At 42.5% G+C, this 144,179-nt stretch overlaps 1 protein-coding gene across 7 annotated transcripts; it reads right to left on the bottom strand.

Moving 5' to 3' along the window:
* Positions 1-48,833: 48,833 nt before the first annotated feature.
* LOC112246858 (ELAV-like protein 4) lies at positions 48,834-138,718 on the bottom strand. 7 transcript variants are annotated; one of them, XM_024415474.2, is made up of 9 exons: positions 138,213-138,717; positions 137,511-137,642; positions 106,694-106,780; positions 103,196-103,436; positions 83,325-83,428; positions 79,389-79,542; positions 68,379-68,613; positions 65,026-65,064; positions 48,834-52,831 (listed from the first exon to the last, which is right to left on the bottom strand). In XM_024415474.2, exons 1-9 carry the CDS (start codon positions 138,258-138,260, stop codon positions 52,504-52,506), a joined length of 1,368 nt encoding a protein of 455 aa, XP_024271242.1. In that variant the 5' UTR covers positions 138,261-138,717; the 3' UTR covers positions 48,834-52,503. The 7 variants fall into 7 exon arrangements, with proteins under 7 accessions (XP_024271242.1, XP_024271314.1, XP_024271384.1 ...); XM_024415546.2 differs by having other exon boundaries at positions 68,379-68,604; XM_024415616.2 differs by lacking the exon at positions 65,026-65,064 and having other exon boundaries at positions 138,213-138,718.
* Between the last annotated feature and the right edge of the window lie 5,461 nt (positions 138,719-144,179).

Genomic DNA, 144,179 nt, shown 5'->3' with positions numbered 1-144,179 from the left:
GGAGAGAAAGACAGATGGGGATACGTGTTTTCAATGTAAAAATGTATGTTTTCAACCTGTCGAACCTAAGATGCAAGTTGAATGGTAAACTAATTCCCTTGCATATTCATTCGTATACTGTCACCGTTTATCTTGCCACATAAAGAAACAATATATTTCAGTCCGGTGTGCCTCAGTCAGTATCCTTATTTCCATATATTGCCAAGAATCTGATCCAAGAGAGGCCTGGCATATGTTCACTGAGAATCCTACATGTAAAGTCTCCTGGTACCTGCTACTGTAGCTCTAATCTGTGTCAGACTGCAAGGGAATTCATCACATTCTGTGACTCAAGGAGAAGGTGAGAATTTCCTCTGACATCAGATCAGTCATTGTGGGGGAACGGAACACTGGGCGTTCTATACCCACAATGAAATCATGATTATCTGCATTTAGCAAAAATGAAATAAGTATGTAATTCCAGTTGGGGGAGGAGGCTAAAAGACCTAATTTGACATAACAAGTTTTACTATAAAAAGTATTTATATAATCATCAAGGGATTTAGCTGAGAACCTAGGCTACCTGGAGTGGGTTTACTGAATCCATTGCTGCTGTGGGGATTATTAACATCGCCACCAGTTGCAATAACTGATAAATTCCACATTAAAACATTGCAAGGCATTGAAATATGTCATTTTCATTCACAGTGGCAGTGCCTCTGAAGCAAAAACCATTACAATTGTAAACAATTTATATGTCAGCTTAAAAAAAAAAGAAGAGCTGTATCTTGTAGAAACCTTTTTTGCGATGCTATTTTCCCCTTGAGCTCACTGGCTTATTAGAGAGACACAGAGCATTATTTGCTTATGCAGTGAAGCCTAAAACAGTGGAGCAGCAGTATTTAAAGCAGCTTCGCCCCTCCATTTCCCTGAATGATTACCTCCGTCAATGCTCCAGCAGACCCCAGAGTCCCCGATCACAGATATATCTCTGTCGGAGCCGTACAACACCGGTCTCTTAAAACGCTCCAGAAAACCTGCCAGGCCTTTTTGACACACCTCAGGATGCATTAAGTCTAGCAGAAGAACTCTTTAAATGCCTGCCCATTAAACCAGTGAGAGACTGAACCATTACATGACTACTATTAGTATCAAGATTAAGCTGCACACCAGCTAGAAAACATTATCCAACCGTTACTCCCACATCCTTAGACTGTACATTTTAATAATCTTCCAAACAGTGTTCTCCATATTGTACTGTACATGTCAGGGTAGGGGTGTTGAGTGGTCTAGGACTGCACCAAGGGAACATAAGATATCAAGTGAATGAAGGCTACTGCATACTGTGTAGTGCAGTCTACCGTGACCTTACAGTGAGAGGATGGGGTGGTGTAGAAGAGGAAGGTTAAGGGAGAGGTCAAGTGTTACTCTGTCCAATGCCCAAATGTAAGGCCCTCGCGCAATGTTCAGGACCAGCGAAGTGTTAAGGTCCTATGATGGGTTAAGGCTAAATGAGAGAGCTTACTGGATGCTGTCACGCTTGGACTGTCTCTATCTCTCACTCCCAGACACAGAGAACAAGAGAGAGAGGGGGGGGGTGAGAGACGGAGTACAACTGCACAATTCTAATTCCCTCTCTCCTTTATGTTAATGGTGCTGTAGTGGCGCAGGTCGAAAGCTTCAAGTTCCTCTGTGTCCACATCACTGAGGATCTATCATGGTCCAAACACACCAACAGAGTTAGAAGAGGGCACGACAATGCCTCTTCCCCCTCAGGAGGCTGACAAGACTACAGCTGCACCATTAAGAGCATTTTGACTGGCTGCATCACCGCCTGGTATGGCAGCTGCTTGGCATCCAACCACAAGGCACTACAGAGGGTAGTGCGGATGTCCCAGTACATCACTGGGGCTGAGCTCCCTGCCATCCAGGACCTCTATACCAGGCAGTGTCAGAGGAAGACTCCAGCCACCCAAGTCATAGACTGTTCTCTCTAATACGGCATGGCAAGCATTAAGACTGCTAAGTAGTTAGTTAAATAGTTAACCAAATAGCTACCCGGACTATCTGCATTGACTCTTTTTGCGCAAACTTTTTTTTACTTGTCATATACACTACTGCTACTGTTTACTATCTATCTGTCACTTTATTCCTAGTTATATGTACATATCTAACTCAATTATCTCATACCCCTGCACATCGACTCAGTACTGGTAACCCTTGTATACAGCAAAGTTATCGATACTCATTGTGTATCTATTATTACCTTTATTATTTATTATTATTAGTGTTACTTTTCAAAATGTTCTCTATTTTCTCTCTCTGCATTGTTGGGAAGGGCCTCTCAGTAAGCATTTTACTGTTAGTTCACACCTGTTGTTTATGAAGCATGTGATTAATAACATTTGATTGATTTGATTTAGTGGAATAAGGGGGAGGGACCAACTGAGTTATTCTACCTTAAAAAACACAAGATAGAGGATTATGACACCCACCATCTCAGATTGTACTGAAGTCGTTTCTGTGTTTGGAAACAAATAATATTAGCATTCCTGAAGCATTATTTTGTTGAAATATAATTTGATCTGAGAAATTAAGTTTATTGATTACACTCAAATTAGCCATTTTAATTTATAGGATTCATGTAATCTTAAATAAATATACTGTAGTACCTAACATCTGATTTGGACCATAATTCTTCCTAACAATGAGTAAGACATGAGGAATCTAATAAAATGATCAAAAGCCAACCATGGGCTCTGTGAATGTGATGTTTTTTAATGAATGGTGTGCCTGTTGAACAAGTTGAGGAGACTAAATTACTTGGTGCTACCTTAGATTGTAAACTGTCATGGTCAAAACATATAGATTCAATGGTAGTAAAGATGGGGAGAGGTCTGTCTGTAATAAAGATATATATATATATACTCTGCTTTTTGACACCACACTCCACAAAGAAAGTCCTACAGGCTCTAGCTTTGTCTAATCTGGATTATTGTCCAGTCGTGTGGTCCAGTGCTGCAAGGAAAGACCTAGTTAAGCTGCAGCTGGTCCAGAACAGAGCAGCACGTCTTGCTCTTCATTGTAATCAGAGGGCTAATATAAATACTATGCTGCCAGTCTCTCTTGGCTAAGAGTTGAGGAGAGACTGACTGCATCACTTCTTCTTTTTATAAGAAACATTAATGTGTTGAAAATCCTAAATTGTTTGCATAGTCAACCTACACACAGCTCTGACACACACACTTATCCCACCAGACATGACAGTCTTTTTGCAGTCCCCAAATCCAGAACAAATTCAGAAAGCGTACAGTATTATATAGAGACATTATTGCATGGAACTCTGTTCCATCTCATATTGCTCAAGTGAACAGCAAACCTGGTTTCAAAAAATAGATAAAGCAACACCTCACGGCACAACGCCTCTCCCCTATTTGACCTGGATAGTTTGTGTGTACTGTATGTATTGATATGTAGACTAATGGGGATCCTAATAAAATACCAAATACCAAATACCTATTAAAAACAGGACTGTAGATATGAGGTTTGTGCAGTAGGCTATAGGCCCAATACATTATCACCACATATTGGCTTTGCTTGAATTGACCTGCCAATGCATTGTTGTTCGTACAATTAAAAAAAAAATGATATTAAAACATTTGAGGTAGGAAATATGATCACACCGGTAATAGATAAGTTGTTGTATTACTTGTGTGGCACAGCTGAGTAAGCATACATTTAAATACTTCGCTTTTCATTTTACTGGGTTGAGGGTGCCTGCACCCGATGGCATTGGTGGAAAAAGTACCCAATTGTCATACTTGAGTAAAAGTAAAGATACCTTAACAGAAAAGGACTCAAGTAAAAGTGTAAGTCACCCAGTAAAATACTACTTGAGTAAAAGTCTAAAAGTATTTTATCAAAAGTAAACGTAAAAGTATAAATCATTTCAAATTCCTTATATCAGGCAAACCAGATGGCAAGATGTTCTTGTTTTTTAAATTTACAGACAGTCAGGGGCACAATCAGAGGCAGTAGGGATGAGCAGGGATGTTCTCTTGAAAAATGTGTGAATTGGACCATTTTCCTGTCCTGCTAAGCATTCAAAATGTGAGTACTTTTGGGTGTCAGGGAAAATGTATGGAGTAAAAAGTAAATTATTTTCTTTAGGAATGCAGTGGAGTAAAAGTAAAAGTGGTCAAAAATATAAATAATAAAGTACAGATACCCCACAAAAACTACTTAAGTAGTACTTTAAAGTATTTTTACTTAAGTACTGTACCCCACTGCCTGATGGTCAGTCTCAGCGGAGTGAGAGAGCAGCAGACTAAGGGTCCTCTTCTCAACATCCCTCCTCTCTCCCTTTCCTCCACTGACACTGACCAAAAAGCGATGCTGTCTTCCAGCTGATTGCAAAACTCGAGTCGCACAGCATTATTTATGCCTCATGCACAAATTCATGTTGTTACTCCGAACAAAGAAAATTAAACATTCCTCAATATTAAAAAAGCTGCTAATAATAATAACACAAGCCTATCGATACATGTTCCTACTCATTCATTACAGCTGCAGTGCTGGTTGTAGCGTGAGTGGAAGTCGGAAGATTGAGCATTTTATGGCTTATAAGTGTTGAATAAAAGGTTTTGACAGTGCTGAGTAAGGACTTCAACATGGACTCATAAAAACAGTCTTTCTCCCGTCATGATTTTAAGTTTGGAAATCTCACAGTATCAACTTTGCTGTAGCTTTTTTTTACACCTGCTACTTTACTGCAGACAGTAATCTGAGCCATCCGATTGGCCATCGGTAGGCCTAAAGTGCACTTGATTTGCTGAAAAAATGAACACTCAGTATTCATAAAACCATACATGGACATAAGCTCTTCTGATCAATTGCTATTTATTTAAAATATTTCATGAGTTTGAGCAAAAAAAGTATGGAAAGCATTTTCAAATGTCAGACCATTCATGTGTGTTATTTCTTCCTAGGCTACATTACTTTATGTGTTGTTTGCTTGGTTTTTGCAGTCCAAGTTCAATGAATGTACCGACTTCCCTTGAAGTCAACTGTGCCTTATGCAAGAAAAAAATTAACGAAGGCCTATTTGGTAAGAAAAACAGAAAATCTAATGTTTGCAGGATTTGGAAGGCCGATGTAGCCAATCAATATCCATAAAATGGAATTTGCTGTTTCTCCAGGAGTGGGTAGTTCTACTGGATGACTCATTCGTGCTTCCCCTCTCTCAATTATGGAGACACCATTATTCCTCCTCACCATAACAGTCATCTTGTTCGGCCCTTCTCTACCCGCCACAGATCTATTCAAGAATGTAAAATGTGATTATCTCACACCTCTGACTTGTACAAACCTTTTATTCAAAGGGAGGTGTACAAGAGAATCCTATTGAGAATGTGTCAGACAAAAGTGCTCTTCTGAATCAAGCAGCTCTCCTAAGACATGCCCTGCTCTGATATACAGCGTGATCTCTTAGCTAAGGGGCAAACAAAGGGGAAAGGAAAAAGGAGAAAGGAGAAAGGCTTCCACTAGTAATCCTATGAAAGGTTTGTGAGCTACAAAAGAGGCAGGCAAATCATTTAAACAAGTTCCCTTACTACACTCTTAGAAAAAAGGGTTCCAAAAGGGTTCTGCGGCTTTCCAAATAACCCTTTTTGGTTCTAGATAGCAAATTTTTTTGTAAGAGTGTACTCATGCCATACTCATCCTATTACCTGTTCTGATCACTGAGGTTCTCTCTCCAACAGCAATCTCTGTTTTTAAGTGATTTATTTCCAACAAGTTTGAAGTTTGGTAAGAGCTCATGCATTACAATGAAATGTCTACTATCCATCATAAAGTTAGCTTCAGAGCCAGGCCTGTTTACAGCGAGTTAGGTGTGAGCGATGAATCAGTGCTGCGTAAAGCCTGGCAAACAGATGTTTTCTCCTCCAGTTTGTAGATAAATGCCCACTGCTTCCTGCATGGGACATTCGGCACCCTGATGTCCTCATTATTCATTGGGAGAAGGTTTCCAATAACAAGGGCAGACAGGGGACATCTTTTGAACAAATTATACATTGAGCAATGCATAATGTATGGTGTGGTGCACACAAGGGTGGTCATCACCTGGCCTCTGAGCCACTGAGATCATGGGAGAGATTGAATTAACGTGTGAAATAGCTCAGCCTATGGTAATCTGCCATCTTGTTGACACAGGTAGTGAGAGAGAGAGAAAGAGAGAGAGAAACAAAAAGATGTGAAAATATAAGAAAATATATGTTTTGTCATAACCGTGGTATATGGTCTGAAATACAACGGCTGTCAGCCAATCGGCATTCAGGGCTCGAACAACCCAGTTTATAATTGTGTTTATACCATGGCATTGTTGAATATTCGTTTCTGATTGGATTGAAGGGTATTAAAGAGTGTGCATTATTTCCCTATACTGCACAGTAGAATTCAATGACTATAGTTCATTCTTACATGTTCTATGTTTGAGCTGCTTTTGAAAGGAAAAGTCGAATTGAAATTTTTGGGGGGGGCATTTTAGATTTTTTTTGCTTCATAATAGCAAGCTGATGGTGTGGTTAGCTAACTAGCAAGTCTGTTTGTTAGGTTACCAAGACAACTACTGTAGCTATCTTGTTAACTTGCTAGCTACTTCAGTGGATGAACACATTTGTAGCTGTAAATGAACACATTTCTAGAGGCAAAAGAGTTCAATTATAGCCATGGTATAAAAGGGATAATCATCTTGTGGCTTTATGTATTCTCTGGAAAAGAATGCAACTCTGTGGAAGGTCAGTTCCACTCCACTAGGGCATTGTGGAACACACTTTCCACGTCATTGATTATTTTCCATAGAACAGACAGCCTCTTGTTGATTATCCCTTACTTATATAATCCAGTTCTACTTGTTCTTAGTAGTGTTCAAACTCATGTACTGTCTGTTGTAGTGAAACCTAGCTAGGTAAAGATTGTAATTAAATTATACTGCATTTTATACAATTGCAGTCATTAATGCCTATTTGGTTTATTATAAGGCTTAAGTGATTCCTTGTGTTCTCTACAGCAATGTTCTCTACAGACAAGTCTTCTGGCAAGATACTGTACCTGATCATTTCCTAATATATCATGGAGAGCCATTATCAGGGAGAAAATGGGGAATGGGACAATTAGGAGAGAAAGATAGAACATAACAGCTCTTTTCCTGAGATGGCCTCCCTTGGGAGGATTCACTGTTTCTGTTGGCATTAAGTGGTGAGATCATTTTAAAGGCAGAAGTATGTGCGAAAGTAACATTAATGGGAGTAGGAGTATAACGATGGAATAAAAATGGCATTTGGGATTCATCAGCACCTCCGTGAGGGGCTGGTACATGTATGACTCAAACCCCCCATCTCCCCCAAACACAATCTCTCACTCCCAGCTGGGAAATGCATTTAATTTAATCTTTAAACGAAGTTGACCTTCTGAGTGAATGGATCATGGGCAGCTTTTAGATCAGACAGCCATCAGGTTGTCACTATGTCATTCTAACCACAGTTACAGCACTGCCTTGCACACCAGGGGACTGTATTCCTGAGAAATGGGTTTGACATTGATTACTTTGTTAGGGGCATGTGTTTTAACAGATCACCCTCTTTACAAACATAAGTTGTATCCCTGTTGTCCAAAGGCGAGGGGATGTTTGTGTGCTATGTGTTTTGCCCTTCAGGGCAGGAAAGACATCAGGGACATAGAGTATGTGACTTCTGTCCTGTATTTTCTACAAAGCGATATAGTTGAAGTCGGAAGTTTACATACACTTAGGTTGGAGTCATTAAAACTTGTTTTTCAACCACTCCACAAATTTCCTGTAAACAAACTATAGTTTTGGCAAGTCGGTTAGGACATCTACCATGTGCATGACACAAGTAATTTTTCCAACAATTGTTTACAGACAGATTATTTCACTTATAATTCACTGTATCACAATTCCAGTGGGTCAGACGTTTACATACACTAAGTTGACTGTGCCTTTAAACAGCTTAGAAAATTCCAGAAAATTATGTCATCGCGAGAAGCGATGATAATTTGAGTCAATTGGAGGTGTACCTGTGGATGTATTTCAAGGCCTACCTTCAAACTCAGTGACTCTTTGCTTGACATCATGGGAAAATCAAAAGAAATCAGCCAAGACCTCAGAATTTTTTGGGGGGACTTCCACAAGTCTGGTTCATCCTTGGGAGCAATTTCCAAACACCTGAATGTACCACGTTCATCTGTACAAACTATAGTACGCAAGTATAAACACCATGGGACCACGCAGCCATCATACCGCTCAGGAAGGAGACCCGTTCTGTCTCCTAGAGATGAACATACTTTAGTGCAAAAAGTGCAAATCAATCCCAGAACAAGAGCAAATGGCTTTGTGAAGATGCTGGAGGAAACAGGTACAAAGTATCTATTTCCAACGATTAAAACGAGTAAAACGATTCCTATATCGACATAACCTGAAATGCCACTCAGCAAGGAAGAAGCCACTGCTCCAAAACCGTCATAAAAAAGCCAGACTACTGTGTGCAAATGCACATGGGGACAAAGATTGTACATTTTGGAGAAATTCCTCTGGTCTGATGAAACAAAAATATAACTGTTATGCCATAATGACCATTGTTATGTTTGGAGGAAAAAGGGGGAGGCTTGCAAGCCAAAGAACACCATCACAACCTTGAAGCACGGGGGTGGCAGCATCATGTTGTTGGGGTGCTTTGCTGCAGGAGGGACTGGTGCACTTCACAAAATAGATGGCATCATGAGGCAGAAAATTATGTGGATATATTGAAGCAACATCTCAAGACATCAGTCAGGAAGTTAAAGCTTGGTCGCAAATGGGTCTTCCAAATGGACAATGACCCCAAGCATACTTCCAAAGTTGTGGCAAAATGGCTTAAGGACAACAAAGTCAAGGTATTGGAGTGGCCATCACAAAGCCCTGACCTCAATTGCATAGAAAATTTGTGGGCAGAACTGAAAAAGCGTGTGTGAGCAAGGAGGTCTACAGACCTGACTCAGTTACACCAGCGCTGTCAGGAGGAATGGGCCAAAATTCACCCAACTTATTGTGGGAAGCTTGTAGAAGGCTCTTTGAAACGTTTGACTCAAGTTAAACAATTTAAAGGCAATGCTACCAAATAGTACTTGAGTGTATGCAAACTTCTGACCCACTGGGAAAGTGAATAAAGAAATATAAGCTGAAATAAATGATTCTTTCTACTGTGTTTATTCTTTCTACTGTGTTTACCTCCAGTAATTAGATGATTTAAACAATCAGGAAATGTGATGCTCAGTTTGTTATGGTATTCATCTTAAATATACCCCTGTCAAAAACACAAGAGGTATATTTGAATAGGGAATTCCTAAAACAGAGCTATTTCATTTGAGTCAGATCACCAGGTAGGCCTAATTAGAAAGGATTTCAAAAAGTTTGAGTTTTTTGTCAAATGAAGCGTTGTATTGTGAGTTATGAGTAATGAAGATTGTTTGCAAGGGAACAGATTGTGGTTGTTGATGTTCTCGTTGACAGGTAGCATGTTGTCAATGCTTTGTGTTGTTATCATACAGCAGCTCTGAGTCTTAATTGGAACCCAGAAGGATTTTGCTTCAGAGCTGGGAGTGGAGGAAAAGAGAGAAACAGAGACAGGAGAGAGCAGACAGAGCTTGGTATTATAGAGAAACGCACATTCAAAAACACACCAACAGGCCCACCATTTTCATGAAAAGAGAAGAAGGTTGAAATGTTGGATTTTTTTCTCCAAGTGACGTGTGTATACTTAAAGAGACAGAAATGTGTTTTCAGTCCGTGCATAGCTAATGTAACATCAGAGTTCTTTCTAGTCGCTATCCAAAACCTACTATAATTTTAAGCCCATTTACACTATTTCAAATCATTTGTAAGTACCATGTTGTAGTAGTCGGTACCTGCACTCAAACGCAGCTTATATTTAAACTCGGCCCAAGTTGAAAACTTTATGTCAACTTTCATGAGTTTACAATTAAGAAGGACAGCAAGTTATTGACATGTCTCACAAGTTAGAGAACTACAGCTGCAAACACAGATACTTCATCTGTTTGTTCTTTCAACTCAAAGAGAAAGCACCCCATTACCTTATTATGTAGAGAAAAAGAGCAGTTTGTGTTTGTTTTCTGACCATATGGCTCCATTAGTGGAGTAATGACCTCCGAGCCCCTCAGGACGTTTAACACTGCCTCCAGTGGCCATTCAGATTGAATTGTCTTTTCAATGCACCAGTTGGCATGTGCCAATTTGTGTGTGTGTGTGTGTGTTTTGTGTGTGTTTGCATGCATTCGTGCACGTGTCGTGCGTGCATGTGTGTGTGTGTGTTTGGCAAAGGCTTGCGAGTATGTGCAGGAATATAAAATTGAAATGAATGTATTTGACAACTTTTTGACTAAGAGGGTTGGTGAATGAGAGTACCGAAGAGCTTTTGATACAGAGCACAGCAGAGTGCAATAAGCAAAAAAAGGCAAAATAGTGAGGACACCCCAGCGAATTTGCATAGAGATCTCCAAGTGAATTATGGTACAGGACAAAAGTGACCAGGACGGCTGGAGATACAGATTATGATTTGAAAATCCTATATATACTGTATACGTTTGGGATAACAAGTATTTGATACACTGTCAATTTTGCAGGTTTTCCTACTTACAAAGCATGTAGAGGTCTGTAATTTTCATCATATGTACACTTCAACTGTGAGAGACGGAATCTAAAACAAAAATCCAGAAAATCACATTGTATGATTTTTAAGTAATTAATTTGCATTTTATTGCATGACATAAGTATTTGATCACCTACCAACCAGTAAGAATTCCGGCTCTCACAGACCTGTTAGTTTTTCTTTAAGAAGCCCTCCTGTTCCCCACTCATTACCTGTATTAACTGCACCTGTTTGAACTCGTTACCTGTATAAAAGACACCTGTCCACACACTCAATCAAACAGACTCCAACCTCTCTACAATGGCCAAGACCAGAGAGCTGTGTAAGGACATCAGGGATAAAATTGTAGACCTGCACAAGGCTGGGATGGGCTACAGGACAATTGGCAAGCAGCTTGGTGAGAAGGCAACAACTGTTGGTGCAATTATTAGAAAATGGAAGAAGTTCAAGATGACGGTCAATCACCCTTGGCCTGGGGCTCCATGCAAGATCTCACCTCGTGGGGCATCAATGATCATGAGGAAGGTGAGGGATCAGCCCAGAACTACCAGGCAGGACCCGGTCAATGACCTGAAGAGAGCTGGGCCACAGTCTGAAAGAAAACCATTAGTAACACACTACGCCGTCATGGATTAAAATCCTGCAGCGCACGCAAGGTCCCCCTGCTCAAGCCAGCGCATGTCCAGGCCCGTCTGAAGCTTGCCAATGACCATCCGGATGATCCAGAGGAGGAATGGGAGAAGGTCATGTGGTCTGATGAGACAAAAATAGAGCTTTTTGATCTAAACTCCACTCGCTGTGTTTGGAGGAAGAAGAAGGATGAGTACAACCCTAAGAACACCATCCCAACCATGAAGCATGGAGGTGCAAACATCATTCTTTGGGGATGCTTTTCTGCAAAGGGGACAGGACGACTGCACCGTATTGAGGGGAAGATGGATGGGGCCATGTATCGCGAGATCTTGGCCAACAACCTCCTTCCCTCAGTAAGAGCATTGAAGATGGGTTGTAAGCTGGGTCTTCCAGCATGACAACGACCCGAAACACACAGCCAGGGCAACTAAGGAGTGGCTCCGTAAGAAGCATCTCAAGGTCCTGGAGTGGCCTAGCCAGTCTTCAGACCTGATCCCAATAGAACATCTTTGGAGAGAGCTGAAAGTCTGTATTGCCCAGCGACAGCCCCGAAACCTGAAGGATCTGGAGAAGGTCTGTATGGAGGAGTGGGCCAAAATCCCTGCTGCAGTGTGTGCAAACCTGGCCAAGAACTACAGGAAACATATGATCTCTGTAATTGTAAACAAAGGTTTCTGTACGAAATATTAAGTTCTGCGTTTCTGATGTATCAAATACTTATGTCATGCAATAAAATGCAAATTAATTACTTAAAAATCATACAATGTGATTTTCTGGATTTTTGTTTTAGATTCCGTCTCCCACAGTTGAAGTGTACCTATGATAAAAGACCTCTATATGCTTTGTAAGTAGGAAAACCTGCAAAATCAGCAGTGTCTCAAATACTTGTTCTCCCCACTGTATATATATATGACTTAATGGTGCAGTTGCCTGGTGAAGGGGAATGCGAATCCATCTGACCTCTGGTAGCCTTCCCTCTGTGTTGATAAATGGAAGACCAGGGACTTCAGGATATACAGTATATGATAATGTATATATTTATTGCAGACAACTTTTAAAAAATCTGTCTCCTTGTTATGTCAAAGAGACAAATAAAGTTAAGTCCAGGCACCACAGGCAAAAAGTTTGATTTTGCTTCTGTCTGTCAATTTTCAGATTTTGGGATATTTTGCAACTTCCATACTTTCATAAAATGTACAAATAAATCTGCAATAATGTGTTTAAATACTTGATTTGTATAATTTTATCCGAACTCCGTCAATTACACCTACCATAAATGTCGTTCTTGTTAGCATGTTTCATGTAAAACTTCAACTGGTATTTTTAAAAATCTACATGTTCAATCAGATATGATTCAAAAGCTTGATTTCCACAGCATATGGTTAGCTAGTCCATACATGGCTATACCCTTTGTTAGAAGTAGTGCTTCGTGCTGAAAGATGATTAATTCCCTGACATCCGATTGGTTACTAGCATTTAAAGGCCCCTTCCGGCAACCTGATTGGTTAAAATGCCTCACGTGCCGCGCAGCACTTCCTTGTTTAAAAATATATCTCGCGAAGAGTCCACATAAAGAGACAGAATGAGAAAATCTCAAAGAATATACCCTACAGTATGTTAATAAAAATAGGCGATCTCAGTTAGCCAATGAGAGAAAAGCAGTGAATGGCAGTATAGGTAGAGGAGGAAAAGGAGGTAGCCGGCAGCAGCGCCACTGAGACGCAAATTAGTTGAGATGAAGATGACAGCTAGCAGCGATCAACCAGACAACAGCCAGCCAACAGTGGCTTTTAGTCCACATGTCACAAATAAACCAACTTGTACATGATTTGATTTACCCTAACTGTTTAAACACTGGACTGAAAATCACCATAGGCCCCACCAACCAGGGATTCTGTAATTCTGTCATAATAGAATGTGCACACTGTGAAGGTGATCGTGATGCAATTAAGAGGAGAGTTTAAACTTCCTCCAGGCTGCAAGAGTGCTCCAGGGGAGAGATGGCATTTGATATAAATGTGAGGATGTTTTTTCTAGCCTACGAACTTGGCCTTGGTTATGCAGCTCTACAGAAAATAAGCAAAGTCCTAGGGATTCCTTCCTTGTGTCTCAGCTCATATCAGAGACATGACAGTAGAGTGACAGGTAAATAAAAAGGGAGAGTAGCACATTATTGTCAGGTGACTTGCTGTGTATAAATAATATTTATTTTCTTGCTCCAGCAAATGTATTCAAAGTGAATAGGAAAACATAACTGTACAATGAGAACGTCACATAGGCCTACAGTGTCATAGGGCTGTAGCCTACTGTGATTACTGAGAAATTAGCTTTACATAAAGTAAATACATGCGGATATGCTAATATTTACATAGGGTAACATGCTGATATTTAGTCCTGCGTTATGACTGTAATGTCGACCGACGTAATAAATACCACCCCCCCCCAGACATAGGAGAGTTGCTGAAGGAGGATGAGGATGTCATATCCTTTGATGGCATTCACTTCCAGCTACGGGATCGGTGTGTGCATTGGTGCTGGTACCGGCAAGCCTTAGAAAATGGTGAAGATCTACCCAGTCGCAAAAAACATGAAGTCAGTACATTTTTTAGTAGAGAGGTTGCACAGAAAATGGTACCCGTACATCATAGGATGTCAAATGATAACCTCCTCAAAAGAATGTAGCATGGAGGAACCCAGAATGCAAATGAATATCTGAACTCTGTAAAATGGTCATGATGCCCCAAACCTGTCTTTGTGTGCAAAAGCCGAATTGATGCAGCAGACAGTATGGCAGTAGCCACGTTCAATGAGGGAGCCACTGCTATATCAAATGTGATTGTGGCTTGACAGCACTTTGGTGACACTGGAAGCAAGTAGGAGTTGTGAGAGCTGATGCTGCTTCAATGGAGTGTGTCAAGCGTAGGGGCGGGTCCCATGACACAGTCAAGAAAGTAAAGCGGCACCAGCAACAACTCAAAGACGGCCTTACATATGTGGCAGGCATTGCTGAGTAATGTTCTGCACATTTCAACAGCCATTCAAAATCCTTGTATGTGACAAATTGAGCAAAGTGATATGAGAATTTGCCTAAAACGGCATATTTTTCCAACAGACCAGTATTCAAAGCATATGCTCTATTGCTTGAAGCAAATGTATTAAACATGCTAACGTATTTGTAAAAGGTATATTTGATGTTTATTTGTCAGTTTAGAAGTGATATTACGAATAACAGTTAAATTAATGGTAATATTTATGGAAAGTACATTTTAATTGCATTAGCCCAGGTATTCCCAAACTGGGGTACGCGCAATGCAGTTGGGGTAAGGCAAATAAAAATGTGATTCACATGTATTTATTTTCACATTTTCAAACAGTCCATTTAGTAAGGCCATAGAGACACATACAGCTCTATTGGTACTGCTACTACCAGCAGTACTACACCTGCACCTGTCGACGACACAGTGTTCTGCTTCCACGAGCACATCCAATACTAGCATCAGGGGCGGCAGGGTAGCCTAGCGGTTAGAGCATTGGACTAGTAACCGAAAGGTTGTAAGTTCAAATCCCCGAGCTGAGAAGGTACAAAATCTGTCATTCTGCCCCTGAACAGGCAGTTAACCCACTGTTCCTAGGCTGTCATTGAAAATAAGAATTTTTTCTTAACTGACTTGCCTAGTAAAATAAATGTAAAAAATTATACATTTTGTTGTTAGCCCAGCTAGCATGGACACTGACAGTTGTGAATCTGATGCAGCTGAAGTACTTACTGCCCCCTTACCCGGGAAAGCACCGAACAACAGACAGGGACTTTGGACCATCGAAGAGGCTCAAATATGATGAGAACTACATTGGTTTGGGGTTCACTTATATTGGGTGTAGTGCCTTTCCTCAGCCACAGTGTGTTATATGTGCAAAAGAGTACTATCTCACAACTCGATGAAACCTTCACTCTTGCGCAGACATTTAGAAACCAAAAAATAAAACATAAGCCACTGGATTATCCCTTTCATGCCCTGCCTCCAGTCCACTTACTGATATCTGAACAAGAGAGCCTCATCGAAATTGCAATAAGCGGTTCTGTGAAAATGTACGATTTCTGGATTGGCAAATCGTGCTGTTAATACACTGATGCCCTTTGCAACCACGTACCTATGTGAGAGTGGATTCTCGGCCCTCACTAGTATGAAAACTAAATACAGGCACAGACTGTTTGTGGAAAATTACTTAAGACTGAGGATCTCAAATATGAGCATCCTTTCAAGCACACCCTTCTCATGAACCTATGGTGAGTTATTCACAATTTCTGATGAACAAATAAGGTTTGATATGTAAGATGGTTAAATAAATAGCAAAAAAATTGATTATTATTATGTTATTATTTGTTCCCTGGTCCTATAAGAGCTCTTTGTCACTTCCCACGAGCCGGGCTGTGACAAAAACTCACACTCATTCTATGTTTAATAAATGTATCATATAGTGTGTGTGACAGGCTTGCAATGATGGCAAAAAACAACATTTGACAGTGCGTTGACCCTGGTGCTAGAGGGGGTACGCAGCTGGAGGTTGAATGTTTGAAGGGGTACGGGACTATAAAATCTTTGGGAACCACTGTATTAGCCTATCTTTAATCGGCCATTTTCTCAAAATGAAATGTTCCCCATGCGCCAATTTCTCAGTCTTCAAAGGACGTATATTCACATTATTCTACACACAGGTTCTTAGGTCTGATAGTCAGATGTTTACAGAAGCTTTTTTAATATCTTGTGTCATTTTGATTTTGTGTCTTTATCTGTAAATATATGCTAAATATGCATCTGTCATACATGCGAATAGTGTTTTTTAAATAATTCCATGAATTAAACTGTAAAAGTCTGACCATTGAGTGTCTTATCAAAATTAAAACATTTAAAAAACATTCTGCCATCAAGCAATGTTGTCGGAGTCTAGGTGATGTGGGTAAGGCGGAGTCAGGCGCAGGACACAGAGATGAGTAATAATAGTAACATTACTCAAAAATAATCTTCCAACAAGGAGAACGAAAATCCAGAATCACATAACCGAGACAACTGACAATAATAAACACGCACAAAACCATGATGGCTCCAGAGGTTTTGATGGCTCCAACTTTTAATACAATAATATATATACTTTTAACTTGCAAAGTTTCAGTCGGATGAGAGTAAAGGAAAAAAAATCCTTATTAGCCTGTGGTGCCTGGCCTTATCATCATGACGATTAAAAATGAGTTACAAATACAGGTGAAAACTCAATAAATGCTTCTGGATTTTTTACTTCTTGTTCTGCAAAACAAAATGACTAATTATAATGACTTATCATTATCAATCACCTTAATAGTTGAACTAGAACGAATACACCCCGGGGTGAATGAGTCATAAAACATAACAGTCTACACCAAAAGATAGACTTAATTAAATCAGATAGCATTTAGACTACATTTAAAAGCGTCTCTGATAATCCAGGCATAGGAAAATGGTCAAATACTCGTAATTGCTGTAAATGTGAAACTTTACCTAGGAATACATTACAAGGATTCTGAGTTCCATCTAGGAATAACATTATCTTTGAAAGCGTTCACCTTTTCATCGAACCAAATACGTAGAAATTGCAGACACGCGCATATGTCGAACTTTATAACTGTCTAAAAATTATGAATACAAATCAATTGACCACATTATTTTTCCTGTAGATAAAAGAAAAAACAACTGAAATATATTACAGTTTTTTACAATTGCTAACAAATGTTTACCTATACTTAAGATACTTTTTCTAAACTCTTAACACAGCAACACACCTACATCACACAATTAGCCAAATAGTACATTTTCTGCTCAAAACCACATTTTGTTAATTAAATACAACTCTACATTTCAAGATGAAAAAAACGTTCTCTACATACACTAACTATATCAAAACATGACAACCCCGGCTCAATATCTAATAATTCTGTCAAAACTCTAGCACATTTTCTCTCTCTTTATCTCTTTATGCAGTGTTGTGTTGTCTCTCTTGTCGTGATGTGCGTTTTGTCCTATATTTATATGTTATTTTAAATTTTATTTTTTTAAATCCCAGCCCCATCCCCGCAGGAGGTCTTTTTCCTTTTGGTAGGCCATCATTGTAAATAAGAATTTGTTCTTAACTGATTTGCCTAGTTAAATAAAGGTTAAATAAATAAATAAAAAGTCCTAATTTTTTCTCCCACATGTTCCCTGTCTGCTTCTGGCACCAGCTGTTGGCGGAGGTCATCTAAAAACAAAAGAAGGCGCTCAGTGTCTTAGGGACCTATCTGGCACTTCTGCAGGACCAAACCAGCACTCCAGATTGCAGCACACATTGTGATATTTCCTCCTCTCTGACCCGGCACATCCACGGTGGCCCTTTTCCCAATGATGTTTCTTCACCGCCAACTTGTTTTTGCCAGGTTGAACCCTGCCTCCTCTACATAAATGATTTAATGTGGGGTCTGATTAGCCTCCAACTCCATGACTCTCTGAAAGAAATCAAACACAGTATGTGTATATGCCTTTCAGTATGTCCCACTGTATGCATTGTAACCCATGTTAACATGTAGAGTAGCATAGTGTTAAACTCACTATAGAACAAGACATATTGGATAGACACCATACCTGGACTTATTGGTGCCGGAGTTCCTTGACCTGCTCACTGTTCCTTTCAGAAGGAACTGTAGACAACTGTTTCATTTGAACTCATTTGAGTTTAAAAGTGTACAACTGTTTCATTTCATTTGAACTGTGTTTGGTCAGAGTCCAAGCAATGGTAGTCAGGCTGATGCTTTCCACATTGTGAAATACCAAGTTGTCCTCTACAATTCTGATTTATTGCATTGTCAGCAATGACCTGCTCTTGGTCTTCACTGAGGAGCTTTTCTCTTCCCCCAGAGTGAGGAAGATGTTGTGTACTTTAGAGGAACAAAAATACAACACACAGTGCTTTGCAAAAGTGTTCATCCCCCCTGCCGTTTTCCCTACTTTGTTGCATTTCAACCTGTCATTCAAATAGTCATTTCAACTTGTCATTTTTATTTTGATATTATGTAATGGACATACACTAAATAATCCAAATAGGTGAAGTGAAAAACAGAATTTGTTAAAAAAATAAATAAAAAATTCTAAACGGAAAAGTGGTGCGTGCATAAAATCTGCAAAAAAAACCTGTCCCTTTTTCAGGACCCTGTCTTTCAAAGATAATTTGTAAAAATCTAAATAACTTCACAGATCTTATTTGTAATGGATTTCAACACTGTTTCCCATGCTTGTTCATTGAACCAAACAATTATTGAATATGCACCTGTGGTACTGTCATTAAGACACTAACAGTTTACAGCCGGTAGGCAATTAAGGTCACAGTTATGAAAACTTAGGACACGAAAGAGGCCTTTTTACTGACTCTGAAAAACACCAAAAGAAAGATACCCAGGGTTCCTGCTCATCTGCGTGAACGTGCCTTAGGCATGCTGCAAGGAGGCATGAGGACTAGATGTGGCCAGGGCAATAAATTGCAATAAATTGCAATGTCCGTACTGTGAGACGCCTAAGACAGCGCTACAGGGAGACAGGAAGGACAGCTGATCATCCTCGCAGTGGCAGACCACGTGTAACAACACCTGCACAGGATCGGTACATACGAACATCACACCTGCGGGACAGGTACAGGATGGCAACAACAACTGCCCGAGTTACACCAGGAACACACAATCCCTCCATCAGTGCTCAGACTGTTCGCAATAGGCTGAGAGAGACTGGACTGAGGGCTTGTAGGCCTGTTGTAAGGCAGGTCCTCACCAGACATCACCGGCAACAACGTCGCCTATGGGCACAAACCCACCATCGCTGGACCAGACAGGACTGGCAAAAAGTGCTCTTCAATGACAAGTCAGGGTTTTGTCTCACCAGGGCTGGTGGTCGGATTCGCGTTTATAGTCGAAGGAATGAGCGTTACACCGAGGCCTGTACTCTGGAGTAGGATCGATTTGGAGGTGGAGTGTCCATCATGGTCTGGGGCGGTGTTTCACAGCATCATCGGACTGAGCTTGTTGTCATTGCAGGCAATCTCAACACTGTGCATTACAGGGAAGACATCCTCCTCCCTCATGTGGTACCCTTCCTGCAGGCTCATCCTGACATGACCCTCCAGCATGACAATGCCACCAGCCATACTGCTCATTCTGTGCATGATTTCCTGCAAGACAGGAATGTTAGTGTTCTGCCATGGCCAGCGAAGAGTCCGGATCTCAATCCCATTGAGCACATCTGGGACCTGTTGGATCGGAGGGTGAGGGCTAGGGCCATTCCCCCCAGAAATGTCCGGGAACTTGCAGGTGCCTTGGAAGAGTGATGTAACATCTCACAGCAAGAACTGGCAAATCTGGTGCAGTCCATGAGGAGGAGATGCACTGCAGACCTTAATGCAACTGGTAGCCACACCAGATACTGACTGTTACTTTTGATTTTGACCCCTCCTTTGTTCAGGGACACTTTATTAAATTTCTGTTAGTCACATGTCTGTGGAACTTGTTCAGTTTATTTCTCAGTTGTTGAATCTTGTTATGTTCATACAAATATTTACACATGTTAAGTTTGCTGAAAACTTTGCTGACAGTGAGAGAACGTTTCCTTTTTTGCTGAGTTTATGTATTCACCCCCTTTGATATAAGATCTGGTGCAAACAATTACCTTCAGAAGTCACATAATTCGTTAAATAAGGTCCATCTGTGTGCAATCTAAGTGTCACATGATCTGTCACATTATCTCAGTATATATACACCTGTCCTGAAAGGCTCCAGAATCTGCAATACCACTAAGCAAGGGACACCACCAAGCAAGCGGCACCATGAAGAACAGGAGCTCTCCAAACAGGTCAGGGACAAAGTTGTGGAGAAGTACAGATCAGTGTTGGGTTATAAAACAATATCTGAAACTTTGAACATCCCACAGAGCAACATTAAATTCATTATTAAAATATTGAAAGAATATGGCACCACAACAAACCTGCCCACCAAAACTCACAGACCAGGCAAAGGAGGTCATTAATCAGAGAGGCAACAAAGAGACCAAAGATAACACTGAATGAGCTGCAAAGCTCCACAGCGGAGATTGAAGTATCTGTCCATAGGACCACTTTAAGCTGTGCACTCCACAGAGCTGGGCTTTAAGGAAGAGTGGCCAGAAAAAAGGCATTCATTAAAGAACAAATTAAGCAAACACGTTTGGTGTTCACCAAAAGGCATGTGGGAGACTCCCCAAACATACGGAAGAAGGTACTCTGGTCAGATGAGACTAAAATTGAGCTTTTTGGCCATCAAGGAAAATGCTATGTCTGGCGCAAACCCAACACCTCTCATCTCCCTGACAACACAGCTGTGGGGATGTTTTTCATCAGCAGGGACTGGGAAATTGGTCAGAATTGAAGGAATGACGGATGGCACTGAATACAGGAAAATTCTTGAGGGAAACCTGTTTCAGTCGTCCAGAGATTTGAGACCGGGACGGAGGTTGGAGCTGGAACAGTTTTGCCTTGAAGAATGGGCATAAATCCCAGTGGCTAGATGTGCCAAGCTTATAGAGACATACCCCAAGAGACTTGGGGGGGGGTGAATAGTTATGCACACTCAAGTTTTCAGTTTTTTTGTCTTATCTCTTGTTTCTTTTACAATAAAACATATTTTGTATCTTCAAAGTGGTAGGCATGTTGTGTAAATCAAATGATACAAACCCCCCAAAAATCTATTTTAATTCCAGGTTGTAAGGCAACAAATACGAATGCCAAGGGGGTGAATACTTTCGCAAGTCACTGTATGTATTTGCGTTGGGCCTGGTGGCCTACAGTTACTGTGGGACATAGCAACAGTAATGATTGAATAAGCCGTTGTGAAATGCATTACTTACCTGTTGGTTTGTTGAAAATTCTGTGTATTGGAAGCCGTGGTTGACCGTCTGAGATTAGGCTGGACTCTTTCACAAGCCTCTCAGTGATAGACCATGGTTTCTCACATGGTCTATGATGGTGGCTCTTATTTCATAAGTGACAACAACTCTTACTCTCCTTTGAACTCCACCACAAATTCTTACTCCTCTCCCCTACCCCTCCTTCTCCATTGTCCTGGTCCAACTACTCATCTGCCTGATCCAGCTACTCCTATCCCTGGTCCAGCTACTCCTCTCCCTTGTCCAGACATACTTTTTTCTCTCTCTGCTCCTCTGTTTTGTTCTGTATCCACATTGAACAAAATCAATCCAAAGAGTCCCCCTTTTTACTGTGTATGTCCATGTAATTGAAAGAACTTGAACACCTGGCTATGTCTCCGATTGAGATTGGAATCAGCTGTGGATGGTTTATTTTACACAATTTACAGTAAATCAGCTCAATGATTCAATGATCTGTTCATTCAAAAATGCTTATCAGGTGTTTCAATATAGCTTTTGAGCTGCTGTTGTTGTACTATATTTAAGGTTTTGAACATTAGGTCTTCATTTCTGGCATGCTGTGTGCAAGCATTTGTAAATCACACAAGAAAGAGCCATAATTTTGCTATTGGGTAAGCTTGTGTGTAAATAACATGTAAGCATTTTAGAAACGTGTTAATTGACTGTATATTCTGTGAAACAACATGAATTGTGTTAATGGTATGGTCCACAACAGACGGATGTTGTGCTAACTGTGTTTAGAGTTTTGAAAATGTGACTACAGATTGGACAAAAGGATATTAGCGATTTAAAAAACTGTAATTTAAAAATATTTTGTTATGCCATGTATAGTTGAAATCAGAAGTTTACATACACTTAGGTTGGAGTCATTAAAACTCGTTTTTCAACCACTCCACAAATTTCTTGTAAACAAACTATAGTTTTGGCAAGACGGTTAGAACATCAACTTTGTGCATGACAGAAGTAATTTTTACAACAATTGTTTACAGACAGATTATTTCACTTATAATTCACTGTATCACAATTCCAGTGGGTCAGAAGTTTACATACACTAAGTTGACTGTGCCTTTAAACAGCTTGTAGAATTCCAGAAAATGGCTTTAGAAGCTTCTGATAGGCAAATTGACATTATTTGAGTCAATTGGAGGTGTACCTGCGGATGTGTTTCAAGGCCTACCTTCAAACTCAGTGCCTCTTTGCTTGACATCATGGGAAAATCAAAAGAAATCAGCCAAGATCTCAGAAAAAAATTTAGATCTCCACAATTCTGGTTCATCCTTGGGAGCAATTTCCAAATGCCTGAAGGTACCATGTTCATCTGTACAAACAATAGTATGCAAGTATAAACACCATGGGACCACGCAGCCGTCATACTGCTCAGGAAGGAGACGCGTTCTGTCTCCTAGAGATGAACATACTTTGGTGCAAAAAGTGCAGATCAATCCCAGAAAAACAGGAAAGGACCTTGTGAAGATGCTGGAGGAAACATGTACAAAAGTATCTATATCCACAGTAAAACGAGTCCTATATTGACATAACCTGAAAGGCCGCTCAGCAAGGAAGAAACCACTGCTCCAAAGCCGCCATAAAAAAGCCAGACTACGGTTTGCAACTACACATGGGGATAAAGATTGTACTTTTTGGAGAAATGTCCTCTGGTCTGATGAAACAAAAATAGAACTGTTTGGCCATAATGACCATTGTTATGTTTGGAGGAAAAAGGGGGAGGCTTGCAAATCCAAAGAACACCATCACAACCGTGAAGCATGGGGGTGGCAGTATCATGTTGTGGGGGTGCTTTGCTGCAGGAGAGACTGGTGCACTTCACAAAATAGATGGCATCATGAGGATGGAAAATTATGTGGATGGAACATGATTGGATATATTGAAGCAACATCTCAAGACATCAGTCAGGAAGTTAAAGCTTGGTCGCAAATGGGTCTTCCAAATGGACAATGACCCCAAGCATACTTCCAAAGTTGTGGCAAAATGGCTTAAGGACAACAAAGTCAAGGTATTTGAGTGGCCATCACAAAGCCCTTACCTTCATCCTATTGAAAATTTGTGGGCAGAACTGAAAAAGCTTTTGCGAGCAAGGAGGCCTACAAACCTGACTCAGTTACACCAGCTCTGTCAGGAGGAATGGGCCAAAATTCTCCCAATTTAATGTGGGAAGCTTGTGGAAGGCTACCCGAAACGTTTCACCCAAGTTAAACAATTCAAAAGCAATGCTACCAAATACTACTTGAGTGTATGTACACTTCTGACCCACCGGGAATGTGAATAAAGAAATAAAAGCTAAAATAAATCATTCTCTCTACTATTATTCTGACATTTCACAATCTAAAATAAAGTGGTGATCCTAACTGACATAAGAAAGGGAATTTGTACTAGGATTAAATGTCAGGAATTGTGAAAAACTGAGTTTAAATGTATTTGGTCAAGGTGTATGTAAACTTCCGACTTCAACTGTATAAGGTTAGTTCACCCTTGTATTCGATCTTCTTCCAATTACCGTGGAAGATGCCGTACATTGTCTGCTGCTAGGAAGAATAATCTGAATGTGTTTATCTCGTTGATGTTTGAGCAATCATTTTCAGAACTCTGATAGACGACTACATCAAAGCTGAACTTTGGTGACTCCACCTGCAAATCAAATCTGATTTTATTTGTCACATGCTTTGTAAACAACAGGTGCAGCCTAACAGTGAAATGCTTACATACGGTACCTTTTCCAACAATGCAGAGTTAAAGATACAACATTTTGAATAAAAAATGGAACTAGTGATATGAGGAATAACTACACAGTGAATAACGAATAAAAATAATGACAAAACATAACAGGGCTATATACTGGGAGTACCAGTTCTGAGTCAATGTGCAGAGGTATGAGGTAATTGAGGTAGACACACTACATGGTCAAAAGTTTGTGGACATCTGCTTGTCAAACATCTTATTCCAAAATCATGAGCATTAATATAGAGTTGGTCCCCCCTTTGCTGTTATTACAGCCTCCACTCTTCTGGGAAGGCTTTCCACTAGATGCTGGAACTTTGCTGCGGGGACTTGCTTCCATGCAGCCACAAGAGCATTAGTAAGGTCGGGCACTGATGTTGGCTGTTTAGTCCTGGCTCGCAGTCGGTGTTCCAATTTATTTCAATGGTATTCGATAGGGTTGAGGTCAGGGCTTTGTGCAGGCCAGTCAAGTTCTTCCACATTAATCTCGACAAACAATTTCTATATGGATCTCGCTTTGTGCACGGGAGCATCTTCATGCTGAAACAGGAAAGGGCCTTACCCAAACTGCTGCCACAAAGTTGGAAGCACAGAATCGTCAAGAATGTCATTGTATGCTGTAGCGTTACAGGAACTAACGGACATAGCCCAAACCATGAAAAACAGCCCCAGACCATTATTCCTCCACCACCAAACTTTAAAGTTTGCACTGTGCATTGGGACAGGTAGCGTTTTCCTGGCAACCGCCAAACCCAGATTTGTCCGTCGGACTGCAAGATGGTGAAGTGTGAGTCATCACTCCAGAGAACGTGTTTCCACTGCTCCAGAGTCCACTGGCGGCGAGCTTTACACCACTCCAGCCGATGCTTGGCATTGCGCATGGGGATCTTAGGCTTGCATGCGGCTGCTCGGCCATGGAAACCCATTTCAACGAACAGTTCTTGTGCTGATGTTGCTTCCAGAAGCAGTTTGGAACTCGGTAGGGAGTGTTGCAACGAAGTACAGACAATTTTTAAGCGCTACGCTTCAGCACTCGGCGGTCCTGTTCTGTGAGCTTGTGAGGCCTACCACTTCACGGCTGAGCCGTTGGTACTCCTAGACGTTTCCACGTCACAATAACAGCATGTATAGTTGACCAGGGTAGCTCTAGCAGGGCATACATCTGACAATCTGACTTGTTGGAAAGGTGGCATTGTATGACGGTGCCACGTTGAAAGTCACTGAGATCTTCAGTAAGGCCATTCTACTGCCAATGCTTGTCTATGGAGCTTGCATGGCTGTTTGCTCAATTTTATACACCCATCAGCAACTTGGTGTGGCTGAAATAGCCAAATCCACTAATTTCAAGGAGGGTCCACATACTTTTGTATTTATAGTGTATGTACATATAGTAGGGGTAAAGTAACTAGGCAACAGCATAGATAATAGACAGTAGCAGCAGCACATGTGGTGAGTGTGTGAATGTGTGTGGCATCAGTATGCATGTGTGCGTGATTTGTGTGTGTGGGCGTATGTTGTGTGTGTGTGTGTGTGTTGGGGTGTCTGTGTAAGTATGTGTAAGTGTGGGTGGTAGAGTCCAGTGTTTTACTACTTTTTACTACTTTTTTACTACTTTACTCCTTTATCAAATATCATCACAGTGCAGAGTTAGGGATGAAGCCACCCTGTTTTAAAGGTTTGTTTCCTGGTTGAAGAGACATCCATTTGACTTTCCATAACCAAGTAATTTCTCTGCAGTTGGTGTTAAGTTAATAAGGAAGGCCTGCAATTAAAAAGGGAGAAAATTCCTGGGCTGCTGGCTACATGGAGCGAATGGGAGGTTGATGAGGGCGGTTTGTTGGCCCATTGTCTCCTAGTGGAGTTGCTCTATGATTAGTCAGACAGTGTTCTGACTGGAGGGAGACCCCCTGCCTGCAGGCGCTGACTCAGGGAAGCCCACCACATCATAACACTCAGTTGTTGTGTCACTGAGGTAGACTCACCCTTTCATTACAGCCCTGCACACCCAAACAACACACTTCAGGAGACCCTGTCTGTCTGTCTGTCTGTGTCTGTCTGACTGTCTACCGGTCTGGAGGTAAAACAATCCAGTCTCCACACTTCCAGACATATAGTACATTTTGATGTCCCCTTTACTTATTATAGTTACAGGCTTTCTGAGCTTATGAGCTTTCATGATTTTGTGCATTTACAGTTGAAGTCGGAAGTTTACATACACTTAGGTTGAAGTCATTAAACTCGTTTTTTCAACCACTCCACAAATTTCTTGTGAACAAACTTGTCACGCCCTGGCCATAAAACTGTGCGCTTTCGTTTTTTTCACTTTGTTATTATGTTCAAGTGTTTTTTGGTAAATAAATAATCATGAACACTTTCCACGCTGCGCTTTGGTCCACTCCTTCCGACGACAGGCGTGGCAAAACTATAGTTTTGGCAAGTCGGTTAGGACATCTACCGTGTGCATGACACAAGTCATTTTTCCAACAATTGTTTAGAGACAGATTATTTCACTTCTAATTCACTGTATCACAATTCCAGTGGGTCAGAAGTTTACATACACTAAGTTGACTGTGCCTTTAAACAGCTTGGAAAATTCCAGAAAATGATGTCATGGTTTTAGAAGCTTCTGATAGCCTAATTGACATCAATTGAGTCAATTGAAGGCCTACCTTCAAACTCAGTGCCTCTTTGCTTGACATCATGGGAAAATCAAAAGAAATCAGCCAAGACCTCAGAAAACAATTGTAGACCTCCACAAGTCTGGTTCATCCTTGGGAGCAATTTCCAAAATCCTGAAGGTACCACATTCATCTGTACAAACAATAGTACGGAAGTATAAACACCATGGGACCAAGCAGCCGTCATACTGCTCAGGAAGGAGACGCGTTCTGTCTCCTAGAGATGAACGTACTTTGGTGCAAAAAGTGCAAATCAATCCCAGAACAACAGGAAAGGACCTTGTGAAGATGCTGGAGGAAACAGGCACAAAAGTATCTATATCCACAGTAAAATGAGTCCTATATTGACATAACCTGAAAGGCCGCTCAGCAAGGAAGAAGCCACTGCTCCAAAACCACCATAAAAAAGCCAGACTACGGTTTGCAACTGCACATGGGGACAAAGATTGTACTTTTTGGAGAAATGTCCTCTGGTCTGAGGAAACAAAAATAGAACTGTTTTGCCATAATGACCATCGTTATGTTTGGAGGAAAAAGGGGGAGGCTTGCAGGCCGAAGAACACCATCACAACCGTGAAGCACGGGGGTGGCAGTATCATGTTGTGGGGGTGCTTTGCCACAGGGGGGACTGGTGCACTTCACAAAATAGATGGCATCATGAGGCTGGAAAATGATGTGGATATATTAGAATAACATCTCAAGACAATCAGTCAGGAAGTTAAAGCTTGGTTGCAAATTGGTTTTCCAAATGGACAATGACCCCAAGCATACTTCCAAAGTTGTGGCAAAATGGCTTAAGGACAACAAAGTCAAGGTATTTGAGTGGCCATCACAAAGCACTTACCTTCATCCTATAGAAAGTTTGTGGGCAGAATTGAAAAAGCGTGTGCGAGCAAGGAGGCCTACAAACCCAACTCAGTTACACCAGCTCTGTCAGGAGGAATGGGCCTAAATTCGACAAACGTATTGTGGGAAGCTTGTGGAAGGTTCCTTGAAATGTTTGACCCATGTTAAACAATTTAAAGGCAATGCTATCAAATACTAATTGAGTGAACTTCTGACCCACTGGAAATGTGAATAAAGAAATAAAAGCTGAATTAAATCATTGTCTCTCTACTATTATTCTGACATTTTACATTCTAAAATAAAGTGGTGATCCTAACTGACCTAAGACAGGGAATTTTTACTTGGATTAAATTGAGAAAAACTGAGTTTAAATGTATTTGGTCAAGGTGTATGTAAACTTCCGACTTCAACTGTACTTAAGAACTAATTCAAATGTTATAGTCTAAAAGCATTTGGAGTGCACATAATTCCCTGAAAGTTTTATATTGGTGGTTGTCAGTTTGTATCCTATGTCATTGTTTTCATTCCCTATCATTTCTGCTTCAATTATCTCAGCACTCTGGCTGTCTTCTCCAGCGCATGCTGCACTTGAGTTACTTCGCTGAGGATGTATGCCCTTGAATAAACATTACACTGACGGGCTGATATTCATGAGCTGCCACTCCTCAGCCCTCTGTATCTCCACACTCTGTCCCATGGAGCAGCGTCTAGACACCAGACACACCAGACACCCAACATCATCACAGATGCCTGCCTCAGACATCATTACGCATCCACCACTGTCAACTCTGAGCTCTACAGCCATATAAGCCCAGAGCTTGTTTGTGCTCCAACATGGATCACATAGCAGGGCCCCTTCTGCCTGCTGCAGCCTGTGGGGGCCCTGGCACACTGGGTACACTGACCCATGGGGAGGCCTGTCTCTGGGCCCTGACAGTGGCTGCTGCTGCCTGGCCCTGCTGATGGAGTATGCCTGGCCAGCTGCTGTTTCACGCCAGATTAGCCCTCCTGTGGTCAATTTGCTTTTCCTAATGTCAGGTCCCCTCTGCTGCTGGATCGCCTGTCGCCTAGCAACGCTGGCTGCAGCCAAGAAGCTCAGCCATGCATGTGAAATTCCACCTGCACGGTAGAGGACGGGAGGGCCTGTATGAACTGCCTCCAAATGTTGTGTGATGTGCACGCTTTCTACTGCAGGAACACAGGGGTGGCCAAGAAATCACTGTAAACCAGTGATCTCTCTCTCCAAAGCTCATTTCCACTAGACCCACTGGTCCCCCCTCCAGACTAGCAGAGTTGATTTAGTGGGTGAATGGCTGGTGGTGTTTCCCTCTAGCTGGTGCAGCAGCACTGTCTGTATCTCTCCCACAGTCTTTGGGCTCTGAGCTGTAGGCTCTGATCCAGTCTATCTTATAAAGTGTACTGCTGGATAGGTTTGAGGCGCTGGTGGGTTATATATCTTCCCTGGATGTACAGTACATGCAAGAAAAGGTTTGCCGGGGAATAGCTGCGATAGCTGCATTTGATTACATTTGCAAGGCATGAGCTCACAGAAGGTCAGGTAATCAGATACCAGTTCAATACTACACACTTTAATGCAGGGCCTGTGGTAGTTGTCCGGGCCGAATGCAGAGGATCCCTTTTATTTATTTTTATTTTTTGCAGTATTTACTTACCCCTTTTTCTCCCCAATTTCATAGTATCCAATTGGTAGTTACAGTCTTGTCTCATCACTGCAACTCCCGTACGGACTCGGGAGAGGCAAAGGTTGAGAGCCGTGCATCCCCCGAAACACAACCCAACCAAGCCGCACTGCTTCTTGACACAATGCCCACTTAACCCGGAAGCCAGACGTACCAATGTGTCGGAGGAAACACCGTACACCTGGCGACCGTGTCAGCGTGCACATTGCACAGCCCGCCACAGGAGTCGCTAGTGCGCGATGGGAGAAGGATATCCCTGCCAGCCAAACTCTCCCCTAACCAGGACGACGCTGGGACAATTGTGCGCCACCCCATGGGTCTCCCGGTTGCGGCCAGCTGTGACAGAGCCTGGACTTGAACACAAGATGGAACCATTTTTTGTGTGAATGTGTTTAAGAATGGGCCCACGCTAATGCTTAAGAGCTGACTTTGAGAACTGGCAACCGTCCTACTCGTTTCCTAAAGAGGAAACATTGTTGCTGAGCAGATTTCAAAGCAGGGTGGTACCATAACAAATATTCTGTCACCATTATGTGGCTGCACCAGCAGACATCTTACTCTGCTAAGTGAATTACATTTAGTAGACTTAAATCAAATAGACTGTATATGTTATCTCTAACTTGTACTCAGGCAGTGAGTAACTCCATCAGGAGTTTCTTCTCCCTGTTTTCTATTTATTAAACCATTGGTGGACAGTGTGATCAAGAGGGTCAAGGTTTTAGTGTACTCCAGCGCTGTGGATTCAATTGGATTATAATTGACCCACTGCCTGTGAGTGAAACCCTCTGTAAAAGGTACTAGCGTCTAATTGTGAATAATCCACCAGGAGACCAGTTCATATCCATGAGTAGTTCCCCTAGTCTTGGCCAGAAGAGGACTAAAAGCACTGGTGGTCTGACAGCTCTCTGCTCTGCCTAGTGGAGTGGGTTGTTGATTCTGGTGACCAGTGCCATTGCACACACTCTGCTTTTTATAACCATGAGTGTCCAATTCAGACTTTTTCCTACTGACAGATTATGTAAAAACCCTGTATTTCAATGTTTTTCCACAGATGTCATTAAATTCACTGCATTTCAGTTTCACTATGTTTGTAGCAGGGAAAAGATGAGGGGATTGTAATGTCCACCATATTAATAAACATTACCAAACAAAGCAATACCAAAAGCTTCAGTGAGGGTCCAAAATCAGTGTAAATGTAAATTGCAATCTAAATTCCTGTAGAGTAGTGATGTGGCCAGGCCAGAACATGACAGAGGGGGCCTACAGACAGTACTGTGGTTAATTAGACCTGGAGGCGAAGATGAGGTGAAATGATGTTGAGTCTGTTGACCTAGAAGGGAAGTGAAGCATTCAGGCAGACAGTGGTGACAGCGGGAAGGAAGTGGGTGCCCACCAGGTGAAATACTACTTGTCTGACCACAGCTGTGTGTGTAGTGACTGTCTGAGTGTGAGTGTGTGAGTGTGTGTGCTCCCTGTGTTTTTGCGATACTCACAACCTCCTCTTCCAAGGACCAAGGGCCAAATTAAATCCACCCTGTGCCTGACCTGCTGATTTCAAATTATAAGCACAGTGCTGATGATAGGTTCACCTCAGGCCTGAGATAGGAGCCGTTATAATTCAAGAGCCAGTACCTGCCAGGCAACTGGATATGTGCAGGAGAGTCAGTGTTTATATCTAATCATAGCCTGTGGCTGGTGCTTGGATGTTTTTATGCCTCTAGCAGCTTTAGACAGCTAGCGGCATGTTTGGTCATCCCAAACACGCTGCCCATTTCTAGAGCTGTTTTCAGTGTGGAGGTGCTGAGCTGTACCGGTGATGTAAGGTGCAGTGGCTGATTAAGGGATTTGAAGGCCCCAGGCAGAGGTCAGTCTGAGCCCCCCCACCCTCCTAATATATATATATAAGAGTAATACATTTAACATAAAAAAATGCATTCCCTTTTAATGTGCCATGAACAACCAATCATGTTTTCATCTAATTGTCTAAGAAATCACTTCAAAAAGTAAGTTACATGCATGTTAATAAAACATAATTCTGCATTGGAACAGTGCGCTGTGCACCTCACAACTTTCCTTCAATTGGTAAGTGGCTGAAAATACTGGATCTCACCGGAAAAAGCATCTGAGCAAATAAAACAGCACCCCTCTGTCTTACTATATGTAACCCATGTATCTGATGCTGTCTTGCCAAAAAGTGTATGACATGCCATGCTCTTTTTGTCCAGACAGCATCAAATGCATTGGTTACACATACATGTCCTCTGTCTCTGCCTCGACGACAAAGGTAGTATTATCAGCAGCACCTATCTTTTTACTAAAGAATTGCGTTAACTTAGGCAATTTATGTTAAAATGATATCTTCTTACTTTATTTATATTTTCTCTGCCCAGCTCTGAAAGCTCCTCATTGCTGCAGTTTAATTTCAATGAAAGTCATGTTTGCAATCATATCGAGTGAAAACAATGCATGGGAACTCTGTCCGGGTGAAATAGTTCATTGTTATGAGTCAGTCCATGGGTGAGTAATGACACTTGTTTCTACTATTATGAGAAAAACGCTGAGTATATTAATATTGATACGAAATATATGTATATGTATGGAAATCAATTATACATCTTTTCTAATTATAATTAGGCTGTATGGATTAATTCACTTTTTTTGGAGGAATTTGTTATCAACAATGTGGCAACTTATTTTTTATTTACTTTACTTATTTCTTAATACCTTCTGACCTAAAAAGAATATGCTGCTTAAGGGATTCCATGTGTAAGGCTGCCATTCTGTAATGACAGTACAGGGCGTGGGAACCGGGGAGGGGGGCATAGGGAAGGAGGTGCTGGGAATGGGAGGGGGCAATGGTTTACAGAGGGGTTTGTAGGTTGGGAACGACCAATGGGTGGGTTTCCCTGTGGGTGCTGCTTTTTGTTTCACATCCATGGGTTTATTAACACTAAAGATAACAATTACATCATTAATAGTACAGTACCAGTCAAAAGTTTGGACACACCTACTCATTCAAAGGTTTTTCTTTATTTGTACTATTTTCTACATTTTTTGAATAATAGTGAAGACATCAAAACTATGAAATAAAACACATTGAATCATGTGGTAACCTAAAAAAGTGTTAAACAAATCAAAATATATTTTAGATTTTAGATTCTTCAAAGTAGCCACTCTTTGCCAGTGGAGGCTGGTGGGAGGACGGGCTCATTGGAATGGAATAAATGGAACGGTTTTAAACCCTTCAAACATATGGAGACCACATTTGACTCCATTCCATTTACTCCATTTCAGTCATTACAATGACACTGTCCTCCGATAGCTCCTCCCACCAGAATCTACTGGTGTGATCATAATGATACATAAGAAACTCAGAATCACCCTCTTGAGTAAATTACTTTCCTTAAATGTATCCATAATGACAATAACATTGTCTTTATTAATGTGTACTCTCCAAGTTCATATTTTTTTTTAAACCTTTATTAAACTAGGCAAGTCAGTTAAGAACAAATTCTTATTTACAATGATTGCCCAGAAACAGTGGGTTAATTGCCTTGTTCAGGAGCAGAACTACAGATTTATACCTTGTCAGCTCAGGGATTAGATCTAGCAAACTTTCAGTTAGTGGCCCAATGCTCAAACCACTAGGCTACCTCCCGCCCCATATGAACCTATGTTTTTTTAATTCTCTGAACAGCATATTGTTAGAATTAACTGAATTCCATCTGGTTATTGGGACATTAATGTAATTTTGAACATGAGAGACAACTCTAATAAGACTGTCATGACGTTGGCCTGGGGGGTAGGTTTATGACAGTCATAAATACCTCTTCCCCCCTTTTTCTTCTCTCTACCCTACTGAGGTTACATTTGCAAAATCAGAAGGTGGGGGGGAAATGAACTATATTCTGGTAATCCGACAAATGGAACATATGCGGTGGTACTTAATGCATATGATGTCAGTTCGGTTGTCATCTGAGACATTCTCATCAATGATAAAATTACAAACTCTACAGTGGAAAGTCTACACATCAGAATTCACATGGAATTGTTGTTCAATTTAAATGTTTGAATATTAAATTATTTGTGATCGGATGAAATGTGATTGTAGCTTCTACATTGTGAGATTTGGGTTTTCATAAGATAGGGCTCTGCTCAATCTGTGGCCCGCCCCTGTGAAGGGACATGGGCTATAAAACTTTTCAAACACGCCCTCCTCTCCCTTCCTATATAAGCCCTTGATGACAATATAACTCCTGTTCCGAGGACGTGAGGACGACGGTCCAATGTCAGAATGGTTCAGATAATAACTACAGAACGAAGCCAACATCAGCTTGAGCTTTGGTTGCGAATGGTATGAACTTTGAACTCTTATTCACTACAGAAATGATACCTCCTAGCCATTGAGTTAGCAACAGCAGACGCAAACGAGGGTTAGGAAGGAACAGACAGAGTATCCCGTCTATCACCCAATGACATTACTACAATGTATCCAATTGACAACCAGAGACATTCTTCAAAGGACTCGGTTGGGCAACACGGCCTTCCATCTACCACCAACCTACCGAAGCGCAGCTCAGAGTAAATAGTTATTGCATTTATTTTCCTTTTCCAAATGGGCGGTAATTTAGAATGCATAAGATACTGTATTTACGATAGCACAGCTTCTTCCCTTTGTTCCTCAGTCTTCCCGCTCTTTCACTCAAACCCAGCCCATTTTCTTTTGTGTAACAAGCTGTTATATCTGTTCAGCCCGCTAGGGACGTTTTCCTTTATGACGTAATTTGTAATCAAGTTATGATTTAATTATGTGTATGTGTAATTCTGTGTAATTAGTTAGGTATTTAGTAAATAAATGATTAAACCCAATTTTGTATTGCTGGTTCAAATTGTTAGCCAGGGTTCGTGCAGATAACCAAGAATTTAAAACTTTCAGATGACACTGAATTAAGATGACGATTAATATTGCCTGCTATTGATGTAAAATATTACTAGGTCTTTAAGAGTTTATTCGGAAGATATACAGCTCCATAAATATTATTTTGTGGTGCCCGACTCTCTAGTTAATTACATTTACATGATTAGCTCAATATTAATTACGGAGAAATTATTTTATAGAATAGCATGTCATATCACTTAATCAGGCATAGCCAAAGACACGACAAGACCAACTGCAATCTACATCAAAACAAGGCTCTTCATTATATACTCTCTGATTAAAACCTTATTGATGCCTTAAAAGCACATAATCCTAAACCAAAAGAGTACACTTTCTACTCGAACAGGAATAGAACATTCTCTAGAATCGATTTCATACTATTATCTACATCTCTAAATTGACCACCATGCTTACTGCTGCCAACTTCAAATCTATGAATCTCATGAAAGAGCCACAAGATGGCATTTCAACATTTCATAACTACAAAATCTTACATTCTGTGATCAATTTTAAATTTAACTAAATGAATTCATAATGATCAATACTAATTTAGTCGATGAACCCAGGATTCTATGGGATGCCACCAAAGGTTTTAGTAAAAATAATGCAACTGCATTTGGTTTGGATAAATCACAATGAACCCTTTGACACATACGATCATGTATTTGTGATAATTTTTCAGTGCTCCCTGCAGCGTACGATCAAAAATGTGATTGGAACAGTAGCAAAAGAACGTATGATGCAACAAACGCATCTAAACAGCATTGCTGTCTGAAAAGAATATAAACAAAGTTTTGTACTGATGGGATTTAAAGGTCTTCATAACTTTATTCCAACTTCATCATCCAAACATAACACAGAACACATCCACAGCTAAACTCATTCCATAATTGGGGCGGCAGGGTAGCCTAGTGGTTAGAGCGTTGGACTAGTAACCGGAAGGTAGCAAGTTCAAATCCCCGAGCTGACAAGGATTTGTCGTTCTGCCCCTGAACAAGCAGTTAACCCACTGTTCCTAGGCCGTCATTGAAAATAAGAATTTGTTCTTAACTGACTTGCCTAATAAAATAAAGGTAAAAAATTAAAACCAGTCTAAATAACAGGTTGTGCTGACAAAAAAACAAAACATAAGTTAGCGACCTAACAGCTAGACTAGTTTACAATGTACAACAGCTCCGGTGAAGGCCAGATTGAGAATTGAGCCAGGACACCAGGGTTAACACCCCTACTCTTACAATAAGTACCATGGGATCTTTAGTGACCACACAGCATCAGGACACCTGTTTAATGTCGCATCTGAAAGACAGCAACCTACACAGGGAAAACACTGCACTGGGTTATTGGGATATTTTTTTAGACCAGAGTGGGATGCAGGGTAGTATGCTGCTGGGTCTCATTGACATCATGATTTTACCTAGTATTTTTCTGAGTTCACAGTTGTCTCAAAACCATAAGTCAATCGAGTGAACTATCTCTTGTTATAACATCTTTGGTCTGACAAACACTTACGTGACAACCATAATGCATTGTATGATGTCAACGAAGATGGTGCCACAAATGGCCGGCAAATAGCTTAGCATTAGCTCATCTTAATCAGTACAACATTCATAAAGGCATTTTACACACAACATATGTGTCCATTACAATATATACAAGAATCAGAATGCATGATTTGTCACTAGTACTTGAAAACATGCGAATTAAACAGTAAATACATTATGATCCATACATACATATGGTGTGCTACAGCAGAAACGACAACACGATATACAGAAAATAAGCCACTTACTTTGAGAGGAATGTCCAAAGTCCAATTTGTAAGGAAAACAACCACGAAGGCAATGCGGGTGCCAGCCAGAAAATATGCTGGGGAAAATATTTATGCAAGGCCTGTTCTGACTAGAGATGTGCAATGTCTTCACACTTGATCTGGGGAAACACTAGGGAAGTCTTTGGGCTCTTGTTGAAGAGAGAAGTTTGTCCGGCTCAGTAAAGCCTCAAACATAAATTGTTCTCAACAGTGAAAAGGGCTACTTCTTATGTGAATTAAAGAGGAGGCGGAACACACCTAAATTCAAACTGTTGTTAGAAAATAAAACTTGTTAGAAAATCATTTTAAATTGACAAGTTGATATAGATAATTAGAAGGCTGTGTGCCTTGGTTTGAGGGCAGCGCGGGTAACTGTCCTGTTGCATAACAATCACATTTTGGAACAGTGAGAGCATTCTGACAACACGCACATAAAAAAACTCACACAGGGGCAACGGTTAGAGATATTTGGAACTCACATGTGAAAAGGTTAAAGAAGATATCAGAATTGGAAATGTTTTTAACTGTGTTCTTAACAAACACTCTTTTCAGACCAGGTAGCTATTACTCTTTCAAAAGTCAAGGCAGAACTTAAGTTATTGATAAGACAGAGAGCAGAATTTGCCATCTATCGGCTTAGCCTCAACCATTACTTCCATGGTAATCATCTGAGTTGTTTACTGGCCAACAAGCTATGCAGTAATGATCAATTAGCTAATATAGCAACTATCGAATCTAAAACAGGGAATTACTATCAGAACCCAAATGAATCAGTCAACGATTCTCCAGCTTCTATAAAGAACTGTAAAAGGTTGTCGACGTTGCTCCAAAAATCACGTTTCAAAGTATTTTTGTTGCTTCTGTAGTTCTGTATGTTCAATTTCTCCCAAAGTCAGATTTTGAAATTTAAGAGTTAAGTTTAGGCACTCAGCATTCCGAATGGTTAAGGTAACGGTTAAAGTTTGGGATAGGGTTTAAACAAAAAATACAAAAACAGTCTCCACGACTGGGATTGAACACACAACCTTCTGATCCTGATTCATGGGATTACGCATATTCGTCATCCTCGTCCACAATGTCCTAGCAAAACGCAAACATCTGCTATCTGAGCAGCTAACCGATCGCTGCAGCTGTACATAGTCTATCGGTAAATAGCCCACCCATTTTTACCTACCTCATCCCCATACTGTTTTTATTTATTTACTTTTCTGCTCTTTTGCACACCAATATCTCTACCTGTACATGACCATCTGATCATTTATCACTCCAGTGTTAATCTGCAAAACTGTAATTATTCGCCTACCTCCTCATGCCTTTTGCACACAATGTATATAGACTCCCTTTTTTTCTACTGTGTTATTGACTTGTTAATGGTTTACTCCATGTGTAACTCTGTGTTGTCTGTTTACACTGCTATGCTTTATCTTGGCCAGGTCGCAGTTGCAAATGAGAACTTGTTCTCAACTAGCCTACCTGGTTAAATAAAGGTGAAATAAAAAAATAAAAAAATAAATAGCACTGACTATTGCCCCTAGTGGCTGCTTTTGAAGGCATTTTCCAACATCCTCAGGATATGGATAGACATCAATCTTGGACAATCTCCCTGAGCTACCACCACAGCTGCATACATTATTTAGTTTTTTCCCTACACAATTCAGAATACACTTTTATGAGCTATGAACTAACTTGCAAATCCAAATTGTAGTCTAACGTTAGTTAGCTAGCTAGCTACCTGTAGCTAGATTGTCTAGCAAGCATTATGAAATTATATTGTTACATAACCAGCAGTATCTAGACAAGACACAATACAATGAGCCACAACCTAACTTAGTTGTGATGAGGTAGCTAGCTAGAGAGTTATCTAACTAGCTAGCTATGCTAACATTCGTTAAAATGCTATCTAGCCTGCCTCGCTATATCAAAAGAAAGCTACCTACATAACCAGCAATAGCGTTAACTAAGTCATTAGCTAAGTTATACTGTACCAGAGAGGTCATTATATTCCAGTATCTTCGGTTATTCTTCATTCTATAGCTTCATTCTATAGCTAGAGGACTCCTGATATCTCCAGGAGTGAAGTATATATATGTTGGTCTTTATCTGTTGTTTTCTAGTACTGTCTTTTTGCTAGCTAGGGCCATTTACTTTAAGTGCTGCCTGTCTTCTCAGTGACCTACTTGGTGTATGTATACAGTGTGTGCAAATGAGGTAAGATAAGGAAGGTAAGGAAATAAATAGGCCATTGTGACAAAATAATTACAATTGAGCAATTTAACACTGGAGTGATATATGTGCAAAAGATGAATGTGCAAGAAGAGATACTGGGGTGCAAAGGAGCAAAAATAAAACAAATAAATAACAGTATGGGGATGAGGTAGTTGGATGGGCTATTTACAGATGGGCTATGTACAGGTGCAGTGATCTGTGAGGTGCTCTGACAGCTGGTGCTTAAAGTTAGTGAGGGAGATATGAGTATCCAGCTTCAGTGATTTTTGCAGTTCGTTCCAGTCATTGGCAGCAGAGACCCAGAAGGAAAGGCGACCGAAGGAGGAATTGGCTTTGGGAGTGACCAGTGAAATATACCTGCTGGAGCGTGTGCTACAGGTGGGTGCTGCTATGGTGACCAGTGAGCTGAGATAAAGCGAGACTTTACCTAGCAAAGACTTATAGATGACCTGGAGCCAGTGGGTTTGGCAACGAATATGATTTGAGGACCAGCCAACGAGAGCATACAGGTCGCAGTGGTGGGTAGTATATGGGGCTTTGGTGACAAAACGGACAGCACTGTGATAGACTGCATCCAATTTTTGGAGTATAGTGTTGGAGGCTATTTTGTAAATTACATCGCCGAAGTCGAGGATCGGCAGGATAGTCAGTTTTACGAAGGTATTGTTTGGCAGCATGAGTGAAGGATGCTTTGTTGTGAAATAGAAAGCTGATTCTAGATTTAAATTTGGATTGGATATGCTTATTGTGAGTCTGGAAGGAGAGTTTACAGTCTAACCAGACACCTAGGTATTTGTAATTGTCCACATATTCTAAGTCAGAACCGTCCAGAGTAATGATGCTGGACGGGCGGGCAGGTGCGGGCAGCGATCGGTTGAAGAGCATGCATTTAGTTTTACTTGCATTTAAGAGCAGTTGGAGGCCACAGAATGAGAGTTGTATGGCATTGAAGCTCGTCTAGAGGTTAGTTAACTTCTTATCTTATGGCTGCAATCCCATTAACGGGATAATTTTCATCCAGAACCGCTGACTTGCATAGCGCCACATTAAAATAATATTACAAAAAATATTTATATTCATGAAATCACAAGTGCAATATTGCAAAACACAGCTTAGCCTTTTGTTAATCCACCTGTCGTGTCAGATTTTGAAAATATGCTTTACAGCGAAAGCAATCCAAGTGTTTGTGTAAGTTTATCAATCAATCGCTCGACAAAACATAATAAACACCTAGCATCAAGTAGCTTGGTCACGAAAATCAGAAAAGCAATCAAATTAATCTTTTACATTTGATGATCTTCGGATGTTTTCACTCACGAGACTCCCAGTTACACAATAAATGTTCCTTTGGTTCCATATGGATTATTTTTATATCAAAAATACCTCCGTTTGTTTGGCGCGTGATGTACAGATATCCACAGGAAAGAGTGGTCACGACAAAGCAGACAAATTCCAAATAGTATCCGTAATGTCCACAAAAACAGAATAGAAGCCACTTCCTGGTTTGATTTTCCTCAGGATTTCGCCTGCAATATCAGTTCTGTTATACTCACAGACAATATTTTGAGAGTTTTGGAAACTTTAGAGTGTTTTCTATCAAGTACTAATAATAATATGCATATATTAGCAACTGAGACTGAGGAGCAGGCCGTTTACTTTGGGCAACTTATTCATCCAAGCTACTCAATACTGCCCCCCAGCCATAAGAAGTTAACACAGTGTCCAAAGAAGGGCCAGAAGTATACAGAACGGTGTCGTCTGCATGGAGGTGGATCAGAGAATCACCAGCAGCAAGAGCGGCATCATTGATGTATGCAGAGAAAAGAGTTGGCCAGAGATTTGAACCCTGTGGCACCCCCATAGAGACAACAGGACAACAGGCCTTCCGATTTGACACACTGTCCTCTGTCTGAGAAGTATGAAGGAATATGAATTGAAATATTGTACCTCTAACCACCCACCCCAAAACAAAAAAAATGACAGAACAAACAAACGTGTGTGACATTTTTTTTTATTTGGCCTCATTAACCTGGGCACAGTGGCCATGCAAAGCTCTCTTCCCTCCCCATTTTCTTTTCAACTTTGAAGTTTCCTGCATATTTTGCTGCTGAACCAACCTATAGACGCGAGGCAGAATGAAAGCGATGAGCTGAAGGGGGGTCATGGCAAAGCCTATTCCCCCTACATTCAAAATTATCGCTCAGTATTTTATTTAAAAATTACTAGAACTCAATTTTTTTTGTTGCTTTCAAGGTCCCTTGATGAAGTGAGGCCTGAGGCAATTGTCTCTTCTACGCCACTGGTCAGGTGTTAAAACACAGTGAACAGGAGGGGTGAAACCTCTGACAGGAAGGTCTGTGTACTGTGTGCTACATCAGACTGTAGCTAGTCACAGATCACTAAATCCTGTCAACTTCCACTAGAACTTGCTGTCCATTCCCCTGTTGAACTCTCTATTTTAATCATTTGAAATACAGCATGAAGTCAGTGAATCACAGTATATCTGTTTCAAGGGTTCATTATCACTGATATTCTCCTCAGCATTTGAGGAGAGGGCAGGATTATGGCACACTCATATTTCAAGGTTTTTTAAATCCTCTTTTCATGACCACCACTTTAAATGAGTCTGTTCTGATACCTAATGGGCCTCACGGATTTAGAACCAAGGCAAGCACATATTTGACTCTAACCTGTCTCAACCCTCGTCAAAAGTTCAGTGTGCCAATGTATGGTTCAGATATCCAATGAGACATACCACACTGACTATACCATATTGTTGAAAAATGATCCGCCTGGTTATATCCATCATGTCATGAAAGTCAGGAATTGTTATGTCCTTACTGGCTGTACAATAATTCCATAATATCCTCTGAGTTGGTCATCTTCCAGCTGGCCAGGAGTGTATGTTCAGCAGGGTTGCCATTTGGTTGCTCTCTTTGAGCTTGTGGTATTGTAAAGCAAGTATTTGTTGTGGGAACCAAAGAGAGACAAGTCATGTTTTGAAAGCAGGGTATGTGTATGTGAAAAATATGGCTAGTGTGTATACCGACAGATGTATGTGGCATAGTTTGTCATTGTCTGACTATAAATGCGAGCCTGGCATTGGGCTGTGTCCCAGTCTGTTGTTGGAATGCGTAGCAAGGATTCTAGGGACATTGGAATTAGATGATTGGCTTTGGAACATGTGTGACAGATGGTTGGAAGCTGTGGTTGCTGAGTTGAGATACTCACAGATCTACGGACAGTTTCTGTCCACAGCCACAGCTTTGGGAAAGGATAGATTAAATTGATGATGGATCTACTGGCAGATGATGAGCTATATTTTTCAGAATATCTGACCTTTTTTTTCTCCGAAAATTGTAAATGTTTTATCTGAGTATGTATTCTGTATAACGTGGAGCATCTCAGGATCTTAGATGTACCTACATGCCCAATTCGGATGTCTGTTCCACTAATTGGTCTTTTGACCAATCAGATCAGCTCTGAAAAAGCGCTGATGTGAATAGATCAAATCAAATCAAATATTATTTGTCACATACACATGGTTAGCAGATGTTAATACGAGTGTAGCGAAATGCGTGTGCTTCTAGTTCCGACCATGCAGTAATATCTAACAAGTAATCTAACCTAACAATTTCACAACAACAACCGTATACACAAAAGTGTAAATTAATTAATAAGAATATGTACATTAAAAAAAATATATAAGTGTGTGATGGCCGAATGGCATAGGCAAGATGCAGTAGATGCTATAGAGTACAGTATATACATATGAGATGAGTAATGTAGGGTATGTAAACATTATATAAAGTGTCATTGTTTAAGTGGCTAATGATGCATTTATTACATACATTTTTTCTTTATTAAAGTAGCTAGAGATGAGTCAATATGTTTGCAGTAGCCACTCAATGTTAGTGATGACTGTTTAACAGTCTGATGGCCTTGAGATAGAAGCTGTTTTTCAGTCTCTCGGTCCCCGCTTTGATGCACCTGTACTGACCTCGCCTTCTGGATGATAGCGGGGTGAACAGGCAGTAGCTCGGGTGGTTGTTGTCCTTGATGATCTTTTTGGCCTTCCTGTGACATCGGGTGGTGTAGGTGTCCTGGAGGGCAGGTAGTTTGCCCCCGGAGATGCGTTGTGCATCTGATGTGATTGGTCAAAAGACAAATTAGTGGAAAAAATAACAGAATTGGGCTGCATGTCTAAATGCAGCCATAATGTTTCATGTTACTGTAGGAAGGAATAATAGCCAAATGACAAAAAAAGAGAAAGAATCCAGCATGTGCGCTGCCTGGTGCCAGTGTCAGTGTGAGGGGCTTTAGCAGAGGCCTGAAGCTGAGAACAAAACACAGTGGAGTCCTGCCGTCTGTCTCTAAACAAACAGGCAGTATTGGGCACCCAGTGCTCCTGCCAGCCCCTTCCACCATACCGCCACGCAGCCCGAAGTCGTCTGCTGCCTGGAGAGGTGACAGAGGGGCAAGGAGAGGGGTGCAGCCACAGTGCCATATGGATTTAGATTTGGGGGAGAAAGAACTAATGCCAAAACGTGTCTCCTACTGAGGCAGCTTCATGCATTCCTTTAGTAGCTTTGCTCTCTATCACACCAGAGTAGGATGCTGACATTCTCACGACGTAACAAATGTGAAAATGTTGCCGGAAGAAATGGCAGCAGTTTTACGGGCTCCCAACCAATTGTGCTATTATGTGCTTTTTTTCATGCTATTCGTACGGCAAAAAAATAGCTTCTGGATATCAGGACAGCGATCACTCACTAATTTGCAAGAGGAAGCGACGCAGGTACAGATGACACAGGATCTGCAGAAGGCTAGTGGGAAAGCTGGCGTTACCGTCAATATTACTCGCCAACGTACAATCATTGGACAATAAATTAGACGAGGTACGATCACGAATATACTACCGATGGGACATCAAAAACTATAATATCTTATGTTTCACGGAATCGTGGCTGAATGATGACATGGATATTCAGCTAGCGGGATATACACTGCATTGGCAAGATAGAACAGCACACTCCGGTAAGACGAAGGGGGGTGCACAAAATGGTGCACAAAATCTAAGGAAGTCTCTAGATTTTGCTCACCTGAAGTAGAGTATCTTGTGATAAAATACAGACCACACTATTTGCCTAGAGAGTTTTCAGCTATACTTTTCGTGGCTGTTCATCTACCACCACAGACGGATCCTGCCACTAAGACCGCACTCAGTCAGCTGTATAAGGAAATAAGCAAACAGGAAACCGCTCACCCAGAGGCGGCGCTCCTAGTGGCCGGAGACTTTAATGCAGGGAAACTTATATCAGTTCCACCTAATTTCTATGAACATGTTAAATGTGCAACCAGAGGGAATTTAAAAAAATATTTTATTAGGCAAGTCAGTTAAGAACAAGTTCTTATGACGGCCTAGGAACAGTGGGTTAACTGCCTTGTTCAGGGGCAGAACGATATATTTTTACCTTGTCAGCTCGGGGATTCAATCTTGTAACCTTCTGGTTACTAGTCCAACGCTCTAACCTCTAGGCTACCTGCCACTCCTGTACTCCACACCTGTACTCTCCGCCCTTCATTTGGTAAATCCGACCACAATTCTATCCTCCTGATTCCTGCTGACAAGCAAAAATGAAAGCAGGAAGCACCAGTGACTGCTTGACAGTCTATAAAAAAGTGGTCAGACGAAGCAGATGCTAAACTACAGGGCTGTTTTGCTACCACAGACTGGAACATGTTCCGGGATTCTTCCGATGGCATTGAGGAGTACAACATCAGTTACTGGCTTTATCAATAAGTGCATCGAGGACGTTGTCCCCACATTGACTGTATGTACATACCCCAACCAGAAGCCATGGATTACAGGCAACATTCACACTGAGCTAAAAGGTAGAGCTGACGCTTTCAAGGTGCGGGACTCTAACCCGGAAGCTTATAAGAAATCCTGCTATGCCCTCCGACGAACCATCAAACAGGCAAAGCATCAATACAGGGCTAAGATTGAATCATACTACACCAGCTCCGACCCTCGTCTTATGTGGCGGGGCTTGCAAACTATTACAGACTACAAAGGGAAGCACAGCCGCAAGCTGCCCAGTGACACGAGCCTACCAGATGAGCTAAATCACTTCAATGCTCGCTTCGAAGCAAGCAACACTGAGGCATGCGTGAGAGCATCAGCTGTTCCAGGTGACTGTGTCATCACGCTCTCCATAGCCGACATGAGTAAGACCTTAAAACAGGTCAACATTCACAAGGCTGTGGCGCCAGACGGATTACCAGGACGTGTGCTCTGGGCATGTGCTGACCAAATGGCAGGTGTCTTCACTGACATTTTTAACATTTCCCTGATTGAGTCTGTAATACCAACATGTTTCAAGCAGACCACCATAGTCCCTGTGCCCAAGAACACGAAGGCTCACGTCCGTAGCCATGAAGTGCTTTGAAAGGCTGGTAATGGCTCACATCAACACCATTATCCCAGAAACCCTAGACCCACTCCAATTTGCATACTGCCCAAACAGATCCACAGATGATGCAATCTCTATTACACTCCACACTGCCCTTTCCCACCTGGACAAAGGAACACCTATGTGAGAATGCTATTCATTGACTACAGCTCAGCGTTCAAAACACCATAGTACCTTAAAAGCTCATCACTAAGCTTAGGATCCTGGGACTAAAAACCTCCCTCTGCAACTGGATCCTGGACTTCCTGACGGGCTGCCCCCAGGTGGTGAGGGTAGGTAGCAACACATCTGACACGCTGATCCTCAACACTGGAGCCCCTCTGGGGTGTGTGCTCAGTCCCCTCCTGTACTCCTTGTTCACCCACGACTGCATGGCCAGGCACGACTCAAACACCATCATTAAGTTTGCTGACAACACAACAGTGGTAGGCCTGATCACCGACAACGACGAGACAGCCTATAGGGACGAGGTCAGAGACCTGGCCGGGCGGTGCCAGAATAACAACCTATCTCTCAACATAACCAAGACTAAGGAGATGATTGTGGACTACAGGAAAAGAAGGACCAAGCACTCCCCCTTTCTCATCGACGGGGTTGTAGTGGAGCAGATTGAGAGCTTCAAGTTCCTTGGTGTCCACATCACCAACAAACTAGAGAGGGCATGGAAAAGCCAATTCCCCCTCAGGAAACTAAAAAGATTTGGCATGGGTCCTCAGATCCTCAAAAGGTTCTACAGTTGCAACATCAAGAGCATCCTGACTGGTTGCATCACTGCCTGGTACGGCAATTGCTCGGCCTCCGACCGCAAGGCACTACAGAGGATAGTGCGTACGGCCCTGTACATCACTGGGGCTAAACTGCCTGCCATCCAGGACCTCTACACCAGGCGGTGTCAGAGGAAGGCCCTAAAAATTGTCAAAGACCCCAGCCACCCTAGTCATAGACTGTTCTCTCTACTACTGCATGGCAAGCGGTACCGGAGTGCCAAGTCTAGGACAAAAAGGCTTCTCAACAGTTTTTACCCCCAAGCCATAAGACTTCTGAACAGGTAATCAAATGGCTACCTGGACTATTTGCATTGTGTGCCCCTCTTTTACGCTACTGCTACTCTCTGTTTATCATATATGCATAATTATTTTAATCATATCTACATGTACATACTACCTCAATCAGCACGACTAAACGGTGCCTGTATATAGCCGCACTACTGTATATAGCCTCGCTACTGTTATTTTTCACTGTCTTTTTACTGTTGTTTTTATTTCCTTACTTACCTATTGTCCACCTAATACATTTTTTGCACTGTTGGTTAGAGCCTGTAAGTAAGCATTTCACTGTAAGGTCTACACCTGTTGTATTCGGCGCACGTGACAAATAAACTTTGATTTGATTTGATGTGCTCAGAGGTTTATAAAAACGGAAAATCATGTTTTAATGACACCACCACCTATCAGAAGAGAAGCCTTAGGGGATGAGGGATATCCAGGAAACATACAGTATCACCACAATGCCTTTGTTCTCATTACAACTTAGAACTAGTTTGTTCAAGAAACTGTGTAGTACTGTATGTAAACGTAAAGGCCATGTTGCAAGTCAAATTTGCCAATATTAGTAGAATATACACCCCTTGTTGGAGGAAATATATATTTACATTTTTTATTCACCGGGCTGATAAAGAAAGACACGTGTGAAGCGCGTACGCTAGTAAGCAATGCCCCCTCAAGTGCATGAGATTTTGCCTGTGATGTTCGTTCAGGTGAAGACTCGAGCTGACTGGGACGACATCTGTGAAGACACCGGCTCTCCTTGGCCTGAAGTCCTAGAATAAAACTAAAAGGATCTGCTTGAAGGCTATCATCTCTTGTATACGTGTACATTATTTTTGTTAGTAAAAGGCATGAACTTGTGAGCTGGTTTTCTAACTTATTCATCCTACTTTACTAGCAACTGGCAAGCTGTATCAGATGCGAAGGGTAAACAAATAGCTATATTTGCTAAGATATCCATCTAATTGTTGATCAAAAAATATCATTATCTATCTAGCTAGGTAGATTTAAACTGCTGGCTAGCTAAGTTAGCTAACGTTACCTAAACCCCACCATTAGTCTGAGTTCACCACCTTAGCTAGCTAAGTGGACTGTAGCTACGTTTCTAGAAAATTACAACTATATAGCTACGGTATAATACTGACTATTGTGAACACTTTTAATCAAACTACTTCGTTCCTCTGCTCGTTTATTGTTCCACTGGTGAGTGAAAAAATGACAAGAAAAATGCCCCTCTAGATTTCACTGCAAGTAGGCTAATTTTGGTGTAATATGGTTGAATAGGCTTGTTCAAATTTACATTAGTGTTTCATTAGTTAACTAAGTTACTGACTGACTAGGCTAATTCTTATTCATGTTTTTGGTGTTGTTGCATTTCCAATGAAGAGAGTTAGATCACTAGAAAGTAGCATGCACTCAGACCAGAGCCCGTATTCACATAGCATCTCAGAGTCAAAGTACTGATTTTAGGATCAGATTGGCCTTTTATATCACAATGAAGGATTACATTGACAAGGGGGAGCTGGTCCTAGATCACTATTCCTACCCGGAAGACGCTTTGTGAATACGGGCGGTGGAGAAAGCTGTTGCTCAAAAAATCATAAGCTCTGTGTATTTGTCTGTTTAAATTGAAGTTATCACAGAAGTTAGTCCAAATTTGAAAACCAACATGACAAACATGATACGAAAAAGTTATTGTTTTGGAATCTTACAAAAAAGGAACCTTTGGAGTTATAGAGCAGCCAAAGTGCATCGTTAGACATTTTGTTTTCCCTTCCTCTAACTAAACATAGAATCAGCATTTTTAGGCAAAGGTTTTTAAGAGCCACGTTACTAACGAAGACACTTGGAAACACCTTGGCTACTAAATTAACATAGTAAGAAGGTTCTAACAATGATCTTAACAGTGTGAAGGCTCTGGGAAACGAGGCCCAGATTATTCCATCAGTAGGCTAAAGGTAGAGACTGAGGGCAGCTTTTAAGGGGACTCTAGAGCAGTGGACCAGAGTGACTCATGTTTTCAGAACCCGCCCTTGATGGGATTCCTGCCTCATTAAACCACTAACAACTGGAAAACACAAGGCTGGCTGGACAGCGCTGCTTACATCCATAATCTCCTCAGCAGCCATAATGGCCTTTGTTTTTATTTAAAAGATTATTGTGGCTGGAAAGTGTATTACATGAAAGGACACAATTGGCATGGCCAGACTATCGCATTTAGGGCCCCGGGGCACCAACCTTTTTTTGGAAATCATCTATCTTACTATATTTCAACACATTTTGCCATGGTGCAGAGAAAAAACGACTGTTTATTAGCTCATCTCGTGCTTTTTTTCCACATTTTGCCATCAGGCAGAGAGAAAATGTGCAGTTTAAAACATCATTTCCTGCTATTCTATTTTTTCCCACATGAGACTGAGAGAACATTTAGCAGTTTTGAAGCGAATTCCCTGCAATTCTAAACATTTAACTATCATATGCTATCTGGGAGCCCGATCGGTTATCCAGCCCTAAAGGTTGAGCTATATTTCTGCAGTTTGTACATCAGTGTCAACAATGTGAGCTGTGATTTTTTTATTTTTTTATTTCACCTTTATTTAACCAGGTAGGCAAGTTGAGAACAAGTACTCATTTACAATTGTGATCATCTCTGATGTTAAAATACTTTAGCAGGTATGCAGGGGGCACTATTATCTCACAAGTGCACTTCTCCACGTGCAACCTGACTGTGTATTATATAACTGTCTCAGACATTGAATTAATCCATTTATTTTATTACTATATCAATATACTGTATTTCATGGTATTCAAAATGCCAGGGTTTCGAGTGTTTGAGAAAGAGACGAAGCAGTCATGAATTATGATAGTGACATTTTATATTGAGCCGTGAATAATTCTCTATGAAATCTATATTGAAACAGATATTTTGTATAACCAAGGCAGGAGTTATGTGAAGCTTTACTGATGCATCACTCTGGATCTGCAGGATCTAGCTTCTAATCGTACATTATTCTGCTTCTAAAAGGTGAGTGTGCAATTGATAATGTAATAACGCCATTTACGAGAAGAAACAACAAAGCTCTTCAACACCTCATTTTATTGTCCCAACATTCAAAAGTACAAATAATTCAAACACAACAGTTTTATGAGAAAAAAAACAAAACATTTACAGCAAGATTTTTATTTTGTTTCCAGTTTCAGAAATTACCTAAACTAGCAAGGATAACATGAAGTCATTCATCGCAGTAATTGGATTAAGAATACTAAGAATAACAGCAATAATAATAATAATAACAATAATCAATAATCGATAAGTGATAGCATAAGTAAGAGGGACCAGTAAGGCCCTGTGAACTTTTTTCTTATTTTTTGTCTTTAAAGATAGTTAATAGATTTTCAGATAGTAAACAAACACATTTTAGGAGAAAATAAAAAATGACAAGAGCCTTGTTCCTCTCTTTACCTTCCCTCCTACACTACTGGCTGTTGATTTCCTATTGGCAGGCTGCCACTATAAGGCGCTACAGGGGATGGTGTGAGCCATAGGGGTTGGACATAGACCGAGGTGACACAGCCCCATGTATCAAACACCCTTACAAACACACACATACACACACACACACACACACACACACACACACACACACACACACACACACACACACACACACACACACACACAAACGTTTTCACAAACACACTCACACGCATGAACACACAGACGCACAAGAGGGTCTAGACAGAACACAGGCACACATCATAAGAGTTTAAAAGACATAGGAAATATGTTCACACATCAGAACGACATTCTACTGGGGTTGTTGCATAATTCAAGCTCCCAACAGCTCTGGAGCATGAAAAGGGGTCCGTTGGTGTTCTGAGGTCAGAACCGTATAGTGGTTTGATGATGTCAGATGGGCTGCCTAAGACGTGGTTATGAGAGAGTATGTATATGCATGTCAAAGTGTTTATAATGTCCCTACACCTCATGTTTTCTGGTTCAACAAAATCCAATTCAGTACTTCTGGAACCATTCCCGACCTTTACCTTTCAAAATATATATAATATTATAGTATATAAAATATAGAATGGGTACAATCCATGAAATACCTTCAGTCTTTTTAAATTGCAACAACTGCCATAAGTACAGTTAGTGTGCAATGTTCAAGATCTCTTTAAAGAGATGTTCTTAAGTAACTTTCAAACATGATGATTCTCTAAAAATAAGTTTGACTCTTAGGTGAATTGACTGATTACTCAAGTGCAATGAATGACCCTCAAATACAATGGACATTTATTTGCTCATCAAATTCATGTGCCCGAGTTTCCAAAATTGGATGTTATAAAATGTTTGAAAACTGAAAACTATACTTCAGACCCACATTTTTGCATAAAGTTTCATCACAAAGCGGTAGTGTGGAGGGAGGGTGCGGAGTGGCTTTAAAACGACACAAACTGATCACAGGTTATATTGAACCAGAACAACTGTTATAACATTCTATTAAGACTAAACTGTATTGAAAAAGATTTAAAGATTTTGTTTAACAAGACAAGAAAAAAGCAATAGCAAATTTAACTATCAACTAGGTTATGCATAGCGAGTAACTGTTTCTAGTAACAAGGGAAGAGCGTCACCAACCCTCTTGACATTTTTTTTAGTTTTCAACTTTTGGATTTTTTATATTGTAATTTTGATATATCGGTACAAAGCACAAACGTACTAAAAGTTCTCAGTGCAGTGGACTAACGGAAGAGCCTCTCCCCTAGTCGCTTGGTTCCCTTTTGCTCAGAAACCTCCCTCCCTGTACCAGAATCACGTAAATACACAGACCGAACAAATAAATACCAAAATAAATAAATCATTAATATAAATAAATAAATAGTTGAATCAATGAAACAATCAATAAATAATTAATAAATACGATATTTTATAAGCTTTTGTTAAATTTATTTTGCCGCGGTAGTTAACAAAAATGTAATCCAAAACGTTTTTTTCCCCCCACAAGCGACATGACAACATATTAAACAGGATTCCTCACGAGTTTTCTAAATAACTGAACCATCACTTCATAAAGTTGTCATATGAAAAGACAAGCTAAAACAAAAAACAGTGACAACTCATATAGATATAGATATTGTAAAACAAATGTAGACTATATATTATCTATTTGTACACAACAAATAAAGACACCGTTGTAATAGATCCTTTGAGGAAACAAATATCTAGACTAACATAACTAGCTAATTATTATAGAATTTTGACAATGCTTCACACTCAGCAAGTAACCTAAAAGTCAGCAAGCCAAAGAAAACTGTTTTAGGTGATTCTTACATGGCCCAAAGTCTGTCATCTGGTTTTTCAGCAAGGAATAATCTAACCAGATGGGGGCCAACAATAAAAGTAAAAAAGAACAGCAGCTCAATTCAATGTCAGCATCAAAGTATTTTTTTCCTCTAAACAACACATAGAACAACAAACTTGGATATTTAAGATACGTGAATCATGTAATATAGCACCTACTGTTGATCGCTAAAGGACGTTCTTTTCAAATTCCACAAAATGATAGCAAAGAAATCAATAGATAATGTAGGTTTTCTAAATGGATAGATGTGTATATAGTCATTACTGATATCCCATAGACTGACAAAAAGAAAACAAGTGGACAATGCTTCTTGCTTTGGGCTCCGGACTGTGAGGATGGTTAGGCCTTGAAAGACCTCTTTCCCTTCCCTTTTGGGTATCGCTGTTGAATAATTACGCACTATGAAAAATTACGAAGATCATCTGCCTCAATTTGCATCCCTTGACAAAACCTTCCATCTACAAAATCATCGCCAATCAATTTCTCCTAAAAACAAACAACCTTTGATCCTAAAAAGTACCACTGCAGAACGAACAAGACAAGGTGGCGCACATCCCTCCCCCCACCCTCTAATTAGCCAGTCAAAATATTTTCTATTTTTTCAAATCCAGATTCTTGTAAAAATTCTTCAATAATTCTTATTTTAATTATCATATTATAAAAATAGATTTTCTTCTCTTTATTTTTTATTTTTCTAAATGCATTTTCAAGCAAAGAGATTTTCTCTTTGGCAATTGTGTTTTTTAAATCACTTAACGTGTCACCAGGAAAGCTAACCCATCCCCTCCCTCTCCCGATCTCCCAAACCCCAGTGAGGAAAGACATGTTTTGTTTGCAATACAAAACATTTTTTTTAAATTTTTTTCTGCATCAGAGAAAACAGGATTGTGTAATCCCTTAGAATTTATAGGGGTTTTTAATATACACAACAAATGAATGAATGGTCACCAATTTAAAAAAGAGCCCCCTCCCTTCTTCTGTCAGGGAGGCATAATTCTAACGACAGTGGATCCGGATTTAAAAAAGAAAGAAATCCTGAATCAAGAACAAGAAAGTTCAATCTAAAAAGGATATTCTCTTCTTTGAAATAAGGGGACTGGTTTTGCTACTGTTTACATAGAAGAGAAAATCATTTAACAATCACAAGAACAGAAAGGATATACAACAGGAATCCTGTATTATCACAGGGATTCCCAAATTATGGATATTTTTATCTTTCATTTTGTAATACTTAGGCAACATTGGCTTATAGGTCCAAAGCTATATTATAAGCCGTTTCTAGTTCTTTTTTGTTTGTTTGTTTGCTGTGTTCCTGTTGGAGAGTTGCTGTGTTGGGCGATTATAAGGGTGATGGTGGTGACAGGGGATTTGGAGTGAGGAGGGGTTCAGGACTTGTGGGTCTTGTTGGTCTTGAATGAGACTTGCAAGACGCGGTCGCCCAACCGGTACCCATTAAGACTGGCGATGGCCATAGCCGCCTCGTCGTAGTTCGTCATGGTGACGAAGCCGAAGCCCTTGCACTTGTTGGTGTTGAAGTCGCGGATGACCTTGACGTTGTTGACCGCTCCGAAGGGCCCGAACAGCTGCCACAGGACGCTCTCGTCAGAGTCTGGAGACAGGTTGTAGACAAAGATGCACCAGCCAGTGCCTGTGTGGCCAGGGATGTTCATGCCCACCAGGCTAGTCATGCTATCAATGGTGATAGGAGAAAACCTGCACCACAAGATAGACAGGGAGAGAGATAGGGAGGGAGATAAAGAGCACAATGTTAAGTGAAACAATTGTCAAATTGAGAGAAATAGGAAACCCACTGCGTGTGCATGGATTTGCTAGCTCTGAGCTTGTAGGACAAGCCATTTCCCTATACACTCAAGTTCCCCTCCAAGTGTCCAAAGTGAAACCAAACTCAAGCATCTACTGTATTGGTTTTAAGTATTTATAACTACCTCCAACCAGCCCTCAGTACATACAGTGCCAACCAACAGCTCTAGCCTTCCTATCCATCCAACATGTATTATTACCAGTGTTACCCAGTGCACAATGCACTGTGGGTATGTCTGTCTGTGTACAGTATCCTCCTGCTATACTATCTCCCCTCTATCGCTCCTCGCTATTGACTGAGCGGCTTCTTCTCAAGGCTGACTGCTCTGCGGGGGCCTGCTGGGAAATGTCTCCAGCAGCAGCATACGAGGGAGAGAGGCACAAGGGAAGCTTTTCTCCTTCTGTCTCCCTGAGTGCCTCTATTGGGAACTAAATTGCAGGAACTTGCTGAATTAAAACATTTTTAAATTCATCAGATATTGAGTATGCAACCAAGTAAATCTGCTCTTATTCGCCCTGTAATCTTCTCCCTTTTTGCAATACAGAGATTTGAATGCTCAGTTGACTTCACCTACTGCCTTTCTGCTTAAAGGAAATTGCCACTTTAAATAAAAGTTAAATTGTATAAAAGGTTAATTTCTTATGCCACCTCTGTAGGAATGACTATAAGCATTATTGGGTATGCTTTAATTGAGATTTCCGCTTTACTGCAGCTGTCTCAGAAGAAGCCTCCTCCTTATTCAGGAAGGAGAAAACCAAATGGAAAACGGAAGCCCTTTACAGCCCAGTACCAGTAGCAATACGACCAAAGTGTATTTCATCCACCAACACTGCAGTCATATGTTTTGGGGTGGATGAGGATGACAGTGATCATAGTCTTGTATCGGCAAGAATCAGTACTACATGAGCTTTAACATCTTTGCCATCACAATATTCTGTTTGGTATTGTTTGTGTCTCATTACAGTCACTCTATCTACTGGGCTCCTGAGTGGTGCAGCGGTCTAAGGCACTGCATCTCAGTGCTTGAGGTGTCCCTACAGACACCCTAGTTCAATTCCAGGCTGTATTACAACTGGCTGTGATTGGGTGTCCCATAGGGTGGTGCACAATTGGCCCAGTGTTGTCTGGGCTTGGCCGGTCATTATCTTGTAAATAAGAATTTGATCTTAACTGCCAAGTTAAATAAACGTAAAATAATATATATTTTTAAAATCCATATCAAATGAATATTTTTAACAGCAAGTCTTCCCTTCACTAGAGGTCTTAAAACATACAGTTATGAATATAACCACTGTTCCCTGAAGGAGGGAACAGTGGTTATAACATATAGGTATAACATACCTATGGGCAGTCAACAACAAATCATACTCACCTGAAAACTGAAATCATGCCCAACTGGCCAATGGATGCCAAGCTCGCCCTCAGAAACCCCGCCTTCCTGGCTATAATACAGGGGCCCGCATTAATTTCCTCAATTCAGTAACGCTCTTTAGTGATCCCAAACCCCATGACGGCGCGATGTCAAAATACAGTACCAGTCAAAAGTTTGGACACAACTACTTATTCCAGGGTTTTTCTTTATTTTTACTATTTTCTACATTGTAGAATAATAGTGAAGAGTCAATGATGCTTTACCCTGGTCTCCTAAAATGTATTTTGGCTCACATGTCATACTACAGGGTATAGAGACAAAAACCGTACCTGTACCATTACACTGGGTCCACTTAGTGTCAGACTTGGTATCAGGATGTTTTCATGTTGGTGTAGAGTCTACACTGTCAGTAAAAGGAGTCACATTACTACTAGGGAACTATATTGCTGGTGGTAACGTCACTCTTGTGTTAGAAGTAGTAGACAACCCAGAAATCAAAACTGCAGATGATAAATTGGTTCAAGCATTTCCACGTTTCCCCTGCTTGTGTGTTAACGAGGGTACAATCTCGCAAGCTGGGAGATGTGGTGGATTTGTCTAGTTCCATTTTTGAGAATGTTGAGGTAGAAGACAATGCACCGAGTATTCCTTCTTCAAGGCCGACAGTATTTACCCCCGTAAAAACTAAGGCAAAGGAAAGCGAAATCGCACCCCAATTACATGTTATTCTTTTGTCTGTCACCCCTGAGAAGGTGATTGAATGTCAAAAAGGAGACACCAGTCTTCGCAAGTGTTTTGCTTCAGTAATTTCCACTGAGGAAGCTAAAACTAAGGAGACTGCCTACTTTATGGAAGCAGGAGTTTTGATGCATAAATGGGCAGCTCATGACACCGTTAATGACTGGAGTGAAGTGTGTCAAGTGGTTGTTCCTACACCATTCTGACAGCATATGCTCTCACTCGCCAATGACCAGGCATAGTTCGGATATTTGGGGATCACGAAGACTTATAACCGAGTACTTCAACATTTTTTCTGGACAGGTTTGAAGTCTGACTTGGTCCAATTTTGTAAAACATGTCATGTATGTCAACTCACTGGGAAAGCGATTCAAACAGCTCCTCATGCGCCGCTCTGCCCGATTCCTGCAGCTACAGTCACACTCATTCTTGAATGAGTGATAATCGATTGTGTAGGCCCGTTGCCGAAAACCAGGTCAGTTAACCAGTTCTTACTAACAATAATGTGCAGTGCTACTCGATACCCAGAGGCTATCCCTCTCAGTACTGTAATGGCTAAGACTGTGGTGAAGGCACTAGTGAAGTTCTTCTCTATGTTTGGACTCCCTAAAGTAATCCAAACTGATCAGGGAACCAACTTTATGTCATAACTGTTCTCAAATGTGTTAAAGACACTGTGTATTTCCCATCAGTATCATCCGGAGAGTCAAGGGGCCCTCGAACGCTGGCATCAGATGCTAAAGGCGATGCTATGCAAGTATTGCATGGATACCAGTACCAACTGGGATGAGGGCGTGCCCTTTGTCCTATTTGCTATCAGGGAAACAATACAAGAGTCCTTAGGGTTCAGCCCTGCGGACCTTGTGTTTGGACACACCCCACAGAGTCCGCTAAAAGTTTTTAAGGAGCATATCCTATCTCCTACACCCAGTAGCGTAGCTAAAAATGTGTTGGATTATGTCAGTAAGATGCGGGAGAGGATGCACGCCGCATGTGCGTTAGCCCAAAAGTCTCCCTCTTCGTCTCAAAAGTGCATGAAATGACATTATGACAAAGAGGCTGTTGGCCGTTCTTTTGAACCAGGGGATCAAGTCTTAGTTTTGTTGCCAATCCCTGGCTCATCTCTGTCGGCACGTTTTTCTGGGCCATATCTTGTGGAAAATAAACTCAGTGACACCAATTATGTGATAAAGACCGTAGGCATTCTTCCCGTGTGTGTCATGTTAACAGAACAGGATAAGGAGGACGGGTTGGAGTTACGCCATACGTTACAGCAGTGTGAACGCAAATGTAATTCAGGCATGCTGAAAAAGTTACCCTCTCAAATGGAACATTTGGATAACGATCAAACTAATGATGTTATCCTATTGATAAATAGTTTTCTCAATGTGTTTCATGAAGTTCCAAGTCGCACATCCATCTTGGAACATGACGTTGATGTGGGGAACGCTGCTCCTATACGTCAGCATCCGTACCGGGTTAATGTGAAGAAAAGGGAAGTAATGAAAAGTGAGGTAGCTTATTTATTACAGAATGACATGACAAAACCCAGTAACAGCTCCTGAAGTTCCCCATGTATTCTTGTTCATAAGCCTGACGGCACGTCCTGCTTATGTATGGACTATCATCGCGTAAATGCAGTTACAAAGACAGATTATTTTCCATTACCTCACTTAGATGACTGCATTGATAGAATTGGTTCTGCTGCTTACGTTAGTAAGTCAGATTTGCTAAAAGGAGCTTCTGACATCTCGCCTTTCGTTACACCTCATAACTTCGTACAATACACTGTGATGCCCTTTGGAATGTGTAATGCACCTGCTACTTTTCAACTCCTAGTTAACATTGTGTTCGCGGATGTGCCAAATTCTACTGCTTACCTTGACGATGTTGTGGTTCATTCGTCTACTTGGTCTGATCATCTCGCCACCTTGAAAAGTGTGTTTCAGCGGTTGGAGAATGCTTATTTAACCCTCAATTTGGCCAAGTGTGAGTTTGGGAAGGCTACTGTGACTTACTTAGGGAAGCAGGTGGGATGAGGTAAAGTGCGCCCAGTAACTGACAAAATGGAAGCAATTGTTACTTTTCCTACACCCACGACTCACCGCCAGTTGAGCAGATTCCTGGGGATGGTAGGGTACTATCGTACATTCTGTAAGAATTTTTCGGCGGTAGTAGCTCCCGTTACATCTCTGCTTAGTCCCAAAGTACCATATAAGTGGTCCCAGGACTGTAACTATGCGTCTTTGAGTCTGACAAAGCGCTACTTTGTAGTGCCCAAGTGCTTGCTGACTCCTTAATAAACCTTAATAAATTGGACGTAGATGCTAGTATAGGGGGGGTGGGTGTGGTTCTCTTGCAGGAAGATGAAGAGGGAATGGATTGGCCCGTCAGTTTCTTCTCCCGTAAGTTCAACTCGTGTCCGTCAAAGTACTCCACTATTGAACAAGAGACGCTGGCTTTATTGCTAGCCTTACAGTTCTTTGGGGTATATGTGGGCTCCAGTGCCTTGCCTGTACTGGTCTTCACAGACTATAATCCTTTGGCGTTTTTGAAGCAAATGTACAATCAGAACCGACGACTTATGCGGTGGGCTCTGATTGTACAAGGATACAATGTAAAGATTCATTATGTGAAGGGTCCGGCGAATGTGGTTGCTGACGCTCTATCATGAGTTTAGTAACTGGGGATCCGTGTTGGGTTTGCAAACTTACAGTTTGCAGGTTTTGGGGTGGGCGTGTTACGTTCCCCAGTTTCTGTGTTGTTGTGGGTTTGTATGTATGTGTATGTATTTCAGGAAATGGCTTCCTGGATTCCCTCAAGCAGCTGATTGGTCGGCCCCATTGCAGATTGGAGCTGACCCCGCCCTCTCGTCAGGGGACCCCGCCCTCTGACCCCGCCCTCTCGTACAGCTGTCTGCAATTATGACTCCTTCTCCAGCTGTATAAAAGCCTGTGTTTTTGCTCAGAGAGAGCTTCTTGGTATGTCCTGTGTTGGTTGTTGCTCAGAGACAGGTTTTGTTAAGCATTTTGTAGCCGCTACTTCTGAGGTATGTGGGTGTCAATAGGATGCAGTATTTTTGATAATTGAAATTGTTTTGTATTATTCTTCCATTTGTTCCCGGGGGGGAAGGGGAAGGAACCTTGGGAGTGCTTAGGCAAGAGGCCTGCGGGCATACATATACCCGTAGTATATACTATGTCTATGCACACTAGGTAAGACCTGGGCAGACCATCCCCTGTATTTTGGTTAGTGCGCCAGGTGGTGCTAGTTAGGTAAGTTGTGGATAGTTAGGAGATCGGTCTCTTTAACTTTCTTTGCTTTGGTTCCATTCAGCCCCTTTTCCCAAAAATTACTGTGTGAAGGAATAAATTCCCTGTTAATGGTAAAATTCTCTGTTTCAGTCATCCTTACCCGCACCTACAGTCACAGACATCCTTACCCGCACCTACAGTCACAGACATCCTTACCAGCACCTACAGTCACAGACATCCTTACCCGCACCTACAGTCACAGTCATCCTTACCCGCAGCTACAGTCACAGACATCCTTACCCGCACCTACAGTCACAGACATCCTTACCCACAGCTACAGTCACAGACATCCTTACCCGCACCTACAGTCACAGACATCCTTACCCGCACCTACAGTCACAGACATCCTTACCCGCACCTACAGTCACAGACATCCTTACCTGCACCTACAGTCACAGACATCCTTACCCGCACCTACAGTCACAGTCATCCTTACCCGCAGCTACAGTCACAGACATCCTTACCCGCACCTAGTCACAGACATCCTTACCCGCACCTACAGTCACAGACATCCTTACCCACAGCTACAGTCACAGACATCCTTACCCGCACCTACAGTCACAGACATCCTTACCCGCACCTACAGTCACAGACATCCTTACCCGCACCTACAGTCACAGACATCCTTACCCGCACCTACAGTCACAGACATCCTTACACGCACCTACAGTCACAGACATCCTTACCCGCACCTACAGTCACAGACATCCTTACCCGCACCTACAGTCACAAACATCCTTACCCGCACCTACAGTCACAGTCATCCTTACCCGCACCTAGTCACAGACATCCTTACCCGCACCTACAGTCACAGACATCCTTACCCGCAGCTACAGTCACAGACATCCTTACCCGCACCTAGTCACAGACATCCTTACCCGCACCTACAGTCACAGACATCCTTACCCGCAGCTACAGTCACCGACATCCTTACCCGCACCTACAGTCACAGACATCCTTACCCGCACCTACAGTCACGGTCATCCTTACCCGCGGGACACTACCCAGCCCATGAGAACCCACTGCAAACAGTAGTCACGGGTGACAGTAGTCACAATGTCCTTAGGCACGACGGGAATACCTTGAGAAACCGATGTGGCGAGATGTGTCCAGACGTGTAGCAATCACCCAGTTCTGAAAGAGACACATAAACAGAAGTCCCAGAGGCACCAAATCTATCACAGAGGCCATCAGACCCAATAACCACAGGCACAAGCGAAAAGGCACAGAGTGCACCAGCTGAAACTGTGCCAGACAGAGCCGGAATGCGATCCTCTTCTGTTGGGACAAAAACTTTTCTTGTTATCCACTATGAACTCCAGAGACTGAATATGGGAAACCCGTGTGGCAGTGTGGAGCTCCACCTATTCCCTCGACTCCACTACGATCAGCCAATCGTCCAGATAGGCCAATACTCTGATCCCCTGGCACCACAAGGGCTCAGAGTATTGGTGCGGGGTGATAGGGAGAGCACAAAAGGCAGGACCAGAAACTCTTAGACTACACCCTCGAAATTAAACATCAGAAACGTTCTGTGGAGAGGATGTATAGCCACATGAAAATATGCATCCTTCAAATTAGAGGTTGACCGATTAATCGGAATGGCCGATTAATTAGGGCCGATTTCAAGTTTTCATAACAATCGGAAATCGGTATTTTTGGACAACGATTTGGCCTATTTTTAATTAATGTTTTAAAAACACCTTTATTTCATCTTTATTTAACTAGGCAAGTCAGTTAAGAACACATTCTTATTTTCAATGATGGCCTAGGAACGGTGGGTTAACTACCTTGTTCAGGGGCAGAACGACATATTTTTACCTTGTCAGCTCGGGGATTCAATCTTGCAACCTTACAGTTAACTAGTCCAACGCTCTAACCACCTGCCTCTCATTGCACTCCACGAGGAGCCTGCCTGTTACGCGAATGCAGTAAGCCAAGGTAGGTTACTAGCTAGCATTAAACTTATCTTATAAAATACAATCAATCAATCATAATCACTAGTTAACTACACATTGGTTGATGATATTACTAGTTTATCTAGCGTGTGCATATAATCGATGCGGTGCGTATTTGCGAAAAAGGACTGTCCTTGCTCCAATGTGTACCTAACCATAAACATCAATGCCTTTCTTAAAACCAATACACAGAAGTATATATTTTTAAACCTGCATATTTAGCTAAAAGAAATCCAGGTTAGCAGGCAATATTAACCAGGTGAAATTGTGTCACTTCTCTTGCGATTATTGCACACAGTCAGGGTATATGCAACAGTTTGGGCCGCCTAATTTGCCAGAATTTTACGTAATTATGACAAAACATTGAAGGTTGTGCAATGTAACAGGAATATTTAGACTTATGGATGCCACCCGTTAGATCAAATACGTAACGGTTCTGTATTTCACTGAAAGAATAAACGTCTTGTTTTCGAAATGATAGTTTCCGGATTCGACCATATTAATGACGTAAGGCTCATATTTCTGTGTGTTATTATGTTATAATTAATTCTATGATTTGATAGAGCAGTCTGACTGAGCGATGGTAGGCACCAGCAGGCTAGTAAGCATTCATTCAAACAGCACTTTTGTGCGTTTTGCCAGCAGCTCTTTGCTGTGCTTCAAGCCCATCAACTCCCGAGATTAGGCTGGGGTGCGCACTAATAGCGTTTCAAACGTCACTCGCTCTGAGACTTGGAGTAGTTATTCCCCTTGCTCTGCAAGGGTAACACTGCTTCGAGGGTGGCTGTTATCGATGTGTTCCTGGTTCGAGCCCAGGTAGGGGCGAGGAGAGGGACGGAAGCTATACTGTTACACTGGCAATACTAAAGTGCCTATAAGAAGATCCAATAACCAAAGGTATATGATATACAAATGCTATAGAGAGAAATTGTCATATAATTCCTATAATAACTACAACCTAAAACGTCTTACCTGGGAATATTGAAAACTCATGTTAAAAGGAAACACCAGCTTTCATATGTTCTCATGTTCTGAGCAAGGAACTTAGACGTTCGCTTTCTTACATGGCACATATTGCACTTTTACTTTCTTCTCCAACACTTTGTTTTTGCATTATTTAAACCAAATTGAACATGTTTCATTATTTATTTGAGGCTAAATTGATTTTATTGATGTATTATATTAAGTTAAAATACGTGTTCATTCAGTATTGTTGTAATTGTCATTATTACAAATAAAGTAAAAAAATCGGCCAATTAATCGGTATCGGCTTTTTTGGGGTCCTCCAATAATCGGCATCGGCGTTGAAAAAAATCAGAATCGGTCGACCTCTACTTCAGATCTATGGACGTGAACCAATCGCAGGAACGCGCCGACTGCGAAGTATGAGCATGAAACCTTGTCCAGGATGGGACGCCATGTTCCATTGCTCTTGGGAACTAAAAAGTACCGGCTGTACCAACCACTCTGTACTTCTGACACTGGGACCAGCCGAAAAGCCTGCTTTGAACAAGGTCCTAGCGCCTCAAGACAGGCGCTAGAACTTTGGGGATCATTGACGTAATGACGCCACGAAAAGGAGGAGGAGGCAAAGCCTTGTGACCACATTCAAAGACCGGGCTGCTACACCCTCAGCCTGGGACACTTTGTCCAGCTGATCCGCTGAGAACTGGCACTGTTAATTCGGAAGCACCTGCTAGGATTTTCCCCCTTGTTAGCCTCTGGAGCTAAGTAACTCGCCAGCTTTCAATCCATTAGTGGTGTTCAAACGAGACCCGCCTCCTCCATACCCTCTACATTTCTTAACTCACAATAACTTGGTAGCACCAGTCTGGCTGAATGAGGGGAATCCCAGGTCGCCTTTAAATCATCGGCAAAATCTTTAAACAGGGGTAAGCAACACTTCACCGCTGCAGGGACAGGAAGTAAATACCTCCCCCCAAACCTGGAGGAACTCTGGTGCGGGGGAGAAGATGGCAAATCCACCCCCAGCCGCTCTACGACACATCTACATCAAAGGTGCATTAACCACCAATGGTTCACTCACCAATGGTTCACAGCCAATGGCTTTGCATTAACCACCAATGGTTCACTCACCAATGGTTCACAGCCAATGGCTTTAGGCTGCCCCGGACTGATATCATCCGATTTGCACACTGAAAACCCTCCAGAGCCAACCAGGGATAGTATATCATCCCCGGAATCTGGACTCTGACCACTGCCAGAGAAGCCGGAATGAGCCTAACTCGGCTTAAATGTCACCCTAGTAAACTCAGACCACCGCTGCTACTCTCTCCTGATCTCAGACAACCACATTTCAGAGATCGCTTCACCAGCAGACCCTTCGCCAGCAGCCCCAATTTTTCTCACAAAGTCAGCTCGACGGCCAATGGAAGTTGAACCCAGCCGGAGACAATAGTCACATGAACTGATCCGAGCCAAAGCCTCCTGAGCGTGTTTTCACCCCAGGCAAACAGGACAGCACTCGTGAGTATCTTTCATTTTCATTGTGAAACCACATGCCCTACGGAAAGATCAGAGGTCCAAACTCGGATGCTTAGCCTTTTTGAACGTACTCTTACCAACGGCCATCTTACTCAAGCAAGGAAGCACTGGGTTCACAAGCAGAGCAGAAAATCGTGTTTTTTTTAGCAAACACAAATCCTACCCAAGCAAGGAAGCATTAGCTACACAAGCAGAGCAGAAAGTAGTCCGCTTTTAGCAAACAGAAAAACCAAGACTCAAGACTTGCAACATCTATTGGGACGAGTACTCTCTCCCCACTAACAGACACCTAAGTCAGCACCGAATCTCGTAGTCTTCATGTGCTTGAAAGGTTTCTAAATTGCGTGACACGTTCTTCCTTCAAGCGAGCTGAAGAGGAAATAACTGAGGAAATGAATGCGAGCCCTGGTATTATAGCCAGGAAGGTGGGGTTTCCATGGGTGGGCTCAACATCCATTGGCCCGTTGGGCGTAATTTCTGTTTTCTTCAGGTGAATTTGATTGATCGTTGATTCCACATAGTATGTTATACCGATTGACAGACTGAAAGGGAACTTCTAGTCACTTCAAGGCCTTTTTTAACACATTCTATTCTGATGTCTTTGTCTGGGAGAAATAACACCTTCATGGTCATTTGGATGTTAATGCAGGCGTGTGTGAGGGTGAGAGACAAGCAGGCTGGCTAACAGAGCCACAGAGGAGACTACAGTAGTGTCTACCAGGGCAAATACAAACACACTGTGTTGATCTTCTATAGAGGAGTTGCATAGCAACAAGGAGGCTGACCTGCAGTGATCCCACCCTCCCCTAGCTCCCACCTCCACCTTGTACTGTTCACTTCTAAAATACACTGACTACTAGTACTACTACTACACTTGCCTTTGTTCATAAATCACCACTTCAAACCATGTGCTTAGCAGGCAAAAGGCTATTCTCAAGGCATGGCCTGTTGGATTTCTGTATTCCAAACACCACTGCTTTGACAGTTTGTACATATTCAATAGTTTTTGCCTTGGTGCTGTGTTGTTGAACCAGCAGGCGCTGCAGCATATTAGTATATATCATAAATGTTTTCTCTTATTTTTGTGGTAATTTTCTTGGTCAGATAATTTGCACCCCCCTTCAACTGAATTAATTGTTTCCTGCCCCCGTACAAATAGTGCTGCGTCGCCCAAGGAATGCTAGACAGATGAGTTGCTGCCTGGGACATTGACGGAGAGCTTTAACACAAAGATGATTTCTCATGCATCATTCTGTCACTGTGTTATAGTTGAGCCTTCGCTCCCTGATTCTGCCGAGCAGAAATTAATGCTTATCACTATTATGGAAACCGAGGAATTCAGGGGATTGGCCCTCATCACAGAACAAGCCTTTTAATCATTCCATTTAAAAATGGAAAAAATAAAATGCTGCTTTTTTTCATGCTACATCTGGGATCACAGCCTTTTCAAAGGAACTCACTGATTACTGTAACATGCAACAAAATGTCATCAGCTGATATCATGTCTCAGAGCCGCTTCACTTTATGTAACATCAACAGTAGCAAAAGCAAAAGATATGAGCAAAAGGAGGTGATCAGAAGTCGAACTGGCTTCAGTGAAACAGCGTTTCCTGCAGGGATCCAGGTGTCTCTAGCCTTGCCCCCAACTGACCCCTGACCCCTTAACCCCAACACCCATCATTACTTGTGCCTGATGTTATAACCTATTGTAATACTAATACAAGTATTATTACAAAAATGGTGGCAAAATCCTATTGAATTGGTTGGTTTGATACTGTGAATCTGATTCACAGCTTTAAAATGAGGTGATTCTAAACTGAGCTTGATCCCAATGTAACATATAGATCTGGACAGAGGTTAGGCTAGAGTACCTGAATCCGGTAGAAAACAACACCTGAAAACAAGAGCTACACACAAGAGAACAGAAATATACACATAAACTATCCAAAGCATCGAAACGTAAAAGTCAGCAATCATCATACAAAGCAAATTGAACATTAGAAAACAAAATACCATTGTTTTCCTTTTGGACTAGTGGTTGGTGGATTCAAATTAAACAAGGCTAAAGAAAACCAAAAAAATCAACGCAGAATAACCTTGAACTGAATCGAATGCAAGTGACTTCCAAAAATGAAGAAAACAAGAGATAAATAATTTTGTCAACATGGACATCTGGCATTCAGTGAAGTTTTAATTACCTCTTTACGCCATAGGCCATATTAAGCAAATTGTCCAGCCTGTAAAGAGAAGGAGGGTTCTGGGGTTAATGCCAGGCAGATGGTCGACTCACTCAATGGAACTAATGCTACATCCCTGCCTCAATCAAAGAAGAAAGCCATCCAGAGATGGGCCATTACACTGAGGAGCCACACCAGTCAGGGTTGGGGTCATTCACACAGTAACTAAGTAGCAGGCTAGCTAGCAATAGTACTGTACAGCGCTATCACAAGAGGTCACTCTGACGCCCAATCAGCCAGCACAATGAGACCCATTTTCACACTCCACACATTCTTATGCTGCATGTGGCTTTCAGAGTGGTTCCACTGTACATCTCTGCTGTTGTGTTGAGGTCAAATAATTGATAAGTGATTTATAATTGTGGTTTAAGCCATAGTACTTACGTCAAAGAAAATTTAGAAATCTTGTCTTTCTCATTCAATTCAATGTCGATCCTGAGTCTAGACAGCATAATGAAAGAATGATTCTTTTCATTATTATTCCATGTGGCATTAAGGTACTTTGCCATTATGTTTGTAATTTTCAAGAAGGGTGTGAGACAAATTGAACATATATTATAGTACTAAATAGAAGCCTACAATAATAATTCAAAAATCAAGACATGCCCCCTTCTCCAGAGTTCTGTCAGTGTAATGGTCATTTTGTGAAAGATAGTAAAGGTTTTAAGACAGGAAGATGACAGGAATAAAGTTGCATAGTAAAACAATAACTGACCAAAAGTAACAGTAACTGACCAAAACATTTTGTTTCCCGTTGACGCCTTTCCATGTGGAAAGGGTATAACGTTTCATATGGGATGGTGTGTGTTAAGCCCAAATCAAACTAAACGTTTATTGTTTTTATGCACGTGAACATGCTGGAATTAGAATGCACGGTAGTGAAGGATAGAAAACAGGAGGTCCACGTGTGAGCGTCAATAGCATCATAGAGCGTCAAATTAGAAAGCGGGTCTATTTTTCTCGTGTCAACGCAGCTACGCAAAGCAATGCTGGTAAAATGATCGGATAAATTGCCAGAAAGTAGGCATTGTTACGTCTGGAATTGTGACATGTATAGATAAAACCTTCTATTTATTGTTGATAATAATACTGCCAGTGCCAATAATACATATTTGAAAACAACAATGTTATGCCTTAGATGTGTTGATTTCGATCACAGGCATATAGACTAGGCAGGAAACTCCAGGAACTCCGATTTCAAGAGAGAATACTGTTAGTAGAAAGAACGAGACTAGCTAAATTCTTTATAAACCGCTCGGGTTTATTCTCTACAACTGTCCTCATAAACATTTGTGAGCTAACATAACAATTGTTTAGAGCAGGCAGGTACAGTGGCTCCCGCAGGACATATAAGGTGAGTCAAAGGAACACAACAATAATTCACAAGGGCTACATAGCGAACTTAATAAATAAACGGTTTATTATGGATTCTTATGACAATTAAGTTGGCATACGCTCTGCACTGAATGTGAATTGACACTTCACTCTTTAAAAAAAATCTATGTTTTACCCCCTTTTCTTCCCAATTTCGTGATATCCAAATGGTAGTTAGTCTTGTCCCATCGCTGCAACTCCCGTACGGACTCAGGAGAGGCGATGGCCGCACCAATGTGTCGGAATGCGCCCGGCCCGCCACAGGAGTTGCTAGAGCGTGATGGGACAAGGACATCCCAGCCGGGCCAAACCCTCCCCTAACCCGGACAGCGCTGGGCCAATTGTCCGAACCAGGATCTGTAGTGACACAGCTTGCACTGCGATGCAGTGCCCTAGACCGCCACTCGGGAGGCCTGACGCGCTCTACTCTTGTGTGCAAATTTGGACGCCGTTGACGCCGTCTCTCCGTGTGATTTGGGTTTTAGTCAGTGCTGCTAGCTGGCTGGGAGGAACAATCAGGCTGGTCATGCAGACGGATAGTCACTGTGCTCAGTGGGCCAAGGATGGAAGCCCCTCAGCCACATAAATCAGAGGCTTTTTGGATGCGGCCTACTTGGCCACTCAGTGACCTTCATGTGTCACATGGGTCTGCACTGTCTCATGTCTTATTAAGCCCTTCAGCCTAATGGAAGGGTTGGGAACTTGGGGCCATTCTAAAGTACTTCTCCCCTTCAAAACACACAGTCTGTCTGTGCTACAGGTCATCAGTGGGCAGAGATGCCGTCTGTGAACCTGACAAAAAAAATCTAAACAAAGCACAAAAATATGTTGACTCATTAAGGCAGCAATTAGGCCATTATGTGGGCTGGGACTGAGCAATCTGCTTTGTGGGTAAATGAGTCAATTGGACTGGAAGCTCTAAGGAGGCGCTTCAGGACGCTGTGCTGGAGACATCTGCTGGGCTGCTGCTGCAAAAACCAACCTGCCTTGGATGCCAGCTTTTCACACTGCCTCTCCAAGCCCTCAGCACACAATAGGGCCTTTGTGCTGCCTCTCAATGCATGTAAATGAGAAAGGTCCATTTAAAAAATCTGTTCAGTTAAAACCTGCTCATACCTTAGATATAATAAGCATAATTTACTTATTACTGTAATTATTAATGTGGAGAATCAGTAATAACTGAAACCTACTGTTTTTCTTTTCTTTTGTTTGCTTCTTAGAGGAGGACCAGAAAAACAGGCCTTACATTTAATGGTGGAAAATGGCCGACTTTGACAGGATAGGTGATGCACTTTCTGAGGTTGTGGGTTAGGTTAAGTCATGTGGCTGTTGGTTGTAATAGTGAGGTCTTTGTGTATTACAGGCAGCTAGCTAGCTCTTGATCGCCTAAGAGTGCTCAGACCGAGGAATCTGCAGAACCAAAAAATGTATTTATTCCTAACTTTGTTGGTCTTACTTTTCTGTAATCTGGGCCAAAATCTGAAATACATTTTTCGTTCAGGTCATAATTTGAATTTTCTCATTGTGATTATCATGAGTATCATGGGGTATATTTTATTTGGGAATGAACTGTGGATGGTAAGAGGGGATAACCGTTTGTTTCATTATGGAATAAGGAGAGTGATCTGATGAGGTGATGTGATGGAGACATTGTGAACGACAGAACCCCACTGTCTCTTGTGAACAGTTCTACTCTGATATGTGTGGAGCTTCAGGAAACCCACTCTTTTGGAACAGGAAATGCATTCTTGTTTGAATGCACCAAGAATCAGAGATCACATTGGTGATTGATGACTCAAAAGGTTGTTGATCGTTGCAATTAGACATAAAAATCCCATACTCAACTTTACAGTACATATTATATTCTCTCTGAACCAATAACCCAATGGCTGAACCTGACCATGACCTCCCGACCCTTGTTGTGAGCCCCAGGTGTTTACCTGAACCTCTGGGCCTGGTGGTGGAGGGGGCCTGGGTACCGGCGGTTGGGTGACTGGTACAGCTGGGACAGAAGGGCTTGGCTGGTCTTCTGGCTGGGGTTGTTGGCGAACTTGACGGTGATGGGCTCGGCAGCTCCAGAGGGTTTCTGTCCATTCAGCCCCTTGATGGCCTCCTCAGCCTCTATCCTCTTATCAAAGCGAATGAATCCCACACCCCGCGAACCACCTGTGGGGCCAACACATCACAAACAGGAGGGGCGTCCTTTTACTTCACGTGGTTCCGGTTAGATCACACACATCTACACATACATACTGTACATCTCACAGCCCATGTTCTCTGTTTCATACATGGTACAGAGAGGATATCTGTCTTTTTAGTCATGTATAAAGTAATGTTTTGTAAAGGGGATACAATGAGTTGGAAATTATTTGTTTTCCATTCTGGGAGGGATTGCTTTATGGGTTACTTAAAGAACACAGAATAGAGCAGAGGGAAAAGTGAAGGCACAGCCATGATTTCCTGTGCTGTCAAAGAAACAGTTAATTTGTCTTCCTCTCTCACAAAGAGTATGAGAGCTGATGCCCGCTGATGCAGAAATGCTGTTATGTTGTTTGGGTGCTAGCTGCTGTAGTGCTGTGTCTCCTCAGCTCGTTGAGGCTACTGCGTGAGGCACTTTGGACTCAGCACACACTGCAGCTCTCCTCCTAGCTGAAGGCCACACACTCAGGCCTCACGTCATGTTGTCGGTGACATTTGAGTCGTTTCCAAGGCAATGTATTTTGACCGCCACCTGAAAGTAACATTGAGAGACGCACTGCCCGGAAGGTCTTTTGTTGGGCTCCATAAATGCGGGCTTCTCATTTTTAATGAGGCTCGCTGACTGGCCCTGGGGATGCTCGCTCAGTGACAGCACGCTGCCAGGTCTATTTGCATAATACTGTGTGTGTACAGACTGGCATCTCTACACCACACACAGAAACACTTTTTATTGACATTTCGCTCTCTGCTCTCAAAACGCTGCTTGCGCTTATTGAGGTTTTTCTGTTCCACTGTCTCATTGTCTTCTTGAATCGGACTCCTTTGACATGTGCAGCCCTGAACAAATATTTACACACAATCTCTCCAATGCCAAATGCTTTCATTCACTCTAATGCTGTATTATTTTCACTGAGGCTTGCTGCCGTTCTTGACAATCTCTCCAAATCCCTTCCCTGCCTTCCCTGTATCTGTAATTTATAATTAGGTTGTCACAGCTAGAAAATAATGAACACATAGCCTGTTATTCCAAAGGGGTTTGAATTGTTGGCATACAGCTCTGGCTCCGGTGTGAAACTAGGGTCAATGCTGCTTCGGGAGAAAATACTGTCATACCGGTATTCCTAGGTGGTAACTAGTGCATACTGTTTTTGTATATTCTGTTGATTTGTTTGTCACTTTACACCGAGTGTACAAAACATGAGGAACACCTGCTCTTTCTATGACATAGGCTGACCAGGTGAATCCAGGTCAAAGCTATGACCCCTTATTGATGTCACTTGTTAAATCCACTTCAAATTAGTGTACACTGCATTTGGAAAGTATTCAGACCCCTTGACTTTTCCCCCATTTTGTTACATTACTGCCTTATTCCAAAATTGATTAAATCACCCCCCTCATCAATCCACACACAATACCCAGTAATGACAAAGCAAAAACAGGTTTTTAGACTTGTTGCACATTAAAAAAAATTAAGAAAGAAATATCAGATTTACATAAGTGTTCAGACCCTTTACTCAGTACTTTGTTGAAGCACCTTTGGCAGCAATTACAGTCTCGAGTCTTCTTGGGTATGAGGCTACAAGCTTGGCACACCTGTATTTGGGGTGTTTCTCCCATACTTCTCTGCAGATCCTCTCAAGCTTTCAGTTTAGATGGGGAGCGTCGCAGCACAGCTATTTTCAGGTCTCTCCAGAGATGTTCGATCAGGTTCAAGTCCGGGCTCTGGCTGGGCCACTCAAGTATGTTCAGAGATTTGTCCCGAAGCCACTCCTGCGTTGTCTTGGCTGTGTGCTTAGGGTTGTTGTCCTGTTGAAAGGTGAACCTTCATCCCAGTCTGAGGTCCTGAGCACTCTGGAGCAGGTTTTCATCAAGGATCTCTCTGTACTTTGCGCCATCTTTCCCTCGATCCTGACCAGTTTCTCAGTCCCTGCCTCTTAAAAACATCCCCACAGAATGATGCTGCTACCACCATGCTTCACCGTAGGGATGGTGCCAGGTTTCCTCCAGATGTGATGCTTGGCATTCAGGCCAAAGAGTTAAGTCTTGGTTTCATCAGACCAGAGATGACCAGACCATTGTTTCTCATGGTCAGAGTCCTTTAGGTGACCTTTGCAAACTCCAAGCGGGTTGTCATGTGCCTTTTACTGTGGAGTGGCTTCCGTCTGGCCACTCTACCATAAAGGCCTGATTGGTGGAGGGCTGCTGAGATGGTTGTCCTTCTGGAAGGCTCTCCCATCTCCGAAGAGGAACTCTGAAGGTTTGTCAGTGTGACCATTGGGTTCTTAGTTACCTCCCTGACCAAGGCCCATCTCCCCAATTGCTCAGTTTGGCCGGGCAGACAGCTCTAAGAAGAGTCTTGGTGGTTCCAAACTTCTTCCATTTAAGAATGGCCACTGTGTTTTCTGGGACAATTCCTTCGATCTCATTGCTTGGTTTCTGCTCTGACATGCACTGTCAACTGTTGGACCTTATATAGACAGGTGTGTGCCTTTCCAAATCATGTCCAATCAGTTGAATTTACCACAGGTGGGCTCCAATTAAGTTTTAGAAACATCTCAAGGATGATCAATGGAAACAGGATGCACCTCCGCTCAATTTCGAGTCTCATAGCAGATGGTAATACATTTACAAAAATGTCTAAAAAACAGTTTTCACTTTGTCATTATGGGGTATTGTGTGTAGATTGATATGGAAAAAAATGTATTTAATCCATTTTAGAATAAGGCTGTAAAATGTAGAAAATGTCAAGGGGTCTGAATACTTTCTGAATGCACTATAGATGAAGAGGAGGAGATAGGTTAAGGAATGATTTCTAAGCCTTGAGACAATTGAGCCATGGATTGTGTATGTGTGCCATTCAGAGAGTGAACGGAGTATGGTAGTAGGTGCCAGGCACACCGGTTTGAGTGTGTCAAGAACTGCAAAGCTGCTGGGTTTTTCACACTCAACAGTTTCCGTGTGTATCAAGAATGGTCTACCACCCAAATGACATCCAGCCAACTTAACACAACTGTGGGAAGCATTGGAGTCAACATGGGCCAGCATCCCTGTGGAATGCTTTCAACACCTTGTAAAGTCCATGCCCCAATGAATTGAGGCTGTTCTGAGGGCAAAAGGGGAAAAGGGATGGGGTGCAACTTAATATTAGGAAGGTGCTCCTAATGTTTAGTACACTTAGTGTGTAAAATCAGAGTTGGGCTTTGTTTTGCTCACTTCACTTTATGCATACCAACTGTGCAAAAACTGGTCGAATCAATATTGTTTTCACATCAATTCAACCCCACAAATCTATGAGACGACTTTGAATCAACGTGGAAAACGGATTGAATTTGCAAAAACTCATAACATAACATAACTACGTAGTTAAATAAAGGTTCAAATGTTATATTTCTTTTTAAATATGGGCTTTTTCTTTGGTTTACCAAACTTTTAACCTAAATCCAATGACATGGTGAATTTTTTGGGTTGGTTTCATGTTGAATTCACATTAGCTGACAACCCAACCAAATGTAAATCAAAACCTGACGCTGAACTGACGTCTGTGCCCAGTGGGTAGCTTTGTTTGTTCACCTTTTTCTACATAAACCCAATAGCTACTACTGTCAAGATAGGAGGGGTTGTATTATAAGACTACATTATTTTAGATGCAATGTGCTTATTTCACTGTTTCAGAGCTGTGAAATACATGTTGACACCCTATGGACTCTTCTCCTTTGGGGATATGATCACACCTCTTTGGAAGAGAGAAGACAAGCACCAGTCCTCTAAGACCCATGGCCTTGAACTGCACCAGGATGCAGATGCTTGAAGAGGTCTACACACCAGTATTGCTTGGCATAGAGATGAAGGCTGAAAACACATTCAGCGTGGGATCTGAGGAAAACACCCCAGCCACTTGAATGAAGTGGTGAACCGAAGAGGTGTCTTTAAGAAAGGAGTGTGAAGAGTGGAGGGCTACTGCATTGGTATCTGGGACTAGCTCTGTCCTTGTGTATGTGGAGAGGTAGAAGGGTATTGTGCCTGTACACTAGTGCTATGGAGAGAGGTGAGAGGGTATTGTGCCTGTACACTAGTGCTGTGGAGAGAGGTGAGAGGGTATTGTGCCTGTACACTAGTGCTGTGGAGAGAGGTGAGAGGGTATTGTGCCTGTACACTAGTGCTGTGGAGAGAGGTGAGAGGGTATTGTGCCTATACAGCAGTGCTGTGGAGAGAGGTGAGAGGGTATTGTGCCTGTACACTAGTGCTGTGGAGAGAGGTGAGAGGGTATTGTGCCTATACAGCAGTGCTGTGGAGAGAGGTGAGAGGGTATTGTGCCTGTACACTAGTGCTGTGGAGAGAGGTGAGAGGGTATTGTGCCTGTACACTAGTGCTGTGGAGAGAGGTGAGAGGGTATTGTGCCTGTACACTAGTGCTGTGGAGAGAGGTGAGAGGGTATTGTGCCTGTACACTAGTGCTGTGGAGAGAGGTGAGAGGGTATTGTGCCTGTACACTAGTGCTGTGGAGAGAGGTGAGAGGGTATTGTGCCTGTACACTAGTGCTGTGGAGAGAGGTGAGAGGGTATTGTGCCTGTACACTAGTGCTGTGGAGAGAGGTGAGAGGGTATTGTGCCTGTACACTAGTGCTGTGGAGAGAGGTGAGAGGGTATTGTGCCTTTACACTAGTGCTGTGGAGAGAGGTGAGAGGGTATTGTGCCTGTACACTAGTGCTGTGGAGAGAGGTGAGAGGGTATTGTGCCTGTACACTAGTGCTGTGGAGAGAGGTGAGAGGGTATTGTGCCTTTACACTAGTGCTGTGGAGAGAGGTGAGAGGGTATTGTGCCTGTACACTAGTGCTGTGGAGAGAGGTGAGAGGGTATTGTGCCTGTACACTAGTGCTGTGGAGAGAGGTGAGAGGGTATTGTGCCTATACAGCAGTGCTGTGGAGAGAGGTGAGAGAGACTTTGACCCCACTAACAGTAACACCTCTCATTTCTGCTTTCACTGCCCTATAGACATTCTGGGCATGAAGAGAAACACTGCTACTGCACTGCAAGGTCGGCTGGCCTAATGCAATTACACCACAGCAGGTTAGGCGACCATGACCTTTGACCCTGTGACTGTGATACAGTGGCAGAGAGACTTCATACAAGCAGTTCTGTGTGTCAGACTGCTGACAGCTGGTGCTTCAGAGGACAATCTAATGTAGGGTATCATTTGGATTCCATCTGGGGTTCCTCGAGCAAGGCAGAAACCGAACAAAACGATCCCAGAAGTAATTTACCTAATAGTTTAAAAAAAATAATGAAATGACTGTCTTAGTGTTGAGAAAAGAAAATGTCACTAGCTTTTTCAGCATTAACATAATGAGCTTCCAGCTGTTTTTTGTGGTTGTTTTTTTGTTTTTACAGCATACCGAAACAAAGCAAACATGCAGGCTGAGGGAGTCTGGGAAGCAGCCTGTACCATCAGCCAGTTCCAGCACTTATCACAGACCATACAGCATTAGGCCACAAATGCACAACGGTCTACAGGCACTTTCCTCCTCAGAAATCAGCTGGGCTTATGTAACTCTCTACCTGTGCTTATCTATTCCCAGCACACATGAACACGGAGAATGGCTGGTTTATTAATAACCCTAACTAGAACAAGGGAAGACAGTGGCAAGGAGCTGCTGGTGCCCTGACAAAGAATTCTGCATGCCCACTGCACTTGGGCACTACCAGGGCGCTCCCCAACACTACGCTCTCAGCCCGGGGACAATAAGACAAACATTCCTCTGGGAAATCTGGAGATCTGATAATCTGGCCAGGTGGCTGACGAAAGCCTTTGCTCTGCTCTCCAAACTTGAGCATTTTGCTGCCGTTTCTCATTCCACTCTTTTAAGTGGCTATGCCAACTGTATGGAACGTTTATTAAACAGTCACATTAAATACATTAGAGAAAGAAAAAAAACATCTTATCACCTCCTAATCAGAGAGAGCGAGAGAAAAAAAAGGCCTCGTTTTAAGTAACTCAGTTTGTGGGGATAGATACATATGGACTTTGAAAAGGCATTGGGATAGAAACCTTTGAAGAGCTTAGGTGCTCTCTGCTCCGCTCAGTAAAAGCAGAGTTAAAGCCATCTGTCTGCTTCTATGTGTGACCACAGGCCAAAGTAACCATGTAATACACTCCATGTTATGGAGTCTGGTGGGTTATAGACACCAGGACAGAGATGAATTGTACAAAGTCTTATTTTCCCTGTATATAAATCAGGTTTGCACCTACGTGGTCTTGATGTTTAGCCAAACATGGTGGGGATTCTATGCGAGCCAGAATGTACTACACCATATATCATCAACCTCCACTGTAAGAGTGTAGATGCGCATATGGAGAGGAAGTCACATACTGATTGATAAAGTAGAAATTCAATAGGGGTTGTATGTACAGCACCAGTCAAACATTTGGACACACTGACTCAATCCAGAGGTTTTCTTTATTTTGACTATTTTCTACATTGCAGAATAATTGTGAAGACATCAAAACTATGAAATAACACACATGGAATAATGTAGTAACCACAAAAGTGTTAAACAAATCAAAATATATTTTATATTTGAGATTCTTTAAAGCAGCCACCCGTTGCCTTGATGACAGCTTTGCACACTCATTCGCTCAACCAGCTTCATTAGGTAGTCACCTGGAATCCATTTCAATTAACAGGTGTGCCTTGTTAAAAATGAATTTGTGGAATTTATTTCCTTCTTAATGCGTTTGAGACAATCAGTTGTGTTGTGACAAGGTATGGGGTGGTAAACAGAAGACAGCACTATTTGGTAAAAGACCAAGTCCATATTATGGCAAGAACAGCTCAAATAAGCAAAGATAAATGACAGTCCATCATTACTTTAAGACATGAAGACATCAAGAACTTTGATAGTTTCTTCAAGTGCAGTCGTAAAAACCATCAAGCGCTATGACGAAACGGACTCTCAAGAGGACCAACCCAGGAAAGGAAGACCCAGAGTTATGGAGGATAAGTTCATTAGAGTTACCAGCCTCAGAAATTGCAGCCCAAATAAACGCTTCACAGAATCCAAGTAACAGACACACCGCAACATCAACTATTCAGAGGACACTGTGTGAAATCAGGCCTTCATGGCCAAATTGCTGCAAAGAAACCACTACTAAAGGACACCAATAAGAAGAAGAGACTTGCTTGGGCCAAGAAACACGAGCAATGGACTTTAGACTGGTGGAAATCTGTCCTTTGGTCTGATGAGTCCAAATTTGAGATTTTTGGTTCCAACCACTGTGTCTTTGTGAGACACAGAGGAGGTGAACGGATAATCTCTGCATGTGTGGTTCCCACCGTTAAGCATGGAGGAGATGTGATGGTGCTTTGCTATTGACTCTGTCAGTGATTTATTTTGAATTGAAGGCACACTTAACCAGCATGGCTACCACAGCATTCTGCAGCAATACGACATCCCATCTGGTTTGCGCTTAGTGGGACTGTCATTTGTTTTTCAACAGGACAATGACCCAACACACCTCCAGGCTGAGTAAGGGCTATTTGACCAAGGAGAGTGATGGAGTGCTGCATCAGATGACCTGGCCTCCGCAATCCCCTGACATCAACCCAATTGAAATGGTTTGGGATGAGTTGGACCTCAGAGTGAAGGAAAAGCAGCCAACAAGTGCCCAGCATATGTGGGAACTCCTTCAAGACCATTGGAAAAGCATTCCAGGTGAAGCTGGTTGAGAGAATGCCAAGAGTGTGCAAGGCAAAGGGTGGCTACTTTGAAGAATCTAAAATCTAAAATATATTTTGATGTGTTTAAAACTTGTTTGGTAACTACATGATTCCATATGTGTTATTTCATAGTTTGATGTTTTCACTATCATACTACAATATAGAAAATAGTACAAATAAAGAAAAACCCTTGAATGAGTAGGTGTGTCCTAACTTTTGACTGGTACTGTATGTGTGTAGTGCATATGAATGTTCTGCATGCTTATTATTGTAATATATAATAATAATATATGAGCAATAGTAAGTAGTCTGTATGACTAGGGGTAGACAACAACCCTCTGTAATATAAGAGAAACCGGCATTTTTTCACTTAAGGGTTTAACTGGTAAAAGCAAGCTCTCTGGATCAATTGTATTTGCTCTCATTGATGAGACGTGTATTGACTGACTGCTGTGCGCCTGGGCCCTGCAGAGATGTTCAGAATATTTAACTATTGATCAATGTCTCTCCATATTATATTTCCTTCACATTGATGTTAGCTTAAACCAGCTGTTCGTATTGAACATCATGATCTGACAACATTCCCAAAGGTTAGTGAGAGTGATGCGGTATAAAAATGCTGCTTCGCAATAGTTCTTCCAATATAGAGAAGAAATATATATATCCATTCTGCAGGGATCAATAGAAAGAGAGGGAGAGAAGAGAAAGATACTAATATTGACAAAACACTTTGGTTACATGATTGATGTGTTACGCAATGACTGCCAGGCCTGCAGAGAGGTCGAGCCAAAGGGCTCGTGTGTGATGTTCTGATTGTGTTGGAGAGAAGAATCTTCATGATCAGGACATTGCCACTCATGTGCGCTAAGGCTCTGTAATAACAGAACTCCCCATTCCTGACTTATTGTCAAGTCAATGTGAGTTCAGTCAGAAATACTTGGACTATTTGTAACAGAACATTGTCTTCTCTATGAACGATGCAAACTGTGGCTCAACAAAGTTATTTCTGGACGATACTGAGCAGGAGACTGACTGCAATTTGCATCAGGTTGATTAAGGTCTGTGAAAATGAAGTAAATATCCCCTTCAGTGAGTTTAAGCACATTTGTTTATCCCAAACTGATTCGTAGATTGGGCTTTGGAGCTTGTGGCTCACTCTGAACCACAGTCATGTGGGCTTGGCATCTACTGTCAGAACAGACATGTCTGAAACTGAACATATGGAGTGAAATTCTGATTTGGAAAAACGACAATTTGTTGATAATATTTGACATTTGTGTGTGTAATGATGTTGAAATCACATGATTAACTGTCCTATACTGTACATGTTAATGGTTAACCACTAAAAAGTCAAGCACAAAGGCAAAGCTTTTAAACTTTCTCTTTCTATCTTCCCCTCTGTCTCTCTCACCCACAGTTACACTTGTGCGAGTAGCAGGAGAGTTTTAATTTGCGGTCCATTCCTCTTTATGGCGGTACTTGTGAACTGGGAAGATGTGCCAGCGCTGAGCTCTCTGGGTCCTCTAAAATCCTCCTTGTTTCTTAATCACCAGCAACTAAAATTTAATTAGTCATTAAAATTCTTCCAGCGGATCCCCCTGCCTCAGGGGAGACATTTCTGGGCTGGGCCTGCATGTGCTGCTGGGCCAGACACTGTGTGTGTGAGAGAGGGAAAGAGAAAGAGAGAAGAGAGGAGAGGAGAATAGAGTAAAGGAGTGTTAGAGAGAGTGCATGTGTGCACATCCGAGGAGGCAGAAGCTTTGCCTGTCTCTCTGTGGAGTGGTTCTGGCACTGTGAGACATGTAAGGTTATGATCCTGCCTACTGTTCCCTTCAACAGTGTGGCTGGGAAACAATGGAGAAGCAGAAGAGACTATTGGCAGATCAGCAGGATGAGCATTGGGCTTGTGAAGAACCTGCTTGGGAAACTGTTCTGCTTCTTAAGACTGAAACTGTGCGCAAGCATGGTAATAACATTAATTATTGAGACCCAGAATGTGTCAGACATTCTATTCCATGGCAAATAAGGCTATGCTAGTTTGATTTATTTATGACGGTGGTTTGTGACTAGATAAAAAAAACTGGAGTCTAATTAGCATTATAATTAGATCACTTTTATTAATCAAAATCACTGAGTTTAAGCTAGAGACTTCTGGTTTTTGCATGGGCTGCGTCTCAATCAACCGCATCCACCGGTGTCGGCCATTATGCGCTGAGGTGGAAGGCACCTGAACTCATCCGATTTGCTCTACGTAGGCTAACTGCATTAAGGCCAATGTCCGTCAAATAATTTCTTTACATATATATCTTTTTTTAGACCTACAGGGGTCCTAAAATTCCCTAATCAAATAGCTAAATAGTCCATCTTAAGACAATCTTATTAAAATAATTCCATATGTTAGCTTAGTCCATATATCGCCATCTAGAGGCTTAGACTCTAGGGGGTTTAGGAGAATATCAAGCTGGCTAGCTAGTACTGTTGTTTTATGAACAGATGTGTTTTTCACAGCCTTGACTTTGCATGTTGTTGTTTGTGATCCCAGAGGGCTGCGTGGAACAGGTCTTGTGGAAGCATACAGTAGTTGCAAATAAACCGGCATGCTCTCAACTTGATCCTGCTCTGCTATGCTTTGCCCCAGTACCAGGTCTGATTTATTCTGCTTAGGCAAATGAGTGTGGCTTACAATGTGCTGCACTCATTCTGCTTCATCAGTACACATTACACATAACACTGGAGCCTGCCGCAGGCAGACAAAACCTCTGAAATGGATCTAAGAGCTGTGCAATGGAAGTCATGCTGCATGATTCTGCATCATGACAATGGTTTAATCTAGTTGTGTGCCTGTGCTCGGGTTGTGAGTTGAGTGTATTAACTCAGATGAACATACGTTTGTGTTTTTATGTATGTGTGTGCGCGCATTTGTGTGCGTGTTTAGACCAATGCTTGTGTGCAGTGCTGGTTTAGGGAGTTGGTTTCTGTGGGTGTGTGCGTGCGTATGTGCATGTGCGTATATAAATGAAAAGGCGACCCATGGATACCTGTGACCTGGTCCACCAGGATGCGGGAGGTGATGATGCGTCCATACTGGGAGAAGAGCTGCTCCAGGTCCTTCTGAGTCATGGTCTTGGGCAGACCACTCACATACAGGTTAGCGTCTCGGATGGAGGCTGAGCTGGGTCGTGCATATGACACCTGAGGAGAAAGGTGGAATGGGGTAGAGATGGGTATTAGATATAAGAGATGATGGACATGAGTGTAGCATAGCTTTAGTCTTACTTCTATGAGAACTTTTGAGCCTACAGCATTGGATTGTATTTTGTCCATGGCATTGGCAGAGATGTCTGTGTAACTTGTTTTTAATGACTTGAATCACAGGGCTTCACCTGACTGAGCTTGTTTGAATTAGCACATTAGTTTTCATCTAAAATCCATTTACACATTAGCCTTGCAGACCCCACGCAGAAGAGGTGTGAGGAAAGGTAGGTGCCAATTTATCTTCTGTTTCATTTGTCGTTTTACATTTTATTTGTGTACTGTAGCGAAAGGCTCACACATGAACCCTCACCCCCATCAACCCTCCTCCCTATCATTAATATGGAAGTATTGGACAATACATCTTGTTAATGCTGACATAAAAACAAATGCACTCACGCATACATTAGGTGTGTGTGTGTGTGCGTGTGTGAGAGAGAGAGAGAATGGGAGAGAAAGTGTGTTTACAGCCTATGTATGAGGGTGTGAGAGAGAGCACGATGAGAGTGAGAGCGTGCGAGAAAGCGAGCAAGAGACAAAAAGAGGTGGTTTGGCAATCCTAGTTTGGTAAGGGGGGGTTGAATGAGGATGGCTTATGCTGACTCTAACTGTGCGAGCTGAGCGAGGTGGGTGCCTTCTCTCACAGATCCCTCCACAGCTTTGCAACACCCTCTCTTCAGTGTGCCACACTTACCAGCACCTTGGACAGCGCCTCTCTCTCTCTCACAGTCACACAGTCCGTCACACTCCTGCTCTCACACAGATGTCGAAGCTTGTCTGTCATCTCTCCTGCTAGCCTGGGTCACAGCACGCACTAACCTACCTGTCTCAAGCTATCTCAAGCTATCATTTCGTTAACTTTTATTTTCAAAGGCCATATAAGCTGTATAAATACACTACATTGGAAGCTAGTATTTTAAGGAGTTATGCAAGACCTTGATGTTTTAACTTCTGCCATCTTAGCTCTCTCCTGAAAAAGTCCCTGTGCTTTGTCGAAATGCTGTTCTAATTTCTCGATTACTATCTGGTTTTACTCTTTCAAAATGTTAATCCGATTATCATTGCTGACTGGGGGAGCTTTTCTATCCAGGGTTTTCATTAGGTTTGACATTTAGAGGCATTAGCCATCAAACACTGTTAAAATATGATGGATATGCAAAACATCTCGGCATAATCACAGGATATCCAGTTTAACTGTGAAGGCAAAATAATCGGATCACAGCAGTGACCGTCTTTCCTTTCAAACGGTCTTTCCTTCCATTTTTTCCTTCTTTCCCTTTTGCTTCTAATCTATCCCTTTATTTCCTTCGCTCCCTGTCAGTCAGCCCCAGATCCATCAACACCTTCACTAGCTGTAAGAAGTACTTGTGTGTGTGAGAGTGAAGTGTGTGTTGGAGTTTGACGAGCGTGTTTGTGTGTGTGTTCTTTCCCAGTGTGCAGCCCTGCTCTTCTCACCTCCAGCGGGCTCCTTCCTCTCACACCTCCACAGGGTAGCAGCACCAGAGATGTGCTGAGAAACTCTGAGGTGTCATGGAGGAGGAAACCACATGTTTTAAAAGACAGAAAAAGACTGCAGAAAGACACCACCCGAGTGTGTGAAACTCTGGGGCGAACTGAGCTTCTCCTCTTTGTCTTCACCCTAGGCAGTAGAGTGAGGAAGTGTTATGAGGGTACCAGAAGGGAGAAGTGTGTGAATATTATGTCCGCCCACAAATGGCTTACTGTACACTACCACGAGAGCCTACATATTAACTACAGTATTATACTACATCAATAACACGTTTCATCAGTTGAAGCCTTGTGTGAAACTGGAAAGTCATATCAAAGACACTGAGCTCTTTAAGTGTCTTCTTTAAAGAGGGCTCAAAATGTTTCCTCTGCACATCGGCGTATCAACTGTAGTTCAGTGACACCACAAGCAGCTCTCTCTTCTCTCCCACCAGAGAGCCTCACACTGGGCTGCAAGACAGAGCTGTCTGCTGCTATTAGGGAGTCTGTCTTCATTTTCATGGCAGCTTAAGATAACCTCTGGTGCAAAAAGAAAGGCCCGTAGCACTGAATGGATATTTCAAGAAGATAATGACCTTGAACACACTTACTAGAAGTTGTAAAATTGTCCTTTTTCTTCATTGCTACTCAGAAAAGGCTTATTGATATAGGTAGCGCAGTCAAAATAATGGGTTATGCAGTGGCAAGAATACTCTCTCATGCAGAAAGGTACTCTGCTGCTATAACTGAGAGCCAGGGTGAAGTCTAGATGCTGCTCCGTCTGACTGGATAAGATGGACAGAGACAGACCGAGGGAGCTGTACGATGTGGAACGCTGTGTGTGTGAGAGAAAGAGAGCAAGAGGGGAAGAACGCTGTGTGGGTGAGGGAAGCGGACGTCACTTACTGGTGTGCTTGCTCTTTGGACTGTGTGTCTGCTCCAGGATGATAGACACGGAAGATTGCTCCTGCTTTATTACACAAGCTGTGGGAGGAAAGAGGCTGTGCTAGGGCTGGAGGTGGGATGAGAGCGTGAGGGTGCGTATGCATATGTTTAGCTCTGAATATGTTATGGTTTTTGACAGCGTCATCAAGAAAACAGGCAGAAGGCTCTTCTCTCTAGCCCAAGGGGACTGGCCATGGCATGCTTGTGATTCCTAAGTTAGCTGGCTTCGTAAAAACATGTCTGGTGCAAGGGGACTGGGGAGGACCGAGGAGCGTCACTGGTACAGTAGCGTGGGTTGGGAGCCTGGGTGCTAGCTTGGCCTTCTGGGGCCCCATCTCAGCAGAGTACATTAGCGAGCGAGAGTGGCAGAGGGACGATACACACACAGACCCTGTGACTCATCCTAACTCCTGTCAGCTACGCTCAGTGGGTGAGACCTGCGCAGGAATAACTGTGGGTCATGCTGATTGCATCACACTGACACGCACACGGATGTGCGCAGGCACACACACAGCTCTGGTTGGCTGTCTCCCCATGACCTTGCCTCTCAAAGCACTGTGCTGGATTGAAAACAGGCCGAGCTGTGTTGATCTGGTGTGGCTGCTTCCCTTCACAATGTTGACCTATCATGTTCAAGGCTGTCGAGGGATTGGGGATTCTGTATGGGCTTTTCCCATTCAGCTCGGCAGGGTAATCCGATCTGATTAGATTTAGAAATATGTTACTGAGAGAGTTTGGATTATGGTAGCAGACAGATTACAGTATGGCTTAAAGCGAACAGCATAACGGAGCTATATGAGAGAATATAGTTTTTCTGCTCAACAAGTAGAGATAAAGTAGGCCTACTATATAAAATGGATGTTGAGTACACTAATAGAACCATACTACTAATTCAATTATACTCTCTCCATTTACCCTTCATCTTTATTTGACGTCCCAACCAATGTAATATAAATTGGAGTCCTCTATTTAACTTTGGGCAGCATTTAATAAATGTGTTTTCCTTACTCTGTCTGAAAATCTTTCTAATTTCACCTTCACATTTTGACGTTTATAAATTAATTAGCATATCAGTTATACCTCACGGCTTTTAATGCTTCTGACTCTTTGATTCAGTCACTCTTTCATTTAAATTCTCTCTGCATGTATGCAAATTAGTCTGAATCGCCTCAGTCACTACCCAGAATTCCTACAATCTACATGGAAACTGAAGCAGTGCAGTCCTTATCACATGAACGCTGGGTGAATTGATATTCAGTGTACAGAAGGTGTTTTCCAATCAGACTTACCTTAATAGTTTTGGTTTGAAGTCTGAGTCCGTTTAATGTGTTGATGGCTTTCTCTGCATCCTTTGGGTCGATGTAGTTGACAAACCCATAGCCTAGACTCTGCCCTGTAAAACAAGACAGAAGAGCATTTTTACAATACAGAATTCTACCCAGTATGTATTAAAATGGTACAGATACAATAGTGTCGTTAATATCATATTTTCTTTGACTCAATATTTTCCTGACATCTCTAGATATTTCTTTCAGGCATTGCTTGCTTTCATGAGCTAGTTGACTTTCAACAGACGCCCAGAGCCGTTGTAGCTGTGTGATAGTTACAAAAAAATTGCAACACAAGTGTCTGGCAAGTCCAAGTGGAACACCGCACTTATAGCCATTAAAAGAAACAGACAACAGTAAGTCCACAGTGGATAGACAAAGTGAATCACAAATGTAGAACAGCGCTGTCCTAGCACCAAATAAATAGGCAGGCAGGCTGCAGCTTAGGGACAAAATGGAGCTGTACTCCTCACATGAAACACGATGCTTCTCTCTCACTTTCAGTGGATTACCCTGGATTATCATTTCCCCATTGTTTATTAAAAACCTTGTGTCCTGGAGAGAATTTCATTGGTTCACAGCAATTTTTACCGCTCATCTCGCTGACACTGATCTGACAGCACCCTTCGGAAAGTTAGGACACTAAAATAGAACTACGCCGTTAACGCCAATACATCCGCGGGCCTGTGGATATGTGTTCAATATCAAAGTGCCTTTTGCAAAGACTTCTCTTCTCATACTCCTCAATGTGGGTTGACAATAATTAGCCAACACAGCCAACTGCTGAGCGGCTCCCCACTCCCTGTCACCTTCCTCCTCCCCCTTCCGCTGCTTCACAAGGAGAATTTAAGGCTCGACAAGCGTAGTTTACAAAGTGTTAGCAGAAATGAAGTGTGCTTCCGAAGCGCACTCATACAGATCTGCCTGGATGTGCTGGGTTGTGGATAATGATACAGTCCCACAGTACTCATACAGATCTGCCTGGATGTGCTGGGTTGTGGATAATGATACAGTCCCACAGTACTCATACAGATCTGCCTGGATGTGCTGGGTTGTGGATAATGATACAGTCCCACAGTACTCATACAGATCTGCCTGGATGTGATGGGTTGTGGATAATGATACAGTCCCACAGTACTCATACAGATCTGCCTGGATGTGCTGGGTTGAGGATAATGATACAGTCCCACAGTACTCATACAGATCTGCCTGGATGTGCTGAGTTGTGGATAATGATACAGTCCCACAGTACTCATACAAATCTGCCTGGATGTGCTGGGTCGTGGCTAATGATACAGTCCCACAGTACTCATACAGATCTGCCTGGATGTGCTGGGTTGTGGATAATGATACAGTCCCACAGTACTCATACAGATCTGCCTGGATGTGCTGGGTTGTGGATAATGATACAGTCCCACAGTATTCATACATATCTGCCTGGATGTGCTGGGTTGTGGTTAATGATACAGTACCACAGTGTGTGTGTGTGCATATTTTGTGTGTACACATGTACTGTGTGTACTGTATGTACTGTTTGTACACTTTCCCTCCGTTTCTGGTGGTGTCCACAGTTCAGTGTGTCTTTGGGAGTTTGCACCAATCACTGTGCCTAATCCCACCTTGGCAAGGCTGAAGGGGAGATTGGGATGTGTCCGCACCCCCAACTGCCTGGCACCACTCCCCAGGTGAGTGGAGAGATGGGGCGAGGCAGCTGCTTTCAGCACGAGGCAGCTCCAAGAGGGGATTCCACCCACCAGTAAGAGAGCAGCCCACAGCAGGCGGCCATGGGCTGGCTGCCTTCCGGAGACAACGCCAACGCACAGACAAACACACTCATACTGTATGTATACTGTACATGCAAGTTAAGAAAATGTTGAAATTATCGGAGCAAACTATGAGCTGCGGGAAGAGAATACAGTGCTCAAGGTTATGCAATGAAGAGAATGTACACACACGCCTCACACACACACACCCTGACAAGGACAGAAAGCAGCGGTGCACTAACTGTGGGCCAACATATGCAGGCAAACTCATCTAGGCCTGTTACAACAACGGCTCGCTCCGTGCGCACGCAGCCCAGCAGATTCAACCCAGCATGCTGCCTGCCTGAAATAAACACGCAGGTCTAGCACAGCACAGCACGGTACAGAACAGATCATCCAAGCACGGCGCAGCATAGCATACAGCATGCCTTAACACAGTTCTACACAATACAGCAAAGCTACTACTGTAAGATCACTAAATAGCAGTACACAATAAGATAGCACAGGTGTCTTAGCACAAGCCTTAAATGTTTTATATCTTTATACAAAGGAGTATTTTCTGGTTGTTTACTGTGTGAGATATATAAGGAATCTAGATCAATGTATTACTAGAAAGGCTGAGTGCCATAAAGGATATTATAGACAAACAGCTGAAAAAAATGCATCTCAGGAAGCTGAAAGAACCCATTAAGATAATAAATACCCTTTAATGGAGGAGCAAACTGAACATGATCCCTATGCGGTTTAATTAGTCTAATGGACACATTAATGTATATATATTTTAACTGTCAATTAAATCTGCAAACTGAAATGATGCATTGCTGTTATAATGAGTTTTTAATGATGAAAGATCTTCATTTTGCTTGACTTTCTGTTCCTAACCACAGCATTTCCATCCATCTTCAAATCTGGAGGCGTTTGAACAACATGTACAAAGACAATGCTTAACATCCATTAAAGGGATATTTTTCATAAATAAACAGCTTAGTAATGTCAGTGGTGGGACCGTGCCCAGCTCCTTCATTAGGATGAGTCGAGCTGAAAGCACAGGGCTAGTAGTTGTGTGTGACATAGTGGATCCCCCCCTCTTCGTGATCCAGAGTGGTGCGTTGATTCGTAGCGGGCGAGCGTGGGGATAATTGAGCTCATTAGTTGTGACATTACCACAGTAGTGCCATAATGCTTCATAACAGCTGTCCCATTATAGCTCAAATCACTACTAACGAGAGAGAGGGCCGGGGTAATTGAGACCACCTCACCAGGTCTTCACCGCTCCATGTACAGTCAAAAATAAATAGAAGAGGGAAATAGGTACAAGTGTACCAAATGTTTTTCCTTGGCAAATCACTGCTATTTCCAGTGAGTGGCTCCTCTCGGTGGTGCTACAGTATGACTAAGCCATTATTTGTTTCATGAAGAGCAGCAGGCTCCCGAATGTGTGAGATGAGAAAATGGGTGTGTTTCCAGCAGGTGTCCTGACTCTCCCCACGTGGTGACTTATAGTGCCCCCCCCTCACACACACACACACACACACACACACACACACACACACACACACACACACACACACACACACACACACACACACACACACACACACACACACACACACACACACACACACACACACACACACACACAGACTTGCCTGCTGGGGCCATATATCCTTCTGTGATTGTGCCCTTAATAAAAATAAACATGAATTTCCTTAATATTTCACAATGGTTAAGACAACATTGTGATGTTCTGTATTAATATGACAGACATTATTATATCCTAACCTGACCTCTTCTTTCTAAGTCCCCATGGTCTGTCCCTGAGTTCCCACTTCCTCCCTGTCAGTGAACATGGCTTCAGTCTGTCATATAAGATGCCAAGGGATGAGAGGGGAAAAGTGCACTGTGCACAGGATGACAGTGCTATGAACAGCTGATGATAACATACCTTGATAGCACCAGGTTCCTAAGGTAGAAACAGGCAAATTGGTTTGGTCAGTCTTACATTTGGCCACATTTAAGATATGGAGGAACAAAGAACCTTTCTGTTTGTCAAAACAGATGTGTATCATTGTGTTGGTTCCTTAACAATTTGCCCTTGCTGCAATAGCAACTTGGGATGGTGCTATTTTTGACGGACCAGCACCCTTCAAAATATTTGTGGGAAAATTCACCAACTAAAATGCAGATGATAAAATATACACTTTTACAAACTTATAGAAGTTCCCAGTTCAGTATTATGTTTTTAGATGGGAGGAGAGAGTACAACAATGTTCGTTTGCTAATCTCCTAAGTTAAACTACCTAATGTGCAGAATTATGATATGATTGAATATACATTCACAATTCATACTTTGAATCTACATAAACCACTTACTGGTTGCTGCGGTAAGTGCTTTTAATAAGAAAAGCTGACAGAGGCTCAGTTCATTCTGACTGGCCGTAAATAGCAAAAGTAATTTAATTATAGCAAACGTGTACTCAGGGCTATTAAGCACATTTTGTATGCCACTATTTACCATTGCCTTTTTGGATATGTTTTACTGTTTTTCTCTATTAGCTTATAGAAACAGTACAACACTGTACAATTGACAAATATTAGGTCAAACCTTTGACTATAATGGTCAAACCTTTGACTATATTAGGTCAAACCTTTGACTATAATGGCATTCAAATGCTAATACAGCCTTACTGTTGCTTTATGTGCTTACATTAGTATGACTAAAATGCTGACCAAATAAAAAGTAGCACACATACACTGGCTCCGCTCAGATGTCTGTTCTCTGGGGTTGGCAAGGTAGCAGCAACTGTAATATGTAGGAGTCTCCCACCCACCCCTCCTCCCTCCTCCCCATCGGTGGCTGCTGCCTGAGGTGAGTTGGATGGAAGCCTGAAATGTGTGGGATGTCTGGGAAGATAGCAGCGTAGCAGGAGAGAATCTGGGACACCCCAGCTCCGTGACGTCAGGCCTGGATATGACAACAGTGACAGCAGCAGCCAGAGCCGGGGGAGTCCTGCAGAGAGGGAGGGGACCAGTGATGAGCCAGCCCGGCCCTCAGGCCCTCCAGATCTGAGGCCCACAGGGGACTGGCCCACTCTCTTTCCCAGGTATGGGCCACTCAAACAGCACAGAGAGTGGGGGGAGAATGGAGGAGAGAGCAAGGGTGTTTTTAGGCCTGGAACGCTAAAACTCCCTGCTGGCGTCTGCACTTATGGGCCTGTCTAGTCTGCAATACCTGGCTTTAGGGAAGATGTCAGATGATAATATAATAATAATAATAATAATAATTTTACCAGCACATGCACTTCACACCCAGCCCCCTCCCCCAGCTCTGACTCTACTGATAGCTAAGTTATTGAGGGAAAATGTACTTTCTATGCCTGTGATATGTGGTTGTCCAACCTAGCTATCTTAAGATGAATGCACTATCTATAAGTCGCTCTGGATAAGAGCGTCTACTAAATTACTAAAATGTTACATGTAAAGCGCCTTTCAAAAAACCCAAGGACAGTGTACAGCAAAGAGTAAAAACAAAAACAAGAATAAGACAATAAAATAACAAAAAGCTACTTAGCTTAGCTAGTTGAGGGGAAAGCCAGACCGAATAGGTGGGATTTGAAATTGTTTTTGAAGGTGCAATAGAGTCAGAGTTGCAGGATGCTGGGACGCTAGGGGAGAGAGTTACAGAATTTGACGGGATGCTTAGGGGGAGATAGTTACAGAATTTGTGAGATGTTTAGGGGGAGAGAGTTCCAGAGTTTGTGGGATGCTAGGGGAGATAGTTTCAGAGTTTGGGGGATGCTAGGGGGAGAGAGTTTCAGAGTTTGGGGGATGCTAGGGGAGAGAGTTCCAGAGTTTTGGGATGCTATGGGGAGATGGTTTTAGAGTTTGGGGATGCTAGGGGAGAGAGTTCCAGAGTTTGGGGGATGCTAGGGGAGTGAGTTCCAGAGTTTGTGGGATGCTAGGGGGAGAGAGTTTCAGAGTTTGGGGGATGCTAGGGGAGAGAGTTCCCGAGTTTGGGGGATGCTAGGGCGAGATAGTTTCAGAGTTTGGGGATGCTCGGGGAGCGAGTTCCAGAGTTTGTGGGATGCTAGGGGAGAGAGTTTCAGAGTTTGGATGATGCTGGGGGAGAGAGTTCCAGAGTTTGGGGGATGCTAGGAGGAGCGAGTTCCAGAGTTTGTGGGATGCTAGGGGAGAGAGTTTCAGAGTTTGGGGGATGCTAGGGGAGAGAGTTTCAGAGTTTGGATGATGCTAGGGGAGAGAGTTTCAGAGTTTGGGGGATGCTAGGGGAGCGAGTTCCAGAGTTGGTGGGATGCTAGGGGAGATAGTTTCAGAGTTTGTGGGATGCTAGGGAGATAGTTTCAGAGTTTGGGGGATGCTAGGGGAGATGGTTTCAGAGTTTGTGGGATGCTATGGGGAGAGAGTTTCAGACTTTGGGGGATGCTAGGGGAGATAGTTCCAGAGTTTGTGGGATGCTAGGGGGATAGTTTCAGAGTTTGGGGGATGCTAGGGGAGATAGTTTCAGAGTTTGGGGATGCTAGGGGAGAGAGTTTCAGAGTTTGGATGATGCTAGGGGAGAGAGTTTCAGAGTTTGGGGATGCTAGGGGAGAGAGTTCCAGAGTTTGGGTGATGCTAGGGGAGCGAGTTCCAGAGTTTGTGGGATGCTAGGGGAGAGAGTTTCAGAGTTTGGATGATGCTGGGGGAGAGAGTTCCAGAGTTTGGGGGATGCTAGGGGAGCGAGTTCCAGAGTTTGTGGGATGCTAGGGTGAGATAGTTTCAGAGTTTGGGGATGCTAGGGGAGAGAGTTCCAGAGTTTGTGGGATGCTAGGGGAGAGAGTTCCAGAGTTTGTGGGATGCTAGGGGAGATAGTTTCAGAGTTTGGATGATGCTAGGGGAGAGAGTTTCAGAGATTTGGGGGATGCTAGGGAGGGAGTTCCAGAGTTTTGGGATGCTAGGGAGAGAGTTTCAGAGTTTGGGGGATGCTAGGGAGAGAGTTTCAGAGTTTGGATGATGCTAGGGGAGAGAGTTTCAGAGTTTGGGGGATGCTAGAGGGAGATAGTTTCAGAGTTTGTGGGATGCTAGGGGAGATAGTTTCAGAGTTTGGGGGATGCTAGGGGAGATAGTTTCAGAGTTTGGGGGATGCTAGGGGAGAGAGTTTCAGAGTTTGGATGATGCTAGGGGGAGAGAGTTCCAGAGTTTGGGGGATGCTAGGGGAGCGAGTTCCAGAGTTTGTGGGATGCTAGGGGAGATAGTTTCAGAGTTTGGGGGATGCTAGGGGAGATAGTTTCAGAGTTTGGGGGATGCTAGGGGAGAGAGTTCCAGAGTTTGTGGGATGCTAGGGGAGAGAGTTCCAGAGTTTGTGGGATGCTAGGGGAGATAGTTTCAGAGTTTGGATGATGCTAGGGGAGAGAGTTCCCGAGTTTGGGGGATGCTAGGGCGAGATAGTTTCAGAGTTTGGGGGATGCTAGGGGGAGAGAGTTCCAGAGTTTGTGGGATGCTAGGGGAGAGAGTTCCAGAGTTTGTGGGATGCTAGAGGGAGAGAGTTCCAGAGTTTGTGGGATGCTAGGGGAGAGAGTTTCAGAGTTTGGGGATGCTAGGGGGAGAGAGTTTCAGAGTTTGGGGGATGCTAGGGGAGAGAGTTTCAGAGTTTGGATGATGCTAGGGGGAGAGTTCCAGAGTTTGGGGATGCTAGGGGAGAGAGTTTCAGAGTTTGGAGGATGCTAGGGGAGAGAGTTTCAGAGTTTGGATGATGCTAGGGGAGCGAGTTCCAGAGTTTGGGGGATGCTAGGGGAGCGAGTTCCAGAGTTTGTGGGATGCTAGGGGAGATAGTTTCAGAGTTTGGATGATGCTAGGGGAGAGAGTTCGAGAGTTTGTGAGATGCTAGGGGGAGATAGTTCCAGAGTTTGTGAGATGCTAGGGGAGATAGTTTCAGAGTTTGGATGATGCTAGGGGGAGAGAGTTCCAGAGTTTGTGGGATGCTAGGGGAGATAGTTTCAGAGTTTGGGGTATGCTAGGGGGAGATGGTTTCAGAGTTTGTGGGATGCTATGGGGAGAGAGTTTCAGAGTTTGGGGGATGCTAGGGGAGATAGTTTCAGAGTTTGGGGGATGCTAGGGGGAGAGAGTTTCAGAGTTTGGATGATGCTAGGGGAGAGAGTTTCAGAGTTTGGGGGATGCTAGGGGAGAGAGTTCCAGAGTTTGGGGGATGCTAGGGAGAGCGAGTTCCAGAGTTTGTGGGATGCTAGGGGAGAGAGTTTCAGAGTTTGGATGATGCTGGGGGAGAGAGTTCCAGAGTTTGGGGGATGCTAGGAGGAGCGAGTTCCAGAGTTTGTGGGATGCTAGGGTGAGAGAGTTTCAGAGTTTGGGGGATGCTAGGGGAGAGAGTTTCAGAGTTTGGATGATGCTAGGGAGAGAGTTTCAGAGTTTGGGGGATGCTATGGGGAGAGAGTTTCAGAGTTTGGGGGATGCTAGGGGAGATAGTTCCAGAGTTTGTGGGATGCTAGGGGGATAGTTTCAGAGTTTGGGGGATGCTAGGGAGATAGTTTCAGAGTTTGGGGGATGCTAGGGGAGAGAGTTTCAGAGTTTGGATGATGCTAGGGGAGAGAGTTTCAGAGTTTGGGGATGCTAGGGGAGAGAGTTCCAGAGTTTGGGGATGCTAGGGGGAGCGAGTTCCAGAGTTTGTGGGATGCTAGGGGGAGAGAGTTTCAGAGTTTGGATGATGCTGGGGGAGAGAGTTCCAGAGTTTGGGGGATGCTAGGGGAGAGAGTTCCAGAGTTTGTGGGATGCTAGGGGAGAGAGTTCCAGAGTTTGTGGGATGCTAGGGGAGATAGTTTCAGAGTTTGGATGATGCTAGGGAGAGAGTTTCAGAGTTTGGGGGATGCTAGGGGAGAGAGTTTCAGAGTTTGGATGATGCTAGGGGGAGAGAGTTCCAGAGTTTGGGGGATGCTAGTGGGAGATAGTTTCAGAGTTTGGATGATGCTAGGGAGAGAGTTTCAGAGTTTGGGGATGCTAGGGGAGCGAGTTCCAGAGTTTGTGGGATGCTAGGGGAGATAGTTTCAGAGTTTGTGGGATGCTAGGGGGAGATAGTTTCAGAGTTTGGGGGATGCTAGGGGAGATGGTTTCAGAGTTTGTGGGATGCTATGGGGAGAGAGTTTCAGAGTTTGGGGGATGCTAGGGGAGATAGTTCCAGAGTTTGTGGGATGCTAGGGGGATAGTTCCAGAGTTTGTGGGATGCTAGAGGGAGAGAGTTCCAGAGTTTGTGGGATGCTAGGGGGAGAGAGTTTCAGAGTTTGGGGGATGCTAGGGGAGAGAGTTCCAGAGTTTGGGGGATGCTAGGGGGAGCGAGTTCCAGAGTTTGTGGGATGCTAGGGAGATAGTTTCAGAGTTTGGGGGATGCTAGGGGAGATAGTTTCAGAGTTTGGGGGATGCTAGGGGAGAGAGTTCCAGAGTTTGTGGGATGCTAGGGGGAGAGAGTTCCAGAGTTTGTGGGATGCTAGGGGAGATAGTTTCAGAGTTTGGATGATGCTAGGGGAGAGAGTTCCCGAGTTTGGGGGATGCTAGGGCGAGATAGTTTCAGAGTTTGGGGGATGCTAGGGGAGAGAGTTCCAGAGTTTGTGGGATGCTAGGGGAGAGAGTTCCAGAGTTTGTGGGATGCTAGAGGGAGAGAGTTCCAGAGTTTGTGGGATGCTAGGGGAGAGAGTTTCAGAGTTTGGGGGATGCTAGGGGGAGAGAGTTTCAGAGTTTGGGGGATGCTAGGGGAGAGAGTTTCAGAGTTTGGATGATGCTAGGGGAGAGAGTTCCAGAGTTTGGGGGATGCTAGGGGAGAGAGTTTCAGAGTTTGGAGGATGCTAGGGGGAGAGAGTTTCAGAGTTTGGATGATGCTAGGGGAGCGAGTTCCAGAGTTTGGGGGATGCTAGGGGAGCGAGTTCCAGAGTTTGTGGGATGCTAGGGGAGATAGTTTCAGAGTTTGGATGATGCTAGGGGAGAGAGTTCGAGAGTTTGTGAGATGCTAGAGGAGAGAGTTCCAGAGTTTGTGGGATGCTAGGGGAGATAGTTTCAGAGTTTGGGGTATGCTAGGGGAGATGGTTTCAGAGTTTGTGGGATGCTATGGGGAGAGAGTTTCAGAGTTTGGGGGATGCTAGGGGAGATAGTTTCAGAGTTTGGGGGATGCTAGGGGAGAGAGTTTCAGAGTTTGGATGATGCTAGGGGAGAGAGTTTCAGAGTTTGGGGGATGCTAGGGAGAGAGTTCCAGAGTTTGGGGGATGCTAGGGAGAGCGAGTTCCAGAGTTTGTGGGATGCTAGGGGAGAGAGTTTCAGAGTTTGGATGATGCTGGGGGAGAGAGTTCCAGAGTTTGGGGGATGCTAGGAGGAGCGAGTTCCAGAGTTTGTGGGATGCTAGGGTGAGAGAGTTTCAGAGTTTGGGGGATGCTAGGGGAGAGAGTTTCAGAGTTTGGATGATGCTAGGGGAGAGAGTTTCAGAGTTTGGGGGATGCTATGGGGAGAGAGTTTCAGAGTTTGGGGGATGCTAGGGGAGATAGTTCCAGAGTTTGTGGGATGCTAGGGGGATAGTTTCAGAGTTTGGGGATGCTAGGGGAGATAGTTTCAGAGTTTGGGGGATGCTAGGGGAGAGAGTTTCAGAGTTTGGATGATGCTAGGGGAGAGAGTTTCAGAGTTTGGGGGATGCTAGGGGAGAGAGTTCCAGAGTTTGGGGGATGCTAGGGGAGCGAGTTCCAGAGTTTGTGGGATGCTAGGGGAGAGAGTTTCAGAGTTTGGATGATGCTGGGGGAGAGAGTTCCAGAGTTTGGGGGATGCTAGGGGAGAGAGTTCCAGAGTTTGTGGGATGCTAGGGGAGAGAGTTCCAGAGTTTGTGGGATGCTAGGGGAGATAGTTTCAGAGTTTGGATGATGCTAGGGAGAGAGTTTCAGAGTTTGGGGGATGCTAGGGGAGAGAGTTTCAGAGTTTGGATGATGCTAGGGGAGAGAGTTCCAGAGTTTGGGGGATGCTAGTGGGAGATAGTTTCAGAGTTTGGATGATGCTAGGGGAGAGAGTTTCAGAGTTTGGGGGATGCTAGGGGAGCGAGTTCCAGAGTTTGTGGGATGCTAGGGGAGATAGTTTCAGAGTTTGTGGGATGCTAGGGGAGATAGTTTCAGAGTTTGGGGGATGCTAGGGGAGATGGTTTCAGAGTTTGTGGGATGCTATGGGGAGAGAGTTTCAGAGTTTGGGGGATGCTAGGGAGATAGTTCCAGAGTTTGTGGGATGCTAGGGGGATAGTTTCAGAGTTTGGGGGATGCTAGGGGAGATAGTTTCAGAGTTTGGGGATGCTAGGGGAGAGAGTTTCAGAGTTTGGATGATGCTAGGGGGAGAGAGTTTCAGAGTTTGGGGGATGCTAGGGGAGAGAGTTCCAGAGTTTGGGGGATGCTAGGGAGCGAGTTCCAGAGTTTGTGGGATGCTAGGGGAGATAGTTTCAGAGTTTGGGGGATGCTAGGGGAGATGGTTTCAGAGTTTGGGGGATGCTAGGGAGAGAGTTCCAGAGTTTGTGGGATGCTAGGGGAGAGAGTTCCAGAGTTTGTGGGATGCTAGGGGAGATAGTTTCAGAGTTTGGATGATGCTAGGTGGAGAGAGTTTCAGAGTTTGGGGGATGCTAGGGGGAGAGAGTTTCAGAGTTTGGATGATGCTAGGGGAGAGAGTTCCAGAGTTTGGGGGATGCTAGTGGGAGATAGTTTCAGAGTTTGGATGATGCTAGGGGAGAGAGTTTCAGAGTTTGGGGGATGCTAGGGGAGAGAGTTTCAGAGTTTGGATGATGCTAGGGGAGAGAGTTTCAGAGTTTGGGGATGCTAGGGGGAGCGAGTTCCAGAGTTTGTGGGATGCTAGGGGAGATAGTTTCAGAGTTTGTGGGATGCTAGGGGAGATAGTTTCAGAGTTTGGGGGATGCTAGGGGAGATGGTTTCAGAGTTTGTGGGATGCTATGGGGAGAGAGTTTCAGAGTTTGGGGGATGCTAGGGGAGATAGTTCCAGAGTTTGTGGGATGCTAGGGGGATAGTTTCAGAGTTTGGGGGATGCTAGGGAGATAGTTTCAGAGTTTGGGGGATGCTAGGGGAGAGAGTTTCAGAGTTTGGGGGATGCTAGGGGAGAGAGTTTCAGAGTTTGGATGATGCTAGGGGAGAGAGTTCCAGAGTTTGGGGGATGCTAGGGGAGAGAGTTTCAGAGTTTGGAGGATGCTAGGGGAGAGAGTTTCAGAGTTTGGATGATGCTAGGGGAGCGAGTTCCAGAGTTTGGGGTATGCTAGGGGAGCGAGTTCCAGAGTTTGTGGGATGCTAGGGGAGATAGTTTCAGAGTTTGGATGATGCTAGGGGAGAGAGTTCCAGAGTTTGGGGGATGCTAGGGGAGCGAGTTCCAGAGTTTGTGGGATGCTAGGGGAGATAGTTTCAGAGTTTGTGGGATGCTAGAGGGAGAGAGTTCCAGAGTTTGTGGGATGCTAGGGGAGAGTTTCAGAGTTTGGGGGATGCTAGGGGAGAGAGTTTCAGAGTTTGGGGGATGCTAGGGGAGAGAGTTTCAGAGTTTGGATGATGCTAGGGGAGAGAGTTCCAGAGTTTGGGGGATGCTAGGGGGAGAGAGTTTCAGAGTTTGGAGGATGCTAGGGGAGAGAGTTTCAGAGTTTGGATGATGCTAGGGGAGAGAGTTCCAGAGTTTGGGGGATGCTAGGGGGAGCGAGTTCCAGAGTTTGTGGGATGCTAGGGGAGATAGTTTCAGAGTTTGGATGATGCTAGGGGAGAGAGTTCCAGAGTTTGGGGGATGCTAGGGGAGCGAGTTCCAGAGTTTGTGGGATGCTAGGGGGAGATAGTTTCAGAGTTTGTGGGATGCTAGGGGGAGATAGTTTCAGAGTTTGGGGGATGCTAGAGGGAGAGAGTTTCAGAGTTTGGAGGATGCTAGGGGGAGAGAGTTTCAGAGTTTGCGGTCAGCACCGCTGAAATCCCGGTCCCCCATGGTGCACAGTTTTATTTTGGGGATGGTGAGTAGTCCAGAGCCAGAGGAATGGAGACAGTGGGAGGGGGTGTATGTGGAGGAGGTCAGAAATGTATGAGTGGGTGATAACTTGGAGGGCCTTGTAAGTGAGCAGTAGGATCTTGTAGGTGATGCAGAATTTGACAGGAAGCCAGTGAAGGTGATGTGTTCCCAGGGTTTGCTGCGTGTGAGGAGTCTTGCAACGGAGGTCTGTAATATCTTATGTTTCACCGAGTCGTGGCTGAACGACGACATGAATAACATACTGCTGGCGGGCTTAAATTGTTTTTGGCAGGATAGAACAGCCGCATCTGGTAAGACAAGGGGTGGTGGTCTATGTATATTTGTAAACAACAGCTGTTGCACGAAATCTAAGGAAGTCTCGAGTATCTCATGATAAGCTGTAGACCACACTATTTACCAAGAGAGTTTTCATCTATATTCTTCATTGCTGTCTATTTACCACCACAAACCGATGCTGGCACTAAGTCCGCACTCAATGAGCTGTATAGGGCCATAAGAAAACAGGAAGACGCTCATCCAGAGGCGGCGATTCTAGTGAACAGGGACATTAATGCAGGGAAACTTAAATCCGTTTTACCTAATTTCTACCAGCATGTTAAATGTGCAACCAACGGGAAAAAACTAGACCACCTTTACTCCACACACAGAGACGTGTACAAAGCTCTCCCTCGCCCTCCATTTGGCAAATCTGACCATAATTAAATCCTCCTGATTCCTGCTTACAAACAAAAACTAAAGCAGGAAGCACCAGTGACTCGGTCAATAAAAAAGTGGTCAGAAGAAGCAGATGCTAAGCTACAGGACTGTTTGGCTAGCACAAACTGGAATATGTTCTGTACACCACCTCAGTCACTGGCTTCATCAATATGTGCATCGATGACGTCGTCCCCACAGGCAAAGCATCAATACAGGACTAAGATTGAATTGTACTACACCGGCTCCGACGGACTAAATTAAATAGCAACAATAAATTGCAGGAAATTCCAAGGGACACACTGCTTTCTGTCATTCAGGTAGGCCCGGAACCAGCTGAGTGGATATTGATCCAGATAAGTGTTAATTTCGTCAAATGCCAGCTATATTCACGCTTTCTTTTACCATCTATAGAGCTCTGATGGTCAAGGAATTTTGGATGACGATAATTGGCCAGCCAATTGACCGCGGTCTCCATAATAACCATTTGAATAGCAACAATAAAATACAATAAATCACATTTTCTACTTTTCTCCACCCCTGACTGCATGTGCTGCTATAGAAATATAATTAATAATGTAGGCGTCCCTATTCAAGTCAATGATGGCATATGTGGAAGTGTACCCATAAGAGCAATGTTAAAAGTAAGGAGCAGGAAGTAAAAGCAGGAAGTGTACCTAGGGCTGTTATGTTGCCTGATTTACCATACTGGCGGTTACAAGTCATGAAGGCAGTCAAATTCCACGTTTCGTCACAGTAATTAGGCTTCTCCAAGCTCTGATGCTGCTGATGGTCATTAGTAACCTACCAAACTTGCTAACTGCCTGGTACTCAGCACTGTATTGTCCCTCTAATCACTCTGACCTCAACGCAAATGTAATCTAAAATCTAATCAAACACTTCATGAGAGCACATTAGCTCACGATGCGCAACATTTCTATAGGCTATGCAATTGTGTGAGAAAACAGAGTGATGGCCTCTATTCAAAAGTGGAGGATCCCATCAGCTTTCTATAAGCTAGACCTACTATATTTATTTCTCAACTTTCCTAATATTAAGCACAATGCTTATCTTTACAACAGGAGTATAGCCTACCTGGCTGGCATGAAAATGAACCACAGGAAAAGCATCCTCCATTCGCACATTTTTTTTTCTCCGGGTGCCCATTTAAGTGCATAGATGACATGTATTTTTTCCCACTGCCCCTATTTCGAGACAGGTGCATGATAATGGTCCATTCTGAATCAAAACGAATTTCACACATATATGATTTAGTGTATGTTATGCCAAGATTAAATCAAGAATAGTCTGATGGGTGACAATATTGGCCTATCACTTGTGAATTATATATTATCACTTGTGAATTCTGCCCAGTGTAAGGCAAGAAACAATGCATACCCTTTTTTTGTGACTTTTTCAAATCATAGTCGCACACCTCATGTAGCCTAGCCCATACATGTAGGCCTTTATGTTGTTATAAGTTTTGTATCACAACTGAAGCGGCCAAATAACTTCTTAAAATTAAGCACATTAATCCGCTTTACAACAGGCGTAGAGCCTAACTGGCAAACATATGCAGCGCATGAGTTTGAAGTTTGGGGAAGATAATTCTAACCATAAAAACTCACCTTTATATTGAAAGCATTACATGCATAATCGCATTTGCGGTCACTTTTGATAATGGTGTTTTCCCGCTAATGGGTTTTCCTGCATTTGTGCTTATAGCCTACTGCCGTGTGACCATTGCTGTGCTTTTAATGTGAAGAAATAGCCTGATAGTTGAGCAACATTTTAAACTAAATGTTCTGATCTGGTTTTTTTATGTTAGCGGTTGTATTCATTTGGGATCTATCGCATCCCACAACTGTCCCAGACTATATTTGGAATAGTTATTTCTCGCACATAATAGAATAGGTCAACTTTTGTACTATGGGGATAGTATATTGACACAGGCTAGTGCTTTTGCTGTTCATTAGGCCTACTCATCTTGCTGACGAAATATCTTCAATATGCACCTCGGAATTGGATAAGGACGTGCAGTGAGGTCCTCGATGTGTCTGTTTTCACTTGTAGCTTGTGAGAAAGATCACGTGACCGAGAGCCATGTGAGTGAGAGGTGCTTCGGCGCAAGCAGCACGAAGGGAGAAGGGAATTATAATTATTATATTCAGCCCAAGAGCCCAATGGCCACTGGCCGCAAAAAGGTATGTTTTTTCAGAGGGCATTACAGCCACACAGCGGGGATGCCACTGGAAAGTTCGAGGAATTATCAAGTACTTGTCAAATTGTGACTGATGAAGTGTTGACTGAGACTGATGAAGTGTGTGCAGCCTGTGCAAAAAACAAAGCCGAGCTCCTGCCTTTCATGACACTTTTTTCAAATCATCATTAGAGTTGCATCATGCAGCCTTAGAATGTATAAAAAAATTTTTTGCATATAGCCGACATTTGAATCACAACTAAAGTTACATTGATAACTCTAAATGAAGCATATAGGATGACCTGTTTCTTTGTTCACCGCTCAACACAGAATAAAATAAATAATGGATTTATTGTGAAGGTGTAGGCTGTATTACATTAAGTTATTAGACTTTTTCAAATGTAGATGTTCCAAAGGTCTGCATCAGTGATTGTAGGCTGTGTGTGGAAGCCAGGAGATGCTAAATGTGTTGATGTTAATCACGGTCAATTACCGTGAGACTGGCAGTTATTTGCTCGACAATCACCGGCTGACAAAATTCGGTGACTGCCATAGCCAGACAAAAAATGTACCCATCAATATGTGCTGTGATTTGTTGATTCAACTCAACTGACATTGCAAAAAACACATTCCATTGCATTTGCCACATCAGTTAACATAATTTGAATGAACATTATACATTACCATGGAAATGATTAGTATCACAGTACCAGGTACCATTGCGAGTGTACCCGTGAGCTTACCAGTCAAATTGCCAGGTTTAGAGGTTCCAAGACCATTCTATTCATCGTTTGCTACAACACTTTGCTTACATCACGTTGTTAAGAGTCCATTTCATCGCAGAAACGGGCTCAACCGCTCTTCAATCCCCCCCCATTGTTTTTTAAACGGTTGTTATATTTTCATGATTGTCTTCATCATTACCATCGGTTACACGGTTATACGGTAATGGTGCCAGCCCTAACCTTCTATGATTTCTGTCTTACAGTATATTAATGTATTCTGGATTCAACAAACGGAAGCTGATTTGAAAATAAGTCAATGACGGAGTTTGCTAGTATGTCTAAAGTGGCACAGAGTTTCTGTTTTCTATCTTTCACTTTGGTCCAATGTAAGAGCTACCAGCCTCATTGTCATACTAGCGAAGTTGTTTATATCACACAGTTGTTCTCATCAGTGTTCTACGGAGGAAGCTATTTTATGCATGCTTGCATCATATTAATTGTTATATGAACCAGTAAGATTCATGTGAACTGGAGGAGGACAAAATAAACACTGTGTTCCTCTCTGTGATACGCAGCCATTATTTCCTGATGCTCATCACTATGGAAGGTTTGATTGTGCCAGAGCTTTGGTAAACAAACAGTTCCAGCAACAAACCAACAATTCAAACCATGTATTGCCTGTAAATAAAACAGCATTGGTTTTGACTGTGAACTCAATCTGAATATATATTTTAGTATCAACAAAGAGATGAGGGTAAACTGAGTGAAACAGTGCATTTTTTATTTCCTCCCTGTCAGACCAATACGTTAGCTGTGTGTCACACAGAGGATTGGAGAGATTCCACACACGCCTGTCTCAAACACAAGTTTCACACGCTCTCTGCTCTCAGATGCACAGCGATGTGTTTCAGGGCCTACTATGCCGTAGCAGACATCAAGTAGGATGAATATTTCATACACTACATTTGCTTTTTGTTTTGTTGCATTGTCAGAATCATTTGCATCAGTTGACCTATAGTGGTAAAACTAAGGGAAGGTGACTGCATTGATTTGTACAGGGATCATTGTTGTCCTTGGTCAATCCTTACAGATGGTGATATACTCTGTATCTTAACATAGTGTGCCATGACACAGCCAGACCCAAAAGAGTGGGGCTAACACAAAGACCAGTATTATCACCATAGGACCAAATGGAAAACCAAAACGTGAAGAAAATCTTTGAAGAAGATGGGTCTTGTATTACAGTGCAGTAAGCATTTACTGTCTGGAGAATATGAACAGATGATTGTCTCAGTATGTAAAAAGTTTCTCTCTTATCAGGAACCAAATCACAAGCACATTCAATTCCTGTTCCTGCATGAAAGCCATTTATTTTCTGCCATTATGAATACAAATGCATTCATTTTCCTAAAGAAATGCAGCCAGCGCAGAAAATTATCCAGTAAAATGGGCAACTGACGAGGAACCTATTTCTGCCTTGGCGGCGCCTGATCAGTCATTTAGGCCAGTGAGAGCTTCCTGTTAATCAGTCCCTCTCTGTGTGCTGATGGCCAGAATCACTAACACGTTCCTAATGTATTCCATTAAAAGTTGTCATTCAATGTGCTCCCAGGTCCACAAGAAAATGACCAGCTCTCTCCAAGGGTGTATGTTTATTTATTTTATTACAGGCAGATGCATGCATTTTGACTGAGGATTTTCATCTTAATAGCGGTCTTTAAAAAATATACACAAGAATCTGTTGGAGAATCCTCTGTCAACTCCTCAAACATACCCTGTCCTTCACTTTAATAATTACATACAGCTTCTCCCTTCCCAGAGAAAGATGGAACCTACTACCACTCAATACAACTCACTTTATGTCTCTCTCTAGCTTGGTCGTTAGCCTGAGAGAAAGTTGAGGGGGTGATGTGCCAGTGAGGGCTTGCTTGGGCTCTAGCGATGTGCATGTAGGTTTGCCTTCAATAAAAGATTAACCTGCAGGTCCCTGGTGTATTACATGCACAGCAGGAATGCGTAGGGAGCAGGGTAAACAATCTGAGGTGGCACTTCACTGAGCTGAAGTCAGCGGGCCTGACAGAAGAGCGCAGAGTGGCTGGGCTGGCTGGTACCTCATGCTGCTCTTGCTTCATCAAAGCTGACAGCACCCGGTCCGGAGAAAGGAGAAGCCTGTCTCTTACAACGCTGAGGCTTAGGAAGCTCACCTCACCTCCACAAAAACATCCTCCTTCCCTTTGAACTGCCGTGTAAAGGAATTTCACATTCTGTACTTGAAAAATTGACAGTAAACTGAAAGGGCAGGAGGGTGAGGTCTAGAAGCATTATTGTCCTGTATGTGGTGCTTGAGAATGTAGTGTTTTAATGGTGTTCTGGTCAAATGTCTGAATGGGGATGTTGGGAAATGGACAAGAGAGGGCTCATGGCACGTATCCAAAGTGTTGATCAGCGCTTCTACTCGGAGACTCTTTGTGGATAGGGGCCCTAGGGCTTCAGAAACAGTCCTCCCTGAAACCTAGGGAGGACTGTTTCTGAAGTCAGTTAATGATGCCAACTGGTTTGCATGCAGCCTCCTGGCATTCCCTCTACTGAGAGGGAGAAGCGCTTTGTTAGTCTAAAAGTTTGAACGTTAAAATTGCACCCATGGGAGCACAACACAGACATGCACCGCAGGAGGGGAATATTTATAACATATTTTGTTTTCCTAAGTCATACGAGACCTTGTACGGTAGAAAATAACTTTCAACGTTAACAGAAATGGCCTCACTTTCCCATTTAGGCCAGTGAGAGCCTCCTGTTAATCATGTCTCCTTTTACTCTCTCCAATATAAACTATTAGGTCTCCCTGTCTACTGTGAATCACACATACGGGAAAAATAGATGAAAAATGAGTGTAGTGTGGTTTCCAGGTGCTATTCTTGTATATACTACATATTACTTTCCTGCCAGTTCAGACCCATTATTGTAAAAGATGGCCCTGTACTTCCACCAGCCTGAGCCACAGTCTAGCCTGGCTGCATCTCATTGTCAAGAGCGGATGTTGCTCTTCAACACGGGCCCTTTTTAATGAGATTATCAAGGAAGTAGTGTCACTAAGTAGGATCTAAAATGAAAGCCATTATCTGACATTATCTAAGAGCAGCCTCCCCCATTCCATCTGCTATGCCACCCACACAGCCACTGGTCTGGGATTAGAGGCATGACTAGCTGGAAAACACCTCTGTGCCACGTGGAGCTGGGCTTTGCCGCTCACCAGCCAGCTCCAGCCCCAGCCTCCTGCTCTGTGGTAACCAGCTGGAGTCCTGTCCAGGATCATAGGACTCCGGCACCATGCCATCCTACCCTGCACCACATCCCGCCCACCAGGCCCTTCTTTACACTTGCCTCTGTGTGCCATTCCCCCAATCTTCCTATGGCCTGTGTGTGTCATCGTACCTGTGATCTTGTCACGAACCAGCTTGCAGGACTCGATCTCTCCAATGCTGCCGAACAGGCTGCGGAATTCCTCCTGGGTCATGTTCTGGGGCAGGTAGTTGACGATGAGGTTGGTCTTGCTGTCGTCGGTGGGGCCACCAGTCTGCATGGGTGAAGGGCAGCTGCGGCTGTTGCAGGACGGCCCGTTGGCCGTGGTGCCGTTGGGGCCGTTCGTCACCTGAGGCTCCATGTTGCTGATTATCTGAGAAAGGGAAGGGCCAGGGAAGAAGAAGACTCAAAGAGGAGGTAGGAGATAGGGCTTCTCAATCTGAGAACCAGAATTCATTATTGTACTTTGCATTTAATCTACATTCCAGGCCATCAAAACTCAAAGACAAAAGAAAGACAATGTTTGACTCAGTATGAGACCATAAAATAAACACAATACAGTACGCATGCAACTTAAACAGCTAAATATTCATGCAGACATGACTGTTAGAGACATATGAGTGATCTTTTTTTAGTTCCTTTCTGTGCTTTGATTTCTGGTGCAGTTAGAGAGGGGTAACAATTTGAGCCCTTCAGCAGGGCACTGCTGTCTGTCACATGGAACAATAGTCTTTGCGGATGGTTTTGCAGTGCGCTTTAAGAGCAGGTATTTGAAGTAGAGCTTGCTGGCCCCTGAGGGAGGAGGCAGTGAAAAGAAGGCAGTCTGCTGTGTTATTCTACCGACAAACACTTACTTCCATATCCCTAGACTGCCACCAAATGTATTCCACCATTAGCATTAAATGTGTGTGTGTGTTTATTTAATTTTTCTTACCTTTATTTTACTAGGCAAGTAAGTTAAGAACAAATTCTTATTTTCAATGACAGCCTAGGAACAGTGGGTTAACTGCCTTGTTCAGGGGCAGAACAACAGATTTGTTCAGCTCGGGGATTTGAACTTGCAACCTTTCGGTTACTAGTCCAACACTCTAACCACTAGGCTACCCTGCCACCCCGTAACTGGAGATTCTCAGTTACAGTCAGTTGATTTCCATCATCCACTTACAAAGAAAAGCTGAGCCTAAGAGGTTTATGGAAGTGTGTGTGTGTGTGTGTGTGTGTGTGTGTGTGGCGTGTTTGTAGATGTGGGGTGACAGGATAGAGACTTCAGGGTGCCTGCTATTTAAAGCATCATCCCCACATAGGGGTGAAAACACCCCAAACAAGGTCTTCTGGTGTGTACATCAGACTTTTCTGTGTTTTACTGAATGTCTGTACCAGACAGAGGCACTGGGGGGTGGCTGTGTAGCCTATGAGTTATATATGTCAATGTCTGACTTGAAAAAAATGATACAAAATCATTAACAAAGACCTTGGAAAAAACAGGTCAACACTTCCAGAGGAAAACCCAATTAACTACCGGAATTATAAAGCTCACTTCTGAAATGACTGACTGTGGTTCATTTGGTATCATTTAAATAAAGATCTAAAATATGAAGAAAATAGGTTACGTGTTCCTACTGATTCAATCAAAAGTGCAAAATCATAGAGCAGGAGAAAAGGAAACATCTTAGCAGAGGTTTGGGCATATTTATTTATAACTATTCAAAAATACATTCAGTCTACACTTCAAAGTTAGGCCCTCTCTATTTAAAACCAGCACATTTAGCAAGGTTAGCAAAAATGTAACACATCATAAACCTCTTTATTTCCCATCTGACTTACTGTAAGTTAATGTTTGGACAGCAATGAAGTTGCTGAAAACTGGTCTAAAAACTCAAATAGACAATATTTTATCACAATATTCAGAACAATCATTATCAGTCACGTAGACCGCAACTTTGTAGTTTTCTCCATTGGTTTTCTAAAACTGTCCTCAGAACTGAGACATATCTACAGTGGAGGATGGGAAATCATATATGTCAGACTTGAATGTGAATTGTCTCAGCAGCTTCTTATTCCACACACACAGTCTTCTCTACAGTGGAACAACACACAAGACAATGCCTGGAGCCGACAGCAGAATACAAACAGAAAACTGCCTGTTTAAAAGCTCTCAATATCTATTTTGCATGCAAATTGTGCTTTTGACAGTATCCTCACCACTCCAACAAAGAGGGAGCATGGTGACAGCGAGGAAGGAGGAATAAAGTACCTAGCAGTAACAAAGTTGATTGGGGGGCCTTATTAAATCTGTTGACACGTCCTGCTGAGCTCTATTCTGTCAAAAATACTTTCAACTCCATGGGACGTGTTCTTTGAGTTTTCACCAGAGGAATCAACAAAATGGCTACCTTTAATCACCCAAGACCTGCCGATTCAGATTGACCAATTATAATTTCTACCCCCTGCCACCGGCACTACCCGTGCTCAGCTGTCCATTGTACCTCATTGGCTAGGTATCTATGCTCTCCCACAGAGTAGCCCAGTGCTGAGGAAGGCAGTATCTCTTTGAGTTCCTTCCTAGCTGAGGCACAACAGCACACAGGCAAAGCCTTCAGAGCACCTCTAGTGTCAGCCTGAGGACGGGGCCAACTGATTCAACAGAACAATATCTAGCTATCTAACACTAGCTTCAGATTACAGCATGTTTCCCCTGCCCAGGCGGAAATGCTGGATTTACAGCCTCCATTAATGCAGCTGGGCATGGTGTGTGGGAGGGACCTGCTTCTTCTGGACTTAAATGGAGGCCTTAATGGGTTCCGAGTGGAGGAAATAAATATGGGTTCACGAATCTAATGTGTGTGAGTCATGCAAGGAGTGAGTAAGGCAGTGTCTCTGGAGGCTGTGTGTCTGTGGGGAGGAGGACAGGGGAGATAGAGGTCCATTAGAAGAGGTTTTAAAGTTCACCTCCTGGATGAATGAGTTGACAAAAAAAACAACGATTACTTTCATTAAATGTAATTGGTTTGATGTGTTTTTTGATATTTTATTTATATTTGACATAAGATTGTATTGACGTGGCTATGAAACAGTAGCTCACGTTGGGAGCAAGGGAAGAAGTGATTTGTAAGGCTAGAATATTTTCCTCATACCAGACATCACAGCTTGACAAAATGCATAATTTCTTCCAATACCTATACTGTCTTCATTATTCAATAAATAACACAACAAATACAAGAATAACATTATGTAAGGGGAAATATAACCTACTACATAAAAACATTTGGATGCATATTTTAGAGCATTTATATTGAACAGATAAAACATGTAAATGGTAAAAAAAATGTCAATGTTAAGGTTGATGAAAAGTTAAAGTATAACTTTTTTGTAAACATCAAAAAGTAAACATGAAGCTACATTTACTCTGTCTTTTTTTCCCATTCAGAGTAAATGAATCAGCATCCTCACACCCCACAGTACATTAGGTTGGCAGAAAAAGTAGCTGGCATAGAGTGCCTTCCCTCTCAGCTGTCCAGCATCAGGGCCCCTCCCCTCTGGCCCGGCAGACTGACAGCCCTGCTCCTTCAGCAGCACTGTCATCACCATTGGTAATGTTGGGTAAAAGGCAATTTGTGGCGGTCTCCTTACCATCTTTGGCTGTGTCAGCAATCCCTTCTCTGCCCAGCCCTGTAGCTGTGGGAGTTCTGCCTGACGCCACTGTGTCTCTGTCGATCCCTAGGAGGTGTCAGGGTCAAGATTTAACATGCTTGTTTTTCTACAGAGGCCTTACGGTCACCAGCCACACTAAAACACACAGGTGGCTTGGCTTTCCTTCTAGGTAGGGGTTGATTATTCTAGAGGAATACTGCTTATTGAGACTGTTTGGAAACAGGCATAATTCAGATAGGGGACAATTACTGTAATGTTGGTGTTGAGTATGAAGTGGTTGACTTAGGGAGAGGAGGGTGGAGCTGACGTGGGAACTACGGTGCCCTCTGTAGTGGTAATGATGTGGGTATCCCTCTCACTCCTGGGGAGTAAAAAAGGCCCTTGACAAAGACAGCTCCTCAAATGAGCCACGGGCTGCAGGCAGCAGCAGGCAACAGCAGGCAGCAGCTGAGGATGTAACGCCGGTAGGTAAAACAGCCCATTTAGGAGGAGAGGAGAGGACTTTGAGGCTGACCTCTGGCTTCATTTACTCTCTCAGAAAGTGGGATGAGAAGGTAGAGGAATGCAACAGGAGGTATCCAGTCAGGGCAGGGTAGTGGAGGAGACACTTCATCCTCTAGGAGGAGGAGGGAGGGTATGTTACTGTTGCCCATACATCTTAACAACCTTAATAAGGATATATAATTGGGTTCTAAATGGACTGTCAGCTGGAGAGGGGAATGGAGAGGGGAATGGAGAGAGGGGAATGGAGAGAGGGGAATGGAGAGAGGGGAATGGGGAGAGGGGAATGGAGAGAGGGGAAATGGGGAGAGGGGATTGGAAAGAGTGGAATGGGGAGATGGAATGGAGAGAGGGGAATGGGGAGATGGAATGGAGAGAGGGGAATGGAGAGGGGAATGGAGAGAGGGGAATGGGGAGAGGGAAATGGGGAGAGGGAAATGGGGAGAGGGAAATGGGGAGAGGGGAATGGGGAGAGGGAATGGGGAGAGGGGAATGGGGAGAGGGAATGGGGAGAGGGGAATGGGGAGAGGGGAATGGGAGAGGGGAATGGGGAGATGGAATGGAGAGAGGGGAATGGGGAGAGGGGAATGGAGAGAGGGGAAATGGGGAGAGGGAAATGGAGAGAGGGAAATGGGGAGAGGGGAATGGGGAGAGGGAAATGGAGAGAGGGGAATGGGGAGAGGGGAATGGGGAGAGGGATGGAGAGAGGGGAATAAGGATAGGGGAATGGAGAGAGGGGAATGGGGAGATGGAATGGAGAGAGGGAAATGGGGAGAGGGGAATGGAGAGAGGGGAAATGGGGAGAGGGAATGGAGAAGAGGGGAATGGGGAGATGGAATGGAGAGAGGGGAATGGGGAGATGGAATGGAGAGAGGGGAATAAGGATAGGGGAATGGGGAGAGGGGAATGGAGAGAGGGGAAATGGGGAGAGGGGGGAGAGAGGGGAATGGAGAGGGGAAATGGGGAGAGGGGAATGGAGAAGAGGGGAATGGGGAGATGGGGAGATGGAATGGAGAGAGGGGAATGGGGAGATGGAATGGAGAGAGGGAATGGAGAGAGGGGAATAAGGATAGGGGAATAAGGATAGGGAATAAGGATAGGGGAATGGGGAGAGGGGAATGGAGAGGGAAATGGAGAGGGGCGAATGGGGAGAGGGGAATAGAGAGAGGGGAAAGGAGAGAGGGAAATGGGGAATGGAGAGAGAGGAATGAGGAGAGGGAAATGGAGAGAGGGCAGCTTGTGTCTGCTGACAGGTCGGTGTGTGTTTGGATGTTTGGGTTGATAATTTGAGGAATATAAATTGAGCCAATTCATTATGGGTACCTTTCCTTTACCAGACGCCACCTCAGTTTTAGTTTAGGTGAAGACCGAAGGTTATAACAACGTCTTACAGCTTTAGAATATAAAGAAAACACACTGTATTACACATTATTCATCTATTGGGGGATTAATACTTATGTTAATATGCATTTTTGATGTATATTTTTCTAATAATTTTTCAATTTACAGTGATTCATAGGGAACAACAATCTGCCTGGGTCAACCAGAACCACCATATGCACAGGCTTTGTCATAGAGAATACAGGTATATAACACAGACAGCTATTGTATCCAATAGAACCAGCAAGGCTGGACAGAGCATCAGACAGATGCCCCCAAGGCTTGGTTACCCAGTGACAATGAGAGGTCCCCCAATATGGTGGACCAATGTCCATTTTAAAGGACGTTTTTTTATAAATATCATTTAAACATTTGAAAGCTAACCTGGAAAAAGAGATGTTAGACAGAGATGAAACATCAAAAGCATTTTTCACCCCATCTGTTATGGTTAGCTTTACATAGGCTAGTCTGAAAGGGAATGGTTTGCCGAAGCAAGTATAATATGCAGCATGTTCAAATGAGGTACCAAAATGTGGTGAAAAGCAGCAAGCAGGTGTAGGACTAAACATTTGGTTAAGGTGACATTTCAGCAACCAATGTACTACCCACTGTACTGTGGGGTTGTGGGTAGTATTGCAGCAAAATGTAGTTTGTGTTCCTTTGTATTTGCATACTGTAGCTTCAATATTACTAACTCTACGCAAACAAAGATATCAATTCTAAATCCAATTTCCAAGCAAGTATAAACTTATCGAAATATTGAAATATTTTAGAGGAGATGAGAAAAACTGGTATGGTAGCTAGAATCTACATACTTTTGTTTTATAACCAATACCTTAACAGATGTGCAGGCAAGTGTATCAGTACCAGCCTTTAATAACGATTCTCTCCCTCTTTCTAAGTCTGTCTGCCTCTCTCCAGTACGAACACACACACACACACACACTTCCTGATAACATCTCAAATAATATTTGAATAAAGGGACAGTGCAATTACGTTTAAAAAAAACATAGAGATGAGAAAATCGCTCATGGGTACAATTTCAATTATTCAGAGAATACATTTCGGTTGTGCGCAGCAGTCATTAGACAGACTTATTGTATAATCAATATTCTCTGTAGTGTGCCATAAATATTTGCCACCCTGTAAGCGTTCCCTCCCTCCTTGAACTCCTGAGGTTAGCGGTGTGTGTCTGGTATGGCAGTCATGTAGGACATGCCATAACTGCCTGCAGAGAGGACATTATCTCCCTCCGCAGCCTGCATCCTCGAGCAAATCTCACATGACCAGATGCCTCTCCTATGCCACGGTGACACCGTAAAAACTGCCGCTTTGCTGCCAGCCAGAACTCCCTGCCCAAACGAGCTTAGACAATCAATTTCCCGTGGCTTTCCTGGGATGGATGCAGAGACGAGACACTGCAGTTTATCACAATGCGGCAGTAGTATCATTTAACTGATAGCGCCTGACACAAAATGGAGGTCAGATGGATGGTTGTTTGTGATTTCAATGTCTCGCCACATCCCAGCCTTCTGCGCTCTGCCGGTACAGAGGATGATCTGATGACCCCAACAGGATATTATACACTGAATCCTCAGACTATCGGTAAAATTATCCTTTCAGATTTCCTGTTTACTGGGAAATATTCAACCATAAAACATGGAATGAAATCCAATCTGTCAGCTAAATGTTTTAAATAAATGGGTTGTTCATAGTACAGTATTCTGTAAACCTGTCCTCTAACAAGCACATTCTAATACAGTGGACGGACATAGAGTGTCCTCCATCCATTGAAATGGTAATTCCATGGCTCCAAGGAGAGGGTAGGTCACAAACCCAACCCTGTAAACCACAGCATGCCCCAACTCACTCAAAGTGTTTCAGAGTAAGAGGGTACTTGAGTTATCAAACCCATTCAGACAAAGGGATTTATACGATTGTTGTATATTAACTCCTGGTCAGTGAAGTTCCCTCCATGCTATCGATACGTTATTTTTCCATCTTTTTCTGGTTGCCTCTCCACCTCCATCAGACACATCTTGACTTCACCACATCCTGCAGGTCAGACGGAAGCTAGGCTGGATCAATCAGGAAAGTAATCTGGGACACCTCGCCCGCCTGCCTCCACCAACATCGATCCGCATCTACTTTGCCAAATAGATTTTTTTCTCCTCTTCTCTGTGTGACTCAGAATAATACATGTTTAGGTGCTGTATGCACGGAATTTTTCATTTAACTTTGCTTGACTTTTTCCCTTTATGACGTCCACTGTTTCATAGGATCGATGGAACTTTCCCAGAACCCCCAGCATGCCTCAACCCCCTCAAAGTGCACTCCACGCTTCCTAGGGTCAAAGGTCAGGAGATGAGAAGGCAGCCCGTCACTTTTAATTGCAGATGCGGAGGTGAGCCTCAAAATCCAGCTCTTTAAATATCTACTCTTATCTCAGACTACTTTGGAGACATCAGTCCTACATTTGGATGAATTCCCTATTTTATTGTCCAACTGTAGATTCTTATATAAATCCCAGAATATATCCTCAAAACAAACGTAAACTATTCACTGGTTATACAATAAATATGTTGTGAGTGTATCCAAGGTCTGCTTTCTTGAAGGTCATAGCCTGACATTCTTTAACCGTGGGCTAAATCTCAGATAGACAGCTCCTCGTCTCTGTCTGTGCAACTCCACTTCTTCTGGAAGCACCATGTGCAGCAAATGGACTCCTCACGCTAACTCACTGGCTGATGAAGCGTTCTGCTAGCACCTTCAATCACCCTCTCCTTCTCCCAACTCTGATGATAATGGAAAATACAATGTTTCTTTTTTTTCTTTTTTTTAAAGCCAATGCCAATGCTAAAGCAGAAGTAAATGTGAGCCAGACTATGTTCAGGAAACGTACAATTCTAAACAAAATACCACTTAATAACCACTAGAAGGGAAAAGTTGGGAGAGCCTGAAACTTTTTCTTACACAACTGAATTGTAATTAGCCCTGAATTCGATCTAAATGTAATCTAGCTTCTCTGTAGTGCACTTTTTTCTTGATTGTTTTCATGGTATTGGAGTAGTAAACTGTCTTAGTCAAGAAAATGAGCAGCCCGTGAATAGTGACCGTCGGGACTTACAGACTGCAGTCCCCTGCCACAGCCAATCCCAGGGTGGACTAAAGCCATTTGTACATTGGCTAAATCCCAACTCTGCACCAATGCATGGAAGCAGGAAATTGGTGAGCATCTTGATTCTGAGATGACACTTCAATTTATGTGGCTTCACTGACCTGTGCTATCCTTCCCCTCCCCTGCAGTAGTGTGAGAATTCCTGGCCACCTGCCTGGCAGCTTGGCCATACCCTGTACCTAGAACCCTGCATGTTTGGCCCCAGCCCTGGGACCAGGGGACTTTGGAGGTCCTGTCCATGAGCCAGCAAGGGGACAGACGATGTGATCTCTGCAGGCTGCCAAAGGCCTCCTGGAACTGAACACAGTGGTCCACTCAGAGGGCCTCACAGCCTCATCACTGACTAAACATCAATACTACATGCAGCGGACTAATCATACTGCTCATATGAATGATCCCTTAATAGGTTATTAAGTCTTCACGACAGATTATGTGATTTCATTTCAAATAGTTTAACTGAAGCAGATAGTAACTCGGAACACATATTCTAGAGAGAGAGAGAAAATGAGAGATTCTGTCAGTCTGTATCACCCCATGTCATCTTACCCCTTTCCTAAGGCTGATTCCCAATGACAGGGCCAATACACTGTCACCCCTCACAGCATACACGCACGGCACTCTATCACTCCTATATCCGTGATTGGACCCTCCTCTACACGAGTGGGATACTTCTGAATTAAGGTGACATTGCCTTTGGAGGACAAGGAAAGCTACCTTTGACTACAGTACAATGCAACCTTGGTTTGTATTAGTTTGCATTTCAAGCGAAACCCCATTTTATTCTTGAGGTTGTTTTTAGCCAGTGTAGAAGCCATGTTCCACTGCATCAGCACCAGGTGTCGTGAGGACGTAGCTGGCAGGCAGCCATGTTCCTGATCAAGCATCCTCTCATTTCCTTGCTAACTAAGTAAGGTCTAAAATAGAAATAATATGTAAAAACCACAGCCTAGTCGTAATTAAATATTTAAATGTTTTAGTTCAAATTAGAACAAACTAATGTACTTGGGACTCTAGTTCGTCAAACCTTTGAGCATGCCTAAAGACCTTTCCTTGATTGTACTTTTAATTAATGCCGATTTGAACCTAGGATGAGTCATATTTGCTCAGATAAAACAGGTATTTAAAGATGTACAAATAGCCTGTAGGTAAAAGACCAGAAAAGAAGTTGCAGCAGGGCAAAGCCTGGTCACACACACACACACACACACACACACACACACACACTAAGGCCCAGCTTGAGCAGAGCAAGACTCCTCCTAATCTAATCTAATCACTGCCTCTGATCTCTTTATAACCTTTATTTATCTAGGCAAGTCAGTTAAGAACAAATTCTTATGTTACAATGACAGCCTACACCAGCCAAACCTTCCCCTAACGCAGACGACACTGGGCCAATTGTGCGCCGCCCTGTGGAACTCCGAACCACGGCCAGTTGTAATACAGCCCAGGATCAAACCAGGGTCTGTAGTGACACCTCTAGTACTGAGATTCAGTGCCTTAGACCGCTGCGCCACTCTGCTTTCCCATCCGCTGCTTCTCAGGCTGCCTGCCTGTCTGTGTGTGTTTCCAATGACCAGAATGTGAGACATTTAGAGACCGTTGAGACAGTTAATACATACTTTATTTGAAGAGCAGGAGAGACATCAGATTCATTAGAATATCCTTGTATGACAGTATAATGTACATTTCTGTATTAGTATCCATTATTTTATGGATCTATCTATGTGCAATACATTTCCTCGTACTGGTACCTATCATACAAGTAGTGCAAGCTCTATTATGCATCTAAACAGTAGTATTCCACTACAACTGGTGTATCTGTGAAACTAACCCTCTAATTATTAGTAATACTAACTTGGAGCATATTAGGTCATCAGAAAATTGAAAACAGATTTAAATATTTTAGGTCCAATAAAAATTGACTCTGTGTAGATTGGAAAAGGGTTTGATCATAAATTAGCTTCTGCTGCAGCAAGAAGACAAAAAGCCTAAATGTATACTCACAGCTACAAGATTACCCCTCCTGCATATCAACTAAACCATAAAATGTGGCATGCATTCAAAAGAGAAGATTAATCTCCTTCTGCCGTGGTACAGTGTAATTGAAAATGCCCACAGGAGACTATCTATGTTAATATAGTATGTGCAATAGAAAATTCTGAAACAGAGTTTTTTTTCTCAATAGCATGCCGGGGAGACATGTATTTGGAAGATAGTAGATCACATCTATCTCTCCGGATCTCAACTTGCCGGTTCTATTTATTGCATCCAATGTTTATCTGTCTTTATAGATATCTGCAGTACAATTCCTATTTCCATCTAGTTTGAGGAGAACATGTTACAGTTGATATGAAGGGAATAGGCATATACAGGATGAATCCCTTTCCTACATGTCTGCTCTACTGGCGGTGATCAAATCTCATGGCCCTCATGCTTGCCTCAGCTGTTGACGGAGATAGTAACATAAAGGTATGAGCCATATTCCTATTCATTCTTGAATACCTTTAGGTAGTAAAGCTCTCCATATGTCCTTAATAGGGAGTTAAGGAAGCTACTGGCAGTTCCACAGTCATGACCCCTTGTCAGTGGGTGCTCTGTCCTCTACTGGTCTGTTGAAAGGATGACCTTGAAACATCCTTTAACATCACAGTACGAGGCCACTTTACTTGGCAACGTTGAACAATGAGACAGAGCAACTGCTAGAGACACCAAGCCTGCTGCTGCTTCTATCTTTTCTCCTTTTCCTGGGATGCAAAATGTAGATCAGAGGAGTGTGCAGTTTGTGCACAGTCTCAGGAGGAACTGCCACTCAAACCCAAATGTCTGTATGAATACCAAAACACACGGAATACAGAGGAGGATGAAGAAAGAGAACCGTAGAAATAAGGAAGTCGGGGTTCTACTTCCATCTTTGAATGAACCGAGATGTAGATAGGATATATGAATATATATTCCCTGATTTTCCTTTAGAATATTTACCCAGAAAAGCAGGAGCAAAAAAACAAGAACATGACCCCGTGTTTGCTACCGGGTTGTGTGCGCTAAGAATTTGCAGCTGATTATTGTCTGTCTGTGGCAATTTGAATTTCCGCCAAAGGAATTAGGCTTGTATTATTAAAGCATTTCCCCTCACAGCTGAATTCCTTCGCCTCTGTGGAAGCCTATTACATTTTTTAAGAAACCGTTTTCTTGATATTCATGTATGTTTAGTCTTCAAACAAAAGGCATTTTTAAGAACGAAGCCATATAATTGAGACAATGGTTCAGAGCGGCTTATTCAAATAGGCATTAGCTCATTACTTCTGGCTGTTTTGGGTATAGGCTAAGGTATGTTGAAAAGGAGTAAAAACATTCACTAGAAAAATGTTTGTGTGTTCTTTGCTTTTACATTAGTATTATTAATCACGCCAAAACATTTATAGGGACACACTTATTTCACTGCTTTCAAACTCATAGTATTATCAATAAAACAAACAGCTTTTTAAAATCAATTATACACAAGCCACATTTATGGCATAAGTTGGAAGTAGAAATGCAAATCTACTTTACAAAGCTAATTTTCTACTTGCATACATATATATGTGACTTATGTGCTTTAAATCTCACTCCAACTGACTTATTATAGATCCCCTTCAGGGCGTAAATCATCTAAACATGCAATTATCCAACAACCGTCACTTTGATTCAGATACTCCCATGTTAGTGACTACGCCTGACCAGAAGCAGGCAGGCAGCAGATAGATAGCATGAGACGATTGAGTGGACACAAACATGAGCGTGTCATTTCAGCTGGGAGTTGCATGTGAATGTCCATCTACAGCTGTGACTAATTACCCACGCTGCTCAGGGACTGGAGACTCAGTCCAAGTCCTCTCCCAGAGGCACCTCAGCATGTCAACAGCAACAACACCATACCATCTCACACAAAACATTGGAGAGCTGCAGGGCGTTTATGGGTGATTTGTCCACATCTGGCTATTCAACGGTTCTACGGTATGATTCAGTTGCTATGTAAGGGCGAGGCATGGGGTCAGTTATATTACTGTAATTAATGGTTAGATGCCTCTATGATAGGCATGGTACTGAACATTGATATCGTGTATTGACTACAGATGGGTAGAAAGAAACTGCCCTGTGGAGTAACGGAGAAGTATCCCACTGTCCATTTCAGTCAGCCTCACTCCTCTCTTAATTTGACAAATAGTAACCTTTTACTGCAGTGGGCTAAATCATGGTCACACAGAGTGTTTATTGGTAGTCTTAAACAGCCCACTTTGAAACAAAAGTATACACCTCACACACACAGTTATGGGCTTAAAAAAAGAAGACTCCTGTACCATGTCGGATATAGAGTTGAAATGTATTCAATTTTGAGTTTGCATCCAAATATTACACTTAATATACATCACAGAAGACTGAAACATAACAAAAACCGTTTGACATAGAAACACCGGCAATTCGGCTGTTGTTTTAAAATCATGTTGATTAACTATGATATTATGATAAATATGAATAACATACCACCCATGAGGCCACTAGAGGGCGATTTGGTCCTTTGACTGCAGAAAAGGGGTCTGGCTCTAATTTGCAATGTCCATCTACATCTGTACACTTGTCAATTTTACTGGATCTTAGCTCTATGAACAACTGCATCAGCAAAGCATAGGAGAAAAGAAATACATGAACTAACAGACAGCCATGACAACACAGATAATTGAAATGGTTTAGCAGTTTGTTATTTACTGTTTATCATGTAACTATCATGTAATCCTTTCAAATATTTGTTTTGCACATGTAACAATGGTAACCATTATATTTAATACCTGATTGGATAGATGGAAACAGCACTCAGCGAGTTGAACTTTGCCTGTTCATGTTTAATTGTCGTACAGTATTCTCAAGAGCACAGATTCTAAGGCGGAGCAAGAGAAGCTAATTTAATCACCACAAATCATCTCCACTGTTGTTCGGCTGACCCTCTACAAGCTTTAATACTCTTCTAACACCCACACGTATATCTCCTTCAACCATGACTTGATTAAGGTATAAATCATTATTTCTTCCAGGTGGACCTTGCCTCGCCTAGATCCTATCTTTGACTGAACTTGAGGCAATACAGGTCAGTTTTATAATGACTTCTCTTCACAACAATGGACACCTAACCAAAGAGAACACAACCTGATTTTATAAAATATTCTTTACCCTGTCTCTCACTCAGAATCTGAGAGCCCTGTTGACACGCCACTGTGTGCGTTAGCACCGTACAGTCAAGCGCAAACTCTCCCACCTTCAGGATCACACTCCCCACAGCTCTTTTCTCACCTCTCTACCCCAGTTCTCCCAATCGGAGGTCAGCAAAGTTAACAAGGGGTATGCTATGTATGGGGGGGCTTCGGCAAAAGCAAGCCTAAGAGCAGGGTGGAATTAAGATCAAATTAAATCACAGATCACAACATTCAAAACTTGACGACTTGGTTTGAAGCACTAAAAGTACAAAACCAGATACTTAATGCATTTCAACAGTATTTTCTCGTTTTTGTGACTTACAACACTGTTCAAGACATAAAACAAGCAGTTGCACTGGCAAAATGGAAGAAATGGAATAATAGAAGACATACAGAGAATAACATTAGTGTTCTTGCTGACAAAAGCACACTAATTATTACCCTGTATTTTTGACAATTGTAAGGAATGAGAATTGTTCTACTGACTTATATTAGCTATTGTGAAAGACAAAATAAGTTCAACAGATATGTGGAAAATGTTAGTTGGTCATGGTTGGAGGCAAAAATACTGAACGGATTCTGTATTTGGGCCTATTTGTTTTTATTATTGTTCATTGAGATACATTAAATATACTACCAAAAGTGGGTTATGTTTAATTCAGGGCCCTAGAGATTGTTTGTTGTCTTGAAGCTCATTTCCTGCAATTCTACATAGTGTAACATGACTCATGACATCTTTTGCGTAGGCTATTTAATTATAATTACATATTATACTTAATATAATATGGATAGGGAAAATAAAGCTTAGACTATTTTCACAAATGTTATTTCACTAACAAATATGTCAAATATGTCATTTAATCATGTTAGTTACAAATATTTTCAATTGATATCAACAGAGTCAGTCACACATTAGATAACTTCTGTAGGAATGAGAATTGGATGTTGATGAATGTGTCTATAAATTCCTGTTTGTCACGTGAACTAATTGAAATGGTGGTTGCCTAACTCAGAACAACAACAGAACAAGTCCTGTTGAGCTTCGTATGCTGTCTCATTTCCAAGTCGTATCTTTCATATAGCTGATGTTCCACTCGTACCGCGTACCACTTCCAAAGTATTATTTTTATTTTCTTTAGAAGGTCGTAACTCAGCCTCATAATGCCCTGGAGACAAATAAAAAATGTGCATCAGAGTCGCGTCTTTCTCGTGGAACGTACAGCTTGTTTCTATCCTAACGCGCCGTTATATATCGCTTTTTAAACTTTTTTCTCCCCAACAAGGCATACCCCCTCAATTTGAGCACTGCCTACACCCCTCTGTGCCATGCCACCCACCTGCTCACAAAACCCTACTTCATATTAATCTGATCAACTGGACTTAATAGCATTGATATATAAGCTTGGTGCTGAACAGTGCTGCACTGTGGTTGTTGCAGCTCTGCTGGAGGACAGTAGTAGTCTAGCTCTGACTGTGGTGACACTGCCCAGGGCTTGAGCCCCAGTGACAGACAGTGGGGTGATGCTCAACGAGGAGCATCCTCAGTTCCACACCATAAACACTGGATATCTCCCCCTGTCTCTCTCTATCCTTCCTTCTCTCCCTCCCAACGCCTCCGCCTCCTTTAGCACTACGTTACTGGCATGTCCCTCCATCAATACGCTACAGTGAACAGTTAGGGAGACAGGATGCTATCACTGTCACCATGGTTGGGAATTGCGTTCTTTTCAATTAGCATTTTGATTGCACGGGAATGAATAGCCCACACACAAACAATCAAATATTCACTTCCAAAAATTAATAATGCTTCCCACATTCAAGATGCTAATACAGAAGCTGGCAAATTCCCTTTATGATAGGGACAACATTTTAAAATCAGTATAATGCCATTTTAACATTTTATGAAACGTATTATTAACAGCATACAATAAGAGAACGTTTGATATGGATACGGGAATTTAGAGATCAGGGAAGACAGCCTCTTTGTGTATGCAGAAAGATAGGTTTAAAAAAGTTAGTCAGCCCTGCCATGTTGTTTTGGATGGATGGGAATTAAACTGAGTCCCTGGCAGGCACTGCCTCCAACCAGTTGAGGAACAGCCTGGGGGGGCAGTCACTCTGAGCCTTTTGTCAACAATGGACACACAAACAAACACATCCACCATGCAGAACAGACAAGCGCTACCAGAAGCATCAGAGGCAGAAGCAGAGGAGACACAGGCGAAAACCTGTCCAAGTGAAGGGAAATGTACACCAGTGCAGGCATGCGCATTACAGAGCCACTCACACACACACACACACACTCTATTTCTCTGATACACTACAAATTCACAAATGCAAGCTCACGACTGTAGTCCTACATTACATACACTGTCAAACATTACAAAAATAAAACCGACCAAAATGTGCACTATAATGCTTTGTATAGATACATAAATATACCAAGTATTATCTACTATTTACAATGCACAACATGATAAAGAGATTTAATGCAAGCAAAATATCACACTTAAAACCACACAATGTACTGTACATTTGCTGTGTGCAGGTAACATGAACAGTTATCTAAGACTTGTGCAAACCGATACCCATCGCCTTTTCCCAAAACTGGATGAACAACACCCCATTAACTGTTAGGGAAGGAAGGCACACTGAGTGAGGCATGGTGCTACTGCTACTGCTGCAGGCTGTCGGATGGATGCAAGGGCACAATGAGCGGCTGGCAGGCTGCAGCCTCCTTACCATTTTAAACCCATTCCACTCCATTTGTGAGCCGGCAGACGTTTTCTCTCCCCAGCGCCTGAGCAAATTTCCCCCTGACTTGGAGCTCTCTTTTTCTTTCTTTCTCTCTTAGTGGTGGTCAGACCGTAGGCGGCTCGTGAAATCAGGCATTCCCTTCTTCCAGAGACGCTGGGTGAGAATGCAAAAGGCTTCAGCGTGAGCTTTGGGCTGCAGTCCCCTCCCCTGTCTCCTCCTCATCTATGAGGTCAGAGCTCCCCTCTCTCTGGAAGGGTGTGCTGCAGCTTTCTCACTGGCTCCTGCGTCTGTCTGTCCAGCACTCTCCTCCACAAAGTTAACATCTTCACTCTGGCAACCTCGCCGATTCAAGGAGCGCTTGGCAATGAAAAGATTTTTGGTACAAAGAAAAGCTTTTTGATACCAGCAAAGCAATCACTGCTAAGATGCTAACCACAAAGCAATCAATCACTGCTAAGATCTTTGCTTGATTGAGTGCAAAGAGTGACTGTGCCAGTGGCGCAAGCAGGATTCCATTGAAGGCAGGACCAGAAAAAATGTAGGCGGGACAAAATTTGGGCACTCAAATCATCATTAGATGATCAAAAAAGCATAGCTTACCCTATATCCTACTGTAATTGACTGCACACAACAAACCATCTAACATGTGATTTCGCATTATTGATCAAATAGTCGTGTAGGCCTACGTAAATCCACAACTCTTGTATTTAACATGAAACTCACATAGACCTACACAAAATAAACCATTTTTGTATTTTATTTTATTAATAGAATATAAGACTAGAACATAATGCCCTAATATAACAGTAATGGTCACAATAGGCATCCACAGCCTATATAGACAAGAACATTGGTCACCAACCTGTCTTAGTCGAGATCACTTTATGAGTCCAAATGCATGCCGAGTGCAATTCTCTGCTGGGTGCGGAAGATCAAGTGCTCCTACAATATATTATGTGATATCAACTACAATATCCATAGAATATAGGGCCTAACTATAGTGAATGGGCGGGGAACACAGGGCAAAGTTCTACTTCCAATTCATCCAAAAAGGATGGGAAATAACTATTGTTTCATGCATTTTCCTATTTTCATATATATTAAGAGAGGTCTGTTTTTCTCAATGTAGTCCTACCCCTTATTATAAATAACTTTGAGTCCCTTACATTTCAAAACTCGAGTCTCAAGCTAGGCTACATGATAACACTGGCAATAGGTCTGTTGTTGTAGCCAATTACTTGTGAGGTACATTGGAGCTTAAATTGAAATAACTTGGTGTTGTTTTTTTCACTGGACTGATGGTGACGTCTCATCGGAGGGTGGGAGAGAGTGCGAGTCGAAGTGGAGAAGCATTTTTCATGATTTCTAAAAGTGTTGAATAAAAACAGTGTTGCAGTGCTGATCATTGTCTCTGAATGTACTGAAACTGTCTTTAAGGCCCTCGATTAGATCAGTGCAATTAATTGTATTTTATTTATTTTTATTTCACTTTTATTTAACCAGGTAGGCTAGTTGAGAACAAGTTCTCATTTACAACTGCGACCTGGCCAAGATAAAGCAAAGCAGTGCGACACAAACAACAACACAGAGTTACACATGGAAAAAACAAACATACAGTCAATAATACAATAGAGAAAGTCTATATATAATGTGTGCAAATGAGGTAGGATAAGGGGAGTGAGGTAATAAATAGTCCATAGTGGCGAAATTATTACAGTATGGCAAATTAAACACTGGGGTGATAGATGTGTAGAAGATGAGTGTGCAAGTAGCGGTACTGGGGTGCAAAGGAGCAAAATAAATCAAATAAATAACAATATGGTGATGAGGTAGTTGGATGGGCTATTTACAGATTGGCTATGTAAAGGTGCAGTGATCTGTGAAATCTCTTAAAGCTAGTGGGGAGATATGAGTCTCCAGCTTCAGTGATTTTTGCAGTTCGTTCCAGTCATTGGCAGCAGAGAACTGGAAGGAAAGGTGGCCGAAGGAGGAATTGGCTTTGGGGGTGACCAGTGAAATATACCTGCTGGAGCGCGTGCTGCGGGTGAGTGCTGCTATGGTGACCAGTGAGCTGAGATAAGGCGGGGCTTTACCTAGCAACGACTTATGAAGTGAGGGCCAGCCAACGAGAGCATACAAGTCACAGTGGTGGGTAGTGTATGGGGCTTTGGTGACTAAACAGATGGCACTATGATAGACTGCATCCAATTTGCTGAGTAGAGGGCTGGAGGCTATTTTGTAAATGACATCGCCGAAGTCAAGAGTCGGTAGGATATTCCGTTTTACTTGGGTATGTTTGGCAGCATGAGTGAAGGATGCTTTGTTGCGAAAAAGTAAGCAGATTCTAGATTTAATTTTGGATTGGAGATGCTTAATGTGAGTCTGGAAGGAGAGTTTACAGTCTAACCATACACCTAGGTATTTGTAGCTGTCCACATATTCTAAGTCAGAACCGTCCAGAGTAGTGATGCTGGACGGGCGGGCAGGTGTGGGCAGCGATCGGATGAAGAGCATGCATTTAGTTTTGCTTGTATTTAAGAGCAGTTGGAAGCCACAGAAGGAGAGTTGTATGGCATTGAAGCTCGTCTGGAGGTTAGTTAACACAGTGTCCAAAGAAGGGACAGAAGTATACAGAATGGTGTCATCTGCGTAGAGGTGGATCAGAGAATTACCAGCAGAAAGCAGCAATGACTGATATAGAGGGGGACTGGTGGCCCTGGACTGGTGGCAAATGCTCCAACATCCTCTTCTATACACGGTCTCTTGAGATTTTTTTTACAGAGCTTTGTTTGGCCATTACGTTTTTGCTAGCCAAGCTGGCTAGTCTGTCTTAGCTAGCTAACGGTGAGTAGCCTACACACTGTAGCCTAGCCTACACAGTGATAGCTATTATTGTCAATATACACACAGTTTAATAGGTACAGCACTTCATTCACAAAAATGGTTTGCTCCTACACCCGCGGCTTGCTATATAAAGCAGGCAGACAGGCATTCGAGGCATTGAGTTACTGTTCGATTGAATGTTAGAATGGGCAAAACAAGGGGCCTCCCGAGTGGCGCTGTGTCACTAGAGATCCTGGTTCGAGTCCAGGTTCTGTCGCAGCCAGCCGCGACTGGGAGACCCATGGGGCGGCGCACATTTGGCCCAGCGTCGTCCGGGTTATGCAAGGGTTTGGCCGGCAGGGATGTTCTTGTCCCATCATGCACTAGTGACTCCTGTGGCGGGCCGGTTGCAATGCGTGCTGACACGGTCGCCGGGTGTACGGTGTTTCCTCCAACACATTGGTGCGGCTGGTTTTTACCTCCTCCTACCTACTGCTTGCTATGAATTCTATCTGATGTTGTATGCATGTTCAGGCCAGTGTTTGACTTGGACTGAAATATACTGAACAAAAATATAAACACAACATGCAACAATTTCAACAATTTTACTGAGTTACAGTTCATATAAGGAAATCAGTCAATTGAAATAAATAAATTAGGCCCAAATCTATGTGTTTCACATGACTGGGCAGGGGTGCAGCCATGGGAGGGCCTGGGAGGGCATAGGCTCACCCACTTGGGAGCCAGGACCTGCCAATCAGAATGAGTTTTTCCCCACAAAAGGGCTTATGGACAGAAATACTCCTCAGTTTCATTAGCTGTCTGGGTGGCTGGTCTCAGACGATCCTGCAGGTGAAGAAGTCGGATGTGGAGGACATAGGCTGGCGTGGTTACAAGTGGTCTGAGGTTGTGAGGCCGGTTGGACGTAAGGCCGAATTCTCTCAAAACAATGTTGGAGGCATCTTATGGTAAAGAAATTAACATTCCATTTTCTGGCGACAGCTCTGGTGGACAATCCTGCAGTCAGCATGCTAATTGCACGCTCCCTCAAAACTTGAGACATCTGTGGTATTGTGTTCTGTGGCAAAACTCAAAACTGTGTGGCAAAACTCAAAACATTTTAGAGGGGTTTTTTATTGTCCCCAGCACAAGGTGTAATGTAATGTAATGTGTAATGAACAGGCTGTTAAATCAGCTTCTTGATAAGTCACACCTGTCAGGTAGATAGTTTATCTTGGCAAAGGAGAAATGCTCACTAACAGGGATGTAAACAAATTTGTGCACAACATTTGAGAGAAATACACTTTTGTGCATATGGAACATTTCTGGGATCTTTTATTTCAGCTGATGAAACATGGGACCAACACTTTACATGTTGCATTTATATTTCTGTTCAGTATAGATGCCGTTACTCATTTTAGGTGAAGGTACCATTTATATTTAGGTGCAGGAGCTGCTCAATTCTTTTGAGCTAATATTCTATAGGAGGTGCAGGAACTTAAGCAGAAGAACATTTGAGGTGCCGGGACTCAGTTCCTGCCCAAGTCAAGTACTGTGATTAGGTAAAACTACAAATGATGTCCTGCTGGGAACACTGACAAGTATATTGATATTTTTTGTTGCTCAATCTGATTGGGTGGGCCTGCCTCCCCAGTGGGTGGGCCAGCGCTCCACACAGGCCCACCCATGCCTATGCCCCTGGATTCTACCCTCAGGCACTACAGGATGCCTGAACAGCACTATGTATATAAATGTGCTATTACTGCATGCATGTTAAAGCCTGCAAATATACACAAGTTATATACATTGATTGATACATGCTCATATTTGTTGCATGTATCTTGCTTATTCAAATTCATTTTGCAGTTCACCAACATAATCACAAAATCACCCACACACGTTTACTAATTACTAAGCTGGGCTTGGCTTATCAGACACAGGCTACTGATATGAAATACTCACATCAAAAATGTACATTTCACACACAGATGTACCGACGCACGGACACACACACCTGCAGGAGCATCACGACTATGAACAACAAAGCGCCAAAAAATGGGACAGCTCGCTACGGATTAAAACGCAAACCGAAGTTTATCACCTGGCTAGAAGCTACTGCTGCGGAGGTGTCACAAAGCAGTTTATAAAATGTAGACGACTAATAACCTAAGCTAGACAGAGCCTATAAGACAGATGCGCTTAGCATAGGCTAAATGGTTCCCTACTCACCATGACCATTCTTGTTTAGGGTTGAGCAGGATAAAGCGAAAGGGGAGATGCAGGTGCTTAGTCTTCCTGTGGTTAAATAAAATCGGTTGCTATCAAGAGTCGATCCTCGTGCGGGGAGCGCGTGGTCCCAAGGACAATCGGGTAAGATAAGGCGCGTGTGACTGGATGAATGAGCTTGTCGCGTGTCGGAGGCTGAGAGCCGTGGGTGGAAATCTCGTTGTTTCTCTTCGGGATCGTCGGAGGAAATAAACGGTCACAAAAAAAGAAAACTAAAAAACTAAAAGGATAAGTCTTCACTGAAACGAAACAGCTAGTGTAAGCAGCTATTTTTCCTACAACCGATTTATGGGTTATTCAGTCAGTCGGGTGTAGAATCTCATTGGCTGCGATAGAGCAAGGAAGGGGTGGTGCGCTAGTGGATGAGAGTGTTGGAGGAGGGCTAGAGCGAGAAAGGAACGACGGGGGGCGATGCTACCAACGTAAGGTGCGATTGATATTGTGCACTACAGCATCGACAGCGAAGACAAATATTATTGACAACTGTAACATAGAGCAAGATAACCAATAACCGACTCGCACTACTACATACGGTGTGACAAGGTATTGTAGTCTACATGGATGGAGACATACCACCATCATCATTGTGTAGAGAAGTAGCTTAATTGTTCCTCTTCGTGACATTGCGCATTAATCTCTCTGCCCTTTTGATGTTGGTGATGATGTTCATCACCCATCTCTCCACTCTACCCCGCACCCTCTTGTCTTTTCTGTGAGCTTCAATCACCTGTGCTCCCCTTCACAGCTGCACGCAAGCATCATAAATAATTAACACGAGGCCCGTCATCTCCATCCTCCGACAAAACCCAATTTCAGCGCTGTGGTTGTAGAGCTCTGGTGGGGGGGTCTTTTGTACCTGTATAGGAAGAGATGCATAGCATCCCATACCTATACGCCTACTACTGCAGTCCTCTCAATTGTACCCTGCGCAAGCTAAGGCATGCCACATCTCATAAACATCAGTAATGCCAGCTGACCTACAATGCTGCCTTTGTCTCCATAAATGCATTTGATTTTTGCCTTCAACACAGAGAGGTGTGATTCGAAGAATGCAATAATTCAAAACAATTGTTAGGATCTTTCACAATGTTAAAATAACAATGCATCTTTCATACAGTATTTTAGATGCAATAACAGTGCATATTTTACAGTATCTCATATACCTTATATATTTTGAAACCTAGCAGCCACATACCCTTGGGGCAAGTCTGTTTTGATTAGAATAGCTTTGGGTATGAGAGAGCAGCAGTGACCAGAGAGGCCATAACATATGAAGCAGATATACACTAGCTGGCCCCAGACTCACAGAGACAAGGAGAGCAAGCACCTGTGACAAGGAGAGCGAGCACCTGCATACTCTAATTTACTTAGTTGTCATGACACAATATATTCCTCTTTGCTTTATGGTTGTTTTGTTACAGCATGTGCCTAGCAGCAGTAAGCCTATTTTATCCATTGTTCAACACTGCGTCATTACAGTACATTGTTTTATTCCAGACATCAGAGACAGAGAGACATATAGCTGGTCCTCTCGTTCACATGCTGGTTTTTATTCAATTAGGAGGAGACTCTCATGGCAGGCAGACTAACTTGAGTAAGTCCATTAACCTCCAGCTGAACGAGCACTGATAGGAAGTCCCACAGTGCTCTTGACAGCCTACAAAACACTGCAGCACTGTTAAACTAATCCATCATTTGCCCCAAACATTTTCAGGAGTTTTTTTGGTGTGGACGTTGGCTCGGAATGACTCAGCTGTTAATTTCTCAATATGTAAAGTGGGCCTATAGTACGGATTGTAACAATGTATGTATTTTTTTAATGAATGCATGCTTTACATTCAGTGCAGTACATCTGCAAGGTATATGTTTGGACTGTATTTCTATTTGTACATGTACAGTAGCATAATGGCAATGAGAAGAGACCCGTGCATTGGTCAGCTTTCACAGGGCACAGAATTTGCCCACAGTTGCATGCATTGAATAAAAAAAGCAAGAGACTGAGTTTTGAAGCTCTCCAATCTCTCCACTACACCTCTGGCCCCTCCACCTCACTGAGTATTAAAGCCATGCACAGCAATGTGCTTGAAATACTAATGAGCGTTAAAGCCACGGCTAAAGCATCGCCAACCTCAATTAGGAATCAACAGGACATGGGTGTTTCCCGAATGGATGTGTTTGCTGGATTTATATTAATAATGTGTGGTATCTTCCTCCACCCCTTACTGCCAGGGACAACAACAGATACCAACTGCCTTTTGTTTGGGGTGCGTTCTGGTACAACGCTTCTTAGTCTAGAAACCTGCAATGAATACCAGACCTGTTTTTTCTATCACTTTTATTATTCTGACTTGACCTTTTTTGAATTCATTGCATTCTGTGCAAGCTTGGGAAATAATTCTCTGCTTCACTGACTTTAATATTCTCTCCGGGTACCATGTTTTTATTACCAGCTTTTAATTCTTGGCTGTAAATAATAGAACGTAACACAGATGAATAACAATCGTTTTTCTTTTTGAGTGCAGTCAACTTTAACTATTGGATTAATAGGTACGCAGTTAAGGAGAGTTCCAGGAAGCAGAAGATTCTTATCTATGGGCAACATCCTCAATTACTTCAATAGAGTTTCCTTAATGGGATTTCATTTGAGCAATCCATATCTTCTTCTGTACTTGCTTTCTTTTACCAAATTGTTTTCCTACATTCTTTTAACAAATAGAAAGTGATGAAAGTGAATGGGGTCTTAAAGCAGTGTTACATGTGGCTCTCTCCTGCCTTGTGTTGTCAGATGGGGAGGTTGGCTGCCTGCTGGGAGATTTCAGATCTAGTCACTGGAGTTGCTGGGCAGGAAGGTTTGCCTCTGTGTGCTTTGGCTCTCCGTACACACTGTGTGTGTTTTGGGAGATTTTGTGAAATATTGCATAAAAATAATTTGGAATTTAGCTTTAGCCTTATACGGGCTAATGTATTTTGACTAAAGACTATGATAGCTATATTAATGAAAGTTTTTTGTATATTTCTTAACTTTTTCAAGTGAAAATCTTTACTGGCTCTAACCCAGGAGGATTGCCAACGATGCAGTCAGCAATGTAAAGCCCATATCATTGATTGTCTCTGTCTGGATAGGTCCTGACACTCTCTCACCCACCCTCCTGAAGTTCCTATGACCTGACGCACTGATTGCTGTAGCCCCAATTATAGAGCCCCACCGGCATGGCTCCTGCCTCTGCTGAAAGCCTGCTACCAGAATCTGACACCAGAATCTGGCTAATTGTCATGGCCTGCGCCTGCTCTCTTGTGCCCTCCCTACTCATCCCAAACCCCTCCCTCTCAAAAGCGCTCCACGGATTAACATCCAGTGAATGTTTTTTTCTGCTGATGAAAATTGAGACCCGTCCTTAATGCTGACTTGAATTTCAACTAAGAATTTTAAGGATTTCCACTGCTGACTGTACACATACACACTGTGTGGGTGATCTCTCTCTCTCGAACTGTCTCTCGCTCTGTGTCTTTCTCTCTCACGCACACACACACACACACACGCAAATACACAATTTGATATTACACTTAGATGTAACAACATTGTAAGATAATATCTATTCTGTATGTAGCTAGTATGAAACTAGATATGCAGCAGACAGTTATAGAATCAACTTAATCTAAGTCAGAGCAATCTAACTGTTAGACACAGTGTATTCGCACCCTTTTCTTGTTTCACTCTGAATAATCACAAGTTTATTTAAAGGTAGCAAAGTGTTGGTGTCACCTGAAATGTGTGAAGTGTGTAAAAAACTGTTAACATTTTAAGAAGTTTTAATTTGTCACGCTCAATAAATATACATGTAATCTTCTGTGAACATGTATTTTGAATAAACACAATATGGATTTTTCAGATTTTGTTGCATTCATCCATGGACTCATCTGCCAGTATTTTACTCCGTGCCATATTTGAAATTTCACTGATTAATATATTTTTTATTAATATATGTATTAAGTTATCTGAAATTCCCTTTGATTTTACAGAACAATAAAAAAGTTATCTGTCTTTAAATGGTAACTTTCACAATATGGTTTGTTTTAATGACCACCAGACAACCAGGTCAGTGAAAGGTCAACGGCCATTGATTAGCATGTCACACAGGGCCTGTAGTTGGATCATTTTAGCTTTGTTAACAGGAGGCCTCGCCTCTCCCAGCTCACCTCTGTATTTCCTATTAGGGTCACTAACCGGATTGGAAGTGTCATCCCCTGCTTGCCTTTATAGCCCATTCGTGCCTGATCTGGCAGAGAAAGCGAGACCTCCAAAAAATGATGTTCATCATGCACTTTCCGTGGCACTGAGCCTATCATGGAAAAATCCCAGTACAGTATGTCCCTGACTCCCTCATAAACAAACAGACTATTTTTTATGACACCCAGGTTTGTCTTCTCAGGAGCTTATTTGGAGGAGCTTATTTGGCTCTCTTTGATTTGCCCTTGAACAATCCATTTACTTCCTGTATCGAAGTTTTGGCAGCATCTGGCCATGCAACTCAGATTGATCATCATCACTTCTCTGGCTTAAGTCTATTCTCCACCCATAACAATCAACAAATTGGTGTCAGACCTTTTGTCTTGATACAGAGTGACAAACTCAGCATTGCTTACTCCGAGACATCAGGCTTCAATTACAAATCTGCATTTAGCTGAGGACAGCAGTAGTTGTCCCTCGGGACTGGCTTCTGTTGTCTTTGATGTTTAAGATGACTGACAAGCATTCTGCCAAATCCTTACTCAGCTCCTTAAACTGCAGGAGAAACATTTCTCCTGTAAATACCTATCTTTCCATGTCATTGGAAATGAATCACGGCCATTTCAACTCATGCTCATGTCACCACCTAAGAGAAACTTCTCAACAAGACATTAATTCTTCATGGCGACTTCAGGACAAGGCTGTGCTATATTTGTCACAGGCGTTTGTCATTCCCTTGAACTCAAATCCATTTCATATAGATGGAGCAATTGAGAAGTGGCATGGCTTATCTAACTGCGTAAGCTATTCCTGTCTATGGAACAGAATGTGACAGGAGAAAACCACATACTGTATGTATGGAGAGATGGCCACCTTTATCACAAAACGCAGTATTAAGACAGTTATTACAATTCAATAGCGGTAAATACTGAACCCAGCAAGGGAGCCTACATCTGAAGTATAATTAAACAAATACCATGGTAGAATAAGCATATGTACATATAACTACCTTTGTTTGCGAGCAAGGATTGAGGCCCCCATAACCTTTAACAGAAATGAGAGAGCTGTAAAATTGCACAGAGGGGTTTCCATGGTTGACATGTATTCTGGCACGGAGGGTTTCAGTCACAGCAGGAGATTTTGGATTACAGTCCATTTGGATTACAGAGGTGTTGCCACTTGATAAATGACATTCAAAAGCAACAATACTTTGCCTGCTCCCCTTGTCATTACCAGTGTTGCCCCTCGTCGCTATTGGCGTCTGTGTTGCCACTATGAGTGGTGAGTGCTGCCATGGTGGTGTAGTGGTTGGCTGTGGGGCGGCCTGCTCTGTGTTTGATCCCAGTCGAGGTACCTCCACGCTCTGAGGGTGACCGCTGCGGTCCATCTGGCTGGGGCTTTAATCAGCACCTCCCCTCAGAGAGGGGATGTATTCTCCTGCCTGGCCCCATCCCTTCGCTGTGCTGCCAGCCTGCCTCAGAGCACTAGAGCCCTCCTAACATGCTAACCCTGAACATTTCATCTTTCTAAATGTCACTTCATGGTTTACTGCTCCTTCTTAAGATGCTAGTAGGAAAGTGAGTGCACAATGCTACTCTGTCATATTTTAGTTTAACAGCATATATGCTTGGCGAATAGCTTTATCTCATGTGTGTCGTATTAGCTGTTTATTTTTGTTGATCAATGTAACATTTTCTGTTTAGGTAGGCATAGACTTATGCTTGATAAAAGGCAATGCATTAATAAAGTATGTTGTGTTTCTTCCTGCCCTTGACCACTGTAGCTACAAAAAGGAATGAACTCAGTGTTCTGTGTTCCGTCCATCTCTCTTTTTTTACCCCCTCCACCTGCACCCTCAGGAGGAAATAGAACGAGATTGGGAGAGTAAAGAAATCAAGAATGGAGAGAGCAGCAAAGAAGGATACCTTAAGGAATAATTACCATACATAAATATGCTTTTCTCCTGCTTTAAAATGGGTTATTTTAGTCTTGTCACTGATGTCCTAGCCATCTAAACCTGAATGCTGCTGTTAGAAAGGATTCATTATTAATGGCTTGGAAAACTACTGGGGATGATGCTTTCCCAGGGCTGTGAAGAGAACCGCTATGTCTCTAAGGAAGTATTGCCTGGCCTCGCAGGTTTTCCTCAGTAATGCACTCATGTCAGGCACGTATCATTTATTCATGACAACAGCCGTCACTTTTACAGCTCCCAAACAATTAGTAGATCAATAAAAGGCATCGGCTAAGAAACTACAAATTCTGGAAAACAGTGTTGTTCGTCAAGATGTCACGATTCGGCCACAGCCTGTCGCTCAAGTGTTGGCCACATTTGTCACTTCCTACCAAAACGCAGTAAGCTGTGAGCTAAAGCACTCTCTAATCTCTTCTTTTAAGATGGCGGTCCGATGCTGATGGCTCTCGAATAGCAGGTGCAGCCATTTGACCTCCCTTTTTTAATGTCATATTTTTTTATGCGTCACAATGTGCAATTTGAATATAATTATTTATATATATATAGATGATCTTGACTGTAGCATAATGGTCATTGTTATTGTTATTTTGTTATTGTTATTTTGAGCATAGTCAGCTAAGAGAGATTACAATAGAACTACACTGGTTAGTGGGGGTAATGCCCCCTTTGTAATGTCTGGAACTGAGTGTATTGAAACAGTTGACTGAAAATGGCATAAAACTGTGACTGTTTTCTTCAATGCCCTTTCACCGTTCCACTCTAATTAACAGTAACATTCATGGCTGTATGTACACAAACAAGAGTAAACCTCGCTCTCAGGCAATAAAGACACGACATAGTTCCGTTTTTTTCCTCCAACATGATTCCTTTTCTAATTACTCTGTTATAAGCCGTGAAATAACTGTGATTGGATATAAACCAATGGCCACAGTAAGCATACAGTATATAAATGTGTCTCTTAAATTAAATTCCGGTTTAATCAACACAATAGAAGTGCTCTTTGCGGTTGCAAGAGGAAAAAGCACTTGTTAAACGCTCTTACATAACGGGCAAAAAGTCATGGTTTTCAAGCTATCATCACAATTGTATGTACATTCTTTTGTGTTTTCTCTGCAGTCGTTTCTTGGCACTGCTGTCTTCAAACGAAAGCTTTTATTTCTACTACAAAGCTTTCACTGTCCACCAATTACACTGTTCAGATGTTCATTTTCCGCAGCAACACAATCACATGCAACTCTCAGTCGATAAATAGACCCCTGTCACATATACACACAGAGCAACGTGAGTGGCTTCTCCTCGGAAACCTTGCCATTTGCCTCTCTATGGGTGAAATCACAGGCTGTTACTTCCAGGTCGGGGTACGTGTATCCAGAAAGCTGACCCTTAGCTGGGTGTAAGCTTCAGGTCTTTCTTTTGGGTGGCTATGTTTTATGGATCACAACCACCTCCCCTCGTACAGTGCTTTCAGAAGGTATTCATACCCCTTGACATATTCCACATTTTGCTGTGTTATAGCCTGAATTCAAAAAGGATTAAATATGTTTTTTTTTCTAACACATCTACACACAATAACTCATAATGACAAAGTGGAAACATGTTTTTTGACATTTTTGAAAATGTATTGAAAATGAAATAGTATTCACACCCCTGAGTCAATACGTGTTAGAGTCATCCTTGGCAGCGATTACAGCTGTGAGTCTTTCTGAGTAAATCTCTAATAGCTTTGCACACCTGGATTGTATAATATTTGCACATTATTATTTTTAAATTCTTGAAACTGTCAAGGTGCTAGACAGCCTTTTTCAAGTCTTGCCGTAGATGTTCAAGCCAATTTAAGTCAGAACTGTAACTAGGCAACTCAGGAACATTCAATGTCATCTTAGTAAGCAACTCCAGTGTATATTTGGCCTTGTGTTTTAGGTTATTATGCTGCTGAAAGGTGAATTAGTCTTCCAGTGTCTGTTGGAAAACAGACTGAACCAGTTTTTCCTCTAGGATTTTGCCTGTGCTTAGCTCTCTTCCATTTATTTTTATCCTAAAAATAACTCCCTAGTCCTTGCCGATGACAAGCATACCCATAACATGATGCAGCCACCACCATGCTTGAAAATATGAAGAGTGGTACTCAGTGATGTGTTGGATTTCCTCAAAGGGGTATTCAGGTGCTCTTCTTTGCGAGGCATTGGAAAAACTCCCTGGGGTTTGTGGTTGAATCTGTGTTTGAAATTCAATGCTCGACTGAGGGACCTTACAGATAATTGTATGTGTGGGGTACAGAGATGAGGTCATTCAAAAATCATGTTAAACACCATTTGTCATAACAAAGGGGTTGAATTCTTCTTGATTCAAGACATTTCATATTTGTATTTTTAAAACATTTGTAAAAATAAAAATAATAAACATAATTGCACTTTGACATTATAGGGTATTGTGTGTAGGTCAGAGAGGCTGTAACACAACAAAATGTGGAAAAAGTCAAGGGGTGTGAATAGTTTTTGAAGGCACTGTACTGTATATCCTTCTGGTACTTCAGCACCATGGACAGCAACATTGCTAGCATGTTAGCTAATGTGATCACTTTGCAGATACAAGATACATAATAGGGTGGCTTGGTATGCAATGAAAGAGAGAGCAAGAGAGAGAGAGAGAGAGAGAGAGAGAGAGAGAGCCACCTGTCCTCTGCGGAGCACACAGAGTCATGGCCGGCCCTGCCTCTTCTCTTCTCCTCTGGCTTAGGGAAGCTCTTTGCCTGGCTGGAGACACCTGCTCCACTCAGCAGTGACGGCTCCCAGCGGGACTCTGGCTCAGCTGCTGCTCACCAGGCCCCCCCATGCAGCACTGGCCCCCTCTTAGTGTGACACTGCCAGCCTGCCCTCCTGGCCCTGCCTTCCATGCAGGCACACACAATGCAGTAGCTACCACACCCATCTCAGAAATGAGAGAATCATGCAGGGTGGCTGAGAAACTAGCCTATGAATTGTAACCCACAACAGACAATCACACCTTTTGATGTGTGATATCTGAAATTAATTGTTATATGATGTCACTGACTTGACATGGTCAGGGTAATTGGCATTCATTGGATCTTTACTGGGTTCTTTACAAGAAGCTGACAGAGCATATCCTATGCCACACAGGCCACCCAACAGCTATTGTTTTTTATGGGCGTAATTAGGATGTAGTAAGCAAGTAACTACTCAGGTAGCACAGTATCTTCCCCTCAACATATTCTCTAACACCCTTTTTGTGGACATACACTACAATAATCTATGATAAGAGCTTCTACAGCCTATATGTATTTAACAGTTGTACTGCAGTGTGAGATGGGCTGTTCTCTTGCAGCTGTGTGCAGGTGACCGCAGATTGACCTGCATGATAAATAGCACTTTTGTGTGCCATCCTCCAAAAACTGATGATTGAGCAAGGTTCTGGTACCTCATGTGTCTTGGCTCATTCTTACTCATACTGATGTTTTCAAAGTTCAATGATTCATGGTGGTATTTGCATGTTATGAATTGGGATATCTTAGATCACTTCACTGAATATTGGTCCAAATCCACCGTTCAACAAATCCAGGTTACTTCATCATTTCATTCTTCATAGATAGTAAATCCTAAAATGATGCTCCTGTCAGTTAATCAATATCAATCTATGGCCTTTGTATCCAAGATATGATTTTGTGTCGCAGTTAGGCTGGTGATTCTACCTCCTTGGCACAGTGCGCTGCCTCTCTCAGAGATGATACGTGCCTATCTTTATACTGCACCTGTTTGTGCGTCAGCAAAGGCAGAGTTGTTGAGCATAAATGAACTAATTTCCCGGGGTAGATTATCCAGAGACACACTGCAATCAGGGAAGGAGGAAGTGATGGAAGCGGCAGATGGAAAGAGCTAATCATTGTTGTGCAATAGAGATGACCCTTACAATTTCGGGGGTGTCAATATGCCATTGCCAATGCTTCTGATTGTTGTGATGATGCATCAAATGAGTTTGAAGTAAAATCTAACCTTTCTTTGTTGAACCGAAGAATGGAGTTACCAAACAAAGCACAGCATTCTAAGAAAAACAACAGCTGTGTGATGACAGTAATCACAGGCTCGCAACAGCATTCAGAGCAGAACAGACACTAGGTTCTGATAGAGAACTCAATAGATGTTGTTCGACATCCTTTCAAACACACTGTTCTCTAGGTCCCGTGCAGCCTGACAAATGGCGGCCTGGACTCCAGGGACATTGTTCAAGACTGCAGCCATTTAGCTAAGGATGTATCTTGTTCAACCAAGTGATGTATTTTGCTTCAACACTTTGCTATACTGGATTCCCTTTAAATATACTTGAAGGTGTTCAGTATCATACCAGTAAAATAATATATATTTTTATTATGGCTTTTGATTTAAGATAGATCATCATTTCAATTTTGTCAATCCTACTACTGTTGTGATAATATCATACTGTAGCACAGTAGTGGTACCATAGCCATACAGTGGTATCATGCAGCTCTCACACCGTACACATCTCAGACATCTAGGACTCAACATTTTGGTCTCTAGTATTATAATAGTATACCTCACATCCACCAAAGGTATAAAATAATCCTGCTCTCCAACAGCAAAGCCTCAACATTCTTCCAGCACTTGTATCTAATGTATGCAAATGATCTAGCTGTGCTTAATGAAGGTGCCATTAATCATTGTAACGATGGTCTGTTTTAACCAGGGTAATCACAATCCCAGTCACGCCTCATATATTCTGACTTACATACAACTAATATAGTCACATTTATTTTAACAGGAAGTAGAATAGTATTTGTGGGTTTTCAGGGTCACATAGAAACAGGGTGATAAAACATTTTCCCCGGTTGGTGCGCATTCCAATCATAGCTTTAGACTGGTCTGCATAATCATTATCAGATATAATGAAAATGCATACAAACATCCACATCAAGTTCTTTAGCTCACCCAAACACTAAATGCTTTTTTATGTGTTGCAATTAAAAGGCTTGAAAGAGTTGATTTAATAACTTGCCATAACCTCTCACTACCCATTATTACAATCTACTATTCAATTTTAATTTCAGCAGAAATTAAGGCACTGTGTGGTACTATTATTATGTGAGAGAGAAATTACAGCATCAAGCTACTTGTCATCTGCAATTTAAGTATATTTCCTCTGTAGTACAACACTAGGATTCTTCACAGGCAGCTAGTGAGCATGACTGTGTAGCCTATGCGAGAATAGTCTGTATGAGTGAATAAGACGGTTCTGCCAGGTGAATAAGAACATTAAGTCTTTATAGATGACCAAACATTTCCTCTGCAATCGTGTACAGTCAACAGAAGACCTCAATGCTGTCAGCATTACAACAATTTCTGAAATATTCTGGAAAGCTCTAGGGTGGGAAGCTGAGCCTGTTTGAAGGGAAGCCGAATGAGAGCCCATCACAGATTAGACACCCACAGTTTCATGTCAATGTAATGCAGTTTTTCTCATGCCTCTCTTCCCCTTGAACTACACTCTTCATTAGAAACAGCACATACTGTAGACTCAAGTTCTAACAATGAGGAGGAAGACTTGAATAAATTATCTCAAAGATAATGTCCCTAATGGTTTAACTTCAGGTTGACTTAGTTGCCTGCTTTACATAATGGCCATCAAGAACAACTATCTGCATTACATAATGAAATCAGATCAGTATCCTGTCTAAACAAATCTCTTATGTAAAAAGTGAAACAAATAAACTACACTATATCCATACTTCTAAATGCTCTCCAGACAGAGCATCAGGTATTAATGGTAACATTCATATCTTACAGTATTTCATCATTGTGGCAAGGTTTCAGTGTATTGCAGTAGCCCTGTATTTCTCAGTTGCCGCACATCACATCTTCCAGTTACGAGTGTCAAGATGGTAAATGTACCCAACCCCACACTTTTCAAAGAAAAACTATTACCTGACGCCATATTACATACTACTTTCCATATTCTAATTTACTTTCTGTTTCAGATTAAAATGTAGTTTAAAAAGACATTGTTTATAAATATTGAGGTAACATTATTTCCATGCACATACAACACATAAGCCATAAGCACACACACACACACACGTACAAAATGCACATAAAGATGCAGGCATTGGCAAACTATGCATGCAGTGAGCCTGCTACACTGAATTCATACACACTTCACATGCACTCTGCCGCTCTTACTCCCAAGATAACGGACTGATTGACAGAGGGTTAAGGCAGAGTAGGCGGTTGTAATTGAACACACATAAGCATGTTAATAGCTGCTAATACAATTCCTGGGGATACAGTCATCTTCCTAAACTGATCTATTATTTACTGCTCTCTCTCTCTCTTTCGCTCTCTTTCGCTCTCTCTCTCTATCATTTTTTCTCCTGTTTGTGTTTTAAGAGATGGAGATATTTCTGTCTATCCTCTTACCAAAAGTGACCTGGACCCCATCTGGGTGGATGGGAGATCCCTGGGAAATAGCGGCGAGAGCCTCTCAGGGACGGAGCCGTCAGCAGTGGCTAGTCCCGAGAGCTGGGGGTACCTCACCATCATCTTGAGATGCTGCTCACAGAGTGCACGCTCACACACAGATAGAGAGAGCGGGAGAGGGAGAAGAAGGAAGAACAGAAACAGGAAAGTAGGAAGGACAGAAACAGAATGGCAAAGGACAGCGGGAGTGAGGGGGAGAGAGGAAGAGGAGGCAGAGGGCAATCACAGTACACTATACACTCACACAATCACACACACACAGACATGCAGACACACAGGCACCAACCACACGCTCACACACATACGCACACACACACATGATGGGCGATTCCTCAAGCAAGCTTAGCAATGATAGCCACCTTGCTTTGGGGAAATTAGGGGAAATAAAACAGTTGTCACATCAATCAGCCAGCCGCCTAGCCTTCCATTTGTTACTGCAAGCAAGAATGAGTGAGAAGCGTTGTGATCCTTTTTCTACTAGCATCCATCGAGCTTGGCTAATACGCTAAGCTCTGGTCATTAATCAACCCTGTGTCTTTACACTTTACACAGAAATGCACACACACAATAATACACAAGACAGAATGGTAGGCAGCACATACACTGGGGAGGTGAGAAAAAACGAAGCCAATTTTTCTTTACCTCATTGCTCAACAAAGCAGCGTTGAGTGTTCGGCTGATTTCGAACATCTTGTAGTCAATGCTTTTTCTTGTCCTTTTCTTATTTTCTAAGGGTTCCCCTTCAGTGATTTTCTCCCTCTTTCTACTGGAAATGAGAGTCAGTCCCAGGAAAAAAGAAAGAAAAAATTAATCAATTAAAAAATGAGAAAAAATCCTCTATAATTTCTTTTGTGTCAGATTTTTGTCCCCTTTTCCCCCTGCTTTGGTACACCTCTGGTGGATGTGGAGCTTGTGCCCAGGGTCTCGGCACACAACTGAAGAGTCAATTTTTTTTTATCTCCCCAGAGTCAGCACATTAAAACAAGCAGTCGGGCTGGCGGGCTTGTTCCCTTATCTGTCCCCCGCACACTCGCTCACACAATGCGCTCCGATCCTCACACTGCTCTCTGGCAGATTAGCTTGTCCCAAAACATAGCTCTTGGTTTAAACTCCCTCTCTGTCTCTCTTTCTCTCTCTCTCTCTCTCTCTCTCTCTCTCCCCATCTCTCTCTCACCTTTTCTTTCTCTCTCTCTCACACTCTCATTCCATCTCTCTCTGTGTCACTCTCTCCCAACTCACTTGCTCGCGCTCTCATGCAGGCAGCTACAGTTCACTGTGCTACCACAAGGTGGGAAGACTGTTCTAACAACAACAGCGACACAACCACATCTGCCTGTTCTCCCTGCTTTCTCTGTGTTTCCCATCTCCTCTTTCTCTATGTGTATAAGACATGAGACATAGGGATCAGGCTCATTCCTTCTCTATTTCTGCCCAGTCTTCATCTCAATAGGAACACTTAGTAGTAGGACGATGGAGCACCATCATCAATTACAGGGATTCTTGAAAGATGGGGCAATCCCAACTTTTTCCCCACATATTTTTCTTAATATTAACCAAATTTGAGAAATACATTTTTATAGACCAACGTATCAGCTATCTTACCTCCTCTTTTTTTATGTATCATAAAATGCAACTAACTGGATTTATGTAAACTCTGTTAGACACCATAAAAGGCATTTCGTTTTTACATTTACTGTCCAACAACTGTTTAAAGGCCTTGATTGTTCAATTCTAACATTATATTAATTACATATGTAACACAAATCTTCAAACTTTTTGTTTTATACCACTATATAATTCTCCAGGGCTAATTTCATCAGCATTTTGGCATGTTTTTCTAGATTCAGAATATAAAACAAGATTCATAAATGAAACATGATCCTTTATGTCTAGCACAGCAAATATTTCAATAGTTTAAGCAATTATTGCAGAACAGTGATGAACATATTTTTTCAGAACATTTACTAAAAAAATATCTTAAGGGGGTTAACAAGGACTTCCGGAGATGACAATAGGTACTCAAAACAGACATGTTCTTGCCTCTAAAAGTAAAAGTTCAATACAAACATTTGTAAAATATGGAAAATGGTTCATTTGACAATCCTAAACAAAAACATAACCATTCTATAAGATCTTTTAGCACTCTGACGAGGGTTGACGTTAAACAAAAATCTGAGTTTACGTTTTACGGAGTTGACAAATCGCATATTGTTCTTCTTTACTCAGGTGGTATACAAAGTAGCAATTTAGTTTTTCCTCAGTTGCTTTATGACCATAAAACGAATTAAAATGAACATATTTTAACAAAAAGTCCTATTCTATCTTAATCTATAAGGGAGACGGAGTTGACAGGTAATGGTTCCAAGCTCGTCATCAAGCTCGAGACCCTGGGTCTCGACCCCGCCCTGTGCAACTGGGTACTGGACTTCCTGACGGGCCGCCCCCAGGTGGTGAGGGTAGGCAACAACATCTCCTCCCCGCTGATCCTCAACACTGGGGCCCCACAAGGGTGCGTTCTGAGCCCTCTCCTGTACTCCCTGTTCACCCACGACTGCGTGGCCACGCACGCCTCCAACTCAATCATCAAGTTTGCGGACGACACAACAGTGGTAGGCTTGATTACCAACAACGACGAGACGGCCTACAGGGAGGAGGTGAGGGCCCTCGGAGTGTGGTGTCAGGAAAATAACCTCACACTCAACGTCAACAAAACTAAGGAGATGATTGTGGACTTCAGGAAACAGCAGAGGGAACACCCCCATCCACATCGATGGAACAGTAGTGGAGAGGGTAGCAAGTTTTAAGTTCCTCGGCATACACATCACAGACAAACTGAATTGGTCCACTCACACAGACAGCTTCGTGAAGAAGGCGCAGCAGCGCCTCTTCAACCTCAGGAGGCTGAAGAAATTCGGCTTGTCACCAAAAGCACTCACAAAATTCTACAGATGCACAATCGAGAGCATCCTGGCGGGCTGTATCACCGCCTGGTAATGCAACTGCACCGCCCTCAACCGTAAGGCTCTCCAGAGGGTAGTGAGGTCTGCACAACGCATCACCGGGGGCAAACTACCTGCCCTCCAGGACAACTACACCACCCGATGCTACAGGAAGGCCATAAAGATCATCAAGGACATCAACCACCCGAGCCACTGCCTGTTCACCCCGCTGTCATCCAGAAGGCGAGGTCAGTACAGGTGCATCAAAGCTGGGACCGAGAGACTGAAAAACAGCTTCTATCTCAAGGCCATCAGAATGTTAAACAGCCACCACTAACATTGAGTGGCTACTGCCAACACACTGTCAATGACACTGACTCTACTCCAGCCACTTTAATAATGGGAATTGATGGGAAATGATGTAAATATATCACTAGCCACTTTAAACAATGCTACCTTATATAATGTTACTTACCCTACATTATTCATCTCATATGCATACGTAGATACTGTACTCTATATCATCGACTGCATCCTTATGTAATACATGTATCACTAGCCACTTTAACTATGCCACTTGGTTTACATACTCATCTCATATGTATATACTGTACTCAATATCATCTACTGTATCTTGCCTATGCTGCTCTGTACCATCACTCATTCATATATCCTTATGTACATATTCTTTATCCCCTTACACTGTGTATAAGACAGTAGTTTTTTGGAATTGTTAGTTAGATTACTTGTTCGTTATTACTGCATTGTCGGAACTAGAAGCACAAGCATTTCGCTACACTCGCATTAACATCTGCTAACCATGTGTATGTGACAAATAAAATTTGATTTGATTTGATTTGATTTGGTTGTGACCATGGTGATATCAATAATGTTTGTTTAAATCTATCAAAAGTAGAAGACTTTAGGGACCAGAGGTTGTTTTACTGCAGTACATGTCAGGAGATGGTATAACTGACCCAGCTCATTTCTGATTAATTTTAGACAAATCTGAGTTAACCAAAACTTCGGACACATTTTTTTAGGAATCACAGTTTTGAGATAAATATTCCTTAAAGTCAGAGATGGCTATTGTAAGAAACTACGAGACCCCTTTCAGTAAATATTCATTTAGCCTGTTTTTAAACTTTTAAACACTTTTCTGGAGAGTTTGAAATTGGGATCCCTTGCTCTGGACAAGGGCATTACCTGGCACATAGCCGGCAGTGTATTTCTTTTCAGCATGACATGTGGGAAATAGCCACATACAGTAAGTCAAGAAATTGGTTTAAGTACTGTCTCTGTAGAGTAAGATACTTTAGGTTTGTACTGTATGTAATTCAAGGTTTGGGATACAATACTTACTATGTAATAGTATGTTTATACAACCCTAATACAACAGGAACTCCAGTGTTACTACACAGGTGTAGGAGAAACAATGAAAAGTGGTAAAGTGTTACCACTCCTCCTGAACATAACATGATGTAGGTCAAATCATTGGTCAAAGGTCAAGGTCAGACGATGGATCATTATTACATTATTGTCGACATCACATGTTGGGGAATAATCAGAATTGGTTGGTAACATAGGTAAGATGTTTTATATTCATCATATGTTTGTAAGTTACTTCTCATCAGAATGTGTTTGTATAATACTGTGGCAGGGTCGCAGTATCTGTTCTATGTCAAGACTAAGTTGCTTGGGCCGGAGAGAGGGGAGAGGTCAAGCGTGTATCTCTTGGCTCCACAATGTCTGTGTGCCAGTCAGTGTGTCTCTGTGATCTTGTCAAGATAGGATGGATTTGATGTATGCCTGTTGATATGGAGGATTGGTTTATGGTTCTGAGTTTGAGAAAGGAGACAAAGCTGAACGATGAATTATGCCGATGCTGTCTTATCCTGTGTGTGTCTTTGCTATAAAGGATCTCAGTTGAAATGTGGAGGGAACTCTCAGAGAATTCATTGATAGACACTGAATTGATCTGAGAGTCACAGGGTTGTGATAGAGCTCATATAATTAAAGATGGACTTTGATAACTAACTCTGACTTGTGTGTGGTTTGCCCTCATGATTTGGTAAATAGAGGAAATTTCCATGACACACATCATGTTACTTTCCTATAGTCTCCTGAAGATGTACAGTATTTCTACTGAATATAATAAACTGTGTGATGACACCGTTCATCAGCTTGGTGTGACTTCATCTTAAAATACAGTAAAAAGGCAAAAGTATCAGTACCTCCACAAGCAGCATGGCTTGTCTTTGTCTCCAGTGCACTGTATGTGCTTTTTCTCCTGGCCCCAGGAGAGGACTGTGGCCAGTTAATAGCAGCCTATTGACACCGGACCATCTGCTGGTATGGACCACAGCCAGCAGAGAGGAGAGAGTCATTGCAAGCAGAGGAGCGAGAGTTACTTCAATTCTCCCCTAATGCTGTTAATGTTGTGCATTTGAACGTGTGATTATGTGCATATGTGCATGGATATGTAAACGATAGATGGGGAAAGAAGGGAGAGAGTGAGAATAAGGCTGAAATCTTATTCACATAGAGAACAAGTGAGACCATACAGCACTATCAATATTACTACTAGGTGTTTTTTTCTATCATGGCCTTATTCTTACATGTACCTCAAAAAGGATGTTACCATGTACAACTGGCTTCAGAGTCATTCCATGTCATTTCAGCAAGCCATGACACCCACCATCTCATATTGCTCTGAAATTGTTTCTGTAGTTAGAAACACATACAATTGGCATTCCTGAAACATTATTTTGTTGAAATATAAATTGATCTTGGAGAAATTAAGCAAATTGATTGCACCCAAATTAACCATTTTAATTTATAGGATTCAGATAATACTCAATAAATATCCAATTTGGGCAAAAACTTATTCCTGACAATGAGTAAGACATTAGAAATAACACAACATGGTCAAAAGCCACCCACGGAGCCCCCACGTCCCACGCCAATCCCGTCCCAACAACCAGTATACTGTATCAGTTCTCTATGTTTGACAAGCAGTATGAAGCTGTGGTTTGGAGTATTGCTTCTCCATACCATGTAATGTATGAGTCTGGTAATGGTTATTTTCCTTCATTCAGAGAAATTAGTAATTGAAGTCGCCTGCCCCATATATTGTTTCACTTTCGAGAGGAGCAAAACTTTTCTCTCATTTGTACAATCAATATAAACTATCAACATTTGTCATTTAATTTTCTAATGATTTGTCATTCGGTAAAAATGCCTGGGTGAGAATAAATAATAATATCAAGCAAGCATGTGCTGCGATCACCACATAGTGACGGAAGTTGTCAACAATGGAATAATTATATGGACTGACAAAGTAGCCTACTAAACAAGTAAACAGACCAAAACAACCACAGAAACAACCAAAGTCGACAGGAAATAACTAGAATGAACAACAATGACTAGCTACAGATTCTGATTCATAAACAATGTTTGGAGAAGGAGAGATTTTAGCGCTGAGATGAGTGACTGTGAGTAAGTGAAATAGGAAATGGGGAAATGAGAGCAGAGGGAGAGCGGCTTGTTCTAATCCAATCGTTGCAGCAGACGCCCGTTTCTTTACAGACAGGAGAACTAGCCAATAGTTGTTTAGAACACACAGCTCTTCACACTGTTAGAGTGAAAGAGAGAGATCTGTAGTCAATGA

This window comes from Oncorhynchus tshawytscha, linkage group LG01, assembly GCF_018296145.1.
Source record: "Oncorhynchus tshawytscha isolate Ot180627B linkage group LG01, Otsh_v2.0, whole genome shotgun sequence".
In the NCBI taxonomy this organism is placed as follows: Eukaryota; Metazoa; Chordata; class Actinopteri; order Salmoniformes; family Salmonidae; genus Oncorhynchus; species Oncorhynchus tshawytscha.
Note: the sequence above shows the minus strand (reverse complement) of the source record. Positions and strands in the feature narration are given on the sequence as shown.

Excerpts from the sequence above, each read along its gene's own strand:
- LOC112246858 (XM_024415474.2), bottom strand. The coding sequence starts at position 138,260 with ATGTTCGAAATCAGCCGAACACTCAACGCTGCTTTGTTGAGCAATGAG. Across the intron at positions 68,614-79,388 it reads CCTGGTGGACCAGGTCACAG|GCCCCACAGGTGGTTCGCGG; the intron begins GTATCCATGGGT and ends TGTGATGTGTTG. Across the intron at positions 52,832-65,025 it reads ATGGCCTATGGCGTAAAGAG|GTTTTCTCCTATCACCATTG; the intron begins GTAATTAAAACT and ends CTTGTGGTGCAG.